A 116682-nucleotide genomic window follows, 5' to 3' on the forward strand; every position below is an offset into this window, starting at 1 on the left:
GCTGGGCCACACAGTTGCCATCGGCTGTCACAGGGGTGATGAGAGCTGACATCAGAGCCCGACAAATGCAGGAGAAAGCAGCCCACCCCACTCCCCCACAGCCCCTCCTCTCTAACTCCCTGCACAGCATGTGTTTGCTGTTATTCCACACGATTTCCCTTCTGCACACCGTGTAATAAAGAACAGAGCAGAGAGGAGGGGAAAAGTCCTGGGATATAAAGTCAAATCTTCTGTGAGACTTTAAAAGCTCCAACTTTTTTAGCGGTGAGGTCAAGACTTCCCTGCAGTAGTATAAGCTTGTGTGGTGGATTAGACGCAGTGGGAGCATGTGCTAAGGGAGTCAGCGGGGTGCCAGGGCGGCCTGTGGAGCTGGGCTGCTCTTAGCTCAGGGTCAATGGCTGGATGTGAAAAAAGGGGCTGTTTTGGAGCTCTTGAACCAGCACTTACATGAAGAGTAAATTCCAGAGAGCTCTGCAAATCCTTTCTCCTCCTGGCTAATTTAGGCACTAAACACACAAGAGCCGAAAGTTTTCTGTCTAGGACTGTGAGTATAAACAGTATATTTATGAGTTTAAGAATCATAGTGATAACAGACAACCTGACTAATGAAGATGGTAAAAACCTTGTTGACTAGCTAAATCTTGTTGGCTTGCAAAGTTTCCTCCTATGCTGTATGCTGTAGGAACGTCCAGCTTTATCACATACAGCACATCAGTGTATTGGTGCTAGTGTTTCTGCATTGTCACTTTCCAAATTCACTATCAATCAATATGGTGCTTTTTTTAGTTTTCATTTCTGGGTATAAACTACTTCCCGATAAAAGAAGAACATTCAAATTTTTTCATGTGATGAGTTTTCATAAACGGTTGTGCACAGCAGTGAGGTGCGGGCGATGATGGGGGATAAGGGTGAGATAGTTTGCAAAATGTGTAGACACATGAATGAACCAGTTGTTTTTACTGTGATACACTAACCTTGTAGTTAGTTGTTGGGCAGTTTCCCTCACAAGCTTTCAAAGTGTCTAACTATAATTCTCTTTTATAGGTTGTGAACAAAATTGAAATCGTAAAGATGCCTGCACATTTTAGCAACAGAGATTTAACATTCTATCACTGACTTAGCAACATTCTCTTGTGTTTATCACAGTGCAAATGTCTGGGTGTTCTGTGTAGTTATTCATCTGGCAAAATATTGACACTGATTGGACAAAGAACACCCTTTTCCCCCCTTTAATTACGTATTTAATTACTGTAGTAGATTTTATGGGGTAAAATACTTTTTTATGTGGTAAGTGCTAGATTTTGCAATCAAATAGGAAATCTGGAAACTGAGTGGAGGCTATTATGAGATATCATCTCAGTCTGCTATTATGGATCTAGGATAATTCCAGTTTTAAGTTTGCTAATGTAATTTATCTGATTTTGAGAATTAAGTTGACTCATATAAGGGTTTAGAGTAGATTCTGCCATTAATGCGAAATCCTATTTTTTAGATTTAATAAATCTAATCTTGTGTATTTGCATAATCACTGTGTAAGAAACAAAGTAAAATAATATTTTTACACATACATACAATATTTTGATAGAATTTTGGTATTATTAACTGTTTAAGCTGTTAAATAAGTAGAATCCATACTGTGGATGAATAGCATAAAATAATGCTTCCATTTCCAAAATCCGTGCAAATCCTTTTGATATTTACATTGACCTTATACAGCTGTGCCCATTTTAAGTGATCAACTATTCTGCTTTCTCTTAATTTGCTTTGTACACTGACAGCCATAGAAAACTGTATGATAAAATATGTCTGTGTGAGAGCATTGAAAATATTTTCTGCAATCAGCCAATGATTTATAACTGCAACATCCCTCATGTCACCATCAGTCCCACCATCTTCTATGTTCCGTGTTTCCCCTTTCATGTGTTAGTCTGTTCCATAGTTTCATTTTGTCCTCACATTGATTGCGTACACCTGTCCCTCATTTTGAGTTCATGTATTTAAACCCTGTTGTGTGCCTTGGTCGTGGCTGTTCATTGTTTGTTTGACTTTGTTGGACTTATTGAATTTGTGTATGTTTCGTTATGGTTGTTTCTTCGTACTCCGTGCCTTTGTGTTTATCCTAGCCTTCGTGTTTCCTTTGCCTTAGTTATAGCCTGTTTCCCGTGTGCCTTTGTGTGTTTGTTTTGTTTATTCATGTTTCCTCGTGCTCTCCATATCAGCTCTATGACCCTGGACTGCCTAAATGACTCTGATTTCGGATTTGCCCATAATAAATCTTGCTCCTCACCACACGTGTCTACCTCCTTACCGCTCAATGTTACACCTCAAATATTACCTGCTGACTGAAGGACATGAGAAAATGGCCAGAGATAATTATCCACCCAATTGGTAACACCAATGTTAGAGGGATATTGTAGCATTGTGGTAAATGAATAAGGCAGGTAATGCTTGTTTTGTGTGTGATGTATGTGTACGTTATCTCTAATGCTCAACATCGCTGAGCTACAAAAGTGTGATCTGCAATAGCACCCCACTGTAGAATCTTACAAACACACTGAGTGAATTTTGGAAATGTTAGGTGTGATCAAAGGAAGAGTAAACACCAATGTGTTAGCCAAAAGTGGTAAATACAATTCCTTTACTCTCTGTGTAATAAAAGTTATACAGGACATAGTTCTCGACATCTAGGTAGTTAACATTAATGTTTGTGGATGTCATATTAAATGACACTTTATTGTCCAAATATGTGGACATCCATCCTAATTTTTGAGTTTGTGTTTCATCCACACCCATTGCAAACAAGTTTCTAAATCAAGCACATTCACACTCCATAGACAAACACTGGCAGTAGAACGGGCTGTACTGAAGAGCTCAGTAATTATAAATGGCGTACTTCACTTTTGTAGGATGCCATTTTTGCGACAAGTCAGTTTGTAAAACAACACTTACAGTCTGCCCAGTCAACTGGAATGAAAGAATCTAGGAACAACAGCTCAGCTACAAAGCAGAAGACCATGCAAACTCACAGGGCTGGGCATGTAGTAGACCATGCAAACTCACAGAGTTCTGAAGCATGTAGTGCATAAAAACCACCTATACTATGTTGCACCACTCATTGGAGAATTCCACACTGCCTCTGGAAGCAGGACCAGCACAAGGACTGTGCATCGGAAGCTTCGTGAAATGAGTTTCTGTGGCTGAGCAGCTGCACTCAAGCCTGACATCACTATGCACAGTGCCAAGTGTAAGTTGGAGTTGTGTAAAGCATGCTGCCACTGGACTCTGGAGCAGTGGAAACATATTCTCTAGAGTGATGAGTCACACTTCACTACCTGGCAGTCTGATGGATGAGTCTGGGCTTGGCAGATGCCAAAAGAATGTTACATATTGGAATATATAGTGCCAAATAGTAAAGTTTGGCGAGGAGAGAACATGGACTGGGACTGTTTTCCACTGTTTGAGCTGAGCTCCTCGGTTTCAGCCTTCTAGTCATTTAGCATTACTATTAATATTAATTCTAACATATGCTAAAACATTTTTAGATAATTATATGCTTACAGCTTTGTGGAAACACTTTGGGGGAGGCTTTTCTGTTCCAGCATGGCTGTGTCATTGTGCACAAATTGAGGTCTATGAAGACAAGGGCTGAAATGGATTCCTATCTTCATTCTTGGGCACTATTACATATGTCAGCTATTTTTTCCTTAGTGTCCCAGTCACAAAACATTCTAGAATGATTTTGAGGACATTAGAATTTCCAACAATGCAGCTGTACTATATAATAATATCTAGAATGCCACAGATTACTGCATCAGTTGAATATATACTGAAATGCATTATGAGTCTCTTATTAGTAACCAACTTGGTTAATGCTTAACAGTTAATATTAACTATATTATATCATTTTGCCTACACTGGACCAAAATAATTTCATATAATTGTTTTCTGAAATGAGCAGAAACACACTTGCAATTATTTCTGTAAAGTAAATATAGCATTACTTTTAGATCATTTTGGTACCACTAGCTAACTAGTTTTGATATTTTATGATTGTAGGTTGCAGAGAAAGTGCTGATTTATTGTTGCATGTTCTTACTGCTAATTAGTAAATCAAATAGTACCCCTCTTTAGAGCAAATTATGAATGAATAAGTAGGATTTCATTTCTCTCCCAGTTATGGTTTGATGGGTTTGGTGTAGAGGAACACTAGTGGCCTGTACAGAGCCCTGATCTCAACACCTCTGAACACCTTTGGGATGAACTGGAACATCAATTGCAAATCAGGCCCATCAGTACCTGACCTCACAAATGCTCTTTTGACTGAATGTACAATGAATGGGCTTTCTCCACAGAGGAGAGTTTCTCAATACCAGAGCCCTGAAATAAAATTCATATTACACTTTGGATAACTCCAGTTTCATGTTTTTCTTTTTGGCTCAGTAATGGGTCTTTTCAAAGGCCTAGGAATACCTGCTGGCCTAGTCTCCAAATGCTGTGCAGTATTACTTGGATAACATTGCTGTTGCATGACCTACCTTTGAACAGCACCTAGTTATCCTACAGGATGTTCTGTCAAGGCTCAAGACAACTGGCCTTTCACTCACATTCCTAGGCTACAAGGTGATTACGAGACTGCCAGATCCAGATAAAGTGACGGCAGTGACTGACTTTAATATCTCAAGTGGTGTGAAACAGGTCTGAGAAGTTACTACAGCTGGGTCATATAAGATTTTGCTTGCCATGCTGAGCCACTCGCAAGAAATTATGTACTGTTTAGCTGGGATGCACATTAGCAAGGCTGCAGTGGGAGTCATAGGTCAACTTCTCCATCTATGCCAAAATTTCCTACTTCCTCTTGTCTCTTCTTCATTCATAATTATGCCTGCATGATTTCAGTGTAGTGCACCAGCCTGGAGATAAAATCAAGGTGTGTGATGCCCCCTGCCTAGGGAAGAGGTGTGTACCAATGTTTTCCCAGACTATGCCTCCTGTCATGTTGTTGGATTGACCATTGTGAGACAGATGCAATTAGATGACCCAGTCATATTCAAGCTGCTGTGTGACATTGAGGGCAGCTCACAATGGTCTTCTTTAGTTTAATGACCAAGAATCAACATGTAGTCTGCACACAATGAAACAGCTGTAGCTTTATGCTCCAGTGGTTGTTTGGGAGGGTCTGTTTAAGCAGTATCATGATCAGCCAATGCCTGAACACTTGAGTATACCAAAGATTCTTCTGGAAAAGATGGCTTCAAACATCAAGAAATATGTTGTTTTCTGCACTATTTGCCATCTTATGAAGCCAAACTGGCAGGGCTCAAGGTCCCGATTTGGCCTCAGAGAACTTGGGAATACACAGGCATGAACAGGCCTTAGCCCATCCAAGATGATGTATAGTCATGAGCTGGAGACCCCTCTTGACCTAATCACCTATATAATGATGGGACTGGTAAACTGGATGTCTTTGAGCAGTGACACAGTAACAAATACATGATTTCATGTGAGAGCATGCACAAAGAACAGAGCAGCTCCAGGCACTACAGGTTAGCAGAGGTCTTGAAGCATGTCTTCTTTGTGTCTTGAGGGAAGGCGATTCAAGTTGAGCTTTACTAGAGGCTTTAAGGCAGCATGGTGCAGAACAGATTTTGATTAGAGCTTTTAGATATGTTGGAGCTGGTCCAGTTATGGCTTTTTAGGCAAGCATCTGTGTTTTAAATCTGATACAAGTCGCTACAGGGAGCCAGTGGAGTGAGCCTCTTGATGTTCCTAAAGCTGCAGACATGAAGATTATTCTTGGCAAGAACACTCCTGCCAAGAATGACACTAATGATGCTATGTTTGATTCTCTCAACAAAGTCAAATATCTGACTTAAAATGACAAAGACTATTAGAACAAGTGCCTAGAATCATTTCACAGTGGTCAATAAATTGGTTATCAAACCTTAACCATACTAAAGTAATTTAACTTAAATAGAAGTTGCTATAATTTTGTTTGTAAAAAAAGAAAGAAAAGGAATGGGAAAATGAATAAGAAAAATTTTAAAAAGCTGTTTTGAAGTTACTTTTAGAATTTCCTTTTCAAGCTTTCCTGTTCAAGTGTTTAAAGGTACTATACTGTACTATACTACTCTGTACTATGCTATACTGATACTGTCCTGCTTCTTATCCCTTCAGATTTCCAAAGAGAAGGAGCATTTCACTTTAGCTCTTATGTGATGCTGAACCATTTGTGTTTGATTTCTGTATGTTCCTAATGGTTTTTTATGTGCTCTGTATTGACGTTTGCATACCCTCTAAAGATTTTTAGCTTGATTACGTATGAGAGTTTGTGTGTTTTTCACTTGGGTATGACTAGGGACAGCCTTTGGGTGAGCGGTTGGGGGTGTTATAGTCAAATAAATTGCTGTGCCTTTAAGCTTTAAGGCTTATTTTATTTACCTATTAACATATGTTACATTTCTTTGTGTCCTGTCAGAGTTTAATAGAGCTGACAACATTGTTTGATGACATTGGACTTTCCCATTCGCAAAGTGAATTTAAATTCCAGAAGTGCACCTTGGTCCAGGTTATTAAGATTATAAGTTAATAGGTTAAACTAGCTAATTATTTGATATTAACCCAAACATATAACTTTGCGTTGTTAAGGAATGCCTTCAAAATGCCTTAAAACTACTCTTTAATCTATTAGCTTCTATATGAAAATATTATACATTCACTTTATTCAGTAGATTTTTATTTATTTATTCAAGTTTAAAGAGAGATTGTGGCCTTGTTTCTTTGGTGAATATGGCCAATAAAAGCCAGCTGATGAAGAAAACCAGTCCTGGCCAGCAGTGACTATGAGGACATGTATGGTGGTAGAAACATCAGGCTTTGTTAAGCTTGGCCAGTTAGCATCAGGTGATTCGAACTAATGAGCCCAATGCTAAATAATCCCTATACCCTGATGCTTGCCATAGCAACAATGGGATAACAATGTCCATGATTACAATGTCTCATGACATTTATTTAATTCTTTTATATATATATATATATATATATATATATATATATATATATATATATATATATATATATATATATATATATATTGCAAATGCAAATTAACAAGGGTGAGAAAGTGAGTTACAGAAAATTAAATAACCTTTTTCCTTGAAAATATTTAAAATGACCTCATTAGAGAATGTTTAAACCATACAGTGTGCTTTCATAAAGTGAATGAATAAAGTGAATGAATAAATGTTGATATGTAAAGTAAGCTGTTTTGTATTATGAAGTATGTTTCTAAACTAAATATTCTGTAAATGCAATTTTGATGGTGTGTGGATCACTGCTTCTTGTATTTTAAAGTAAAAATGTTTCTCTCCACCAGCTTTATCTGTAGTACAGCACTGTAACCTACTCTTTGAACTTCACAAACACATTGCACTTATTTCAGAAAGCCCAGCTTTTTCAGACCTGAGATTTCATAGACGTGGAGTCCTACAGTATATTCTCTTTTAACTTTTTTAATAGAAAAGAAAAGGAGTCTCTTTTTTGAGGTATGCAATTCAGCTCACATAGTGGCAGAGAGGTGTATATGGGTTTGAGTGAATTATTACTCTTAATTAATATGTTATTATTACTATTAATTAATTAATTAATTAAAATGATTTTATTAATAATAATGAATCTAAAAAATGGGGCATCAAACCAACAGGAAAAATAGTTTCATAATGAGACGCACCTGATGAAAATTTGATCACTGACATTTTATAGAATACTTTTCCTAGCCTTTAGAATTCTTGTGACAAGAGATACACACAGAGGTAAAACATAAACCGTTTAATAATGATCCAGTTAGGGGAAAAACAGACATGAATAGTATAAGAAAACAAAGCATCAACATACACCAGAAAAAATCTCCAGCCTGAAATTTAAAAGAAAATTAAATGATTACTTAGGAAAAAAATACAAAGAGTAGGATTACTTTAACAGACAATATCAGACTTTCCCCTTTTTCTGTAATGTCACTGTAAGATTAGAATGCCATACCGACATTGGAGAGGAAAATTCATCACTGGACATACCACATATGACGTCACAGGTTGTTATGAATGTGACGCAGGCGGCTCAGAGGAAGCGGGAGGCGGGGTTGTGGGGAAGTTCTTTTTATTATTCATAGATAATAAAGAAATAGAAGCACTAACTAAACAAAACACAAAAGGTAATCCTTGGGTCGAAAGCAGCGCAGCGAAGTTTAACAGCGATGCTGAAGGATCGTCAGCTAATGTGTAGCACTGTCTTCGTGTACCTGTGTGTTTCAATAGACACACAATTAGCAAGGACAGGTGCACACAATCAATAGTCTGGGATTGGGAGCGAGTCTGGGAAGTGGAGTGATCCCTATCGCGAGTGGGCTCTTCCTTCCTGCTGGCAGACCGGCCTACCGTGACAATGAATGTGTTGTGAAAGTTGCATTTCAGTGTTAAACAAACTGTATTTCTCATGAAAGTGTTTTTCTCCACTGAATATCACTGAATGAGTCAGCAGATTGGGCATACTAGCCTGCCAGGTCAAGCAAGGTCATACACATGAAAAGTTATATGGTATTGGGCTGTTGCATGGTATTGGGCCGTTGTATGGCATTGGGCCGTTGTATGGAATTAGACTGTTGTATGGTACTGGATATTGGTGCTTCTCTGTGGAAATAATGCAGAACCTCTCTGATGCTTTTTCTTAATCTTCATGGCATGGGAACATCTTGCCCTCCAGCACTGTGAAATCATCACTATTTCAGTTTGTTCTTTCATTAACAAATTATTGAACTACTGTAAATAATTTTGACTGTCATCAAATGGCAATAAAATTCAAGATCCATCTTTTGAGGTGTTTGTATATAAGAACTGTTCTGGGATATGTGTGGAAGCTTATTTTGGTGCTGGGTGACGTTACGGGCTGAAGACTATTTTTTGAATGCTTTCAGCACTAGAGAATGGCATGGCTACACTGAGGTGAAATCCGAAGCCAGCAAACTACACAGAAACGGAAGGGAACAGGGAACAGGGAACAGGGAAAATCTGATTAGAGATCCCAGCATATGAGCACATCTCCCTCTCATTATCCATACATATACAACATATCTTATTCTGTCTCAAGAAAGTCTGTGTATGGTGAGAGGTTTCACTTAAGTCTTCTAATGGCCAAATTTGCCAAAACAAAATTTAATCCTTTAAGTCTTTGAATTTGGTCCCAGTTTTGAAAACGTTTCTCCCTGGTGCATTGAACCTATCCATGAGATATCTAATAAAGCAATGGACACTGAGATGAGAAAAGCTAAGCATCCATATAGAACAGCACAATCTCTGGTCTTATTATGAATGTGTTATTAGGAAAGTCTAATTCTTTTGAATCCAGATTAAGATCTACATACATTTTTAATTAGAGACTTATTTAGAACCTGTCAGATTTACACTGAAAATCCCATATAGTCTAGTTCTTGAAACACAGCACAGTGTACTGTATGTTGAGGGCAAACTGTCAACTAGCAGGAGTTGATGAAAATCCAATCCCCCTGCCTTCCCAGGGCAGTCATTTACACCTGTTCTCTATTGGAAGAGAGCTAGCGGGGTCGTGGCTGATGCCTTTGCCATGTGCGTCATAAGTGCTATCTTACCGCAACCTGACAGGCAGAGGTACTTTGAGCGGTGACACGGCAACAAATAAGTGTTTTCATGTGAAAGCATGTACAAATAGTGGAGCTACACTCAGCACGACAGCTTGACAGAGGCAGAGTAATGGAGCTGCCAGCCAATGCCCTGTGCATGCTCTGTGCATACTCCTGACCGCACGAATCTGGACCAACAAACTCCATTTTCTAACGAGCTGCTCCCGACTACAGCCCTACTCTGGCAGCAGAGAGACAGGCAGGAACAGCCCAATATCAGAAGTTGCCGCCTTTATTGCACTCAGACTGTAGAGTATAACCCTTCCCTATTCCAGCTAATAGTGAGTTCTTTTTTGTCAGCTGAGCACTGTAATGTGATTCACTGGCCAGACCCAGAGGTGCGGCCATGGAGCAAAGCCGCTGTGACACAGATGATCTGATCTTTTTCTATGGTCCATTAAATGCTAAGACATCATTTTCACCCACTGGCCCCAGCTATGAAATGTGCTGACAATTTATGTCATCTCAAAAATAATAGCTTCACAGGAAACAATAGAAAGAACAAAGGAAGGTGTCAGGTCTTCCTCATAAATTCAACTGAAAATAACATTGGATTTTCAAATTTGGAGTTCAAAATGAATCCTTTTCCTCTAGACTTACATTTTGCTCTAGTAATGTATGATTTCTAGGACAAAAAGAACAAAATGAGATATTAGTTTATGAAAATATCTGTTTAAGAAAATATATAAAATAATATTTTATATTTTGTATATTTTATATTCTGCACATTACTTTTTGATACATGTCAGGTATTGTAGCACAGAGACAGAGTCAACTGCAGTAAAACAGGCTTGTCTTAATAATCCAGGGATAATCCAGGGATAATCTGTCACAAAACAGAGTTCACAATACAGAAAGCAGTAGTTCAATGCACAAACACTAATCTAGGGACAGGCAAGAGAGCAAAAACCAGGAAGACAGAGTAAATGCAATGAGGAAAATGGCTTGGAATCGAGACTTTGCAATGACTGAATGAATGGTACAGGTTTATATAGGAAAACACACAAGGGAAAATGAGACACAGGTGACACTAGTAATTTGGGTATTTAGAAAGAATGAAAGCTATATGGGTATTGTAGTCCATAGTGTATTGCGTCTGTGTTGAAGATGTGACAATACATAATTACATAAAGCTACATAAATTACATTGCACTTTGCTATAATCAAATAATTTCAAATCAATGTTTATTATAGTCTAATTTTCTGTGTTCAAATATGGTTTTAGTAACTCTCCTTTTGTCATTCTTCATGATGTATTGATACATTTCCATTGTTTGTTACTGATTCTTTTAGCTAGTCATCTCCAGCTGCTGCATTCACTGTGCAGTTGTTAGGAAGAAAAACCTCCAATGTTTGAGGCCAGGGTGTAAATAGCACATGAAAGTGTATGCATAGGCGGTCTTGGATCAAGCATTTGTAAACATTTTCCTTAGAAACATTTATTAATGAGAAACATCTGGTAAGTGTACAATTAGAGACCTTTGCTCATCTGCTGCTATATGCAGTTTGTGGTAGCCATCCTCTTTCCACTATTGGCTTATGATGCCTGATGGCTTTTGGCTGAATATTCCTGGGTGGCAGAGTACTCCCAACCCAACAGTGACATTGAAAAATATAAAAACTCCAGCAACACTGCTGTGCTTGATACACTCATAGCAGCATCACCCATTGTCATATCAGTGTCAGTGCAGGAGTGCTGTGGTCAGAAACTGACCAGGGATGACCCGAGAAGAGGTCTGGGTACAGTCTGTCATTGTATATAAAATATCCATATAAAATACTCAAAGTAGACTTTGAGTGTATGTGCAGGGTGGGTGTAGGTGGGCAGTTAGTGTAAAATTTCTGACTAGTGAAATTGCAAACATTCTTCACAAAAACATTTCAATCTCTACTATGTCTCCATCAGTAATTGCCATAAAAGGTGTGGCACACAACTGATACTTATTTAAATATGCCACAAATGTGTCTCTCCATTACCTTCAAATGCTATATCATAAATTACATTAATTGTATGTAAATTTGCAACTTATGGAGCTAAACCATCAGCATTAGTAGAATGCTGAACATAGATGATTGAAAGCCAGGGGCACACTTAAATAAGTATCTTTAAAAAGGGTTGTTAAGTGTTTAAACTTCTTTGCTATAGAGGTCTGGTTGACCCCTGCATTACATGGTGGAGAAAGTTGTGATGCTGACATGACTTTGTGTTGAGGTATTCTCATTGACAATGATATTGATAATGCTGTGATATCTACACTGACATTCATTCATTTTCCAGTTCTGATTAACACTACACAGAACAAGGACTTCGGCATAAATGTTTCAATACAGAAATAATGTGCCTTGAATGTAAAGAGTGACCTCTCAGAAACGTTGAATACACCGACAGAAAAAACCTCAAGACTGACAGACAAGCACAAATGTCATCATTAGAATTGGAGACAGCAAAGGGCCCCATGTAATTCCCTTTGGAGACCCCAAACAGAGACCCGAATACAGAAATATCAGCTCAGATAAAAGAAGAAAACAGACCCACTTTCTCAGGAATCCCTCAGAGGGTTAAGTTAGCAGCCTCTCAATTTGGATCTGAAAAAGGCCGGCCCTGTTGGGAGCTGCGTTAACCGCATGCATCCAAGCGAGAGCTGTATTTCCATTAATGAACTTATATTGTCTCCGTTTCCAATTTCAATATGGCTGTGTGAGTAGGTTTGCTTCTGTCTGTGCATTGTTAATAGTGTTTAGATAAAGCCTCCCTTATGAGACAGTGCCCGATATATAGAGTACGACACTAAATCAAGTTTGTTTATGACGCATTGAGGAGATGCCTGGCAAGGAAGGCCAGTATATTACATCTTGAATTACCAATAGTAGTCTCATTTCATATGCCCCATACACATTTAACTGAACAAGCTAAAACATAACAAATTGATTTTGGATTTAAGATAATATGATCTATCCAGAATGTTGGGACAGCGCAAATAATTCTTGTAGTCCCCTTCACATTCAACTATTGACACTGTGTTCAGACAAATATTGATGACATTTTTATTTCCATTTTCATTTAGGCCTTGGACTGTCTTTAAATGCATGCTTTGCCAAACAGCAATCCAACGGTTATGGAGAGATTGATGGAGCCGGTGATAGTGATTGAGTTATTAGTACATTATTGACACCTGGGTGCTAAAATGGATACAGTAATTTAGCTTGAAAGACTGCCTGTCATACTGACATGAAGTAAAGACTCACTGCAGGTGAAGTTAATTAGCTCGGACTTCTCTCAAAGGAGAACTAGCTCCTCTTCCATGCAGATGGACTGGCTAATGTTAATGAGCTTTTAAAGTTCTGGACTGAGACCTGGTTCATATATCTTTACTTAAGATATTCCACCTGCATTATGAATAATCTCAAGCTCTAAGGTAATGACCTTAAACCATCTTTTGTGCAAATGTCCTTGTGGTTTAGTGCCACTGAACAATCCAGAAGGTAAACACTGTCCTTGATATTATAGCACTGCTGCTTCTGGGCAGAAATAATGAGGATTCCAACAGAACCCTGTACCTTTCTTTTCAGTCTCATATTTGGCTTTGTGCTGCTTACATTCTGCAAGGAAAGTTTTTAGACTGCCAAACACATTTGAAGAGCATTTGGAATATATGCACCACCAACTGGTACAAAAAGGAAACAACACTGTTTAGGGTTATCAAATATGGTAATGTGCTTACATGGGTAACGTAGACAGTCCATAATGATTATACCTTCATTTGATCTGGCTTTTATGAAATGTAGGCTATGATAACACCGATAAATGTGAGGCACCAGATATAATACTTTCCGAACTGTGGAAGTCTTTTCATCTGCATGATGGTCTTTATTTGTTTAATGTATCACACACAGTGGTATCATGGAACTAGAAGAACAATCAAATAGGAAGCAGGGCTCAAGTCAAACAGGAAACAGCACTGTGTGACGGAATGACTTTAATCTGTGCATTTGTCAGAGATGGACACAGAAGTAAAAGCAACCAAACTGGCATGATGTGCTTAGATTGTACAGCACAGTATTACTCTAATCTCTACACTGTCGGACCATTCAATCGTTACAAAATAGACGTGAGAAACACTAAACTACATCTAAAAGAGCTGATATCCTTATGTCCTTGAGAAATGTGTTGTACTTTTTGTTTGAAACAGCCACAGCCTCACTGTACCTGAGGATTGCGTTCTGACATACTCATTGTGAAGTCCCATTTTAATTCACTGTTACAACTCCATTTGGCATGGACTCATTGATCTCCTCAGTGATTACATTCCTATTTCCAGACCTGTAATCAATCAATTAATCAATCATTCTTATTTAGTCCTTCTGTTTGTTTGTTTGTTTTTTTTGTTTTTTTTAATACATTCTGACCACAAACAAACACTTTTTTTTTTTTGTCCTGAATGAAAAAAAGAAAGGTAAGAAAATGCAGAACAGGAAACGGGATATGAAAGAGGAACTCCGCTATAGACAGAGACAGGTGGAGCGCTCACCCCCGATCCATCTATTATACTGTAAAAACTTTATACAGGAGAACACAACCTACTGTAATACAGTTTGCTCAACAGTTCTTAGATGTCACTTGGTGGTCCTCTGAAGTGTGTACATATTCACAGTGGGGGGGGGGGGGTGTCAAAAGAAACATTTGTGTCCATATCTACCAACAAACATGCATCCACTTATTCAAGGAAGTCTTTGGAGAATACACTGAAGCACAGCAACAGAGATAGGAACAAAGATGTATAAAAATATGTAAAACTTTACAAAATGTAGAACCATTAAATGTCCACTTTATTTACAGTATGTCAATGCATTAATTTGCAATTTGCTATTATTTATACACCTATTTTATGTTATGTGAATATTAATAATTTTATTTCAAATAGTCACATTACAAAATAAAAAAAAACACACACATCAAATACAGAAGATTAAGTCAGGGTTAATCTAAATAAATGTTTGGATTATAAAATGAAATTAACTCTGCTCTTCTTTGTGTTCTTCTTTAAATATAATGAAGTAAAAATAGACATCTAAACAAATGTATCATATTCCAAGTTGACGATTATATATTCTCTGCAGTTTCATGGCCATCTTTGTTTTCCTTCATTCCTGATGATGAACCCTTATGACAGTTGCCATGGAAACAAGACCAGATGAATGGCCTGTCTTTTCATGGTGAGATATGAGCCTGTGTGAAAGCGGCAGAGCCAGTTGGAACCCTGCTCCTTACCCTGAAGGCAAATGGGTGAGCTACACTTTGTCCAGAAATAAACAAACAAGTGCAAATCCCACTATGCTATGTTTTTTGTAGCGTTTTCATTTAACCTCTCCATGTAGTTTCGGAGCTCTTCAGAGTCCCCAAGCTCGATGTCCGGGCACACCCACTTGATATCATTCTGCCCGATGACCAGCGGGCTGATGGCAGGGCAGCCGTTATTAGGCTTGGCATGGCTGAAGGTGGTGAACTTCACCCGTTTCCTCTTGGTCGTGGGTGAGTTCAGAGGATCGCCCTTGTGCTCCCTCCCCGTGCTGCCTGAGTCCGAGGTGGACCTGTGCCCCAGTCCCTGCAAGCTTTTCTGGGCTGCGAGGCCATTGAGGAGCTGGCTGCCTTCCTCCAGGCCCAGGCCTGAGTCTGCTGTGCCACCCAGCTCCTCCTGCTGCAGACACAGGCCTGCGTGGCCTTCCAGCAGTTCGCCCTCGTGGCCCAGCCACACCCAGTCGTGAGCATGGGCCATGGTCTCCTGGCCCTCCAGAGGCAGCTGCTTGTTGCGGTACTTGAGCGCATAGGAAACACAGTTGATAAGGAACACCAGGATGGCCAGGCAGAAGACCCCCAGCAGGGCATACATGCCGATTTCCAGGTCCGTGAGGCCGCGTCGTGTCTGTAGCAGCTCCTCTTCCGTGCTACGGCCATGCGGGAGCTCTGCCTGGGCTGGGAAGTCTGAGAAGTCCGCGGGAACATCTCTGGCCGCATGCCTGTCGCCACTGTTCCTCCCTGGGGCGGCTGTCTTGATGGTGGTGGCTCCCTTGTTCATGATCCCAGCCTCCATATCTGAGATGGAGCCTCCGTAGTATGGCTTGTTGGGCCTGTGCCTCCGTTCACCAGCCCTGGTCTCACTCTCCTCACCACGGCCAAACTTCACACGGATGCTGCCATTGCCAGCTGCCAAGAGGGTGCGGCGCCTGGTCTTCTGGCAGGCCTCGGCTCCATACATCTCCACCCGCAGCAGCATGCCCTGGCCTTCACCACGTGCTACAACCACAGGCCACTTCCACCACAAGTCCCTCTGAATTGTAATGACCTGCTCGTCCAGCGAGGCAGCCATCAGCACCAAGGTCGTGGGGTCGTAGAGGTCAAGGGGGGTCATGGAACCATCACTGAACTGCAGCCAGGCGCTGATGAGAGACTCCTGCAAAGACCCAAAGGGACGTGAACACACTGGCAGCAACTGCTACAAACTCCACACAGCCACTTTTTTTGAATAATAAAAGAAATGTGGAATTCCTTTAACATTCATCTGTGATTTTACAACCCTTCCCTGGAGAAATGTAGAACGCGGGAAGTTCTGAACACTTCAAAGCACTTCAAAAAAATCCCACAATGCTGTTGCTGCATAACAGACACTCGGATCAGCGGGAGATTTAGCCAATCTGCTCATTTTATGTCTACCAAGATAGAAGGGAGAGGAAACCCCTGCCGATACAAAGGAATGGCAGAATCACACTAATCAGAGAGGTTCCGCAATGACTCACAATGAGCAGTCAGTCTGAATTTCTCTTCCACAGCCTTGATGTGACAACAAACCAGCTTCTCATCAGCACATGTCCTCTGTTCAACAACTTTCTGCCTATAGTGTTTGTGATTATAGTGATTGTGCTTGGTGATGGTCAAAGCATCACAGGTACCCTGATGCAATTTCTAGGCAAAAGACAAAAGCCTGTGGTAGCAAACAATACATATGTGATTCAAGCACTTATACAGATGCAGACTAAATTCTCAGCATTGTGTTTAAACGTAAACAAATAAGAAGTTTCAAGCTTTCTTTCAGCTCTCATACAGGAAACCTTAAGAGTTTAAATTTCAACCTGCATAGAGGGACATATAAAGCAGCGTTCCACTTTGCTGGGATAAAGCAATTTGCTGTATCTTGCATGGGTTGGTGGTGTACCCATTTGGGGTTGTGCATGGTGTCCTGTTTGATGGAGGTGTACCTGTTTGGGGTTGTGCATGGTGTCCTGTGTGATGGTGGTGTACCCATTTGGGGTTGTGCATGGTGTCCTGTTTGATGGAGGTGTACCTGTTTGGGGTTGTGCATGGTGTCCTGTGTGATGGTGCTGTACCTGTTTGGGGTTGTGCATGGTGTCCTGCGTGGTGGTAGTGGCCACAATGGCCCTGCTGCTGCCTGTGCTGAGCTGCAGGTTCAGTGAGAGGCCCGAGACCAGCTGCACTCCCAGCTCAGTGATGCTCACTTTATCATCCAGCACCCGCACCACCCTCTCAGCCAGGACCGAGTCCGACAGCGGCGACATCACCTGGCCAGGAGGACAGATGCTTATAACGTGCAGCTGCAGGTGCTTCTCTTACATAACTGCTGTGCAAGATATTGACAAATACAGATGCAATCAGTAAAGTTACAAGAATATCCAGTCAATCCAGTGAACAAATAGACTGTGAGTGAATGACAGTTAGTCCCTCCTCCAACAATAATACTTCATTTGAAACTCGGGTATGGAAATGGTTGTGATGTGCAAAGTAACGAGGAGCCTTCCCATCCAGATCAATTACGGAGAATCCAGCTGCCTCCACATTTTCCCATTCCCTCTGTCATAATGGATAGTCCTCATCTCCACCCGCTATAACTCACTGTCACACTCCTCCGCCACCCCCTGTCTCCAACCCACCCACACCAGTCAGAGCCTCAACTTGTCATCACACGTGAGATGTTCACTGCATTTTACGAAGCAACACAATATGCATAAAAAAAAAATGGCAAGAAAAAATGTATTCTTAAATTATACATCCCAAACTCTTTGTTCTCCTGAAGTGTGCAATTTATTAATTAGACGCAAGATCAACCAGAAAAAGCCTCGGGCAGTTCTGGGTATTTTATCACAAGCTGTCCTGATTTTCCAGTTTAGACCATATATTAGTATAATGAAATAAAAGTAGGTTTCTACTGTTCTTCCTGGTGATGCATCACTTATGTGGAGACTAAACTTCAACAGATTTATTCAGGCAAAATTTTCCAACTCTAATTGCAATTCACTCTGCATTGTTTAGTGTAATTAGTCACTCAGTGATCTTTAATGAAGTGAAAACAGCAGAGAACACTGATGAAGCTTAATAGAGTATTTGGTCTGAGGTGATAAATTGAATCATTTGCCCATCACTCAGTAATCGGTTCAAGGATAGATCTATTTGAAGGCTCCAGTGATTTTTGATTTCAGGGAGTAGGCTGTGACTCCAATCCATATAGACCCTTTGATTTCTGTCATTTTCAGCCTCTCCATGGCCTACTGTTATTACTGAACATTTTGACTGATGTTAATTTTCACCTACATGGAGCTTGTGCATTAAGGCACTGAAACAGAGAAAGAGAGCATGAGAGAGTGAGTGAGCAAGAGAGAGAGCAGGAGTAGAAATCAGGAGAAACAGTGAAAGTGAGGAAGAGACGCAATTTTACTATCAAATAAAACTTCACAGTTAACTGTGTCGTCAATACTCTTTTGAGTTGGCATTAAATTTGATAAGTAGAATGTCAGGTATGATTAACCTTCAGCTACTGCTGCATGTGTGAATGTGTGTGTGCACGGGAAAGGCACAGAAATAAGCGGAATGAGAGGCAGGTTAAGAGAGAAAGACAAACAGAGAGAAGGAGTGAGCACACACGAGGCACATGGACACTGATTTAATGCTGTGTGGGAAGATTTGTCATGGCCTCTGCTCCCACAGTGCAGACCTCATGTAAAGAATAGAGGTGCACTCTGCAGAGGCACTGGAAGGGGAGTGGTGGTGCCGGACGGTGTGATCGCCCGCCGGCTGGCCCTACCATACCACTGTACACATGCCACATCTCTACCCTGTGTCATCAGTGCACAGACAGAAAAACGACTGGGTGCCATTGCTGAGACATCACTGCCACATCCTTTCATTTGTCTCCTCTAAAGAAAGCGAGTGGGCAGAGGAGAAAGTGTGTCTCATTTATCTGCTGCCTGACATGCAGGTGCCGCAGCAAGGAAGGTGCTAAATGAGCTTTGTTTTTATGGAACAGGAGGCCATGTTTACTTGTCCACAGCACAGACAAGGACTCGAACTGTAAGGGGATTTCAAGATGTTTTGGGAGAATTTGAGGTCATTTATTGCAATTTGATTTAGAGCAGGTTTTAAGCAGCTCATGGTGTACTGAATGATCACTTTGGCTGAATCTGTCCATCCACTGTCTTATGTCTAGTTTCTTCAGTCCTGACTCTCCCATAACCACACTCCCACATATACTCTCTTACCTGGACTTTGGCAGTGCCCGTATTCAGACCCATCAGCACCGGACCCTCCAGCAGGCTGGCCACGCCCGTGTTATCCACCTTCAGAAAATCCCTCACCAGCTCCGTCACATCCACCTGCCAATCGCTGCCCAGCAGGAAGTCTTGCTGTCCCCGCCCCTCTTCTGGCTCCGCCTCAAAATGGGTGAGCACGCGCACAGTGGTGCTCTGGTAATGTGGAGCACAGGCACGCTCCCTTCTAACCCCTTCCACATCCTCCACACTAGATCTGAAGACAGGACACCAGCCAAGAAGTTCTTACACTCTACACATTTCCACACATATTTGTAGTGTAATGCTAGTGTACATCACCTTCTCTTTTAGATGCTGGTACTTTTACGTAAGTATGTTGCCACTAAGATATAAGAGCAATACAATAGCATCTGATTATAGCCCAAATATGGAAACATTATATTTATATATACACGCTACTAAAATCTAGTAGTAATTTACAGGATATCTAGTATTGTATTATTAATTACTCAATGTAGAAGCATAAACATACTACTCAGTCATTTTTTTGCATCACGTGTTATTGTGTGTTCTGTTTGGTTCAGCTGTACGTCTGTAATGAATGCTGCTCAGAGGTGCATGGCACTGGTGGTGTTTATCCTCCTGTAATCCTGTGTCCAGTAGGACAGTGTGGAAAGGGTGGGGGGGTTGGTCCAGCTCTATTCTGGGCTTCCTTTCACTTTACCCCACAACCAGAGGGGACCAGGCCTGACAGTCTCCAGTGTGGCCGGCTGGCTACATGTGGAGAAGCTGCCACATTACAACACAGTGGTGTGGGGCATGTGGGTGGTGTTCCACTGGCAATCTGGTGACTGAATTAGGGGCTCAGGAGTAATGAGTGCACTGCAGACCAACACAGCATAGCTGTGTGAGCACACCATGCTGGCTATAGTCCCTCAGACCATGTGACTGCTGTGGAGACAGGCCTTGTGTGTCAGAGTGCCTCTTGATGGACAATCAAGTCAGCAGAGTTTCGGGCCAGTTAATTTGGCTGGGTGTTGTGGTCTAAGGTTACTGAACTACTGAATGTCTACTACTCCATCAAGGCCACTGAAAAGATCTTTCCTGCACCCTCACCAAGGCTTTGACCAGTGTATTTTTAACTACACATGAAGACTGACAGCCTGAGACATCTCTGGCCCTCGTTGACAAGCTCTGACATTTTCCCTCACTCCTGCTGCTGCTTCCCTCAGTCATTGTCCTCTCTCCTTCACTCACCTGTCACGTATAAATCCAGCTTTAGAACACCGTTTCCAGGGAAGCATAATTAAAAAATTGTCTTGTGTATGTGGGCAGCATATGTTGACATTAACCTACATGTTGGCCGACGGCGGCGTGTCACACTCAGACGTGATTGAGAGCGACCCCACGGTAATTAAAAGTCAGCAGCTGGGCCTGCTCGCCACTCAGCCTCTGGCGAAGACTGCCAGTGTGTGGCAACTTACAGCTCCAGTAGTAAGTGGAGAACAGCCACAGGGGCCAGGGACAGGAGGCCACAGTTGTTGTTTATGATGAATCTCAGAGCAGGGAGAACTGATCTGGGATCAGGTATTCGGATGACTCTCATTTCATTATGTGCCGAGACATACTGTCAGTGCTGACTGGGAAACAGTACTCCCATGGCTTAGGAATAGTGTGATGTCTGCCAGAATCTACCATATAATAGCTATGGATTTACTTAAGAATGCTTCAGTACTGACACTAACTATATTAATATTGGATTCCTTCTTGTGGTAATATTCTTATGAGTACTGCCTCATAAGTTCTAAAGAGTCCTTCCAGAGTGTTACTAAGCCACACCTGTGGTTGCCTGGAGACATGGGCACCCTCCAGCCCTTGATCTGGCTGAGCTCGGGGTCAGGTATGTCCACCTGCAGGGGAAGGTGGGGCACCCACACGCTGATCTCCAGTTGGGAACTCAGGTAGCTGTAGGTGAAGTTTACCATCATCCTCACCCTGCCTCTCTTTTCCTTCCCATTCACATACACGTAGTCGCACCTCTCAGATACCTGATGAGAGGACACACACACACACACACACACACAAAAAAAAAAGTTTAAAAAATGGACAAAATAACACCATCAGTGGCTCTGGGTGAAAGATAACTGCAGTGTACATCTCACACATTTTGTTTGTCTGTTGCCATTTTGAACCAAGGAAGGGTGTGAAAACACTTGTTGTGCTAATAAGCCCAAAAAAGGCTTGCATGGGCCCTGCTTGTCTGTTCCCATGCTTTTATCCCTGTCAGTAATTAAGAGCACGAGAGGATAAGCAGACTTTGGTAGTCTTGTCCAAATGTTGATTTCAGATGCTGCACAGTGGAGATCAGCTGGGCCAGTGTGTGTTCGTGAGCGGGAGCACATGCAGACATCTCCCAGACCTCTGGGTTGAAAGCACCCCGGCCCAGGGAGTCATTCACAGAGGGGGAGCGCAGAGAAGAAGCTCCGTCTATTCACAGCCCACTGCTTCATTTGAGAAACATCGATATCTCTCTCGGCAAGACACGAAGCAGCAACCTTGTCCTGCCTGTCAGCCATTAGCAAAAGAACAAGCAATATGGAGCAATACCGAAGCCCTGACACACCTCCAAAACATCGGTCGCTGCGGCCCATCAGGCTCAGCTGAGAACGCAACGGCCAAATATGCCGGCTGGTGGCCAGCATTGAGTTCCTCCATGCCTTGCCTTTTTCCCGCACTTGCCATTGTCAGAGTCTTGCTTACTTTACTGTCTATGCTCCTTTACTGTCTATTCTGACCCTCAGAATATCCAATTAGCAGCCTCCCCATTAAGTCCTCATTTAGCTATAGCTACTCTCAGTGCTGTTGGCGTTCCAGTTTTCCACTTCATTTGTGCGTAGTGATAGAATATTTGATTGTGGGTGTTCGCAAATGACATTTTCTGCAGGCCTTCATTCACAAGGGTGACTCTTACCAGGGTGATTATTACATAACAGAGCTCCCATACACACTTCTCGAAATTAGTGGATTTTTGTAGAAAGAAATGAAAGAACTATTTTTTGTCAAAGCTAACTTTAAAAAGCTTCGGTTCCTGTTCTCAAATCCACTCATTGTGAGTCAGACACACTGGGCACAGTGTGATCTGCAGCAGAAATGCCTGTGAAGGAGTAATGACCATATTAGGATTCAGTGCGAGATTCAAGTGCAGCCAGCACATGCATGGTAAGTGCATCACAGTGCACTGTGGGTCAGAAACTATGCCACTAGGCTAAACTGAGAGAGAGTTCTCATGCAGTACAAGACCTGCCAAAGAGCACCAAAGGGCAGGGCCTGTCCAGTTCCAGGTGTGTGCATATGGAGTGGGGTGTAGGGACGATTAGAGTGGAGGAACTGCTGTGACCGCTGAAGCAGCCTCCCCATCACCGGACACCTCTGTTAACGTCATAAGCAGCCAGGCAGGGCATTAATCAGGAGGGTTCGGAGCGCCGAACAGGAGCACACTTATGGAGGACATTAGGGGTGCCGCTGGGAGCCGGATGGGGGGAGTTAATGACACGCTCAGAGAAACAGACTGAGACTGGGGTCCGCGGAGCATGGCGCTGGCCCAGTGCGGTCTAGCCCCCACTTCATCTCTGACAGAGGCAATTACGCACAGCGTGTCCCTGATCAGCCAAGCTCACCCTCTTCAGTGGAGAGGGATGTGTGTGGAGCCACACACACACACACACACACATGTATTCTTAAAGCATTCAGCCAATGTACTTAAAAGAATAAGCTTCATCCCTTGTTTCACAGGTGTCTTCCAGCCTCTCTCTCTCTGTTTATGCAGTATTAGAAGAGGATCAGTGTATTCCTTTCATTTATATACCTTAACCCACATAAGGTTTAAAATAGCCTACAATACCGCAGATAAACTCCCACACCCACATTATCAATGAGCTTTTTAATTGCTTTTCAGTGTGGATAACTACCTACAACAATATCTTATTTAAATGAGATAATGGATATACCAGACTGTGCAGAATTATTCTTTTACTTCATTCATTTACTTTATTAATTTACTGCAAACTATATTGTCATTACCCTCTGTACCTCTATTTTGTGTTCATGGAGTGCTGTTGTCTGAGTTTGTAGCAAGAAATCTAACCTGGCATTTACACTGCATCGAAGCAAGGCAATTTTCACTCCACTTCTCATTCATTTCTATGGAGACAGGCAGCGATTGTGTGTGGAGGATTATGGGAGTGAGTACACTGCAAACCAAGTGAAAAGAGCGTTGAAAAGTCGAGCTTTCCTCAACTTTATGTAAATGAGAAGCGCGTTTCGCTAGACGGCAGCCAATCAGCACTTCGTCATGTCATGACAAGCCACAAGCTGAAATCAGTGATGGAGGAGAGGATTATAATTGAAGTGCTGGGTTTTCCTGTACTTTTCATCATGACTCAGTAAGAATACAGAGGCATATTTAAAAAATTAGGCATGGAAGAAGGTGTCTGAAATAGTTGACCGATAAACTCACTTGTGTTTCAGTGATGCCTCCAAAGTGGCCAGCAGGAGTGGCCAACAAGAGTTTCGCTTCACTGCAATGTAAATGTGCCATAAGGATTGAAGATAAAAGCACAAGCAAGGTTGTATGAAGAAGGTGAAACAGCTGCCGGAGTGGTGTGTTAGGATAACATCCCAGAATGTTCCCAATACAGGCTACTAAGATGGCATTGAAGGCTAATGTGTATATGATATAGCGTAACCAGCTACTCTGAATGAAATGGTAGGTGAGCACGTGTGTAGTTCCTCTCAAGAGGATATAGTTGCAATCTGAGGTGTTCGCTAGATAATTAAACCCAGAGGGAATAAACACATGCCAGAGAGGAATCACACACACACACACACACACACACACACACACACACACACACACACACACACACACACACACACACACACAGCGAGAGAGACACACGCTCAACATTATAACATTCATTTCCATAACACTGTCAGTTGAGCTGTTGTCCAAATGCAAGAGAATGTAAAAGGCCAAAATGTATGAGAACATAATCTGTGTTTTCCTTGTTTTTACCTCGTGTTATAAGTCATAATAGGCTGTTCTTTGATTGCAATTCCTGCTAAAGCATAAAGGAAAAAGGAGAGAAAAATCAAATCTGATATGGAATGCAAGATTTTCTGTGGCTTTACATTATAGCATTTCTTCTTCTTCTTCTTCAAACAGAAATTTCCAAAGAATAGAAAATTTCTCCCTTATGGAATGTCCATCAACATCTCTGTGTATGTATGCTAGTGTGTGTGTGATTGTGTGTGTGTCTGCAAGTGTGTGTGTCAGCATGCAGGGATGTCTGTGTATTCCCTCACCTTAACAACGTCTTCGTCAGTTGAACGGCATTCCACCGAGTCGGTGACATCGGTCACTGCACCGTCTGTTCCTACGGTTACCACCTTTACTGGCATGGCGACAGTCTTGCCCGTGAGCACAGCCGTGTTGAGGATCTCTGTCTCCTGTGTGTAGAGGGCAGATCAATCAGGTTGCTTTAACATGGGATAATCTGGCCATCTTTATTCAAGACTATTCATCATTGTGTCAGATGCTACACCTCAGCACCACTGTTCAATCATCTTATTAACCCAAAAAGTCACACCATTACATTAAAGTCATCTTCTCTAGGGCCATTTTAGGAGACTCTGGAGTAATGGCTTTGTAACCTGTCCTGTACTGACTGCATCCTGAACCTTTCTGATCTGAACCTGTACTGAATATCCTACATCCTACATAAAGAGTATTGCATTGTTGATATCATAATTTAGCCAACCCTGTGAAGTTTGCATGTTCTCCTTGTGCCTGCATGGGTTTCCTCTGGGTACTCTTGTTTTCTCCCACATGCCATGTTAGTTGACTCGTGCCTGCTGTGTGTTTTGTGCCCTGTGATGGATGTAGTTCCCTGTCCAGGGTTGAATTCTGTCTTGTGCCCTGTACTGCTGGAATAGGCTCTGTGACCCTGAATAGGATTAAGCAGTTTAGAAAATGGATGAATGAATAATCACTGAATTATCTATTGCAAAATGGTTGATGGCCAGATTTCTGAATCAAGTATTATTTGCAAATCCAAAAGCCTAACCTGTGATTTTGGAAGAAATTAGAAGTAATCTCTTTTTTGAGATTAGTCCATGTGCATAATGGGATTTTAATGAATGGGATTGTATGTCCACATATTGATTTATTTTTCTTATAGGCTACACTTTCTCTTTTTAATGCAGACAGACATGCTCAAGCTCTAATAGATTGAAGGTGGATGGGCCTGTAACCACAGGTGAGGCTTGTGTTTTGGGCCAGGAACTCTTTGGGTCAAGATAATCGATCATTTTAGGCATTTTAATTAAAAAGAAATTCATTTGAATTTATTAAAACGTATACATATCAATTAAGTACTAATATGCTGGTGCAAATTAAGCCCTTTTGAAATTATACAAATCACTAACTCATTTTCTCATCTTTCTTGAGTCACTCATCACACACCATTGTGTCTGAAACAAGAGCTTATCTGAGTTCTAGCTAATACCCAAACAAAAGTGAGGAAATGAGATGAATTAAGCTTAACTCATGTAATCCTCTGCTCTCCATGGATACAGTGTCAGGCAGCTGTGCTCATCACAGCTTGTTTTCAGTAAAGCACTTTAGGAGGGCTTGAACACTATGGGGCCAAGCGAGGGCCCCAACAGGCTTTTGTTCCTCTCATGCGACTCTTTTCTTCTCTTTTTGTTACTGTCCATGCCACTCTTCTTTGGAGAAAACAGATAACATTATTTAATCCAGAACTGTGGATAATGGAATTTCAAGCTTGTTAATAGAGCCGAGGTCTGCATTCTCTCCTCAGTGCGGGAGGTGCTTCTGGCTCGTCTTGGAAACGGATTCTTATTTCAATCATTTTCACTTTAGTGCAGCATAATGCAGAGGCAAAGATGGGCACCTTCCCTTCTTTCCCTGCCTGCCTTTATGCTGATCATTATTTCTTATCTAATGCATGCTGTAGCTGCCTAGTTTTGAAGTGGAATTTGAATATATGTATTCTCTTCGACTCCAAAATGATAGCAATGCTTTGCCATGCCGTCTCAGCACTAAGAGCTATTCAAGTGTAATGCTAAGACATCCTGACAGGGAGTTATCGCCCATGTTTGATTTGCTGTCAAAACATTAATTTATTGGGACTAGAAAATGACGGCGGTAAATATTCTGCAGAGAGGGGAGGGCGTTGCGTTCCTGCTCCCCATCTCTCTCCTGCTGTATTCTTGCCCTCATTCTTTCTCCTTATATGAATTCTAAGAATTCTGCCCTACTTTCCATAAAACACGCTGCTTTCAAATGCCTGTCAGTGTGTCCATTCACAGTTTATTAAAAACGAACAATATAATTTTCAGTCAAGCGCAAAGATTAACCAGCAAATTAAGAAACGCTCTCCTAAGTGAGGGAGGGGGCAGGCCTCCCTGTGATGTCACTCTGCTTGGTACAGGGAGGTGCACTATGAAAGCCAGACATCACCCTACCAGGTCGAGAGATTTTTAATGAACTATATTCACCAATATATATTATGTACCTCCATATTCAAGGGTCCTCGCATAGCCGATAAAAGGCACAGCCTGCTCAAACAGCACACAGAAGACATCTGCTGAAAAATCTACTGCTACTTAAATGCAGTTCTAAGCCTCCTAATACCGTTTTTCCTAATGCCACTTTTCTGATACCAGGTTTCCATACTAATCAACTCCTGTGGAAAAAAGCTGAAGCTGTGGTGCGAGATGAGTTTTTCAGCAAAAAGGTTTGAGGGAAGAAACTGATAAATAACTGACAAGAAACCCCATCACAAGAGGAGCATGTGGTTTCTGTCATCCTCAGGTCATTTCATCCTCCTGATGCACGGAGCTCAATCTCCCACAGCCAGCCTGTGTGGAGTAAGAGCCTAAAGGAGCTCCTGCCCCAGCATGACATCATTAGAACTGCATCCCCATTCTCCCAGGCGTGGGAGCAGTGACTCCATACGTTCACGCAAGCTAGCACTATAGGGATGAGTTAGCATTCAGCACAGCACAGCAGCACAATCTCCTGGCCCATCTGGCCTTGGGTCTAAAATTAAGTGAGATTTATGGTGCCCGTTGGACTGTCACTGGTGGCACGAGAACAGATAGAGGTAGCCGATCAGCGCTTCGGCCCACAACCCCCCCCCACTGTCCCGGGCTGGATTTATTGGTGGGGTCTTCACCAAGCTTCCCCAAAGCACAACACCCCAACACCCTCTCCCCGCCAACCCCCGGTAGCTCCGGTAGATGTCTGCTCTGAGCGCTCCGTATTATTCATGCGTTTGTGTGGCGGTGGCTCAGTGGTGGATAAACTCCTCGCTCCCTAGTGACACACACCTGTGTGCACGGCAGCCCAGCAGATGCCCGCTCTGCCGCGTATGCTTATCCTCCAAAAGCTCCTCGTGAGCCTGAGCCTCAGAGAAGTGAATCGATAGAAGAATGCTCCACCATCACAGAGGCAGAGGCTGAGGGTGCAGAGTGATCTGAAGAGAGATGATGCAGGATCATGCAGGGCCCCACATTCAGGGGCAAGGCTGTGTGAAACATGCAGGCTCCCTCTGCAGATGACCGTAGCCCGTGCCCTGGGCCACTGGGCTGATGGGCTATTAGAGAGAGATCGATCCACACTAGCGCTTCCCCAGTATCCACAGACACTTACTATGCCTGTACAGAAGCGGCTGGGGCAGTTTGCCTTGTGCAGCTCCGGATCTCAGAGATAGCACCACAAAAGTACAGACGAAAAAGGGACCAAAAAGGAAGATAGTTATTGATTTTGGTAATAGCACATAGAAACGTAACGCGGTGTTTAGGAGCCACGGTGCCTGTCACAGGTACCAGCTCAGTTAAATCCCTCTCAACAGCCCCTGTGCCCAGGAGGATAATCACTGTGTTGTGCTACTGCTACCACATCAACAGGTAATCTAGGCCTCTTCAGACTGGTTCAGGGGACACCCTGTCCTAGGATAACCTCCAGGCCCCCTGGCTGAGAAAGCCCAGTTTAGGGATCATGCTGCACCCAAATTCTCCCCTCGAGCAGTTGAGGGAACATGAGCCATGCTACAATTTTCTTTCACTTACCACACGCTCATGTGTACACTTGCATTAGTGCAGCCCTTTCTCTCACATGCAGGAGCTGGCTGGCCTTATTCATCAGGCAAAAAAGATACAGTCCACCAGGATTTGATGAATTACCAATAAAGCTGCATAAATCTTAGTCTGCCTGCAGTAACAGAAATGACTCCTGCACTTATGTATATCCATCAAACTTTCACCAAACAGTACTGTATAAAGCTCCACCATTCTTTTTTAATGGGTCTAATTGAGTGAAGGGTTCCCATGATTGTTGTCACACAGCATCAGCATCAAATGTAGCTGCCATTTATTTAAAGGTTTTAAATATGTACTATGTGCTGTGAAACAACCCTAGTTACATTTGGGGTCTTTTACTTCATTCTCTTGCAATTTATGACTGTAAAAACACCTGCAATTGTGATATTTCTGGTGCGATTCATGCTTTTCATTGCTTTCATTAACGCACCTGATGCAATTTGAGCACTAAAAGCTTTGTTGATCATGAACATGAGATTTGCTTATTGTTAATTATATTATGGTTTTACAGTCATTTCTAATGGGGGTACTATCTTTGGCAAAATTTGAAAACAGACAAATCCAAGACCTATTTCAGAACAGTGTTTCAGGATATTACAACAAAGTGCCACAGGTCTGGTATGAAGACCTTCGCTCTTCCCAGTGCCAAAACATTCTGTACCTATCTGGGATGTTTACACAGGTGGAGGCTACCTGTTTGACTGGAGTGTAAGGACTATGTGTTCTACAGCAAAGGGCCTTCTAAACAGTGCTGGAAAGGGTTATGTTTACATGGACAAGCTTTACACATCTGCTGAGCATTCATGAGTCTGCACAGAGAAAATAAAGCATCATGTGGGAGCTCGGTGGTGGCCATACTGGCTGGCACTGGAGGGTAAAAGTAATCATATTACTTTAATCTAGTAACAATGATTACTTTAATCTAGCAATAATTTGGATTAATGTTGTTAGGCATACCCTTTTTAATAGGTAATCAGCAAACTAGAACGGAATGCATATTTAAAGTCACCCTCCCAATCCTGGTGCCAAGAAAACGCAGGTTTTAGTTCTCTGATGTGCAATATATTCTGTAAAACATGATCAAAGAAAGTATTTCTAATAGAACGCAGTCATAGCCATGGGTACTAAGAGAATTGAATTCTATAATAGTCCATGAAACCTGTGCCAGAAGGATAATGCTGTTAATATGTTTATGAAGGCCTTTGAATGTTGTCCTTTGGAAAGGGTGTAATTCCAGTTTTTTAGATATTCATTTACTGCCTCTCTCATTGCCAGGTTACTTTTGATTCTGTATTTTCTCGTACAATCTGATGGGAATGCAGTATATGTGCCAAGACAAGCAGTACTGTATGAAGAGCTGGAGAGACATCAGGGGACAGGCAGCTGGCCAAAGACAGAGTCAGTTTTCTCAACATGATTAGGTCACAACATAGTGTGGAAAAAGTACATGTATGAAAGCATGAAATCCTGTAGGCTGACAGACCCTGTTCACCCACCAGCCAATAGAAACTGCCAAGGAGATGATCTGTACATTTAACTTAGAAAAACTCCATTTCATGCCAAGTGTCTGCACACATATATTGCATGTCATAAAAGTGACAAATGTGAGATTACATGCCAAACTGTTGCCACTGTTCTCGAAAACACTTAAAATGTTCCACTCATATATATACTGTTGGCTACATATGCTCTTGTGCTAGGCTCTCGTAAATGTCAATGATGAAGTGCTACCTCAGTGGCTGGGACAGAGAAAGGCTCCGCAGACCCAGTGCAGTGTAGGGATAATGAATACACAGGCTGTTTAAGATGGGGGTGATAGGACCCTGTTAGCTGTGGGTGCAGCACCTGCCGACTGGGGGTGGTGCGGTTATGGGGAGAAAAAGATAGATATAGCGTGAGAGAAAGAAAAATGAAGAGAGAATGATAGAATTGAGTATGGACAGAACGTGAGAAATGGGAGATACCAAAGGTAATAAGGGAGGATGTGGGGAGAGTGATCGACTGATTGATCCCCATAGCTCCATGGCAGAGTGTAGGTTTATTGCAGTCAGACACCACATACAATTACCTTCTGCTGGCTACATCTTCATCTGTCAGCCCCTGCACTAACACACATGTTTGCTTCTACAAAGCTACTTTTTGCTCTTTCAGCTTCTCTCTCTCTCCCTCTCTCTCTCTCTCTCTCTTTCTCTCTCTCTCTCTCCCCATACTTCTGATTTTTTCCTCTGATTACGTTTGCTTCGCGGCCCTGCGCCATGGGGACTCGAGGAGAAATGCTCAGCTCTATGGTAAATAAAGCAATAATAATGAGCAAAGTCAGAGAGGCTTTAGAGCATGCTGCCTTCCACTGCAAGACTGTTGCCTAATAATAGTACACTGTAGACTTGTAGTCTGTGAGAGATTTGCAGTTTCAGAATAAATGAACAATACTGAGGAGGGTCATTGCTCCAATGAAGCTCTCTGCTGTCAGTGGCAGATCAGATATGATAAACCCCGATTCAAAAGCAGGGGCAGCAGACCGTGGCTGTTCCCTCTGGCTGTCAGAGCACTGCCCACATGGTTACGTGGCTTGCAGTGGCAAATGTTTGTCCCGTGTGCTGTATTCATTCCTTAGAAATACAGGGAGGAGGTAAACACAGAACCAGTCCGTATTTGAATGACCCGGACAAAGCCGCGGGCCACGAGTCCAAGCCTGACACATGCACAGAGTGAAGGCTTGTGGGTTCAAGGCAGCAGCAGTCAGGCTGGCAGCTAAATCCTCTTTGCCAAAGAAAAAGAATCCACGATGAAATCTGGAGCAGCTTGGAAGAGAAATGCCTTAGCACAGCAAGTTGTGTGATTTTCCTTTTCTCCAAGCAAACTGGGAGATGACAGGGTGAGCAAACAAAAGGAGACTTCAGACCACAGCAGACAGTGCTAAAGCAAGTGTAGCACGTGCTGCCGTCCACCAACAGAAAAAAAACAAACACTGATCCAATTACAAAAATGCACAAGCAAGCTTGCCGTGCAAGTTGTGAGACTCCAGACAGGAGCTGGAGGGACAAGTGGTGGCGAGGGAGAGAACTGGTGCATTTCCTGTGTTTTGAGAATATCGTGCATGTATTAATGCGAACAAGGTTTCCCCTTGATTGTAAGTTAAAGGTGACAGGTGCGTGGTAAACCCCTCCTGTGGTGCTGCACAATCACTTCGCGCGGCAAGCTGGAGCAGGGCGGAGAACCCAAGACGAACACATTCTCCATCTAAGAGCAGGAGGCAGCGACAGGCTGCCTACTGCATGAGCACAACACTGTTGGAGGATGGACGTGCTCCTCTGTCTCCGTAGCTGGCGAGAGGCCGCGTTCCTTTTCACCTGGTTGCTCCATCACACTGCACAGACTCGGGCCCCCAGCTGCTCTAATGGACCGGGGCTCAGCTCTTCGGCTGCCCCCACCTGGCTGGGCAAGTTTAATGGCGATAGTTGTGGTACACTGAGGGCCAGGGTGGTGACGGCCGTCTGCTCTAATGATAGCGCAGAGACAGGTGCCAGTGAAAAGAGAGGGAAAAAGCAAATTGCCATGCATCCAGGAGCACAGATTGGTCGCTCTCTTTTGATAACGTATGCCCTTTTTTTCTCTATGCCATTTGTGCTGGGGATCTCACTGGAAGAGTGTGTTTTGTTTGCCTTAGGTGACTGAGGCTGGCCACAGCCTCTGACAGAAGCTTAACGAGGACATGATCAACTTTAACAAGGAACCGTAGCAGCGCCGTTGGCATGGGCAAAAGGACAGAGTGCCAGAGGCTCATTTTGGCCAATAAATAAGTTTGTGTTTTTATGTATCTTTGTTGTTTGCGCGTGAGCATGCGTGTGTGTGTGTACATGTGCGTATGTGTGCATGTTCTGATTATTGCCTGAGACCCTTAGGAGACCCTCTACACACAGCAAAGAGTACATTCGTGTGAGCTATATGTGATTCAGAGAGTAATAATTCATGACACACACAATGGGATGAGATCCAGCAGTGAGTATATGTGTTTGTCTATGCAAAAGTATAGCCCATACCTGCATATAGTGTGAGACAGGAAAAGCTGGACAGGTTTTGTTGAATATGACACAGTGAGAAAGAGATGGAAGACAGCAAGAGTGAGATCTACTCAAGGCAGTACTCCATCCGCATGTGGGTGGTGGACACCAGATATGGGACCAACCACTGACTGACAGCAAAATGAAAATCACATCTACCTCCTACCAGCCTATTAAATGCAAGTGCATAAGACCTTCATGCTACACTACTTCTCCAGTGCTTCTGTTAACCTCTTTGATTCATTCATTCAATAGTTTTCTTAGATAAGGCAAAATTCACCATCTCAAATTGAGGGAAATGTTGTTCATTCATCTTTGCCAGTGACTATGTCTATAAAGGGAATTTATGAAATAAATAACAATTATCTAATTACATTTAAGTTTCTAAAGTCACTCCCTTTTTAGGAGATTGCCCTTGGCTTCAGCTCAGTAAACTTCTCAATCATGAGAAGGATCTTATGTTCTATTAGCCAAATCATTGGTAATTAAAATGTGCACACAGTAGTTGGCGTGGCAGCGGTTTCAGCAGACATGCTTCATCCTGCCTGTTTCTCCAGTATAACAGCTCCCGTGTAATGTATCAAAGTGAAAACATTACAAAAATAATAGGAATATCATGAGAGGGAAATTCATTCCCTGGAGATATGAGTTTCCAGGACTGTGAGCTCTAAAGAGCAGAACAAAGACATCAGAGCAGAGTGGAGCTGATCAATACAGCACAGGAGTGTCCACGCGTGCAGAGAGAACTCATGCTGTGTGTATGTGTTTCCTCAGCAGACCTACCCTGGAGACAATTAATATGCATTTTCACAGTCCACACCAGTCACAGCCACACTCTCTGTTTCTTTCTTTTTCTCTCTGTACCCACTCACCCAGACACACACACACACACACACACACACACACAAACACACACCACTTAACATGCATGGAGTGAGGGGAGGGGCTCCACTCACCATGGCCAGTGGCACGATGCCTCCCAGTTCCTGAGGCGCCAGCCGGATGAGAGTTTGGATCTCCTCAGTCAGCGTGCGAGACATGGGGTACTCCACCTGCCATCTGACTGAACGGATGCCCATGGGATCCAAAAGGCCATTCACCTCCAGATCCACCTGCAGAACCTTCTGGAAGCCTGACTCGATCCTGCCATAGGCACAGGGGGAAGTGGTGGAGTTAAGACATTGCTCCAGCACTAAGGTTTTGTTTAGATAAGACATAAAATATGCATCCACATATTCAAATAATTGCACTCAGACAGATTGCTTTGATTCCAGTTTACACCACTTTCATTTGGAGTGATTACAGAAAATCACTAATAAGTAATCTAAGCACAACAATCTGATAAGATCTTTGATGTTTGATGTTAAATTTCCATATTTGTGGACTGACTGCTGCATTTGTGTGTGTGTGTGTGGGGGGGGTGTAGGTGGGTGTGGGTATGCACAGATACACTCTCTGGAACAATATATGTTTACTCCCATCATTCTAGTTCCATGAAAAACACATCCCAGTTGCAACAGGGAAAAAAAGCAATTTACTTTTGTTCTGGTGCCAAAACTCTGTTCTCAGAAAAGATTTCTAAAGCAGAGCATAACATTCTACTTGGTGATTGTAATGCAAACAAAGCAGAAAAACAATGAATAAAACCAAACTCATTCTGTTTGCTGAGGCCCCTGGTTGATCAGCCTGGGTGCTTTCCACACCATGGTACTTTGTTAAAACAAAATCGCATATGAAATATTCAAAATAACAAAGGGTGAATGTGGAATTGCAATTCACACCTGGTAGAATCTGGTAATTTATCTGCAAAGTATGTGATGCCCCGCTGAAGTTCACGCAGATCTTTTCTTTTTTGCAACTTTTTTAACCTTTGTCCTGAAAGGTCCCTCCATATCCATCTACCCACTCACACACACACACACACACACACACACACACACACACACACACGTACGTACATGTGTTTCCTTTGTCCTGAATTGTCCCCCACAAAAATCCCCCCACAGAACATACCCTTACTTTGGCTTTGAAAAAACAAGGCACGCGGTTTCCCCCAGCACTCTTCCAGGGGTCTGCGGCTTGCCCCAGCTCCACAAAAGCACAACAGTTGGGGAGTTTCTCCTCCACAGAGAGGCCGTCTGGCAACGTGACCAAGCTGGGTTGCCAGCGAGGAGTGGAAGGCCATTTCTCACAGGAATAAGTCAGAGCCCCTTTTTGACACTCTAATTTTGGTGTCATGGAAATGGGAGCACCAGGATGTTATATTTATATCTTTACTAAAATAAATCTAAGACATCCCTATCTGGTTTGTTGACACTTGACTTATCTGAAGTGTGATATTACAATAAAACTAATTGCACATCCTCAGTCATCACCAGAGTCCACATGCCAACATGATTATCTGACATCCAAGTGCTTAGAACATATTAGTAGGAGAATATGGCGAAGTGAAGACAAAAGATAATTTGTTGTTGCATTTTTCATTTCAGTCTATGACAAATAACATTTCCTGTATGTATTGAACCTCGAGGCTGATTTTTGAAAAACAAATCTCATCCTTTCACAGCAAAATTTTGGATATGAGATAATTTGAGTTTATAACATAGGAAGTAACTTATATCCCTAGTGTAACTTCCACTTGTTCCTCTGAGCCAGAAAGCACACCCACCCACTCTTGGTGAGACACAGACCTGATAGTATGTGGCTACAGTCCAGCGCAACAACAGTGGTTCAATAGCAGCCGTCCATGAGAGATGCTCACACACCTTGTCAGGCCAGTGGTATGAAGAGTGTTGGCTCATAAAGCTCTTTATGGCTGACATTTACAGTGAACAGGCAGATACCCCTCACCATTTACTCTTATGGCACTTTCAATCTGCCTAGCGTTGGGGGCGGGGGACTCTGTATAAAATTCCATTTGCCAGTAGAGGGTGCTGTGGTGAATAAATCCTTTACATACAGACTGCTACCAATGAGGACCATTTCTGACTGGTCAAGAGACAAATAGCTTAATGCAGCTGGATCACAAGTAACCCTACTACCCAACGCAATTCCCTGACTGTTTTACAAGGCACGGGTAAGTCCAGCTCAGATGTTCTCCAGTGACTAGGTTAGACCACACTTGTGTTTTCCATAGCCTATATGAGTAACTCTCAGATATGCACCTGTGGGCACCAGGACATCAGATTAGTGACAACACTTCTGAAATGAATAACAGAAAGGAGGAGACACAGATAGAAAAGTGCAGCACTGAAGAAAAAAGTGAGAGTACGTGAAAACGGATTTTTCTTCAATAACGCCTCACAGAGGGCTCTGCATTTGAGTGTCAGAGTCAAGACTGCTATGTGAGCCTTTATCTTCAGAATGAATACAGCGCTATATCAAAATCTGTCTTAGGAGCACACCAGAAGACCAAAAGAAAGTCATTCACTGAAACGCATTTGCGTTAGCGTTCCAGCACACTGGCAGGCCCAGAATTTCTGCTGAAATACACAACAACAGTGGTAACGAGCCCAGTGACAGAGAGGGGGATTAATATTTAAAACAACAAAAGTAAAGTTTGGAAGTAAAATATTTTTCCCAAAGAGTTCCTAACAGAAAAAGCTGAAACGAAGTCCCCTGTAAGATGCCACGCTGTTTCCTTGCTTTTCCTTATCATGAATGGCATGCACAAAAGAAAAACGGAGCGAGAGGAGGTGAAAGGTAATGCTGGGCAGACTTTCTGTGCACACACTCTGTGGTGGATATCTTCATGCATTGTGTTGCTTTGCTTAGCGGTGACAACAATAATACATCAAAACAACGGAATTCATTTGACTACAAAGCCATCATTGTTGGCACCCTACGGCCTGGGGAAATAAAAGGCAGGGGTGAAGCTGTGCTGGAAATGACCGCTGGTCTGCATACAGCATTACGCGTGGAGGTATTTTATTTCACCACTAAAAGGGGAGAACCACAGTGGTCCTGATCCTCCTGCTGGAGTATCATCCAGTGTCTTGCTCTCTCTCTCGCGCTCTCTCCTCTAAGAGGTACTCAGGACCCCCAACATCATACTCAATCGCAGAGTTGAAATAGGGACACTAACCCATAGTTCACTCTTAAAGAGCGCCTGTGTTGGAGCCATAGCGTAGAGTGATGCAGGGGGGAAAGGTGTAGAAAGAGAGCTTCAATGTTTTGTTTAAAATGGCCTGAGGGAAACACTGACACAAAGGCTCGTCACAGGTGCCATGCTAAGTGTCTGATGAGCACTTGGGCTTAATAGCTTTATAAATGCCAGTATGTACTGCATGTTCTCTGAGTACTATTTATAGTGTGATGCATGTGTGTATGTCTGCATGCATAAAAACTTGCATATGTGTGCGTGTTTGTGCATGAGCATGTGGTTATTGATCAGTTGATCAATCTATTAAATCAGCTGCCAAACAAACCTGACAAACTTGTCACAGTTCCACCCATGCAGCGCATGGAGTTCACCTCATCATGGTCAAGCAGGTGGTCAGTAAGGTCACAAAGACCTCTACATTTTAAACAACAAACAAAGGAATGTCAAGCATACTAGACTGTTTTATCCCACAGGATTTTCCTCAGGGTTTTTTTTTTTCCCACAGAATAAATTACACTGTAGTTTGACAACTCTGAAAGTGCATCGTTGGCAATATCTAGTGGTAATCATTCATGCTCAACCTCTCATTATGCACTGCTTGCCTAGAGATTTGCTTAGAGCATGGAGACCAGGCGTTTTTCTTCACATCCAGTAGTGCATACATTAACAGAGCACTTGCGAAATAATGCCTATCTGTCATTCATGGTCTGCTCACAAAGTACAGGGCTAAACCACTGGCTCATATGATGTCAGTCAGACCTGACTGATCTGTTACTGAGATACCTTCTCCCTGTAATGGCTGTAAGTGCCCACCTACTGGCAATATAAGCAGTAAGGCCTCCTGCTTCAAGGACTGGTGAATTTATGGATGGGTTTCTGGAGCAGTGTGCGCTGCAAATTCCCCAGGAGTGGAAAAACTTATAGCAGATGATCACCCAAACCATCTGCAGTCCATCATCCCGTGGTCCTTGAGGCACTGATGCAATATTCATTGTACTTTTGCAGACGATTTGCTTAGCATTCGTCACTGAAGGTGCTTAATAGATGGATGAAGAACGTGGCCGCTACAGAGCTGCAGCGCATGCAACTGCGTAAAACTGGCGGTCCTTGAAAAGCGGGCCTAAAAGGAGCAGCGACTTGAATCTGTTATCCAGCCAGGATCGGCCCTCAAGATGCATTTAGGGGTGTTATCACACGTTCACAGCTATCGGAGTTTCAGACACACACCATGGGCTTAGAGGATTCCACTCCAGCATGCTGTCTGCAGCTTAGCACTGGCTCAGCGTAGCTCTAACTCATCAGGCTATTTCACATCGCTTCGAGGCAGCGTCAGACCTGGCCGAGGCAAGCCCTGATCGCTCGATCGTCCTGATTCCCGCCATAGGCCAGAGGCTGCGTTACACTGCACTCGCTCAGAGTTCCCATCTCCCACAAGAGAGGAGTGAGCAAGACGAAAAGCGAGACAACTGCAGAGTGCTGAACTGAAACGAGCTAATCGAATTAGACTGAATTCCATGCAGACTCATTAAACATTTACCGACCCCATGCTTATGTAGGTCTCCGTAAGATTCTTTTGCTGCAGCTGTACTGATGAATAGTTAAACTGATGACACCCCCAACCCGCCGCCCGTTTCTGCTTCAGGCTGCTATATACGAACGAGGCAAGAGCACACTGACGGCAAACACAGCTAACGTGGGCTTATACCCATTATGTTACCTTGACAGGAGGTATCACGCCGTGGTAATTAGCGACATTCTAACTCACACTCTGCGCACAGGCAGCTCAAATCCTCTGCGGAGCTGCGGTAATTAAGCACGGGAATGTGCCCCACACGCGGGACGCGAGTATGCCACCCGCCCCGCTGCAGGCGCGCTGAAGTGCACACGTTGGAGCGAGCACCACATGCTAATGTCGCCCAGCCTCTCCCACTTTCTCCACAAGTCATTTGTCTTAATTGGATTAGCTCCACTGCCATGTGCGTCATATTTTCATGCCTTCAGTTTTCCTCCAGTTAGGAAACATGATATCACTTGGTGTGCATGCCACTCAGTGCTGTGGGAGGAATACTAAGAAGTAGAGAATTGTTTTGCACCTGCTGAACTTCCAAGCCCTGACACTGAGGGAGGAAGAAAGTTCCAAAGTTTTTGGTAGTGCTCAACCATAATTAACTCTTTCAGTAGGACTCTTGCAATGGTGTAATTAGATCAGTGACATTCAGATATTTCAAAACCTAGCCAAACATAAAACTGCAGGGAACTGAAACTGTAGTCCTGAAAGGGTTTAGAGAGCTGGATCTCCTTGCACAATACACATTTCCCCAAAGAATCTCTCTGTAACACACCTGTGTCATTACAAGCCGATGTCCACAAACATGTCACAAAATGACATCCACAAACACATACTCCAGGGATGAATCTGTCACACATACCCACACACCTGTTTGGAGTGCAGGCTGATCGGCTGACATTGATTTCACTTGTTTGGTCTCTGGAGGCTGACTGCTGTTTGGTAGCCAGTAGAGCTAGATCAATACTTGTGGTCTTAAGAGATCTGGCTTCATGCACTTGTGTGATTGGATCTCCAGGAGTCATCCCCATAAAACAACAAGCGACTGGCATATCGTAAGAGTTCAGTGTTTGATGCATCTATTCTGCTGGGATGTGCTCCAGGGCTCCAATACAGAAAGAAAAGTCATCATTACAGACGAGAAAACAAACATTATATGGATAAAGTCAGAGCGAGAGAAAGTTCACCTAATAGCATGCACGGTTTAGCAGAAGGAGGTCAGTGACCTGAAGTCTGATAGCTATTGATTGAGAAGGCAGATGAACACTGAGCGCTGAGGCAGACATGCATGAGTGACTCTGCTCTCCTCCACCACCATCCTCCCTTCATCAGACGCATGGCATCATTAAGACAATATTGAGAAAATAAGCGAAGTGTTAGCTGATCGAGCCTGTGCAGTAAGCCTCTTTCTACCTTTCTCCTTACGTGACTCCTTATGTTGATTCTGCTATTTAACTGCTTTTGGCTTTTTCTCCCTCACAGTCTCGTTTTTGGGAAAAGTGTTTCTCTCTTTTGGAGACAGTCCAGCAGATCTATTCTGAGACTCGCTCTAACCACCCGAATCATCTATTCCAAACGATCTCATTTGCCACCTCTGGGGTTTCAAGCCTTTCAAATATCTGTTTGGCTCTGACTGGTGCACACAGCCGAAGTAGAGAGAGAGACAGACAGAGAAAGAGAGAGACAGATGCACTCAAACAACAAATTACCTGTTATTGTTACTTATTTTTCTATTTTTGCTGAAAGATACGCTTAGTAGGAGTCACCTCACTCCTCTGGACAGATGGGCACACTCTTGTGCACACTAGCACACCCATATACTGCTGTAGAGATATTTCTTCTTTGATTAATGTGCCCAAGCAATGTCAAATGTAATTTGGGGATGTGCCTTTTCACGTATGCAGATTTCCGCAGCACTGCCATGCAGCAATGCCACATTCATAAGCTCATTATGCATGTGTACATAGTGCTGGAGTGACATGTACAATTTAACTCAAGCTGATGGATTGTTTTGCGGGTATGGTAATACTGGCCAGGGGTGTTTCAGCACAACGCAAAACTCTTGCTCGCACTGTGCATTTTCCATTCAGTGAAGAAGCAGACAGTCAATACAGGAGAGAACATATGGAAAAGCCTCCCAGCTCAGAGAAAAGGAAGACATTTTAATATATCATAGTGCGTGTACTTTATTATAGGAAATGAGCTCACGTCTGCTCTGTGAGAACACACAAGGACGTATTTATTTTGGGAACCACAGGGAAGGAAAAAAAAAACCCCTCTGCTCTGCCCCATAACAAACATCATTACTATAATAGCATACAACAGCTTCCTTTTTGAGTCATTGTTAAATCACAATATGGATATATTCATAGAAAAGCACTATTATGGCTGCGCCCTGGTGGTCTTATGCTAATTTACACAAATACACTAACAGTGACATCCAATCAATGGCAGAGTTTTAAGTGCAAGGCCACCAGCTTCATGCCCACCATAGTAAACTGAGGTTAAATCAAACAACCCAAAGCACAGTCCAATTTGTGCCACAGAATCAGCAGTTCTCAGAATTCTAATGACTGACTGAAGCCCATATTCTAAAAATGAAAGCCATTAGTGTTGTATCCTTGAGGAGTGCACCTCTAGTTATTTCCACATGCCTGTAATCTATGTGATTACCTCTCTATAGAAGAATGTTTTGGCAGCATGAGTGTGTTTGTGTGAGTCTGTGTGCATATGTGTATTTATTTCATATTTTATCAGTTGCATGTTAAAATAAATAGAAATATTTATTAGAAACAATTACAGTTGCACCTTAACATAAATAGAAATAATTATCTTTGGCTTGTTTTTAAATATGATGTTTTTGATTTTATTTGCTGTCTTGGTGTTTGCAATAATCCTTATATCAATTGTGTACATACTTATATGAACCCTAATATCTACATGACAAGCTTCCATCCCAGATAAAATGGGACATCTGCATTAAAAGAAAGAGATGCCTAATCGTCTGAATGGATTTAAATAATCAATCATGTTATTTAATTTGCAGGAGTGGTGTACAAGTCCTGTAATATGCATTGCACAGTTATGTAATTATAAACAAGCCATAACATGGGCTGGACAAAGGAAATGAAGTTTTTTTTTTTTTTTTGAATTTATTTATGGGTTCATCATTAATAAGATTTTAGCAAATGACCGTCCCTCCTCTTAATGTAATGGAACTGCTTCTATCTCTATGATTCATCCGTGCCCCTGTAAAGCAGGCCCAACTTTGTACACTCCTCAGTCTCTGCCATGCTCTCGCTCTGTATCCAGCAGCCCTCTCTCGCCGGTCCCACAGCTCGCCCAGAACGGCTCCCACCTTTATCGGTGAGTGCAGCAGGGGTGCTGGTAGCTGCTTTGCCAGCCAAGAGCCTGGAGATAGCAGAGAAGGTTGTCAGCAAGGCCAGGCTGGCCTCATGTGATAAGACAGAGGGTGCGAATCCAGGGTGGCAATTTAATCCCAGCCATCCTCCAGCAGTTCATATCACCAGCACTAACAGCGCCAAGGCCTCTGAGAACTGCACACACACAAACACACACACACACAGGCACTCATAATGTATACATGCAGTGAGTCCCTACTAGTAAATAAGGCTCCTGGTACTTACAAGGCATTGAACTTCAGAAAGTCTGTGAGGCACAGGAATTCAGTGTCAACAATAGTGCTTCACTACTGCTTTAGGACTTTATTCCAGATGTTTAAAACAAGAGGTAACAAGTGGCCTCCTGCTTCACACATACACACACACACAGACCTAGGTCACACCATCAAGGTATTGTTGAGTGACACAGGAATCATACAAAGTAGATCAAGGCTAGGATTAAAAAACCTGGATGTGTTTATCACTGCCACGACGTCCTCAGTTTTAGGATTCCTGCTTCACTGGTTTGTGTTCTAGCCCACAACCATGGATGGTGTCCTGAAGAGGAAGTGTTAGGTTTTGTGTTGGGTTTGGTCTGTAGAACTGCTTCTATCTCCAGTACATGAGAGGCATGTGACTGAGGGTCAAAGATGAACACACCACAGGAGAATAATGCTATGATACAATGGATGAGTGTGCCAGAGACTACAGATTCAAAAGGAGAGGGAGAGAAAACGTCAGAGTAACGTAAATACTGTCTCAGCTCTTTATCTCACTCCCTGTACCTGATGACCAGCAGTGGAGATGAGTTTGTTAAGAGCAGTTAATAGTTTGATGTCAGGATGACCTGTGGGGTGGCAGGTTTGACAAAATGGCTTTGTGTGTGTGTGTGTGTGTATGTAGGGGGGGGGGGGGGGGGGTTAAAAGTGAGTGAGACTGAAAGAGAGAGAGGATGTTGATGTGTGTGTGGTGTGTGTATAGTATCAGTGTCCTTGGCAGATTAATGGAATAGACAGTCAAAGGTAAGAACAGAGGTCATCATAGGGTCAACTCCAAGTCAGCTGGCTCGTTAAGTGGTCCAGAAGCATGGCTTTAATGAAACGAATGAGGAAAGAGACTAGGGCCAGTGCAACAGAGACCCACAGCCATGTTCTGCTGGCTTTACAAATTAGCATTCAGCCTTAGACAGCGTTGTATCCAAGTCTGTGTGATTGACAGTCTTTGGAACTGTGATTTTATGTAGCTCATGCTAAAAGTGTTAGGCTCAGGGCATGCTCCAGGATGTGAGGTGAAAATCAAAATATAATCAAAATTCACTGGCTGTGGTGAATGGTTGATTTGTGTTTGAGTGTGTGTATGTGTATGCTGACACCTGGGGGTGGGTGTGTGTGTGTGTGTGTGTGTGTGTGTGTGTGTGTGTGTGTGTGTGTGTGTGTGTGTGTGTGTGTGTGTGTGTGTGTATGTGTGCGTGTGTGTGCGCGCTTTTCACTCTCTGTCCCTAATCATGCATTCCTCAGGTTAGAGATTTCTTATCTAAACCCAGTCAGACTGAGGCCCTGACAGATGGACTCTCACAAGCATGCTTTGAATTCAAACCAAATACCTATGGCTCATATTCATACAATTTCATGTCTGATGACTTAAAAGTGAACATCTCTGTTGTGAATAAGGCAGAAAAAGAATGACTCATATTGTAATCCACTAGAGAGAGAGAAAGAGAGAGAGAGAGAGAGAGAGAGAGAGAGAGAGAGAGAGAGAGAGAGAGAGAGAGAGAGAGAGAGAGAGAAGTCCCAGAATCCATTCAGATTCCCTCTGCTGTTATGATTCGTATGGGAGTTTTTCTTTGTCTTCATGAATTAATGACATGAAGTCTGTACTGCAGGGTCTTCAGAAATAAATATCAGATAAAGGATATAAGAAATTGAAACAGTCATTCATGCTAGAGATACACATAAGGGAACTACTTAACAGCGTGCTTGACCGTGCACACACATGCACTTGCACTACGGAAAACGTCTTGTGATGTCTTGTCCTCGCGGGGTCTTTCACTAGTATCAGTGTACCATCCACCGTGTGCATGGATTCTTTTCATTTTTATTTATTGCAATTCATTCCACCCAAGGATCTGCTAAATGAATGAGCGGACAAAACGATCCCGGGCGAGAGCGTGCAGGGCTTCACAGGGAGTCAAAGAAAGAGCGATTGAGCGGAGGAGAATAAGAAGAGAAGAGAAGAGTGTTCACCTGATATTGCACCTTCCCGGCCTAGCGATCGCCTCCGCAGAATGAAGGACACGCGCAGAACAAAAGGCAAGGCGGCTCACTCTAATCCCCACTACCGAGCCTGAATGCAACGCATAAATAAAGCGATGAAAGTGTATCGTGTACGTCCTTAAGACAGGAATCATCCCCGTCTTCGCTGACGAACGGCCCCGGGGCTTAGCGCCCGGGCCATTGAGCCGAGCACCATCGAGGGATTATAGACGCGTCGCTGCCTCTCAGCTTTCCAGCGCTCAATCAATAAGAGTACAAAAGTGCTTACCACCCGGACACGTTCGCCTCTCAGCGCCCCATTACGTCCCCGTCCAGTGTGCCCGCAGCCGCTAAAGCGATGTTTATTTGGATGACTTCATGGTCTCGCCCATCTCTATCTTGGCAAAACGCTTGTTTTGTTTTGTTGTTACGTTGTAGCTAGATCATTCAGATAATCAACAAAATAAACAAACAAAAACAAACAAACGGACAGTATTCCAGTCATCCTAGAAACCTGGTTGAAGACGAAGAGAAGGCGCTGCTAACGCCCCAAAATTCTGAAACTGTTTACCTGAAAAACGGAAAAGCACTATTAAATAGAATATTTACATGAATTTGTTTAATATTGCATTTTTATACTGTTACATTTCCTTTATCAGTTTATCTTTACCTAGTTTATTTATTTATTTGTTATTTATTGGTTTTGTTTTCTGTATTTTAATCCACTGAAGTTGTGCTATTCTTTAAGGCACTTTCTAAGATACTATATCAACAAAGATATTGACCGAGGACCTGTTGATTTTGATACATTTCCGGAAGAGAAAAAAAGAGCAATCTTTCTTTCTTTCTTTCTTTCTTTCTTTCTTTCTTTCTTTCTTTCTTTCTTTCTTTCTTTCTTTCTTTCTTTCTTTCTTCTTCTCTCTCTCTCTCTCTCTCTCTCTCTCTCTCTCTCTCTCTCTCTCTCTCTCTCTCTCTCTCTCTTCACCTTGCCATTTCTGTGACTGTCTGTCTGTCTCTCTCCCTCTCTCTGAGTTATGACAGAGGGGTAGGATGTGTGGAGAACACAGGGGGTGGATTCCTGAATCCCACATGAGGCACGTCTGCTTGTTCCAGGAGGAACTGATCCTCTCATTTCACACACCGTTTGAGAGATATATGGAAAAATAAATAAATAAGTTAATAAAATATTAAAAATAAAAACCTTTCCACAGTCATGCTGAATGAGGCAGGTGGAGGGGACGAGGGAGGCAGAGAAATCTTGGGAGGAGTCGTAGAGCTTGGAAAACCGGTGGCTGAACAAGTAACATCCCTCTGCCTGGGCCTTTCTTAGGCCTCTCACACACATGCATCGGTGAATTTTATATTCCGTGGCGATTGTCCATAATATCCTTCATTTTGTCAGAGTCTATTGTAATGCTTTCCCATTTGCTTCTATGTCATGTCTGTGCATGTGCTTGTGCTTATGTGTGAGACAAAGGATAATCTTTATCTCAAGCGATGCAGCAAAAATATGTGTTAAACACACAGTGTTGCAGACATTGTCTCTGTCTGCAACTGCAAGTGTCTACAAATCTTTCACATCCACTCCACCATATTGATCTAATGGTTCAATTATTGACACCGTAATAAGCCTTAAAATGACATCTTACTGTATACACAAGTTTCTTGCATACACAAGCTGTCATATCATTTCAAATGCACCACCGGCAAGATACCTCTTACTGAGGCAGAGACTTCCATCTACTAAAATCTTCTGGCAGTTTTACATGGGAAAATGGTAATGAATTCTGTTATCTGGGAATAAAAAAAGACAGATTGAGCTAAATCTTGTTAGCAACATGGGGAAAAAGATGAGAAAGTCAGTACATGAACTCAATACTGAGGCTTTCTCCTTGTAGAGCAGAACCATCGACACTTTCTGATCATCTCTTGACCTTGTGTAGTATGAAGCACATTCTATCTAAGCTCTTCCATGTTAGATTCTGATTTATAGTACTAGTGGGAGACACAATGTAACCAGGGATGGTGTCCTGAAGAGGAAGTGTTAGGTTTTGTGTTGGGTTTGGTCTGTAGAACTGCTTCTATCTCCAGTACATGAGAGGCATGTGACTGAGGGTCAAAGATGATCTAGTATATGTTGTGCTGTGACAGTTAAAAAAAACGTGAGGGCAATGTAAGATGCATTTGAATATTGACAGTGCTAAATATTCAGAGGACCTTCTGTTAATACTTGTGATGCTATAATAAACTGGTGAACCCTTATGCTAGAATCCCAAATATCCAATAACTCACATACAATAAAAACAGAATCGTTCTGCCTGCACTGGACTGAAATTTCAATAATGGAAACCATGTCAGACTACAAGAATGCTTTGGAGGTACCCACACATTAGGTGCAATAAGAATTTCAATGAGAGATGATAATCAAATAATCCTGCTTTATTAGAATATGATTTATACGAGGTACTAGAGGCAAAGAAGCAAATTCTGTTAATGTTCATCATTTTTTCCTCCTTTAGCTGAAAATAAGAGTGTGATGATAATGTTCAGCACCCTAAATATCACCCTCTTGCTTCCTCAGTGTAAAGCTAATCTAAAAAACTGACACATGTCAGGAAATTCGAAAATAAAGTATTCGCATTTTGTCAGGGGAATGCAGAGCACAAAGATATCCACTTAATTAACATGAGGGATTTTTTATCCCTCAATCAGTCAAAGGAATGGGCTTTTTTTTTTTGCATATTAATGAGATTCATTTATGTATGTAAATGCCATCAGGAAGAAGCCCTGGAGAAGATGGATGACCTATAAGAGCAGAGAGCACAGCTGTCAGTCAAGAGGAGTCTGGTCCAGTAATCCCTAAGAGTTGGGGAAGGGGTCAAGGCAGCAGCACTGAACACTGGCAGTCAGAGCAACAGATTTAGGATGCTGGCTGAGGCTAGAAGTCCCTTTATGAGGTGGAGTTGGGAAGGGCACTTGGTCTGAACTGCAGAGCTCTGGATGAATGGCCATGCAGCTGAGAGTCTCAGATGTAGAGAGCTAGAAAGGCCAAAGCATGGGAAAGGAAAGCCTTCATCTGCAGCTCATTGCATGTTTAAATATATTTTTGGATCCCTCCGAGTTCCATATGAAAACTTTGAATGAACAACTTTCTGAAACTCATGGCAGAGACTCAACCAGGAAAGCGACGCTGCCCTCTTTTCGCCTTAGGCTGAAATCCTACACTTTGAACTTCAGTGTGAGAAGTCTCTACTGTAAAGGCATTCTACTAGGATGTTCATAACTGAAATGAGTAGTTTAACATGAAGAATGATGCATGAAGGATGCCATGAAAGTATACTTACCTCTGCCCATAGCTGGCATCCTTCTGTCGGCAGTGCAGGGTGACCACTCTGTGCCCCTCACTCCTCACATCCTGGCTGACCGTCCAGTGGACGGGATTGCTGGCCCTCGTGCCTAAAAATGTCACTCCATCTTTCAGCTTCACCCTGTTATGGAGACAAAGTGCATCTCAGCACTGGGGAGATGTCATGATGTGTTATGGATAAGCAGGCTGTGCCAGGGTCAGATATAAAGCTGGATACGAGACAGGACTCTGGGATATTAGATACAGACTAAGTAATGGGGTGTGGATTAGGTCATGTGCCAGTTATAAAGCTGTATCCTGTCAGCCTTGCAGATATTGTACATAATAATCAGGTGAAAGACAGAATTTGAAAAAACCAAGGGGAAGTAGTTGTAGAGTGTGACAGTAAAATCTCTACAGCTCAAAATGGTTAAGTAATTATAGTAATTGTAAAAAATGTAATAACACTAATAAATTACAGTGAGTATTCAAAGAAACTAAACATATTTAGAAGTAGGGTAGGGTTTAAAAGTCTACGTTAAAACATTTTATTGCCTGGACTTCTCACAAAATGAACTTACATAGTCAAAGACATAATATCGATTAGTAAGGTCCTCTACGTGATGTCCTCACTACTGCTTGGGCTTTAGGTTTGCTGAAAAAATTTCAGTTGCTTGTAACAATGTCAAAGAAGCTTAGCAAAGCAGCCTGAGGCCAAATTGTTCTCCAGAGTTCAGGAACACTATCTCAGTACCACACTCTTCAGTTCTTGGTATTAAACTTATCTTTCACACAGAAAATAAATACCCAAATACTCTAGCAGAAAGTGTACTGTGACAACCATTAAAACATATGTTAATAATCACTATCCGTCACTTTGAAAGACTGGAGTCTACTTGTTGAGTACTTTAACACTCCACTGTTGGCAACAAACGGCAACTGCCGGAAACCACTGACATGCACAAAGGAGCAGTTAGCTCTGGAAGAATGCTTGTACACTGATCCAGAGGTGGGAATGAACAGAACTGTAAAAGCTTTATGACACCTTGTGTGCTGAATGTTTATGACACACAGGCCCTGGAGGGGACACACTGAAGCAAGTCATTCTGTTGCACACGTAAGCCTATGAGACCCAGCCAGCTGCATCACTCCTACCACATATAATCAATGTTCTCCCTCCACCGGGACTACTAGTTGTTCTTCACAGACGGTATTTACTACAGCTAAAGCAGCCAGACGGGAGACCCCCAACGGCCATGGAGCACTCAGGGCAGTTATTTTGCTAATCTTCTTAGTCCCTGCCCTCTCATTCACTATGAGCACAATGCACTGTTCTGGCTGCAGCTGGCAGTGCCATAGTGAAGCAGCATATAGTGAGCTGGGCAAGGGAGCAGAGATGACAGCAGTGGTCCTGCCTTCTCCTCATCACACACCCATTACGTTTTTACGCCTCGACTCGCCACATAAAATTGCCCCGATATACAGATGGAGAGCTTTTCAAATGACTGCAGGGTTTTGTGACAAAGTAATGTCCACACAACAAAGGACTCAACAAAATGTCTTCAGAATTAAATATGAATAGAAGCTAAATTTATTCTAAGAAAGAAAAATTAAGCTTTGAAAAATATATTGGTGTGCACAGGAATAAGATTAAGTCTAAGAATGTTCTGGGAATGTGTCAGTAGCTGCAGCAGAAAATGTCTGGTGCAAGGAAGGCTCCTACAGCAGTTACCAAGTTCTAATGTTACAGATGATAATGACGCAACAAACTGCTTAGAGTTCAAAGTGGTCTCTGTCCTGTCTTTGATCATATCAGTGAGCTGCAGTATCTGAAGTAATAGCCAGACTCTGAGCCTTCAGACATCCAGTCTGAATATAACTAGACTCATTTTCCCCCTGTGCCAAATGCATTCTTTCACACTGTAATTGCTTTATTTTCCACCAGACCATCAAGCTATGCAAGATGAACAAATGAACAAACAGGAGCCACATAGATTGCATCTACAATAACAATATACCACGTGCCACACTGAAACAACAACAAGCCTAACCAGTTAACATTCAAATAAAGATGAACATCAGGACCAGTGCTTTTTCTGTGAACAGAGGGGGAAAAAAAAAACAACCGGTAACACAATCGGGTGAAAAAAAAAAACAAGAATTGGGGTTAATTATGAAATGACAGATTTTAATGAGGTTGGTCTGGTTAATATGATTTCTAGAGAGAGACGCAATAAAGTCTGGAAACCAATTCAAGCGGAGGCCCTCTTTCCTCATGCATCTACACATGGATGCCAGCTCATTCATTCTGAAACAACCTGAGTATCAATTAAATTAGTATTTAGAAATGTAATGAGAATGTCATCAGGACCCGAGGAAAGAGGAGTAAGCAGAGAAAGTGGCAAAGGAGAGTGACAGAGAGATAGAGAGAGATGGATTTTAATAACAGATAGAGAGAATCTGTCAAGAGTGCTGACAGGCCATCACAGGCCTTTTCCAGCCTTGTGGAATAAAATGAGCCAATCCTCCTGATTCTTCATTCTGATGCATTATGAAACCAAGTGTGTTATATTTGCACATACTAGCATAATCTTGGTGTTTGTTACATTTCCGACTCTGTGACGATGCCTAGGACTTTTATGTTGGGCCTGTGTTATCCATAGTGTGTTTCAGGCAAATTTCATAAAATAGATTAATCAGTAAACTATAATCTGAAAATATACAGCAGGACACTGTACACCATAAAAAGCATGTGATTGTAAGCACCATGTCATTGGAAGTGTCCACATGGCTTTGTTGCTGTTATACGAACCAAAGAAGCCCCTGTGTTCAGCTGCTGCCTGTAGCGCATTCTTCACAGGACTGGCTCCACTCCAGACTCTGCAGCTCCTCATCAACCCCCAGAGACCACTCAGATCCTCCCACACATGAGAGAAATCCCTCATGAAAACACACACACACACACACACACACACACACACACACACACACACACACACACAACTTGCACACCTGTGCCATCACAGGCCCAAATGCACGTAGACAAACACACCAAACCCAATCAGAACATAAGCCTCAGAATAGGTTTCAGCCAACAAGGCAGGCCTTAGGCTACAATTAGCACAGCTCTACCCAAACTGCATTTAATTGGTGTAAAAGGCAGAATTTGCACTCCGTATTTCAAAGTTTACAGAAGAGGCAGAATAGGACTGAATAAACTGAAAGTAAAAAATGCAGGAACAGAAATCAAATCAAATGCTTAGAAATACTTTGCAACACAGCATTACATTTCATCATCACCACATTTTTGCTTATATGAGGAAAGAAAAAAACAGGAAATATCATTACGCTACTAGAAGATAGCAATGTCCTATAAAAAAAACACATTAGGCTATTTCATAATGGACATGTCTGGCACAGTCAGTAATGAGTGAAGGATGGGACAGGGCATTGATACGGCTGAGTTAGAGCCACCCGTTGTGGGTGGAGAACCGAAGTGGAAGCCTGAATGAAGATCTCCAGGCTGATGGCAGGACGAAGGCAGATGGCTGATTTAAAGGCAGGCTGATCGGATGGGAAGGAGGATGTCTCTCTCCCGTCTGCAGGATGATATTAGGAGCGACAGGCTCCTCAGTGTGCTGTGACTCTAGCTAGGTCTCTGTTGCTGTCGCCTGGGTTACGCCTGCATACACAGCTGGTCCGACGTCACCTACACTTCATGCCTGTATAAGAATAGATTGCAGATTCACCTAATGCTGAAAAGCTTTGAGACAACACCTTGAGAGATCCACGCATGTACATTACACTTAGGTACCATACACTTATATCCTGTCACAAACTCAACACACTTTCCCAGAGTCAGACTCAGACTCCAATTGACACAAACAATCAAGCTTACCTGAATATTAACCAGCTCCACCTGTTCCCCATCTTGTCTCCCTTTCTCCTCCAATCACCTTCCTTCCTCAGCCCTTCTTATACCACCAAGGTATTGCCAACTCCATGTTGCATACTGAGCACTTTTCCTGCCAGCCTGCGTACCTACCTATGTCTTCCTTTCACCACGTTGCCTGCTTAGCCCTTGACTCTGCCTTCTGATACTGAACCTGGCTGACTATGCCTCATGCATACTGTTTTGACAGCTGTGGATTATTGTCTGAGTCATGCTACATGCCTTTGTATCCTGTTTACTTCCAAATTAAACCCATTGCAACTAGATGCTCTTGTTTCTTGAGTCTTTGCTCTTGTTACACAATACTTCACCTACATAGATCCAGAGGAGGTACAAGCCCAGTTCACTAAACATAAAGCAATTATTGCCAAGCTATGCAATAATATTCAGTCTTACCACTACTCTCCCTAATCACGCTTCTGAAGTCAATGCTGCCCCGCAGACTGTAGCTACCCGTATTCCTATGGCTGTGTCTGAAAGGTCAGAAGGTTCTCCAGGTTACTATAAAAAATGATACAGTGTTAGTGTTACTTTATATACCACTCCCCAATGTTCCATATGGACATACAACATGTATGCTTCATGTTAGGTGCGTGGACAACCTCCCTATGGGATAGCTAAAACCCCTGCCTTGTGTTCCGAAACCTGTTTTTAAAGCAGTTTTCAACCATCCAGAATCGGAAGTATCCCAGCACCCAAATGTGAATTCCTCCAGGGCAGATGCACTGTCAGTGTATGCTTATGAGTTCTGCACTAAAGCTTTAGGTAGCAGGTAGAGCAAACCCACACTCAAGATGATATTTCTGTCCAAGGAACTACAAACCAAGCTGAAATGTTGTGGTGAGACTTCCTCCCTGTCAGAACTCATTCAGATGGCTATCTATCAGAATGTCAGAATCCTACCATATGGCTATCTATCTTCAGATTGTCTATGGACAATCTGAAGCATGCCCACTGACTCTCCAGATGTAATCACAACACCACCACCACCATGCCCACATGCAGCATACAGCCTGACACTCTTCCAGAGGTCCCCAAACCCATGCAGCTGGGCAGAGCTCCACTCGAGCCTCATGATACTAGTAAAGACACAGGCCCTCCATGCTACTCCAGGGGCCTGTGTCTACTGTGGTGGTGAGAGACATTCCATGACTGCTGTCCAGTATATGCTGGCAGAGGAGGAGACGAGATATCTTCCACACCCATGTAATAACTTTTTTCATGTTAATAGTCATCCGTTTTCTCTGCCTATAACAGTAACCTGGGGCACTAGTTCCACTTCTCTTTCAGCATACATTGACTGGAATGTGGGCCTAGCCTGAAATCTAGGTATTCCCCTCACTCCTATCTCCACAACTTACTAAATGGGGAGGGTCAGATGACCCAACAAATTGTCCATATCTTAAAGTGGGTTTGCTCCACTGTTTTTTTACTGTTGTCCACATCATGATCCTGTTATCTTTGCTAATCTTCTTAGACCCTGCCCTCTCATTCACTATGAGCACAATGAACTGTTCTGGTCGCAGTTGGTGGTGCCTGTGCCATAGTGGAGGAAGATACAGTGATCTGGGCAAGAGAGCAGAGATGACAGCCGGGCTCCCTGCCATAGTTAGTCACCCATGACCCCAACATCTTCTGGTCCACTTGAGAGCTTTTGTCTTGGAGTTCCCACTGCCTTTCACACTGTTTGTGCTTTCCTGTTTGAACTGAATCCATCGAGGGCCCTGGCAACCCTAGCTTCCATAACCCATCTCTACCAGGGTTTTGTGGATTTGGTCGGTAAGATCAAGCTACCTCCTCACTGCCAGTGGGTCTGTGTGCCATTGGCCTCCTCCCCAGGGCACCACTATCCAGATGAGCCAAACCTTACCAAGCCAAGCCTTACCCAGAGCTTGACATCGAGGAAATGTAGAGGAAGCCTTTTAACAGGATTTTATCTGTCCATCCATGTCACTGTGGCTGCAGTTTTTTCATTGCTGAGAAAAGAGGGGGAAGCTGCACCCTTGTGTAGACTATTGCACCCTCAATGAGGTCAAGTTCATTTACCCACCTCATTACTGTTTCCCATGAATGGATGCTGGCTGCAGTTAAACTCACAAAACTGGATCTGATAAGTGCCTACAATCTCACAGGCATACGGGAGGGAGATGCGTGGATGATGGCCTTTGTCACCACAGATGTAACTATGAATATCTGGTTATGCTATTTGGCCTTGCTAACTGTCTAATCGTTTTCAAATCTTTCATGACATGATTGACTGACTCTTCTTAGTTTACATAGACAACCTCCTGATCTTCTCCTGGTCATTGCTAAAACCTCTCAAATGTCACAGCAGTTTTGACATGTCTGCACGAACACCATCTATTTGCCAAGGCTGAGAAATGTGAATTCGTCTTACTGTCACTGACAAGGTCTCAGCCATGGAAAACTGACCCACACCAGCCACAGTCAATGCTTACTGGGGTTCACAAACTTTTACTGGAGATTCTGGAGAGTGGGGGCAGTACACTGTCAAAGGGAAGGGACCCTACCCAATCTGTTCTCTTGCACATTCTTCTCCAAGAAACTCCTGGAATTATTATATGGTGACTCATGAGCTTACAGCTAATTGGCCTTGGAACAGAGTAAACCCTGACTGGAGTAAGACGAACATCCTTTCTTGGTGCTAACAGACTACAAAAGCCTCGAATATCTCAAGTCAACAAAAAAAAACTCAACTTGGGACAAGCTACATAGGCCCCATTTTTCTCTTGGTTTAGCTTTTCTGTCTCCTACAGGTCTGGCTCCAAGAAACAAAAGGCTGATGACCTGTCCCTTCTATATGATAAATCCAACGCTGTCTTACACCAAGAAAAGATTTCTTTCTTGCCTCCATCAGAGTTTCCAGGGTGAACTCAAGGAGGCCCTGTGAGATGACCCAGGTTCCACGGACAGACCAGCAGGCTAGCAGTACATGCCAGTGCCAATCAGAGTGAATCTGAGAATCTGATACAGTGGCTCACACCATTTTTGCACCCAGGTATGATCTATCTTGTTACCAAGAAACTCTGGTGGCCCTCTCTGAATGATGATTTTTGTGATTTCATGTTGTCCTGCACCATGTGCACTCAGTTTCTTTCCCCTAGGTCACTTACTGTTGGGGAGATCCACCCCCTACCTGGTTCACAGCAACCATGGACTCACATTGTCATAGAGTTCATCACTGACCTGCCATGAGGGAAATAACATCATCATGGTTGTGGTTCTTAAAGTTGTGTCCTCGCATTCCTTTCTCCAGCCTACTCACTGCCATGGACACCACTGTTTATTCAAGCCTGCAGGAAAAATTAATGCCTGTGTTGAAACCAGCCAGTCAATGTTGTGGGGAAAAAAGCCAATTGCAAGCACCACAGTATCAAACACATCTCTTGGTTGACTTCAAAGTTGCGATGAAGGTGATTTAGTTTGCATGTTCATTTGTTTGCAGTGCACATGCAAACAATAACTTTCACCTTCACTGTGGTGAGTTAATTCCTCCTGCTGGCTTGAATAAACAACACATCTCCTCATCAACTGTTGCATTTGCTGCTGCTGGTTGCAATGTGTGTTCCACAGTGTTGAAATCATTAGGTGAATTTCATGTTTCTAAAGCCACAGATACGTTACACGTCTTTCAAAGTCATCAGATCCCTGTACAGAACACACTACACAACTCAATCTCTTGTAATCGGGAATCTTGAAGCTGTTGTGGTTTGCATACTGCATGGCTTAATGGAGACAGGGGATAACGCACTTCAAGATTTCACCATCTGACAAGTCTGTCTGGCCTCAAAGCTACATTTTGTCATGATAACACACGAGAAATGATATGGAGAATACCATGACACTATACCATGTGTGAGATGGATTGTTGTTTTTTCTGTAAAGTAATATCATTAAATTTGCAGCTTAGAATATATCTATCTATATAGAAAGATAGATACTAGCTCACTCCATTTGTTGTATTTTCATTGGTTGTAGCTCGACATCGCACTCACTACCAGTAATAACCTGGTCACAACCGTTTTCACACTGCAGGATTTTGACTTGCCAGGTCCAGTTTTTTAGCATGCTAGATATTTTTTAGGGATCTGCAAGCAATCATGGATCCTCTTGAACCATGGCTTTGAACAATTCACACATAGTGATCGAGAGCTGATTTTCGAGACCAGAGAGTTTTTTGCAGCCAATCTGGTGCTTTTCTTGGCAACCTTCAAAACCTGTTGGCGAGTGGAAAATCAGGGCTAAAATTGTATAGTGTGAACTTGGCAAAAGAGGCCAATATCCTCATTAACCTGGGTCTGAGCTCTTGCTTCCAATTAACAAGGTCTACAGGGATTTCCACTTGTTAGGAAAATAACTATTATACATGGGGGGGGGGGGGCATTTTTGACTATACGCAAATCAGAAACTGCTCATTTAAACAAAAACAGTCTAGGCCAATCAGAAAACATGACAATCAAACTCTCTCACATTCTCTATCAAATTCTCTTATATTCACCGTCACTCTCTCTTTCACTATCAAACTCTCATTCACTATGAACTCACTGTCAGATTTGCACTTTCACTATCAAACTCTCTCACATTCATTCTGAAACTCACTGTCAAACTCTCTCACTTTCACTATTAAAATCTCACTTTCACTATCAAAGCTCAGTAGTTAAAGTACTTGTAAAAAGTGCTTGTAATTGGAAGGTTGCTGGTTCAAACCCCACTGCTGCCAAGTTGCCACAGCTGGGCCCCTGAGCAAGGCCCACAATCCTCAATTGCCCAAATTGTCATAATCTGTAAGTTGATTTGGATAAAAAGTGTCAACTAAATGTATCTAACTTCTCTTGTTCATTATCATGACAATGATGATGAGAGTAAGTAAGTTTGAATAATGGCCTAAAGGGCCTCTCAAACATCTTTGTAGCCTCCTCACTTCTGAAGTAGTTCTGCTACAACTGGACCCTCTTGTGTCCTGGGTCTTTGTTCTTGTTACAAGTTCCCATGAGCTACAAGACATATGCAGGGGTGATGGCAGGAGAGAATAGCAACAAAGAAATCAAATGTCAGGCTGTGCATTTAAAATAAAAGATCCAGAAAGAGTGGCCTGCTTTGTGCTTTTCAGTGGTAAGCGGCTTTCCCTGACATGATTACGCCCCCTGTTCATACACACATGAAAGGATCGGGCCTGCGGCCTTCAGCAGCAATAAAAAATATCAATATCTGTTAGAGATCATATTTTGTACATAGTAAGGGCAAAAATAAATAAAAATGCCTGCTTTCTTTTTACTATATAGTACAGCTTTTAAAATGACAGATGAGGAATTGCATGAATAGAAGGAGAATAAAATGAACAAAATGATCTTAGATTTGTTTAGAATTGTTTTGGAGACCAAGTGGAACAATGCAGCTAAGGAATAGTGGGAGTCTCTTTAAACTGCCTTCATAATCATCTAATAGAGAAAAATCTGATCTTGAACAAAGCTGTCCTTTCTGTAAGGTAAACCAAAGGCCTGAACATGGAACGTTAAGAAATAGAACTGAACCATTTCTCTTCTGATATGTGGTTATAAAGCATAGAAACCTACCGTAAAAAAAACCCTTTAGTAAAAGTATTAGTTTGAAATTCAGAAAGCCTTCAAGATCAAAGAGAACCCAAATCAGAAAACATTTAAAAGCTGTGTACAATAAAGTCAAGAAATTAAATTCCCAAGTTCCCTTTAAACAGGAAAATGCATTTAGATGAATTACCCAAAAGGCCCTGCAAGGATAAATTGCATTCAGCTGGCTAACATCCTTGCATTCTTTAATTCTTCTCAGCCCAGCAGGTGAAGCCCATCAAAGCACAGCTCAGCACTGGTCCGGGCACTTTGCGATGAAATGGTCGATGTGTTGCATTTGCTGGAGCAAAATCAAGGAAGCTGAAGCTAATCAGACCCATGTGTGGACTTGGCATGATGCACAGATAAGGGAGCTAATTTAATTAATGAGTTCTACGGCACTCTTTTCATTATCGTCCTTGTTAAATGTACTGGGGCATAGCAACATGGCAAATGGGAAATGAGATTATTGTTGTCAGATTCATAGTCCTCACCCGACTAGGCTAATCTTTACCGAAGCATTTAGTTTCTGTCTGTCTTGCGCGTGCACACAATTTTTATTGAAAACAACCACACACACGCACACACAACCACACACAAGTGTGTGCACAGAAACACACACGCGCACACGCATGCAAACGTTCTCTGTGTGTCTCTCTATCTAGTGCAATAATGAGAAGGTGATTAGTTTGGTTCCCTGTTGTGTTGGAGGTGAATGTAATATCCGACCCTGGAGCTACGCTTCAGCACCTCTGTGAAACATTGATAGTGGAACACACTGGGCTATGGCCAAAAACTGTCACTCTCTGAGAGCAGATGCCTTATCGTGGGTCCTCTCTATCCCCAAAGTGAACAGACCAATGCTAACAGAGACAGTGGACAGTGACAAATTGAGTTACCATATATTTCATGTCTGGACAGAAAGCCACCCCACAAATAATTTCAGAGAAGGTAAGAGGAGATAGAGAAGGTAAGAGTCGTAACCAGAGAATACCATACAATACCATACAATCTTACGAATGGTTTAGACTTTTTGAGTATTCACTAAGGCTGGTCAGGGCCAGGGGTTTTCAGCGTTTTAAATCAAATGACTGCAGATCCAGTACTCTTTGCTCTGTCTGTCTATTCAAGTTATATGACAGTGCTATTGTTTGGATGTTCCACGGATTTGACCTCACGTCAAACCGTGAACATATAAATCACTTGGAGTTTACAGCTTAGTTAAAAGTGAAATCTTCCTCATTATAGTCTTCTGATCACATTGATTTAGATCCCTGGAATCTCATTCACGTCTTTGTTGCCATGGTAGTGTCCCTGCAATTTGCTAATGGGCAGTAGATGGCTCTAGTATGGAATGAGCGAATGGACTAGTCTGCTGTTAGAATGTCCCCTAAGAGGGTGGAGCTGTCACCTGCCTTTTCATGCGCATCTGTGTTTACCATCTGACTAACTCACCCGCTCTGCGTCTGGGGAGCCCAGCTAATGGAGCCCATTAATGAGACTGATGAAGGATCCCACATAGCTCTGTCTAATCAATGCGAACAAAAGTGCAGCGCTTTCCTGAGGTCTGTCTCAGCAGCAGGGAGGAGGAAGAGGAAAAGCAGGAGGTGAGAATCTCCAAAGCAGCTGCAGAGACAGCTAGCAGGTGAGTTCTCCATCAATGAATAAAAAATCAGGCTGAAGGCAGTTTGGAATATGCAAGGGCCAAAACACTAAACAGAAATGAAAAGAATCAGTCTTCCCTCAGGCTGCTCAAAAGCCATATATCAAGCAGCACATTTCCCAAATAAACCTTGTAAAATAAATCATACTCTTTGTCTGCATACTGCGGTACACAGGAGCTACAAATCTCATTCATGATCAGGCATACTGAGCACTCACACAATAGCATGCAGCAAGAATAAGTGATATTCAAGTATTTGGAGTTACAGCTACCTTCCATTCTAATCACAAACATGCAATAAACAGAATTACTGAATTCTTACTTTAACCTCGGATCATTTTTTTCCCAGGTATGTCTAATTTCTTTCTCGATCATATGTATTATTCTTTAGTATGGCTGCTCTTTGAACAGAGAGGAAAGTGGATATGGTCATGGCACTAAAGGAACACAAGCACAGCTTTGAAATGATTAAAATCACTGACAATGACTAGCTGAGTGTGCGTAGGTCCTGCAGGCAAAATGATTCTGGCAAACTTCTTGACTGGACTTTTTAAACGCAAGATGAATAAATCCTTTTCCTATGGTAAAGTTCATTATTCACCAGCTAGTTTCAGGCTGGTACACATATGGTTCCATATGATTTAACATGCAAACAAACTTAAAAAAACAGGATGAAATCTGTGCCTTTAAACCTGATGTAAATAACTTGTGATCACTAGGCCTTCAAGCTTGTGATCACTAGGCTTTCATGATAAAAGTCACACGGATGTGCCGTTATAAAAATTCATGACTCTCACAGATGGTACCTTAAACGTCAATGCGATAGACTTCTGTGTCAAACATGAGAAGCAATGTATGATTAAAAATTTTCAACAGTACAACCCAAGTCTTAGCAATCAATAGTCAAAGTGAATACTACAGGTGAACCCTAGCAGACCCTATCCAGCAAACAAGAATAGGCAGGCAAAGGTAAATAACCCAAAATACTAGGTACACAAGAAAACACCAACAGAAACTGACAGCACAGCTAAACAATGCCAGCAAGAACCACAAAACTTCACACAGCAGAGAGGAATATTCGTTAGTGTTAATAAAGATTGTGATGTGATGAGAGAGTGGTGTAGTGCAGAAGAGACATAACATGAGCCATTGGGAGTGTCCTATGTGGAGGCTCCATGAGAGTGATGCTGATCAAGTAAAATATGCCTATGCAAAATGATTATAGCTGCATCTCAAATTGCATGCTTCTGTAATCATTTTTAATATGAGTAGTGTGTTGAAAGTTGTAAATGCAATACATACTGTTAATAACAGTGTACTGTTATTGATGTATTAGAGTCAACAAAAAGGTTTGGAACACATGACACTGCACTCTCAGAGGTTGCAGGTTGCTCTACCCCATGGAAAGGGGTTTGGAAAGGGGTTTTCAAATTAGCCAACACAGCAAGTGACAATGTCAATACACTATGCAGATGTGAGCTGGATGTTTTTTGTTATTGATTTTGTTATTTATCAGTATTTGTATGTGATACAGATGCAAATTAAAAGCAAAATGTTTAGGGCAAAAGTTATTTTAAACTGGTGTTTGTGTTTTTCTAGTGGAAGCTTTTCCGCTTCAGAGATATGAGGTAATTCAAGTAATTTGTCATTTCCATTCGGTGCTGAACATCAGTGTTGAATCTGAGATGCTACTACCCTTCAAAATTCCACAGTGTGGCTGAAATCACAGGCTTCTTTATTCTTTTTTTTTTTTTTTTACAACTACTGTACACTAGTATGTTCACACTGAAAAAAAACCCCACCAAAATCTAGTATACATAAAAGAGCTCAGATGCCCAACTAAATTTGCCAACAAAAAAACCCTAGTGTGTAGAGGATACTTTCAAGTCTGTCAAGTACTACGCATGGTAGGACTATTATGGCTTAAAAACATGATTGCACTTACATAAACTCTGGCTGTGATATGAACCCCAAAAATATAGGAAACAGGTCCTCATATTTAAATATTCACTACATATATCTCAATTTAATTCAAACATGTTAGTCTACCTAGTTCATATTTGAAATGTGCCTGCTAGCGCTGGTGAGGTTACCCAGCAGATTAGCCATCATATGGGAACATCATATCCTTAAGTGCACTTCAGTAGTATGGAATTAATCACATATTTCATTGTGATGTTCCCAAAATACATGTATTTCAGAGATTAGTGAGGAGTATATGTTCTGGAATCAAATTTATGATATTTGTGTTGCTAGCACTCTGCTACACCTCCTCTACCAGGTCAGCTACAGGAGCACTAGTTTATGAATATGCACAGTGTATAGTTATCATGCCTAGTGTTCAATTTAAAACCCAATTCATGTTCTTTTGGGAGGAACTAGAAGTATATCAAAAACCTCCTGCCTTGTAATACAGGCACAATGAAAAGAAATTGGATGAAAGATATAGTTAAGGAACTGGAATACAGAGGTCGCTCAGTCTTTGTGGACAAGGGATATACAAGAAGTTATAACATGTTATAACAAGAGATATGAGATGTTATAACAGGCTTACGATTACCATTTTTTTCATTACGATAACTCAAAGAGAAAAACATACTTCAGGCAGAAGAGAATAATGCCTCTTGTATTCATTCTACCTTGCTTTTGTTTCTTTATCTCTTTTTTTCCTTCCTGTTCTCTCTGTGGTTTTAGCATATCTGTGGTGGAGCAAACGCCTGTGGAAGACGAGGCCCACTCTCCATTTCCATACTGACAGCAGGGCTCTTCCTTATAGAGGACAAGAAGAGAACAGCAATAACAACAAAAACTGAGTGAGAAGAGCAAGCAAGAAGTCTGAAAACTGAAGGGACGTTCAAATGTGAGCAGTTTACAGGCTCGGAACACGTCAGGGCTTTGTACAGAATGGACATCGATTCTCACATGAATACGGGGTCAGAAAAAGATGGAGCCAGAGCACCCAAAAGTAAAGCATCTCAGTCACCACTTATACCTCCTCTCGCACATCCTCATTTTACTGCAGCGGTTTCCGCCCAGCTACCACTTTTATGGAGTGTGACTATCAGAGATGAGTTTTGAATAACCTTTTTAACTGAGGAAAGTAGTGTGGACTAGCTATCTATTCCACTATAACCATTTCACCTTCAAGAGAAACAATTTTTTTAAGTGACTTGTAAGAGTGTTGGCTTTGCAGCCTTTTGAGTACTAGGGAGTATTTTGAGTATCACGAGTCTTTTGAGTATTGGGAAAGCAGAATGGTATGTAGTACTCCAGGAAGGTGAAGCTACAGCATTTAGTGTGGAGAGCTGCTGCTCGCCATTCTTGGATCAAATGATCTAAATGTACAGTTGACTTCACTGATACAGTGAGTTCAGTACGATGACACTACTTCTCCATCTTCCACTCAGTCTCACTCACTTCTGAGACACAATGTATAGTCTGGGACATTTGCAGATGACCTGTGGTTCTTGTTTTAACATGTCTCTGTCTTGCATTGGTTTCAAGAGACAAAGGCTAATTGGAGGGGTGTTAGATTGAGGGGTGCTAGAACTTCCAGTATGAGAGGAAGAGTGAAAATGACATCATATTTTCTTCATTTCAGTAGGACAATAAAAGCAGTTCACAGTAAATTCTGAAAGGGTCTAATCTCTGAAGGGGTTGAGCGCATCTACCCAGAAATGTTTATTCAAATCAGAACATTTGACCTAAGAAACTTGAGCAGATGTTGACACATAGCTCACGCTGGTTCAAATAGTCTTGTCAAACTTGCAATTAGGACCGACAAAAAGATTTGCAAGAGATATACGGGCATTATCACTATGGTAACAAGAGAGTGAGTGAGCAAGCAGTAGGGCAGCATCTGTTCGGGTAAATATGAAATCAAGCCATTACAAAATGGCATGCGCTCCCTGGCAAGGTAATAAAATGTCACTGTAGAGGAAAAAATTGCAATAATTTTCTTTTTTTTTTTTAACAATTGATTTTTCCATTACCGCATGAAATGAGTAACAGCTTTTTGCAAAGAATTACATTTGGGACCTTCAAATCAGCATGAAGCCAACCTGCCTCATCTTGTCACAGGTTTTATTTTCCTTTTCCAAAGGCTAGAACATTACAGATAAGAGCTATTTCATGGTCATCTTGCTTTAGTTAATTAAACTGGACCAGCACTGACTTGACACAAGGAAAGGCCTGGCACAGAGCCAATTTGTATTCAACAGAAAAGAAGAAAGATATAGAGGCAAGAGCTTGCACTTTCATGGTACAAACCATTACTTTGGTTCACTGTTTCCTGCAGATAGTATCACGCTAATGTCAAAAGGCTTACATAATTTATCCATGAAATGTCTATAATGCACTAACTGTGCACCTTATGTATTTACAGATCTACACAAGACAGCAGAATGCCTACAGAGTTCGGAAAGTTGGGAAGTTGGGAAATGATTCTGGCAAATTTCTTTCCTGCAAATGAGAAGTAAATGAGCTAATAAGAGAGTAAGCCAATGCACAGATTTCATTAAAAAACTGAACTAAACCCAAATCAGTAATATCATACTGCAAGCTACTCACTCACTGGTATTTCACTAAGATATAATGTTTGGCGTCAAGTGTATGGTAAAGAAAAAGCCACTTATCCCTGCACAGGTGCAATAAGTCTTCCATGCCTGTAGTCAAGTCAAACAAAATTACAATTTATCCAGAACATTCTACGATACACTGGACCATCGCCAAAAGTTTCGGGGGAGGAATATTCTGGGGAGGTTAAGTTAGCTGTGCCAATAGTGACCAAAGAGATTATACAAAGAGATTAAAAAATTTTAAAAATGTAGATTAAAAAAATGTAAATGTAGTTGTAAAAAGTAATGGTGAATGAGATGAGTAATGTACCAGCAGAAATAGACCTGCCCAAACAGTCTGCACTGTTCACAGCTCAGTCCTTCATGGTGCTCTAAAGTAGAACACGTTTATACGTATGTCCTGTCATAAAGGTATTCAGAATGCCTATGTAATGTTTGATATCATCATAATGACAACTATGCACAAAATAAATCTGTCATATTTTTACTCATCTCCACTAAAATGGAACTATATTTGATGAGAAGATACAATCATAAGCCAAGAAGTGTGGATGCATGACAAAATGTGATTGAAAAAAAAAAAGTGTGTATAAATGAGAAACTACTACATGTGTCTTTATATGACTAATACAACTTGATAAAAATGTTTTTTCCATAACTATTTATAAAGATAAAATGAACAAAAAGAACATTGAGGCTCTGTAAAATGAAAGCAGACATAGATATGAAACCAGACATAGATATGCAAATAAAAGTCATTACAGTATAATAAATCTCTACAATCATTGAAATGCTTTAATGAGGATGGTTACAACTCATTGACTTTTCATTATGCTCAGTAATTAGATCATAAATTGTAAAGATATACAGACCTGAGGTTTGAAAGATATGTCTTGCCTTGGGAATGACACAAAACCTGCACAAGTGTGCACTCTTAGCAGTTCACACATCTATGCAGAAAAAAAATCAGAAGTGCTTATTATTCAAGTAATATTTGTCCAGTTTGACACACTGATCATGTGCTCTATCCCTGTTTAAGAACGAGGAAAGGCGTGTAAGCTCGAGGAGCTAGCGGAGGTCACTAAGCCAGGAGGATAACGTACCTAGTGTGAAATCAGAGTAGCAATGACGGATCCTGAACAAAACCGGGGGGGGACTATAGTTTATGACATTTACCAGCTTGTGCACTGAAAACATCATCAGCACTGAAGAAGACTCAGCATTCTCTCTGAGTAAACCTCCTAAGGGTTGCAGGCAAGGTCTTTACCTTCTCTGTCTGATTTAAGAAGCAGAAGCTTGGTTCTGCTAGGTGCTTTTGTCAGAGGGGAATGAGATTTTGGTCCCTCAGCACACATATTTGCTATATTCCATTTTATTATTTGTTAATGCCTCAGCAGTACTGGGAATAAATCAATTTGGGCTGATCTTTAAAAGCCAGCGCATCAATGAGCACATTAGCCTGATTTGCACTTCATTATGTGCACTGATGGGCAGTGCTGAACAATCACATCAGCAGGTGCACACCAGGCCACAGTAGCCGGGGCAGGTGTGTGTGTGGTATGGTTGATGACTTGCAGCTTGCCTTGGACAAAAAGAACACTGGTCCATGTGTGACCTACAGTGTGATTTGATGTTCTTTAAAAAAATGAAATGCAAACTGAGGATTATATGAAAATGGCAAAAAATAAAAAAATAAAAAATTCAAAGACCTTTGCTTTTTTGAAGTGTGTAATCTTCACTTTTTACTATCAATTCTTTTAGGTTTGTGGTTCGGTTTTGGTATCTGAAGCATTTTTAGATTGTTTGATTATTACCTACAGAACTTTATCAGCTGTAAGACAGACTTGCAATCCAAGTGTTCAGTTTGCTCGTCCTATGACTGCTCTTTCAGTTGCTGTCACTCTTTCCTGATTTATGTGTCCTTTTTTTTATCTAACTATAACAAAACTCACATTAAAGTATTTTTGTCAGAATATCCTACTGACAAATTCTGCATATTCTGGCAAAAAGGTCACACATTTAAATTTATTCATATGTAAAGGAAAAAAATTTTCAATATGTGTTTTAGTATAATTTTTAAATACATTTGCAATACATTTTTTTAGAAGCACCTCCCTTGCACCTGCAGTCATGGGCTGTTTTGGTCTACACATAAACTACTGGCTAACAATAAGAATACTGGACAGAGCTTCACAATGCAAAAAGGATAATAATTCAAAGCACGACATCAGAGCCCTTTAGATGAGAAAGAACAGTAGTGTCCTATTTAAACAGATCTGCGTCTCGCTGTCACCACTTGCTGTCTCATCTGTCAAGCTCCTGTGAGATAAACTTGTCTGCTCAGTGAGAAAAGCACATGGAAGGGACATGCTGGTGCCACATTAGTGGCTGTTGTGCATGAGTGGTGTACCATGAGTGGTGCAAAAAATATGGGAGGTGATAAAGACAAAAAAAACAAACAAAAAAAAGGTTTGATGGACATTGTTAGCTTCAGTAGTTCACTCTTCTTAATGAATAACTATGGTGGGACATTTATTTAAAGAATTATCATGCAGCCTCTTTGGTGTTATAAACTATACAGAGAATGTCTCTTCAAAACCAGTTCTGTCACTTAAATGTCAAGATACTTTATGGACATGTAAACATAAGAATGCATAGGTTGCATGTGTAAAAGATGCCAGCTTTTACTATTTAAATTTTTTTTTTTCAAAATTAAATCTATATATATATATATATATATAGTTTTAAATATTTCCTTTTCATATAGGCAATACACGCAATGAAGGGATATAGGTGGTATTTAGAAATATCTGCAGATTATAATGTCAATTTCCAAAAGCCGCAAAAAACAGATATCATACTGGCCCTTTCTCTGGCAGCACTACTTCTTGAATGCTGTAACATTTTATGTCTGATCGGCAACAGACAACGGGTTCATACCTATTGTCTGTTGCCGATCATACATAAAACCAATTTTCATAACCAATATATCTCATGGGTGTGTGTAGAGGTGTTCTTTACTGCAGTATGAATGATTCTGTGGTACCAGACAGAAATATGCAGCTAAAGGTCATCTTTTACAGGAACAAGAGTGGGTAGAAGACTGACATGAAAACCTATGTTGTATCTTAGTCATGACCTTTGGTGAAAGACTACCAATGTTGGACTACTCCCAAAACATATCAGACATTTTCCATGAACCCTGAAGTTCCACCTATCTATGCTAAGGAAAGGGAGAGCCCGTGATGCATCAAAGGGAAAGTGGTGGTCAAAATATAGTGTGTTAGCACCAGAGCCATTAAATGATCATTCTCCTTCAATAAGGACTTTAAGATATCGAGCTGTAAAGGGACTTTATCTCCCAAATAAATAACTGGTGCTGTAGCAGAAGTAGTAGTGCTGTACATAAGCATGCATGTGTCTGGTTGTAGTGGCATTTCTGCACAAAGAGTGGGTGGGTACGGTGTCACTGAAAGGTTAGCGGAGGACATTAGCCAAAGCAAAAATGTAAAGGCTGCAGGCAGCTATGGGTTTAACAAGGTATCCAACCTCATTTCCGCTCACATGTGGCTCATTTGATGTTGAAATGCCTTCAGCCCCGTTACATTTCAGATGTTCCCCATCTCTGCTGCAGGATATTTACAGAGGCCACTGCAGACCCCTCAGGGGGATGATAGAGACTCAGGAAAACTTAGTTTATGGCTTTCAGGTTCTCTCCAATCCTCCAATCTGTGCCTAGGCTTGCACATATAGTATATTTATGATTTGCCAGACTAAGATACATTCTGAATTAAAGTGAAGACATTTCTCATTCTAAACATATGTAAAGATTCTAGTTTTCATAAAAATTATGTTCATATATAAAGCCACGGCCAGTATCAGCATATACTGCTGCAAAATACCACTATGTTTTAAATGGATCTCTAATTAATTCAGTCCTCTCTAATAAGTCCCACATTGGTCACTATGTACTCAACTTGGACATCCCCGCATCGGGCACATCGGGCACTCTCCCCCTAATTGGACGCTCTGGACTCATATTGTGCACATCTGACACTCTGGACTGACACTGGATACATCGGACATTCTGGATTCACACCAGGCACATTGGACAGTCTGGACTCACATCAGGCACATCAGACACTCTGCCCCACATCAGACACGCTGGACACACATTGAGTAAATCGGACACTCTGCCCCGCATCGGACACTCTGGACTCAATGTAGCAGCTCGTCTCTACCAGATGCTCCAACACATCCCTGCGGTGCATAACAGAGTTTGGTGGTGGTCCAGCTGGCACATGCGACACCTCAAACCGTCCTCAACTCTGATTCATGCTTCCCAGGCATGCTGCTGTGCTCTCTCAGTTCCATACTGGATTAATCATTTTTATTAAGGCTGCACTGCGGGTTGGAGCCACGCATGGCTGCTCAGCCATGCTCAGGCTTTTATGTGAGATTGCTAGCTGCCTTTGTTAGCGACTGCCACGGCTGCAGCTTGATCCACGGCCAGTAAAGCCACCTGCGACTGTACACAGAGTAGCGCAGGTGTATTTAATGGGGATGTTTTAGGATGAATAATCTAGATGCTCAGGTTTAATCAGAAATTGGTTTATACTGGGCATATACACACCAGATATATTCACACTAAGGAAGCTAGGCTTGTGTTGGATTTATCAATAAAGAATATATAAAATTTGTTGTGGGACAGCTATGATCAAAGGAAAAAGGAGAAATGTTGAGAGGCATTTGGGTATGCGCTGAGTGGAGATTCTGCCCTCACTGCACTGCTGGCTATATCTCTAAGAGTTATGGGACTGCAGATTGGTCTTTGACAACTTGACAAGAGCCTGGCCTCCCTGGTTCCAGACACACGCACAGCCCTTTTGCTGTACTAGAGATGTGATTTCTGTCCTTAATAATAACTCATCTTTTTAATGCCTTCTCAGTAGTAGACAGGCCACACAGCAGTGTAAGTCATCAATGCATGTTCTGTTATCTGATGATTCTGAGATTAGCAGACCTGACAAGAACTCGCCATAAGCAGATCAAGGCTTAAGCATTCACTGCATGTTCATCTAGAGGCCAGCAGCAGTTTGTTTACAGGAGCAGATGAAGGCCTAAACCCTGACACGACCCAGCTCCACTGATAGTCAGAATGAGGCCAATGCCAAGTCCTAGAACAGATAAGGATTATTTTCAGAAATTATGTCTGACACAATTAAAAACAGTTTTATGTCTTTTTTTTGGCCCCATTGACCAGAACATGTGATGTGAATCTTGATGTTAAACATCTGCAGGATTTACAAATGCATTTAATATCCACATATCAAACATGATGAATATTCAAGCTTAGAAGTACATAAATGTATCTTTTACATTTTGCATGAAAAGGATATAACAAATCCTGTACTGCTCTGTAAAACTATAAAAGAGCGTTAAAACATTCTCTCACCAGAAAAAGGATTCTTTGAGTTCAACAGAGCATACTAAATTTAGCTGCACTGCGACAAAGGATTTCCTGCTTTGAGGTAAAAGTGAAATGTCTTGTTCTAAGAAGTAGGTGAATTTAGTCAACAGCAGTAAGCTGTGGTGAACAGCAGGAAAGGAGCAATGAATAGCCTTTGACTTCGTGTGTGTGTGTGTGTGTGTGTGTGTGTTATGTGTGTGTGTGTGTGTGTGTACACGTGTTGATTTAATGAATCATCAGGAGGAACAAAAACATTCAGCTCCATCAGTCTGGCTGTGGCAGGCAAAGTGCTGAGGCCTGAAAGTGAAAATCAAAGGAGGAGAAGTATTAAAAATCATTAGTAGGAAATGTGTGGATGGAGATTCTGCACTGCAGGCAAGTGCTGATTGCTTTGTGAAGGCAGCCCGTGTGGCAGGCAAATCAAACCAGCACCCGCTCGCCAGTTTCCCCCTGTGCACAAATCGCTAATTACTTATTAATGGCCAGATGAAGAGAGTCTGTGCCTTCAAAGTAAACACTCAGCAGCGACCCTACAGGGGAGGTGGGGGTGGGGGGTGGGGCTGGGGGTGGAGGAATCACTTGGTAAACTGCGATGGCAAGCTAATCAGGTTCCCAGGTTCTTACTGCCTGTAATAGATGAAATCCCAGAGAAAGAGGAATATTCCATTTTGTCCTTGGTGAACATGCTGAAAAAACACAAAGAAAAAAAAGAGAGGACTTGAGCAATCAAGAAGAGTGATATGGAAGAAGTGAGGGGTGGAGAGGGACAAAGAAAAGAAAATACACTTTACCACAAATTCCGGAAAGCATTCTTTGAATAGTAACCAAAGCATAGCTATTCGAATAGTAAACCAAGACACTACTTTTTGCTGCCTGGTGCTCCAGACCACTCCAACCTCTTAAAGGTTGGAGAATACAGTTTTGACATGTTCAAAAGTGGAATAACAGCTCCTGAGCAAAAGCAGAATGTACATTCTTGGAGGCAGAATGTAATTGGTTAACAGTCAAGAGGCAAAGATTGATGTGACTGGTTAACAACAATAGCCGAAGATTTTCAAATACCTTCATCCCACATGGTTCCTCTGCTGTGACCACCAGAAATGACTTTAAGACCAAATGTGTAAGAACCAGTCTATGGTAAGAACATGCGGCAGCAGTCATCTGAAGCAGACGCCATGTTCGTAGTTGAAGTGTAAATGTACTGTTCAAGTACAACAAAGTCAAACTTTTACAAAGTTATTAGGACACACTATAAGAAATATTAGTATTTTTAGTAACATCATTGTCCCATACACAAGCAGAAATACCACTCTTATACAAGTAACATACTTATATTGCATTTATATATCATTGTGCAGCTTCCTCAGAGGCAGCAGTTTATTCCTGCCTCAGAGGCAGCAGAGCATTTATATATCAGTATGCAGCTTCCTCAGAGGCAGCAGTTTATTTCTGCCCCAGAGGCAGCAGAACATTTACATATTATTCTGCAGATTCCTCAGAGGGAAGAATGGCATCCATGGAAACATTTATATGACTGCATGTGCTAGTTGCAATTCTGCATGGAATGACTTTTTTACCCAACACCAACAAGAAAACTTGAGCATTCGTTAAAAAACAAAAACAACACAAACATGCCCTCTTTCAGACACTGTACAACATTAAGACTGCCAGCAAGCTAACCTAGCTATATAGTCATTTAGCTGGCATTCTTAGCAGTTAACATGGCATTCTTAACAGTTAACACCTTGCTAGCTAGCAATAAAGTGACTAAAGAAGATGCAGGTTTAAAAGCTAGCTTGCTTGCCAGGTAGAACCATGTAAAAAGACTGATTAAAGCAAAAGGCAAAACAAAAATTTAAATAGCTAGTGGTTAGCTTGTTAGATTCATTCTGTCTCCAAGGCAGAGCTGCATTCAGAAGTTTTAAGTTAAGTTTTAAGTTGAGCGAAATAAAAACAGATCTGATGATCTGAAAATTCATGTTGAGAGATCTGAAAGTGTCAGCAACCTGTAATAGATAGTGTCCTTTTGTAAACTTATATCTGTGTAGCTGATAAGGTTAAAACACTGGTTTTAGGGGACTTGAAATTGACAGGCATGACCTCATGACAGCCGCTCCCGGTCATTCTAATTATCGTTTGTTCTCATTTGGTATCCACCAGCATCATCGGGAGTTGGCAGCTGAGTTTGTTTTTGAAGTCATCATAATGGGTTTTATTCTGAATGCAGGAACGTGAACTTGGCTAAAAATAATAAATAAATAAGAAGCTGAGCTTCCCCACAGAAGGCTGAGAGAGGCTAGATTTGCTACGCTGAACGGATTGTATTCTTTGGTTGGGTAAAATTTATTAATATATACCTGGGCATGTAGTCTACTAGTAAATTTCAAATGCAGAGTGAAGACCCATCTATTTGTAGAATATTTAAATGACCACTGACACTATGTTGTCTAACTGAAACTAGTACTTATTGTAGGGTATTATTTACTATACTGATGTTGACTGCTCCTTTGTTGACTAACAAACTCTAGTACTTGTTTACTGCACTTACTGTTGTTTGAGATAGAGCTTATGTATTTTGTACTTCTAGGCATCAGCACTGATCCCTGTATTTCAACAGTATTCTAGTTCATTGGTATATGGGACTCTAATCTACTGTACTGGCTAGGATGTACTCTGAGTAAATGACAAAGCACTTTTGTAAGTTGCTCTGGATAAGAGCGTCTGCTAAAGGCCATAAATGTAAATGTAAATTTAGTTTAATGCTAATAGGCTATTGGTAGTATCTAGGACATTTAAGTGTTAACCTTCAGAGTTTAAAGGCAGCAATCCTCCTGACTCAAAATGTTATACTAGCAGGAATTGTGATCATCAGTCCAACATTTACTGGGCCCTGCAGAGTGCCTAAAATGACCTCAAATTTGTTTTGTATACTGCGGACTCATTTGAAAATTGGTCTTTATATATCTTAGGATTTGCCAGCAGACCCAAGATGAAACGTACTGCAGGCGATGTGGATGATAAATTGGCAACCCTAAGTCTTTATTTTTAAACAAGAGTCATTGGTTTTATTTGACAATTCAATAATGTAGCATGCAATGAGAATATAACAAAATGTGCAGGCTACAGTTTTCTATTTTAAAAAAGTAATTTAGTTCAGCTACAAATTTATTTTTATAACGTTATATGATACAATACACTGACATTTTTGAAACTGCCAATACTCACTGACCTTGCCATGTTTAGCTTCTGCCAGGTATAGTCAAAGCCTGTTAGCTAGACCTGGTGCAAGAGCCGAATATACGGCAGCTAGCTAATGCTAGCTAAGATTAGGTTTAATAGGTTTAATGGAAAAGTGATCAATATGTAAGAAATGCACAGATGATAGCCCTCTAAAAACTATTGTATAGTTCATAAAATAGGAAATGTGGCATCCTCTAATTTAACCTGAGATTGTGATTAGCCTCTGTTTAAACATGGCTGGCAGTATATCGCAAATATCGATCTATTCGATTCAATACACGTCATCGAAAATTACCATATTCGTTATATCGATTTATGGATTCGCCCTATCACCTCATTCATGCATTTATTTCTATGCATGTATTCTGTTTAATACAGTTTAAGAACGCAAATTCTCAATATTTCCGTAGATACACTGGATTGATTTAGCTAATTTCCTCCGTTTTGACACAAGATAATCATGTCAACTGGCTCAATTAGCCACACTGCCTAGCCCACTCGACATAACTCACTGTTACAATTGCATCCACCATATCAATATGCTTATAGTCGCCCAGCCCTAGCACGGATTTCGCTGTTGACCGAGACCACTGACAACCTTTCACCTCTTCAGGTTCAAACAAGTAGAGCCGCGTTGATGCGACCCTATTTCCAACCTGAGCCATACTGACCAACTGGTTGCTTACGTTTGAAGCTGTCGATCAATCCGTTTGGGTTCACGCCCACAGAGAAAAATAAAGATTCAAAACATTCCTTTTAAATTAGTTATGAGGGGAAATTGGAAGGTTACTGGAATATACAACATTCTATACGGAAATATTTATTTTTCAGAGATAAAAAAAAAATCAACTACAGGGCCTTTAAGGTCTGTTAACCTATGTTGTAGCGCAAGCAAACTCCAGGACATCGGCACCAAGTTGACAAACCTTATGGTGTTTTTATGGTGGTAGGAGTGCAGTCCAATGCTTTTAAATTTACTGTCAACACGAATTAGTCGGGGTCGTGTAACTACATGTACATATAGGCTATGGGTTGTAGTGCGACGTCCCTGCCGCGACGGGTTTGTAGCGTTAATGCACGAATGGGAGCTTCATTATCGAGTTTTGAGGCGCTGTCATGTTTACCATGAAGGTACAAATTCAGTGTTTGTTTTAGGTATACTGCTAGATGAAGTTCCTTAGAGTAATCGTGTATCTATTTCAGAGCAAGCAGCAACTGCAGTGATAATAGCATCTCTTTCTACCCTTCTGCGTGTTTTCTTGTATCTTGCGTGTCAGGTTTTTTTTGTTTTTGTTTTTTTTTAAGGCTAAATAATACTTGTTTTCCTGGGTATTTTCATGTGAAGTAGCTGTGCTGTTTTAAGGGCTAATTGTTTGGGCTCCGTACAAATAAAAAATTCCCCTATTATTTCAGCCTCAATCCAATTCTGTTTGTCTGGTTCATCTCGAAGGTAGTCTTATCATTTTTGATGCTTTTTAGTAGTTATAAACTAGTTGATGTTGAAAATAATTTTGAGTTGTTTGTGGTAATCATGAGTGCATTATAATTATGTATGTGTTTTCTGGATTTTTTTTTTTTTTTTACAGATCAGCGCACACCAATAAATGGCAAAATAATTTGTTAAACTGAATCAATAAAATCTTGATGAGTGTATGCGTTAATAAAAATGTCCGTCTTAGGGTCGCAATTCACTGAGGAAAAAAAAAATCAATGCCTTCTTATCAATTTGTTGATGAAAATGCTCTCTATAAGGAAAGCTACTTGTGAATTTATTAGCATAGGCTACATCCTAGAGGGACACACATAAACGTGTTAGAATGTTCAGTCTAAATTCCAATGCAGCAGGGACTATTTATCTTCTGTTAGATTGTTAATTTGTTCATTTGGGAGGCATGTTTTCATTTGCATTATGAATGAGGTGTAAATCCCATTTTCAACCTGTTACAGTTCTCCAAATCACTCACGAGCCAAGATTCAGTAAGTGCATGCCAAAAAAACACACAATGGCACGTCAAACTGTTTATACATTCAACTATGTTGCTCAGGAGTAGAGGCATGAATGTACAGTATTTTATTCAAGAAGCATTTATTTTTGGTTAAGGTCACAGATGATGGTCTAACAGTAGCTTGTGCAAGTTTTCTGGTTTGCTAGTATATCAAATAATAATTGGGGGGAAATCAGACCTTGGTATTTCTCCTCAAACCTCAAGCCTGAGGGAAATTTTCAGTGATGGCAGGGGTTATTATGGAGGACACATAATATACATTTGAAATTCATGTTGCCATTAAAAAGTAAACCAAAATAAAAGCAAATGTTGCATGTAGCCCATGGTCAGGACAGATTACCACTGCATGGCTAATGCTGTTGGACAGGGAATATATGGGCAAGAATGAGTTGATATAGATTATACTAAAGCTAATAATGAGCTTGAGCTTTGGCTCCAGCAGAGAAAGTGACCATGCATACATTTTGTTGTTACACACACACACACACACACACACACGCACGCACGCACGCACATGCACACACACACACACACACACACACACACACACACACGCACAAACACCTTTAGCCAGGAACCCTAGAGAAATATCCATATCAACAGTGCTCAGATGGTCAATGCTAAAATAAATAAATAAACTAAATAAATAAATAAATAAATAAAACAAAATCCAGCCTGAAACAAGAACAGAGCCGAGCCAATCTCCAGGGGGCAAGAGGACTTGGAGTTGCCACAAAGCCATTTAGCCATCATGCAGCAATGATGAAAGCAGAGAGCAAACCCTTTTAAAGGATCTTATCACACAAAGCAAACAGAGGAGACTCTACAGAGAAGGCCTACATCACTGAAGATTTGTCCACTAAAACCTCATCGATGCACTTCTTATAAACATGGGCTGCCACTAAGGAGTGGGCTTCTTTTTTCAGTCTTTTACATTAATTAAAATCTGGCTGATAACCATATTACAAACACATTTCTGATGTTTAAAGTACTTCAGAGCAGCTCAGAGGTGCTCCAAAGACAACTTTGAGCTCCATTAGCTCTGATTAGAGGTCTAGGTCCATCTAAAATAAGTAAGCACAAAAAAAGCACAGGCAGCCAACACCAAAATGAAAGCAATATATATGTTCAACAGCTAATAAATGGAAAAATAACCCTCCTCCCTTATACTTCTAGATCTGATATATGTTTACACAGTACACAAGGTTCCCACTGAGAGCAGAACACTTAAAGTTCATCATCAGTCACACAGGAGAAAGCAGTTATGCTTTAAACTAATGCCCTGCTTGACAAATTGGCTGAGCCTTTCGTCAATGCGTAACTCAAGGCACATGGCTGGTTGCATGCATGGTGCTTTAGATCTCAGGCGGCACAACTGGAAATTAATACCAATTTATCAATTGTTTATGTACAAGCACACCTAATAAATCCAATAGCAAATTCTTGCACTTCTTGCACTCTGAGTCAATTCAGAGAGAAATTCACTACTGCCAAATAACATTGTTTAATAAATAAAAGAAAATTCAACATGCAATAAATTCAGGGAAGATACTTAAATAAATTATTTTGGAAAGTAATCCTCATAAAGAAGTCTATTATTTTAATTTGACATTAGTAACACATTAGAGAGTGGAATCTTCATATTTTTCATCAGTTATCCAGCAATTATCTAAGCATTCTGCATCTCTTAAACACATTTCAGATAGCTATGCAGTAGGTTTCATCTGTTATCAAAAAAGGTATGAAATTGATGTGATAGGAGCTGTTTTCTCACCTGAGGGTGAATATCTCCACAGAGGACAGAGTGGAAGCAGCCAGGAAGGCTGACACTGTCTCCTTCTGCCTGACAGGCCTGGAGGGCACCATCACCACAAAGTTGCCATCCAGCCGCACCTCAGAGAGTGGCTGTAGCAGACGCACGCTCCCAATCCTCCTCATGGGCGTTGGCCCTGAAAAGTACCCAGCTGGCCCCTGTTGCTCCGAATGAATGGGACTGACCTTGCGGGAGTCCTCTGAATTGCAGTCACCAGTGTCGGTGGATTGTACCATGTAGTAAAGTTCCACAGGTGTGCCCTCGGCCTGCTCTGGTGCCCTTTGTCTACCAGGTACTATGCTAGGTGGACTAAACCAGCTGGGCAGAGGCTCCAGCTCCGCCACACACAGGCCCAGTTCTCCTTTCAAACGGCAGGTGCCTCGCACCTCCTGGGTCTCATGGAAGGCAAACATTCTGACGCATGGGAGCCTGTCCACTGTACTGTAGTCATCCCAGTCCCGGCCCACGACGTAAAACATAACCTGTACCTTCGGCCAGCTGGGGTGGATGCGCTCACTTATAATGAAGGTCTGGACCTTCCAATTGAACGTGAACAGTGGAGAAGACATGGACGGTGAGGAAGGGTTGTTGAAGAACCCAGGGCCCAGGAGCTCCATGTGCACAGGCTGCTGCACGGAGAGGGGCCCGTAGCTGGCATTGACGATGGGCATCCTCCTGGCCTGCTGGATGAAGAAGAGCTCGGTGCGGGCTTGCAGACTGGAGTTGCGCATAATGTCCTGGTTGGCCTCTTTGAGGAAGAAGGCCTGCTCGGCATTCAACACCTGGTACTGCACAGGCAGGTACATGGGCATACCGCCAAACCTCTGCAAGCCTTCCAGAAGCAGCCTGCCATCCATCACTGCCACAGAGGAGAGACAGGACAGGAAGAGGCATTACTCATCATTCTGTTATACTCACTTCCTCCACAGTAAGACCTCCATCCTGGACGCAGGCTGTAGTAGCTGCTTAGAACCTCTCAGCAGATCACAAAGTGAGTATCATTTGTCTCTGACTCTGTGCACCCACTTTCCACAGCCACATTCCCATCCTAAGCCACCAGACCCCCATATTGACCACCTTCCTCCTGAAGCAACCCTCTACAGATATTTGGACTGATGGAGGGTCCAGAGAGGCCATATTGATTTTGTGTCACTTGCCCAGCATGAGAGAGAGGTATGTGAGATTTGTGACAACTGGTGGTAGGCCCGATGATCACAATCTCAGGCCTGGTGCCAGAGCACAACAGGGACACAGTGACACAGCATTTTAATGGTTTGGAAATATCACACGCATACTTTAAGACACTTTCTTGAGCAGATGGTTTGTGTCGGTGGCTAAACAGTCTGACTCCCTCTTACATAGCAGCTAGCTGTATTTGTGAAGCAGTTTTTTTTGTTTTAAAGTGTTGTGCTTTTCTTCTGTTCTCTCTCTATCGCTCTCTCATGTAATCACCACAAAATCCCAACCACATAAATACCAACTCCTAATCAACACACATAATGACATTAAAGTTCTCTGTAATGGATAATGATAGTCCGTAGACAAACATCTGGAGTGGATGCTGAAGAACTAGTCAGCACAGAGAAGATGCCTCTGAGACATCAGTGAAGATGCCTCTCCAACTTTATGTTAATAGCAAGTGGAGTATAAGAGGATAGAGAGAGAGAGCTTGAGAGAGAGGAATAGACAGCACTGCAACAACTGTAACTGTACAGTAATGGTTTTGAAGCCTGGAAGTTTGATTTATTTTTGCCAGTGCAATTTGTAACATTGATTCTATAGACATTGCACCCAGTGTGGCATCAGACTCTGGCATCAGAATTTCATAGCGCTGTGGAACTCAGTTGGTTATTGGAAGGCACCGTAATTACTATTCTTACTTTTATTAATTTATTTTTATGGGCACAAATCCTCCCTGGTCTGGCAAATTAAGTTATTGACCAAAACATGGTCATACCTTAATCCAAGTTTAAATATACCTGAGGAAATATCCAATCATGTAGCATAAAACTTTGTAACATGTAACGATATATAAATATAGCAAGGAACAGGACATTGTTCTAGTCCTGGGCCTCCTATGGAGGCATTCTGGTGGTGCCCTATTAGACTTGAAGCAGGAAGTGGACAAGGGAGCAAGACAGGGAGAGAGAGTCAGATAGAGAGAGAGGGAGAAGCATTTCATCAGCACAGTTCTTGAGCACAGATGCTCTTTTTATCCTCAAACCCAATTACACATGAGTTTGCATGCATGTAGTGACACGCCTAATCACTTCAGAGCTGTGGCACTCAAGCCTGCTTCAGTTGCCATGTGCGCGCACGCACACACACACACACACACACACACACACACACACACACACACACACACAGTTGTCATTTGACAGAGGCAACAGTGTAACATTTGATAACATAGACCACAGGATTTTGATTGACAGATTTGAGAATCTTGTAAGAATTAAAGGATATGCCCACTGCTGGTTTAAATCCTATCTGACTGATCGCTATCAATTTGTTCATGTGAACAACGATCTTCTGATCTTATTAAGGTATAGTGTTCCGCAAGGGTCAGTCCATGGCCAACTGTTCTTCACACGCTACATGATACCACTTGGCAGTATAATTCACAAGCATCGTATTAGTTTTTATTTCTACACTGATGACACCCAGCATTACATATAAGCCAAATGATCCCTCCAGTCTCAGCAAAATAGAAAAATGTGCAAAGGAAGTTAAATTCTGGATGCTTTCTCTTATTTAATCCAAAAAAAGATCCTGTTGCTTGGACCTAAGGCAGAGAAAAATAAATTCTTAAATTCCACTGTGAATCTGGATGATTTCTTAGTTATTCCATCCACAAATGCAAAAAGCTCTAGGTTTGATTTGGATCTCTCCTTTGATTTGGATCTGTCATCTGCTGCACATATATGTAATGTAGTTAGATCTGCATTTTGCCACCTATGCAATATCTCCAAACTGCAAAAGATACTATCCTTTAAAGGTGTTGATATGTTCATCCATGCCTTCATAACCTCTAGGCTGGAATACTGTAAAACTCTTCTAGCTGGTTGTTCAAGTAAATCACAAAATAAGATCCAGTATAACCCTATAGCCTTGCACAAACATTTCATTCACAGAGTGCAGGCCTGCTGACAGTTCCTTCAATTAGAAAAATCATGGAAGGTGGTCAAGCATTATCACATAAGGCACCCCAACTTTGCAATAAGCTCCCTGCCCCAATGCAGTTTTCAGATAAAGTTTCAATATTTACATCAAGACTGAAAACATACTTATTTGCACAAACTTTTAGCTAACATTGTATTTACAAAATGTTATTGTCTATCGCTAAACTGACCTGTAAACATCATTTTATGTTTTTCACATACATTGCTAAGCTTTTATGAATGTATAGATTCTATCATTTACTGATCTCACTCAGTAATGTCTACCATGCTCTCTCCATTTTCTTGTTTTACTCTATGCCTCCATCCTTATGCTCTCTGCCTGAATATAAGATTCAGACACACTCTCAATCCTTAACTCTGGACGTAAACTGTATGCACAAACTTTTGGCCAGTACTCTTTGATATATTTTGTGTTTACAAATGTTGTTGTTTGCAATTTTACTGATATATTGCTTTAATTTCCCACTACTCTGTTTTCTGTACTTTTCATGTGTTATTCTCTGTCCACCCCTTTTCTCTGAGCTGTTCCTGCTCCTTCTGTCTGTGTGATCCTGTTCACTTGTCCCTGAATCATATACTACTTCACCATGACATCTCTTGCTTGCAGCATGCCTGATAAAAGAAAACCTTACCTTTTCTGAGTTGGCCCGACACCAGACCTGGTCCTGAGAATCTGACACACTCTCAATCACCAAATCCAAACTAGACAACTTCCTATTTGCCCAAGCATCCGGTTTATAAATTATGACATGCACCTCATACAGCTCTGCAATCTCACACCATATTAGCTATACTTTTTGTGTTATGCACTTTAGAATACTTCCATAATCTTTTCACACAAGAATTGCTAATGTAAGTTCAGTTCTCCCAGCTTTGTCCTTTGTTTTTCTATTGTATTTCTCTATTGTGTTTCTTATCTTACTATTATTTCTGTTCATATGATTATGCTGTCCGGTGTAGACCAGATGAAAACAGGTTCCCCTTTTGAGTCTTGGTTCTTCTTGCATTTTGTCCTCGTAGTCTCACAGTTTTTCCTTATATCATCTTTGCCTTGCTTACTGGGGACTTGGACGCGGACATTTGTAAAGCTGCTAAGTGATGACGTCTGCTGTGAAAAGCACTATACAAATAAACATTGATTCACACACACACACACACACACACACACAAAACTATATGCAAAATGAGGGTGAGGTACATTTCAGCATGAGGCACAGGAGTGGATCCACTGAAAAACAATCCTGAAGCCATTGAGATTCTATGGGATAAAAGAGGACATATAATTTTTACCTTCTTAATAGCACCTTTCTTCATCATTAAGAGCACTTATCTCTTCTATGGCTTAGGGGTGTTGTAGCTTGTTGTGTCACCTAATAAGTAGCCTTGGCCAGAAACGATATCAGCAGTCAGAATTAAATGATAGATTGAGATGCTCACATCTTTTCCCTTTATGTTAAGTACTACATCAGTGCATTAGGGACTTTTCCCTAAATGATCATCTACAGGCCTTGCCATCTTTCCCCCGGTGCATCTCTGCACACTCTACAATCACCACATACTAAGGGGCCAGGCAGAGAAAGACGAGTTGCCTAAGATGGAAGCTGTTAACATGAAAGAAGCGCAGTAGTTAGGAAGATTGGAGCCTTTTATGGATATATGGCCTCTTTCTGAAGGGCGTATCTTTGCTTCTGTACAATTTAGAATAGTTTTAAATTTTGTCCTCAGGCTGTATGATTTTCAGGGAGAAATGGGGAAAGGGGTGCAAGACATTCATTCATATGAGAAGCACTCTGGAGTGAATTATGATAACATGTTTACAAGTAGTTTGATTTTGTAGTGGCTAGTGTTGAAAGAAACGAAAATAATCCTCCATGCACAAAAAAGCCACAATCTCACAGGAGGCCACAGTGTACACAATCTCACTGGGGGGAACTCCATAGCTCTCTCATTTGGTCTTCACTGCCTCCTTGTTATTATCCTCTTCACTCCTTACAATAACTCCCCATTTCATTCACATTAAGCAATATCTAAAAACAAAATAGGTTTTATTTCCTATGACGTTGGATAAATCAAATAAAATGGCTTTGAGGTGCTAAGGGAAGACATGGTTACAGTGAAACTGGTACCAGCAATGCAACACCAATGCGTCGCCCTAGCGATATTTACATTTCTGCTGTTCTACTGATTATTGTTCAAAAAAGTCCTTGGTAAAGACCTGTAAAGATACAAAATTTATGAAGAGAATGTAAGGGTATATTTGCACTTCTAGTTTGGTTCCTTGGTCCAGACCAAACAAGAAAATGATTCATTGCTATATTTTAGTCCTGGTTTTCTGAGCGTTTACATTTGTATTGTGTTCATACTTCAAACAAACCACACCAGAATTAATTTAGAAACAAATGGAGACCCACCTGCTCAGGCTGTTTGAAAGGCAGCATTCACACTTAGTCTAACAAACCAAACTAACAGAGCAATCACACAAAGGTTCATGTTAATCAAAGCAAAACTACCAAGTCTGAACACACCCTAAGAAATGTGTTTCATCGTCAGAGGCTTTTTTCAGAGGATTTGGGGTGGAAAGATAGATAGACCTGATGGAAACTACAGTGTCACAGCAGGATATAAATTGCACATAAATATGCATAAATTAGGTAAAAATAAGAATAGATTTTTGACATTTATATAAGAACAACATAAGATGTTGCACTAAGTAGCACGAGGTAGATTAATTCACAGATAATATGACTAGGAGGAGCCACAGCATTCACAGTCTTGCAGATACTGTAGACTAAGCAGGTTTCCAACAATAACAAACTGCTTAAATTATATATTTGCTTTTGATGTTTGTTTTTGTAGCACTGGTAGTCCATGTGTTTGATGTGCTGGATTTCACATGCCCCAAGAGCCGCATATCGTGTGTTTGATTTTACATTTCCTAAGATCTATTTTAAGAGTTTGTGTGGTAAACCTGTCCGGGACACTCGCAAAGCAACTGAAATATTTGCTGACAACAGCAAACTAGTGCAGAATAAGTGGAGGCACGGGAGCTATTAACTAATTTAAGATACACTCCCGAGGGGAGCACTGCCTCCAGCTGCTGGCTATGGTCTTCAGGGAATCTTACACGAGTCGGTTTCAGGCCAGCGTAATTTGAGTGCCCTTGGGCTACCATTCCCTCAATTGCCTCAATAAAAATCTATATAATCTTACTGTAAGTGAATGTGTGAGTTGCTCTGGATAATGGCCAACCACTGAGCTAATAGGTAATAATGGTAATCACTCAGAGGCCCCAAACCGGTACACTGGCATGGTGAATCAGAAAACAGCTTTCTGTGTATCGGGTCAATACCATCAAGCAGAGGTACACTCTACATTTTCCATTTGTGCATGCAGATTAAAAGTGCAATCAATAACTAAAATCATACATTAGCCTGTCTGGAAAACAACATGTCTGGAATATCAGATGCTTTGCATACACAATGATGGATGAGTTGCAAAACAATATCTCTTATGGACATGGGAAATAAGTCACCAGATATGTTTGGCTGCAGTGTTATGGTTCACATAACATGGTTCACTTTGTTTTTATTGTGACACTGGTCCTGCATGGTCCCTATGGCTTCATCGGTTCCCGCCACATATGCTTCCATTCCCAAATTGACAGTAAGAGGGAGACACGGTACCATTACCCCAGCCATCCGGCCATCAAACACCCAGCTCCAATTGCCTATGAAGCAAGGGGCAGGAATCCGAGCGTGTAAGCCTCGTTTGAGACAAGCCTGTCGAGTGAGGGGGTGAAAATTAAGCTGAACCACAATGTTGTTAGATGTGAAACAGGCAGAAAGAAAAATGAAAAATGCTAGCCTCCAGAGGTATGCCAGTGACAGACATATCTCAGAAAATGAATTAGCCTCCGTCTCATATTCAAATGCAGAAGAGAAAAAAACATAACCTAGTTATGTGGCTCATAATTTAGCCGCAGCATACAAAAAACATCTTAAGAGTTTTGAACAGAGTTACTTTCCTATTATTGAGGACATCCTTTTTAAATGTTTACGTTCAGTAATATCTGCCAACTACCATGAATCTAAATTAAATGATTGGGAAAATCTAAAATAGCCATGTCATTGTGTTGACATCAGTGTTGTTCATAATGATCTCATAGCGACTCATCTCAATTAAGTCTCAAAGGTAATTGCTTTTCATGCAAGATGCTAAAAATCCATCTCTTCCATTATCTTCCTAGTTAGGCACCTCTTTATCAAAACAGAAGCAATTGTGCAGGCCACTAATGCTATCAGGGAATCCTTCCCATGAATGAGCAAAGTGACCAGATCCAGCAGCTAGGGAAAACATAAGGTGCATTCGGAAAAATAAAATGGTTTTTTAGACACTTCAGTCCTATCTGCTGCGTGCTGATCTCAAGTGCACTGTAGTGTTGCTGGTATGGAGGGCTAGAAATGGGGAATCTACTCAGGACGCCCGGTCATTTACTAGGAATGAACCGAGGGAAATGTGCTAAGATCAAATATGCTACTGTGCTACTGATCAAATACAGTTGAATTAAAAAAGTTCTAGCTGTTAGAATAGAAAGACTAAAACAGCCCCACATAATAAACCACTGTATCAAGAAACAAAAGGTACATTTGCAGAAGGAAAATTTTCTTCTGATCATGCCTCCAGGGATATATTTTCCATGACAAATGAAGAATAGGGAATGGTGAAAGCAGAGGCTGGTGGACCACTCAAATGAAAAGGCATACAAAGACAATTTTATTTCAAGTAAAATTTTTAATTTGCTGTACACTTTGTTGCATTCCACTTTTGTTCTTCACTGATTATTACACCATTGCGCTTGGGGATGTTTAACTGTTCAGTATTTATAATGGTGCTTTAACAAAACTTCATTCGCTGGTGTGGAATATAGTTTTGTGCAATACCTGAGCAATAGCTGTGACAAATGTACTGATCATTGTTGGCTGTTTTTGCTGTAGGTTATATTCTTGCTGTAGTTCTTGCTGTAGCTGCAGCTAAATGTAACTACACATGGAAACCATGCAGTATAAGACTTTGGAGATTTATTTTGATTAAATATCACAGGGGTCTTACTTCCTTCTCAAGGAAACGTCATTATGCAGTACTTTGGGGAAATAATGGAAATCTTTTGTGCCCATAAGATCAGATAAGTATCATGAAAGGCTTATTCTTTGCTTACCAGTATTTGACTTGAGGAAATGCACTTTGAGAGACTGAGAGACTAATGCTGATAAGGCCTCAAATGGATTGCATATGCAAGAAACAATTAAACTGCTCTTCTGAATTTAAAAAACAACAAAAGTTTCTCCGAATGTCTTTAAGTCTTTCTTGTGAAATTAAATGTGATGAGACACATTTACTAAGATGATCAATGGATAATTACTATCCTAATTATTTCCATCCATATATACACATTCTTCAGATTTGCCAACTCACTCTGCATAATAAGCATACAGATCATTTTTACTTTGTTCAGACTTTGTGCTTGTCTGCCAGCAGCTAGTCAGGAAGGCAGAATCAGGAAAATACAATTCCAAACTGCTGTAGCCTCTTACAGCCCAGGCCTCAATCTGGTTCATGTAATGGTTCTAAACTGGGCCTTTGGGTAACACACACACACACACACACACACACACACACACACACACACACACACACACACACACACACACACACACACACACACACACACACACACACACACACACACACACACACACAGTGTGGCATATGCAGGTCAGAGCCTGCAGAGCCGGGTCAGCCAAGCAGCGTTCCACTCTCAGCTCTTAGTGGTAGCATAAATGAGGATGACAGATATAATTTTGTTTACAGCAAAACTTGTTTATTCAGATATTTGATCAGCCAAAAAAGTGCAAAGGGCACAATAAATCAACCCTGCACACTGAGACATGGTTGCACTGCAGTGAAGTGCGTAGGCTGGCAAAACTAAAAAACTCACTGTACAGCCCTTCTGTTGGCTGATTCTCCCTTTCCAATGTTGGTTTGGCAGGATTTTCACACAAATGGTACAGATGAAAAATAGAATAATTTCTTCCCAATTTTTAAACACTAAGCACTGAAACAAATTTGTAGTAATGCAGTACATAACTGCTCTCAGACTTCAAAGTGTTGATCTGCAGGTCCCTGTGTTTAATGTGTTCTTCTGATGGCGAGGCAGGCAATTCAAAGGCCTGCACACCCAACCAAGTCTCAGATAGCCCTCAGCTACTCAGCATCGGCCCCAGGAGCAGTGAAAGAGGGGGGAGATATAGTCAGAGCATTTTGTATTTCTGTACTCAGAAACGAGATGATCTCCAGGCCTCCAGCATGCTTTACGCTGTGCTCGGGGACATGTGCTGGCCTCTGAAACAGTGCCACAGTGAATCGAGGCTTTCTTTATTCCAGGATAACCCCCCACTCCCCATTTCCACTGGAACTGGACTATGAGGATAACGTTATCTATCAGCTCCCTGTCCCCCACCCCGAAGACATTGTAAGTAAGAGCGAAGAAAGTTCAGCCAGATAATTATCTCTTGGTGCCTCAGGTTTTGCTGAGGAAAAGCTTTTCAGAGTTTTCTTTCTCTTTATTGCAAGTCATAAAATAGGGCACCGCCTCATAAAATGTCTCTATATCGCCATGGCATTCTTTAAAAACCCGTCTCTTGATTGAACATCAGTGCAACATGAATTATAGGTGCACCCCACCCAAGGTCACTGAGTAGATAGTAGATACCAATAAATTTATCTTAGACATTGCCAAGGATGGCTAACCTGCAGCATGGAAAGACAAGCCTGCCGGAACTGTAGGTTAGTTAAAACTGGCAAACTGACTAACATAGTCAAGAGTAAAGCTCCTGCTGTGATCCCAGAGTTCTCATAAACTCTGGAGAAGCAATGCTGTAATTGCAATGGATTGTCATCTGTATTTGCAAATCATCTGTATTTGCTGCATGGAATATTAAAACAGATACGCATTAAGGACAGAAGCCGATGGTTGCATCGGGTACAGTGATCACTGACAGGGCTGTAGCCTCCAAACATATTTTAATTCTTTCATCTTTGAGACTTTTGGCATGCATATAAGAAAGAAAGTGTAAGCAGTCTATTATTAAAAATGGAACCATCTTAACAACAACAAATGGAGCACAACAAGTACAATGTTGTTAGTGATACAGATGCGCCTCAGGGGTGCAATTAAGCCTGTTTATTTGACTTATGATATTAACGTTCAGTTCACCTCGCTATGTGCTGTTTTTGGACAAATACAGTTGACTCTTATAAACTCTTATAAAGCTTTACATGTTGGCACTGCTTCGGGATATTTTTTTCAGTAAATTTGTTGCTACATTATTTTAAAGATAAGAGTCTTCATTCCATCAAAGCCCCAACATAGTGTTAAGAGTGTGTGCAAGTCATACTTTAAAGTATTTCTGCCTTTGCCCTCTAAGAAATTTGATGCAGTGAAATATTTATGGCAAATACAGAAAAGTTTGTGAACCCATTTAAAAAGATCTGGATTCCTGTATGACTGGCAGAATCTAAAATGCAATGTGGTCTTCATTTTTGGAATAGTAATAAATTAGATAAAGACAGTCTTATTTAATAAAACCAAACAAAACACATTTTGCACTGACATATCTTTACTGAAGGAATGGTTTAAACAATCAAAGTAATTCCTGGAAAACCCCTGTACCTAAAGAACCTCCTTATCGAATTCTGCAATATCCCCATGCACTGCTCTTTGTAGTAGTCCCACTCCTAAGGAGAACAGTATCACTTCTGAATTTCTTCCATGTTTAAAATATCTGCCTGGTTGACGATGGCCGTAGTATTAGAAATGCCCTTTGTGAAACCTTCCAGTCTAATACATTTAAAAGACCCTTTTTTTCTGAGAAACTCTGAAATTTCTTTTGAACAGGCCGAATTGCACTGAAACAGAATCTGGTTGAGAAGAGCTGGAAACCAAATTAGTTTTTTTAATAGTCAGGCAGGTTGGCTCTAGGCCAGAACTGACTGAAGCACCATACTGTAATTAACCTCATTACAAGGGGTCATTTAGCCAGAAGTTCACAAACTTTTTTCATCAGTGACTTTGTTTGATTGTTTAAACCATTTGTTCTATAAAGATGTGGTCAAGCAAACTCTTGTGTGTGTTGCATGCACAATATGCATGGTTTTGATTTATTATTATATCTTTGGTGAAAATCAGATCACACTTTAGAAGCCAATTATGTAGAAATCCTTCCTAATAGTTTCAAAGGGGTCACAAACCTTTTCTTGCAACTATATGCTATACATACTCACGTCACACAAAGATTTATTTTTGGATTTAATTTAGCTTTAAAACAGGATTTTGTGACAGCCTTGCTGATACATCTATTTCATTTTCAGGGCTAATAGAAATTTCGTTCTTCAGCATTTATACAAGGCACCTTCTACAACCACCACGGCAGAAAGTTGCACTCTGCAGGGAAGGAGGTGAGGTTGAGTGGCCGTTCAAGTGGCACTACAATGGCACTACAAAGAGCAGAAAAATGACTTGAAAATGGTTTTAAAATGACAGCCCCTTATCAGGAAATAGCTAAGCCCACAATAGGCTCCCTTTATTCCATTTCTCTAAGGGCAGAAAGGATGTGGGAGGCGGGACTCATGGGGGTGGTGGTTGGGGAAGGCAGAGACAACACCGAATTTCTCACTTCCTCCTGTGTACTACTCAGAAGTGAATAAAGGACAGAAAGTGACCATGGCTAAGGTGACAAGGCAGCGAATCAAACACAGAAGCGTCAGTGATGGTAATGGAACTTTGCCGAGCAATCTCAGGTACTGTTATTTCACACTGTGGCCAATATCAAGTATTGACTGGTATTATTGTCTGTCACTGGGTGCAGAAACACCTTCTCTGCTCTGCTAACCTCTTTAAGCTCTCCAAGATCTATTAAAGAACTTAATTATGAGATCAATACCTAAGCCTCTTAGTATCGTCAAGCCAAGCACAAGTTAACCATAAATTTTTCCACTCAAATCTAGTGAGCAATTCTGAATGGCACCTTCCAAAAAAGTCTTGGTGTTTGTGTCTGTGATTATATCGACCAGACTAAAAGAGGCCATCTAAACCCCTCTACTGGCCCTGAAGTTCTCTGCTCCTTTCTCAGAATGGAGAGAGGGCCAGGATGTTATAGTTCAGGGCCTGTCAGATTTCTTGTCACAAGCACACCAAGAACCACATGCAAATCCTCCAATGACTGCTCTCATCCTAATGCGAGCTGCAGGCCTCGCAGACAACGGCTCCGCTCCTGCGTCATGCTCGCAGTTCCAGCTGCTGCCTGCCTTCCTACTGCTGTGAGTGGCAGCCACAGAGTATTATGGGTGGTCTCTTTCAAATCGACACGTCCACGTTTGTAGCACAGCATGTACAAAAGTTCTTGCTGGCATGTGTGTCTGTGTATTTGTGCTACTTTTTGCTGTGAAAAAGAAGGATAGAGCCATCTATACTTTTATTTAAATACACAGAGTCACATACTCATTCAAAATGCCTTGGAATGCCCCAATGACTATTACTGCCTTCGAAAGGCCAACTGTCCTGTCTTGCTATTTCATTTACACAGAACAAATACAGGAATGGTAAAGACATGAATAATTTCATATGAATAGGGCGAGTTATTTTTTGTAAACAGAGGATAATTAAAAAGACTCCCAAGTGACATGATGACAAAAATGCTGCCCATGAAAAGAGGCAGCAGTGATGTGCCTGGTGGCTCGGGCTGAATCTCAGCTGGACCATGTGGCATCCGGGGGAGTCATGGTGACATGCAAGCGAATGGCCCCTGGAGGAGACCTGAACAGCAGGAATCACGTGGTTCTCCTCCGAGTAACGCACTGAGACACTGTGATGCCGTGCTCCTGATGGCTCGGAACGATGTGGCAGGCAACAGACAGCTCAGAGTAACTGTGTGCCACCTTACACATCCCACTCTGGCAGCAGTGTCATACAAAACAGAGAGAGAACTAGAAGGGCTAGAAAAGGTGAGAAAAGTAAATTAAACATTGTACGAAGTACACATCAGTGCACTCAAACTGAGTAACTCAGACTCACTACCCATTTTAATAGAAACACCTGCTGTGCACCTTCACTGATTGTACCAGACGAAGAGGCCAGTCATCTTATACGTACATTTTATAGAAGTACAATTACATACTTGTCATGCAGTGTGTCAACCACCTTCAATCCCAGTCATGAATGCAGTTTCAGCCCACAGGACAAGATACCAGCTGAATAGTGGGTCATTCTGAGTACAACAAGGATACTGACATGATAGTGGCATGTTAGGGGGTGTTGTGCTGCTATGAATGCATAATATACAGAAGTGTTGCTGGAATTATTACATGTGTCACTATCGCTGCTAGGTTGAAAGTAATACTGTCACTCAAAAAAGAAAAACTGATCATTGATGAAGAGATGGAGGATTGCTAAAACAAATGGTGCATGGCAACAAACTGGCTGAAGTCTGTAACTGTAAACCTATAAAGAGTTTGAAATAAATAATGCTTCCAATAAAGTGAATGGAATGTGTATTTAAATGCAGATAAGGCATTGATACACATACAAACATGCCCATGCACGCTCTTTCTCTCTCTCTCTCTCTCTCTCTCTCTCTCTCTCTCTCTCACACACACACACACACACACACACACACACACACACACATTCCTTTGTACTCCTATATGTACACCAATCTCGAGCATGTGGAGAAGCTGGAGTGTCTCTTGCTGGTGGAAGGATAACGAGCAGAAGGTGCCACTGGAGATGGCATCAGCACTGCTGCAGCAGCAGCTCACTGATACCATGTCTGAGCAGCACATCCCTCGCTCTTCACTGCCTCCAGTGGCATCTCCAAGAAGCATCTGCCTCTGAGCCAAGTGTTGAGTGCACACACACACACGCACACACTCATGTACTCATGCAACCGCACACATTAGTACACCCATGCACTTGCACGAGCACATGTACACACTCGCACATGCATACTTGCACACATGAACTGCTTCCCCTGGAACGACAGCCATGGTCACATTCCCCAAAGCAGCAAGAGTCAATATTTACAGGATGCCAGCAGAGCAAGCCAGAAGCCAAAGTCAACCATTTGCACGCCCAGGCTGTCTGACTAATTGGGTACATTTGTCTTTCGTTTAGGGGTGATTGAAGTCCAGTAACAGATCCAGCCTACCCAGCGGAACCTCACGACTGAAGTCGCTGTGCCAGTACTGAAATGCAGGAGAGGACACAGAGAACCAGGAGCTTTATTATGTTCAGAAGCTCTCTTACCCAGCCGCTCACACCCTGATCTGAGGCTATTAAAAATGAAAAGAGCAGCCTACTGTTCTGTGGCTTCAACCTCACCCTCTGCTAAATGATCGCCATGTCAAAGAGAGAGAGACTGTAGCAGAGTCATTCACTCATCTCCTCACTTGCTCATAGATAGCTGGGAGGAGTGGGGATCAGGCAGGGTTTCTCCATCACCCATGTGGCATCAGACTGAGATGAGGGCTTGTTTGGATGTCTCTCTACCACTGGTCTGAACGGGACATGCTTTGTATAATCTTATTAGTGTTATTACCCCTCGCCTCCTAATACAGACACTCAATTATATGCTGAAAACCTATTTTGACAGGTGAAATGTCTCTCACATTATATGCCTTGGTTATTACCTTAAAAATCCCATTAAACATATTACGTGTAACATTTACAATTGAATTATGTAAAAACTGTCTAATATTCACACTGATTATGTACAAATATGGATCTAATGGAGCAAAAAGTGATGGCAATTAAATGGCCAGGGCAATTACCCTGGAGAATTATATCCACACAGACACAGCCTGCATGATCTCAGTATGAACATAATTTATATAATTGGCCTTCATTATCTGGGAAATAATCTTGGGTATGTGGGCAATGGGTTTTATGAAGTAGAGAAGGTGAGTAATAGTTGATAAAATTATAATAATTTTGATCTATTTTCTTGGGTCTGGTTTTCACAGTGAAAAGAGACGGGCTGGAGGAAGACTGAGGTACCATTTTGTGTCCATTCAAGTAGCACAGAGAAAACACTGGGAGAAAAAAGTGAGCGCAGCAGTGGATGAAGTGAGGAGTGGCACAGACTGCGGCACTTCTAGGGCTTTCATAGTTTTTTCCTAATACACTTTTACTATCATTTTAATTTGGACATAGGGGACATCGCATCATCATGTTTCAGTAAGATATAGACGACAATAGAGTTAATATATCACCCTAGTTTTGTCTACATTATGAAATTACAGCCACATCATAAAAGCTTGATACATTTGTGCCAAGAAAACTTGTTTTGCACACTTTGGCTGTGTTTGTTGCCTGGGCTATTTAAGGCCTGCAAGGCATTTTGCTTAAGGGGCCTAAGGTGCGCAGAAGTGCTGCTGAATGTATGCTATGTGGTTAGCAAGCAGGGCCACATGCTTCCCTTACCCTCAGCTGGCAGGACCAGATAATCTATTTCAGATGGAAGGTGTAGGTTGGGCCGTGCATGCTTGCATCAGTCCTGTAGCACATGTGAGTCCATATCACAGCGAGCCTTAGACATGTTTATTAAATGGGGAAGAAAAGATTTTGCCATGTGGGGAGACTGAAATTGGCATGCTCAGAAAACCTGGACCATTTCTGCACAGTTAATTAAGATAAAACGATTCAATTCTGCAGTGATGGAGGCCCGATTGGGCCCAAGCTGCTTATGGTGGTTGCTCTGATTAGGCGCCAGCAAACGCATTCCATGAGATTTTGATGCGAGACAATATTCCCATTTTCAATTACACACATGAACACCCCCCTAACTACCAAAAGTGACTCATTTGCATGATTGAAATATAATTACAATATGATGAAAACATAGTGCTGTTGTGTTTGGTATTAGAATGGTTTTCATTTTTGCTACTGTTTTTGTTTAAGTTTTTTTGTCAGAAGACCTTTATTTTACTGAAAAATAATTGATGCACTTGGAGATCATTTAAATGTTCCTAATTTTTTTTCTATACACATGTGTCTTCTGCTTTCACTAACTCACTGGCCTCTAGGAATAATAAATGGCAATAATAATTAGTCTATATGCAAACAACAAATGCTGCCTCATGCAAAGATGTTGCACATGGTTGTAATGCCAAATATTTGCCTAAAAGGGACACAGAAACATTGTCATGCATGACATAATTTACATTTTCACATTCAAGCTTATGAGCTCAGAAACATGATGGCGACAAAGTTACACTGCCAAACCAAAATAACTTTGTGTTGTCTGTATTGTTTTTAGTAATCACTACACAACTATACTTTATTAGGCTTGTTACTCCCCTGTCATGCAGTCATTTTCATTTTGAACCAGTCACATATACCACAGATGAGATTTCTAATCGCTAATGGAAAGTTTTAATTATGCACTAATATCCTATTAATCCTGGCCTCAGTATACTTAGCCACAGTAGGGGCCTTTTTAATACAGTGTTGAAATGTGGCTTATCCTTGCCTCTCTAAATTGCCCTGCACTTTTGCTGCTTTGCTGGAGGGCTGCTGTTTCCCTGTGGCTCAGAGAAGGCTGTAGGAGTCACAGCTACCCATGCTGAGCCCTACCCTACCTGTGCGTTTGCTCTGTGAGGAGGTGCGCTCAGCCCTGATCTCTCGGGACAGCCTATCACCTCCTACCTTTTCACTCTCCACTTGCAGCCCATCTGGTATGTCTCAGCGGACACATGGGCCTTTTCAGACCTCAGGAGGGACATTGGCTGAAAAGGCAGAGCAGGCCTGGCAGTGGTGAATATCATCGCCTGTCACTGCTCAAGCTCATATAATAGGAAACAGACGTTCAATGGATAAAGGTCTTAGTTAATATGATGTACCTGACTTCTTGTCTGTGATATCTTGCCCAGACATCTTATGCCTTAATTCCTATCACGCAAGCATACTGTCTGAAAACTGAAAAATATATCCAATGTCATATTCTTTAAAGTGACTAGAACATATTACTGAGACAAATGTTGTAGTGCAAGTCTGGTCTCAGTCTCAAGACACCAAATTAATGGTCTCAGTCTCGTCTCATCCCCATTTGGATGCGGTCTTGGGTGAGGCGGACTTGGAAATAGTTTTCGAGGCCTGCCGAGTGTGATGCCTTTGCCTGAGATTATTAGAAACTCAAACTGATTTATTCAATATCAATAATCCATTCAGAATGCTTTCCCTGCATGTTTAAATAAAATCTGCACTCAGATTGGCTAACAGGGAAAAATAATTCATACTCTTCTTGTTCAGTATCCAATCAATGAACACATTTTATTTTGAATACGTGAATACGTTTATTTTCTAACGTCAAGATTGCAAACGTACATTTACACTCCCTCACATTACCATCTGGAATTATACTGCTTGGTTATGTGTGAAACACCAGAACTATGCACCTTTACTGTGGCCTTTGGTGATTATCTCAACTGTGTCTACTACCCAAAATTCTGTGACACACAGCCGAGGACCAATTTAGAGTGGATGTTTTTATGTCAAGCAGTTTGACTGTCAAGACACAGAAGAAAATATTCAAATGTGAGTTAAATGTATTTCTCTAGTAATTTATTAGTAGTTGTTAAGGTTATTAGTTGATGACTAATTAAAAATAGTTAAATACTTTCAGGTTGTCAGGTAAAATTCTGCCATATGTGCACACTTTTAAACCAAGCACTCCTGAAGACTTGTGTATCATGTTGCATGTTGCTGACATCACCAAATTGTGGACTTGCAGGAGTAAGCTTAGGATGCAATTTGGGATGGTGCTTCATGCCTGTATCTCATGGAATTTTCAGTATTATGCCAACCGTTGGTGTGCTCCTTGCCAAAGTCTGCAGTAAAGGCCTATAGAGGGTGCTCATGAGCACCCCTTTGATCGCCAAAATGAGAACTGTGACACGTGACATCCTACAGTTTCGCATTCCTCACGTGCATGTGCATTTGTGGACTACAATACCATGAGTGCGCCATTTGGAACTGGGCCATAGAATGCATCAGGGTGAGAGTGCATAAATATCAAGTTCAAGATGACAGTCATTTATCATGTTTGGTATGAACTTACTACATCTTCACATGCTCTTTGTTTTCGAGGTGAAGTAAGACCAGGTTACTAAAGTTGTTAGGTAACAGACTATTAGTATTTGTCCATTTAAATATCTGTGTAAATTTCAAGTTTTGTTTTTAAAAATTCATTCGTTGGCTGGGGAGTTTGACTCTCACTGACAAAAAAAAAACTGGTCTAGGGAATTTCTGTACAGCTCATTATCTTTTCATTTATTAAGGAAACAGTCATAGGGACAGTGTTAGCTCATTGGTTAAGGTACTTGCCTTGTAGTTGCAAGGTTGCTAGTTCAAGCCCGACCCCTGCCAAGCTGCTGCTCTTGGGCTCCTTAACCTTCTGCTTAAGTTGTATTCAGATGTAATTGTAAGTAGCTTTAGATAAAGGTACCAGGTAAGTGCCATAATGTAGATGCATGTTGGTTTATATTTAGTCAACACAGAATAACCTCACCATCACTTGCTTCCATATGTTACAATGCCTTTATTTGGCTAAGACTAAAATAATAATAATAATTAATAATATTTTAAGCTATATGTTATTTAATGCTATATTTAACAAAACATGATGAAATCAAATTTTTATTAATATCTATCATGTATAATGAATGATTATGAATGTACTATGAATTTCAATCTAATTTGTTTTGTTTTTTTTCCCATTTTTATATTATAAAAGAAACCTTAACTCGTCTTGGTCTTGACTTAGACTTGACTGCTAAAAGTCTTGGATTTAGTGGTGTTGTCTACATCACTAATTGACATATTTGAAAAGAGCAATAATAGATTTTTTATTAAAGATAATGGATTTGGTCTAAACTATATTCTTGCTAGCTAACAATAAAATAGATGCACTAGCAAAAAAAAGCAATTTGTGTAGCCATAATAGGGTTTTCGAAAAAGAGGAGAGGGTGCATATATAAACACTTATAACAAATGTTTTCATTAGACTGACTTACAGGACCAATAACAATTACCTTTAGAGCCTATACGACCAGATAATCATATGCCTCCCCATTAAGCTGTTCCAGACAAATAAATTACATTTTTACAAATGTAGAAAGTAAAATAATGTATATATCTATTTTCATGGTCATAGAATAAATGAAAATCAGTTGCCATAAAAATCCACTACTTCAATAAACCCTTTTCAGTAGGTCTGATGTACTCAGATATACTTTCCTGAAGATCAATCTGTATTAGATATGAAAATGCAGGTGGAAATCTGGTCTAAATCCTGGCTACATCACATTTCTATTTCTGTCAGATTTGTTTTTAATTTGTCTTATTATTCTTACAAGCCTTAAAAACATTTAATCTGAATTTAGGTGGAGGGGTATGATCATAAAGAGATATATTTATGTCAGATTATTTAACATGTTTGCTGTACACAGACAAAAAGGACATTGCAAAAAATAATAATAACCCAAGCCTCAGGGCATCATTATCAGCTCTGTTCAGGCATTTGCAAGCCTTGTTAAGATCAAATAAACAGTAAAGTTCAGTTATCATCTCTGGCAATACACTTCTGTGAAATAGGTACATACACTGTGTCATGGAGAGAGTTTTCTCTTCTCTAATTTAGGTTCAGGACAAGCAAAAAACACAGCCCAACAAGTATTAGATGTCAAGAAAAACTTCATTACAAAGAATCCATTCTCTGCAACAAGGAGCAGTTCAGTCTCAAGAGGAAAAGCTAATATTTAACTGTTTGTGATCATCTTAAATAGCCAAAAAGATTTGCAGAGGGAGAACATTCTCACTATGTCTGATTGGCTTGCTAGAATTGTCTCCTGATCACTGTTTCTCACTATTGGTTGATCTAATTAGTCTCACCCTTCTCTCAATAATATGGTAGCTCAGTGGTTAAAGTATATGACTAGTAATTAGAAGGTTGCCAGTTCAAGCCCCCTGCTGCCAAGTTGCCAGTGTTGGGCTTCTGAATGAGGCCCCTTAGCTCAAATTATACTCAGTCATAACTGTAAATTGCTTTGGATAAAAGTGTCATCTAAATGCTGTAAAGTTAAAAGTCTATATCACTACTAAATGTTGTTCTTTACCTATAGCTTACATGATGCTTCACATTGAGGAATCTTCAACTTTCTCAATGGATTACTGTAGATGCCTCTGGTATCTGTGTTTTGTCTGGTTTAGAATAGAATATGATCCTTTTTGAATGTGTTTATGACTTGATAGTATAAAGCAAATAGTCTTCTGTGAGCTGTCTGGCCCTGAACTACTTTCCTAAGAGAGGACAGAAACTAATGTATTTTCTGATCATATTCTAACACTAAATCATATCCATTACTTGATCATTCCACAAATATAAAAGCACACATTCTAATGTTCCCCACATTCAGAGAACTCATGGTTGTCCAATGTAATGGCCTTGGCTCTGTAAAAGCAAGTAGGAACTCCACCATGGTCCAGTTGCAAGGCTAACCAGATACCTTGCTCGTATGTATGTTGTGTAATTTTAAGTATTTTTTGGTTGGTTGGCTGGTTTTTGACAAACCTTGCCATACAATCGATCAATATTTTTATTCAGTTATATTCTTGACATGCACAACTACAGGGATACTGTCTTAAAGCGAGACAGCAGTCTGAATGAAAAGTGGGTATAAAGAAATTATTTAATGCAGCAGTCTGCAGTCTCTATTCATTCTTATTTACATTGTAATTTATGAGGCCTGGTTCTCAATTTTGTAATCACTGTTAGTTAATTGAACAGTTATTGTAGCTGGCTATTTTGTCACATCTGACTCCTAGGTAAAGGGAGAGTGGGAAATCTGCTGGACCCAGACTATGAGAACTATGATTTCAGTACTTCCGACAAATCTACTGCATGCCATGCACCCAATCTCAACTACTGAATAACTGATCAAAGAAATTCTCATGACAGACAGCTAAATAAAAACAAGCACAAAAGTACTTATTATTAAGGAGAGGAAAAAAAGCCACAGGGAAAATGATATCTTTCTCTTGCATTTGCATACATCAAAAAGGCACTGGTGTGACATTAGCGCAGCCCTCAGATCTGTGGTCAGGGATCTGCTTCTGCATACTCAACAGTGTTCAGAAGAGGATGAGTCAATCTCCTGCGGATGTAAATCTCACCTGACAAATCACCATGGGGTAAATTAATAAGATTAGCATATGAAAGAGGTTTGGAAATCTATGACAATGGGATGGGGAAAAAAGCTAATTACCCCTGAACACACGTGGAGAGTCTTACTTCAGTGCAATGAATAAAAATTAAACAGATGGAGTATTTATCTGTCCATAAATCATAAAATTAATATAGAACATTTCTTTTTAATCTGGTCATATGCACTCTCTTACTGTACCTCTGAAACCTCAATCAGAATTATCCAAATGAGGAAATAACAGGAGACTAATAGTTTCCCACATGTAGCCTATGACATTGTAAACACTAACTGTAACCTAAGCATGTAAGTGTTAGTGTGAGGGGAAAAAACCACACACACTAACAACATAGCAATTAAACCGACCATAGCTGTTTAAGACCAAACAATCAAGAAAATCAAGGATAAGTGGCCAAAAGCCAAAATGCTTTCATTAGTTAGCATGAACAAAGCCACTGCACCATTTCTCCACCTGCTGGAACTCCCCCCCCCTCCTCCTCAGAGACCAAAGCGCCGTGTTTATGGAGATTACACACACGGGTGCAGAGAGCCCAATTACCTGCAGCAAATGCACTGCGTGAAGCTCCAGCCTACCACAGCCCACAGCGAAACAAAGGGGATTTTATGGCTCAATTTAAATCCAGGGGCTTTGGCCCTGTCTCCATCCCCTCTACATGGGCCTTTTAAAATCTGATTTATCTCCCTGGGTTTAAAGCAGACCTAAAGGCAAGCCAGAGGCACCACAGCCTGGTGCTTAGTACAGCTTCTGGGGGTCGTCCAGGACTTAATGAGTTAGGCCAAAACCAGCAGAGGGAAAGACCCATTTTCTTGTGGTGAGTGGATCAGATCAACCAGGAGGGGACAAAAAGCAAATACATCAAACATCAAAAGGCTTACAGAGGAAAACCAGAGTGACACCTGGGGTTCCCAGTTTACTGCACAGCATAGGAAAATATCCAACAAAACCTTGGCCTGCCCTGATTGGATAACCATCCTGATTGGAGGACAGTGCTGATTGGAGGTTTTACTAGGTACAGTGCAGTGAGGGAGAAGTACACTAACCATGGGGGATCCAGAGGAAGCAGGTGGGAGAGGAAATTGCCCATCACTCTGCTTTTGCTGTTGTATCTGTCAGCTGTAAGATGAGAAGACAAACTCGAAAGAGCAAAGAAAGACAGAAACCATTCACTTCCACTGAAATGTAGCCAGGCTACAACTAAGCGGCAGCCTTCTTCCTCCTGTTCTTTCAGTTCAACAAACAGGAGAAGGGCAGAGACAAAGGCAAACAGGAAGAAGAGGCGTACTTTAAGGCACAATAAACCCCCATAGAATATATAAATTATGCAAATTTCAGACAGATTTCCCAGTGGGTGTGGCTAAATTATGAACTTTAGGATTGTTGTGCAGAGCCGGTTGTAGCTTGCTTAAGGACTATATGTATAATGAAAATGTAGGTATAAAATGAAGCCTCAACTGCAGGTCTTTTGTTTTTTGGGTGTAATCAAGCCTAAGTAATAATTTGACATTCATTAAGCAATTTACATGTGTTCACACACATATGTATGTGAACACATATACACAAACACATGAACCCATACAAATGAGATCTAAAAAGACAGCAATATGGCAGAAGCAAAATAGCAGAAAAAAAGGTATGGAGGAAATCTAAATGTTTTTTGTCTACTCTTAGATGTACTGTGTCTGATGAGGAGATTTTCTGAGAATATGAGTAATCCAAATCACAAAAGGCAATGTGAGAACAGACACTGTAGACTACATGAAACCATCCATTTTTTACAAGGTCTACTAAATTAGAATTAGTTTTTTTTTTTATTCTAAATGTTTAAATATACCAAATATAGCAGTTCTTTTTTTCTATTCTGTTGCTCTAGGCAATGTTGCTCAAAATTGGAAAAAAAAACTTTTAATACTCTGCAGTAGTTTCCTGCGGTTTAGATTTTTGAGTTGTTCACAAATAGAATGTAAAATTTGGTATTTCTTGTGTTACATCAGCACTATTCAGTTTTTTTTTTCATACGAGACATATGACTTCAGACTGTCATTAAGTAGTTTTGTTTAGATTAATTAAAAGACTGGAGGTTTAATCAAACCTTTTTAATTTAAGATGAAGACATTTTAAATAGGGGCTTGTTTATGTGAATCCCAGAAAAAAAACACTGAAACACCATTTTAAACACCAACTCATATATATAGCCTGCTTTTAACCTTCTGAATCCCCTCTTGGGAAAGATCTGCTTTGTGTTTGTGTCTTCATCTCCCTACCACATTCATTACTTAGGATTTAGGAAGACTTTTGAGGCGGCTTAATTTGTTTTAACAAAGGATGCTGAGATTTTAGCATGTCATCTTGCTGTCAGAAGGTTGACAGATGCTGTTTTAAACTCACACAGCCCCAGGGAAGACAAGGAAAATATCTGAACTGGAATCAATAGAGAATTGGTGGATGAAAGAGTGAAGAATCAAAATGAGGAAAATGAGCAGAGGAGGATACATTTCAGTAGTGGGAGAGAGAGAGAGAGACATATGACACATAGACAGACGGACAGACAGACAGACAGACAGAGAGAGAGGCAAGCATGAACCCTCTCCCAGGCCATGCTGGGTCTGGGCATGGGAAGTGCAAATGGTAAGCTGTCTGACTAATTCCGAGTTAGCTATGGTAATGTGTCCAGGCTGCCTGCTGAGAGCTGCCTGTCTCGCTGGCTCTGATGTTGTCTTGTAGTGGCAATGAGTGTGTGCACAAGCACTCCCCTCCTCAGGAGCAATGTGCAATATTCCCACTGGTTCCAGTAATCTGGAAGGAGTCCACACAAACTTTCATGATAATGCATGCATACTCCTAGCATTTTCTACTCAATGAGACATGGAATGTCTTTTGATAAAAATTCATTGTGGAAAACATATTCTTCACAAATCCAAAGATGCAGGCCAGACCTATTCTCTGTTATAATAATACAAATTCTGAAGATTGATCGCAACAGTGTGCACTTTGTCTAATGCTTTCAAGATACTAAATAAATAAATAAAAGATTTATGGTGGAAACCAACATGTTCCTCTCACAAGAAGGGCTGCGCAATGCTTAAACGCAGCCGTGGAAAATGTGAACATGGAAAACGTGTGATGCAAACAAACTAGACAGCTTTGCTTAGCAGAGCTCTTAAGGAGGCTGTCAGGTGGCTGCTGATTTATTTGGGCCAGGTCCAACCACACACTGTCCATGTGTTTATTTTTATTGGTACTGAACAGGAAGCAGCAGAAGATTGCTGGCAGCTGCCCTGCATTATGAGAAAGGTGATTACGGCCCCCGTCTCTCCATAGCCAAAGATCAGTGAGACAGAGACAGACAGCTCTTGTAATCACTCTTAATAGCCTTGTTGTTTCTGTGAGTGTGTGTGGGTAATGACGCAGGCACACTGGTTGCAGTTCACAGGGGAGCCAGTATCGTTTCGTCGCCTTACTGCCTTTGCATTGACGGAACAACAGGTGCCTTTGCAACATTCTCAGGCAGCCAACACAGTAGTTGACTTTTCTTTCTTTACATGCATTCGTGGGGGGGGGGGGGGCTAGTTTGTGTGTTTCTGCTTTTCCTTCTTACCATGCTCATCACCACTCGCTGTGGGGGGAAACGACCTGTTATGATCCTGCGTTAATCTGAAGAGGACCAATCAGTGTAATGTACTCCTCTAGTCTCTGCATCCAATGTTTACGACCTCTATTTCCATATTATGAAGCTCATAAACTGTTTCACTACTGTAGGTAGTGCTGTTTGCTAAATTAATGATGGGAGTCAAATTGTTTGCTTGCATGCTTGTGAATTGCTTTATTTGTCTCTTACAAACTAGCGCTATGATTTTAAGTTACTGGACATTTTGTCTAAAGCATTGTGGTATGTTTTAAACAGTCATATTTTGCAACACAGCAAATATGTTGGTCTTTGGCCAATTCAGAGCAGATAATAAATCAAAGCCCAGTAAATGAGGAAATGAGCACTCAATAAAGTGAGTGTGATTCAAATCCCAGTAAAATGATTCACATGTTTATTTCTGGAATGAGGGAATGATTTTGTCAAAAGGAAACTATTTAAAGGCACCGTCTTCTCTCTAACTGCCAAATATGTCATATCCAATATATATATTTTTTCTTTACGAAAAATATTTTTGAGAGATAGGTTTGCAATTATATTTCTTTGCTTTATGAATATGAATTCTTGTCTCCCATTTCACCAAAACTACTGAAAATCTAGCTTTTGTGGTATGACCTCTGGAGAGAGTCATGGAACAAAATAAGTTTTTGCAATACAGATCCCACTTGTACGCATTGCTTTAACCCACTTCACACACATTAGACAACCCCATTCATGAAATTCATATTTCCATTAAAATTGCCTGCCTTGCATTTTAGGCAATGCTAGGCAAGTGTATTTGGAAAGCACATTTCATATAAAAAGGGACTTCAAAAGTTCTATCATCTTTATAGCGAGACATCCAGCCCAATTGATGCCATTTGATAATTACAAAGGCTCATTAAGGCTCAGTCCCCCTGTGCTACTGTGCGTATCAACATTAACACAATATAAACATTTCTGTCAATGATTACACATGGTGACTCACGAAGAAGTAACACCCTGTCTTATTATAAGTGGAGTTCAGCAAAAGTATTCCCACCATTACACCCAGAGCTTCTTGCTCTATGTTGTAATAGTTTGTGAAATTGAACATAATGTAGTAGCAGAACACTACCAACGAAAACAGTCATTACCAGAATGGAATGCTTCAATTAATTTATAGTAAAGTCCACGGTGATCTAGTACTTTAAAGCAAAAGTAGCTAAGCATATTTCCCACATGCAGTCCGAATTTAAACTACAAAGGAGCCACATGCGTTAATCGCTCGTACAGCAGCTAGTGAGCTGAAGCACATTTACAGGTGCAGCGGGCCGTGCTATACCTTGAGGAGGCTGTAATTCCGCTCCAATAGAAAAGCACTTAAACAGACTCACCTCTGCAGAGCAGAGAGAGGATGAGCCAGGCTATGCTGAAGCGCATCGTCTTCACCCTGAAGTTCGAAGAACAGGTCAGAGGGCTCCGATCACTCTACCTTATCCCTCCTTCTCAGACCGGTGAATCCCCGCTCAAAAGACGATGTGGGAAGCTTTCATTTCTGCTTCAGTGACTAAAAGGCTTGTTTTTCACATAAAACTCACTAGTTTGGTATTCCGTTCATGCTAAGCGGAGTCGAGCAATTTAGTGTTTACTTAAACTAGACGATCTAGACAGTCATTATTTGTATTAGAGACTACTATTTGATGAAGACGCTGAGAAGTCTTGCGCCACAGAAGCAGTGAGAACATTGATTCGAAATACGAATGAGTTCATCTTATATGCAGCAATTTTCGTCTGGAATTGCTTAAAGCCACAAGTGTCCGCAATTTTTTTTATTTTTTTTTGTGTTGATAACAGGTGCATCCGCAAGGCGCTCAACACTGATCCTCCAAGGCTTGGTGACGCGAGGGGGGGTCGAAAGACCTAAGCGCAAAGTTAATAAGCACTGCTGGAGATCGGTACAATTTTCACAAATTAAATAACTGCCCAGCTCAATTATTTAAAATCGCCGGTGCGTCATGCGTAGGCGACATAACCTACAAACCCAGTAGCGTCCTCGCTTCAGAGACAAAAACGATGTCTGTTCCAGACTTTCGCGAGCAGGATATGTGGCTGTTGGAGAACACGTAAGAAACACATTTAGTAGCCCATATCTTTAACATCCTAGCTTATAAGAAACAAAAAGACATTCAAAAAAGTAGTCCTTTGATTTTCATTCATGTAATGTATTTCAAGAAATGATCGGCTATTGTTCTCCCGTCCCGCGTCGTGGAACAAACTTCGGGTGCATGGCACGGATGAATGTAAGATGTTCAAAAAGTTTGTACAAATAGGCTACTTTTCTCAGTCTGTGCATGAAGTCCACACCGAGTATTCCAAACACATTTGCTTGGCTTTTCTGCTCCGCAGCGACAGCCACAGTGAGTCATGATAGGGGGTTCGCTGTGATAAAACCGAGCTGAGTGCGCCTGCCGACTTGGATTGGAGAATGTGCAACTGGGGGCGTCACGTCAAGAGGACCACACGGCGCATCGATGAATAATGACATTAATAGCTTTTTCCAATAAAAAAAGAAACGAATATACTTCTATATGTAATAAAATAACTTGCAAATCCTTCCATTTTTAATTTGCACACGTTTGTACATCCACCGAAACACTTCGCTGCAAATACTCTATGAAAATAATACATATAAGACAATATTAACTAAACGCATTCCTGCAAGCAAACGGTTTATATTCTTTAGGCTAAACCACTTTTCATTTAGATTTGTGCTATTTGGGGTTTAAAACAGGTTCTTATTGGTAGGCTGTGCTACCTTTAGGTCACCGACTGAAGATGCTCTAAGAAACGACGTCGCCATCTAGTGTAAAAATAAAATAAAATAAAAAACGGAAGGAGCTCTTTTGGAGTTGTTTCATAAAACTTATTCTTGTACGCCTGGCCATGCTTACTAGTAGTGCACTTTATGAAGAATTATTTTACAAAGCATTTAAATTCACCTGCCACGCAACATTTTAGCTTACATTTTTTTCCACAACTATTACAGTTAAGGGTTAAATAAAACAAAATATATTCTTTCAATAAATCAGACCTTTTTGAAGAATATTTTTTGGGGGGGGGGTTCTACTGTACAAAGTAGTGCTAACCGAAAAGAAGACTTTTAAATGGAGTTTTGTAAAATATTTAATATGCAATTTTAAAACTGAATCAGCAAAAGTCCCAACCGTTAAACATTCCATATCTCCATGACTTCCATGAGGTCACTATTTTCATTTACAGAAGGAAGCAGGCCTGTGTATACAGAATGTCCTTCTGAACATGGATAAAATGTACTATTTCAAATGGTGCTGAATACCCCGGCACAAACAACCAGGCAGCAATTAGTGTCAGGTCACAGGATGTGTCTAGTTTTGGGCAAAAAAAGGTTTCTAAAAAGACCACATTCTCAAGCAGTCACTTTGAGGAAGTAACAAGCTTAAACATCTTGCATGGAGGGTATAGAAAGCTTTCTCCCACTGATGTCACAAAATTAGGCTATTTAGTGCATTATAGTATTTGTTATCATATAATGGTCCCATGTGAAATTTCCATGTAATGAAAAGAATTGCTTCTCACTGTGTGGAGTAATGCACTTAATGGCAGTAACAGCCATAAAGAAATGAAGTAAGAAATTAACCTCTCACACACTTGGCAGTTCCCTCTGAGCGTCAGCATACCTCAGCCTGAACTCCCACCATTGAATCGTCTCTCTCTCTCGTCTCCACGCGTTCCCCAGGCTGATTGCCATGACCCTTGTCTCTTAACGCTAATGTCAGGTAATTAACATTTATCAGTTTCTGAGCAAGACCTTTCCCCTGAAGAGATGTCTCGGCTGACCTGCTCTTTTCCAGCATCCCTGGCCTGCATTTCACTCATTACCAGCCCTGCTCTGAGTGAAGAGACCTGCTAACTGTCTTATGCACACATTAGGGTGGGTAACAGAATGACAGTGCTGGTCTGATTTCAGGTTTCTCATTATCATGTTAATCCGGAGAAGACAAAGGCTGCTGGTCTTATTATTCACGTCTTGCCCCTTCCAATGCACAATACAGTATGTTTTGTTGTTGGTGATTGTTTGTTTTTCCAAAGTGTCGCCAGAGGTCATTGCAGTGTCCAGTAAAGGTTCTGGGTGAAATGGTTACTGTGTTGTTCTACTCACTTTTAATGAATGACTTCTGAGGATAGTGGATTCGACTTGTTTTATGAACCAGTAGGAGATTAGAGTCACATTATTAACATCTTCAGTATGGAGAACCATTAGAAGGTCTCTGGATGGTTCTGGCAGATACATTCATAATAGAAAGACGCACTGTGACCAAAAATAGGAAGCAAAACATTTCATTTTGTAATTCCAATTTATTATTTGTTCTCACATTCAACTCTCTAGTGTTAAAACTACAAAATTAAATCTTTTAAAACTGGCTATTTTTTTGTGCTCTTATGTTGTTTTTCTTTTATCTACAGGCATAAACATAAGAATTTGCTTATGAAGATGTAGTACTGTAATGTAATGCTTATATCACCATAGTTAAATAAACTTATAGTGAATAATATAAGCCTTTGTAATAAAGTGTGGTGAAATTATTCAGACAGTATTAATTCCCAAAAATGTTTGCTGAGAAGCTTCATAGTCCTATACACCAGCTCCCATGAGGCTGATTGTGATAACAGTGCACTACATGTTAAGACAATGATAATATAATTATAATGGGCATTAGACTTTGTGTCATGTTTAATCCATTTAATAGTATTATAGGCACTGGGCAGATCTCATTATGGTGTGATTTCAATGAAATAAAACTTAAGCTAATAACTGTTATAACCATGCCTCCCAGTATCTGAAGCTGTTTGTTTTATCAGTGTCTTATAAAAATAGACAACCTTAATGACATTAGCTAATGAATGTGCTGTCCTGTTCAGGATTTAATATACACTCACTGAAGTCACGTCTATCTAACTTACACCAGCCAATTATCATGATGCCTTTGGGAGCAGCTTGAGGAAAAGGCATTCATGGAAAAATAAGTATAGTAATGATTAGCACAAGTGTGATGTCTGTTTGTTGAGAAACGTCACCTTTGCATATAGCAATTAGTACTGCAAAAACAAAAGAAAAGTGAATTGATGCTACTGTTTAGACTACTACAAAAAAATAAGGAATTTTTAAAATGTGAATGAATCATTAGAGTATATAGTTTATTTGGCATGACATTCTTAATGACCATTAACATTATTGCACATCTCTTGCTAAGTGCTTAGTAAAAACAAAATCATGAATAATGGCCATACACTTTGTACTCTCAGCCAGTCCTAGGCAACATGCTTTCAAATATTTCAGTTAGCAATTACTAATGTTAATGAGAAAAAAACTTTAAGCGCATTATATAGAGGAGATGATTCAACATGAATATAGCTATATAAATTATAAATTATAGCTTCAATCTCAGAAAAACTCAATATGTAATCTATACAGAGAGAGTGGTCTAAACCATAAGGCCTGCAAATTACTCTCTACTGCAGAGTCAGTGACTCACACTTATGTGTGAATGTTACTCAGTGCTCAGCCTAACTAGAAAATATTCCCAGTGTAATAAACCCATTTCAGCAAATCAAACCGGAAATAGTACATGCTGCTTTCGGCAAAAAAATAAGGGCCATCAGGCCTCAGGAGGTTAGGCCTTCATGGCTCCTTTTTTTCTTTGCCAAAAGGCAGGACAGGAGATTAGCGTTCTGCTCTGAGCTATCAGTGGAGCTCTCTGACACATAGAATCCTTTCACTCTTCCCAGCCTGTAATCCAGCACAGAGGTAACTAATACAGACACAAATAGATTGCATCGTGTCCCCTCACAGCCTTTCCTCAACTTTAAAAAACTTTCCCTCATTAAACCAATCAGTAACACTCAGACTGGAGACACCTCTTAAAGCGTAGAAGGACTGCCTCTTACACCCGCCAAGCACTTTAAAGCCCTACATTGGGAGTCTGAAATAGAGAAATATCCCTAAATAGAACTCAGCTGTGCATGAGTACAACATTGTATGAAATATATTTTATATTTTTACCATTTTTTCTTTTCTTTGTACAATATCATCATATTTCCTGGCTCCAGGGCTGCTTTTAGAAATTTGTTCTTTCACACCTTGATTTCTCTCTTGCCTTCAACAATCAAACAAATTCATTAAAGGTCTGTATCTTACCCACAGCCTGGATGAGGTGTTTACACATTGGTCCTGGCTGCTGTCAGGGTGAAATATGCAAGTGCTTAACCTTGGTGAGCTGTAGAAACTGGAGGGAACCCAATGGGTGTTGAATTGCAGGGCTTGCATGTTTATAATGAGGAGAGCAAACTGCTGCAGAACATAAAGAAGAGAGTCTATTGCACATTAAGCTGCTGAATGTTTTACAGTGGGTAATAAACTCCTGCCTAGCTAATCAAATTCACAGAGAAAATATCATCTTTCAAAACTTCAAGAGACCTAGATCACATCCTCTACTCTTTCTCTTCTAGGGCATTTTATTGATAATCATAGACAAAACCTGTTTAGCCTGTTACAAAATTCACACATTCTAACAAATCTGAATAAGATCAAGTTTTTGACATGCACCTCAACTTGGCATGCTAATAAGTAACTGTAACATTTTAGGGGAGTGGTGTGTATACACAGTGTACAAGAGTTTTGGAAGAAATCTAATTAATGCAAAGATGTATAACATCTAAATTTCTTTTTTTCATCTAAGTGAACAACTGCAGTTAATCTGCCCTAATGTTAGCTGTTAGGAAATTAGTCTATGTACATCAACTGCAGAACAGTAGCTCATAAGAACATCTCTCTCTCTCTCTCTCTCTCTCTCTCTCTCTCTGACCATTTAGGCTAATCAGGCCTGACATTATACAATACACGGAGGTGCTAACAGCACTGCACTCATTCTGTCTGACACTACATTCATGTGCACCTACAAACGGTCTGATCACCATTACAAATAGCAGGGTAATCACGCCCATTGTTCATTCATCCATAGATGATGTCTTAACACATGGTTCAATGTATCTTATGATTAATTTGGTTCATAAGTTGTATGTAATTAAGGTTCTACTTCATCACAGTGAATGGCAAAAGGAGGGCATTGGATAGAATAATGAAGTGTTCTTCAAAATGGAAATTACATGCAAATAAAAGCAGTTCTTTTTTTCCTATCGAATGGACCCCCCCCCCCCCTTTTATAAATATGTTTCTATATCACTTTGATATCTCTTTCAGTGGTAATGGGCCTAATTTCATTCCATATTGACTACATTGATGCATGTGTGATTTTTAAAAGGTCTTTTGAAAGTGAGTACTTATAATGGTGAAATATTGCTACTGAAACAGCTGTGAGCAGCTGGCTTTATCTTGTAACACATTATATATCATCTTGAGTTGAATGTGAATGACCATCAATGACTATCAAGTTATGCAAAACTATTGTCATTGTGAATTTAAGGAATTATATACATATGGCTTAAGAATACTGCAGCAGTCTGTAAGATCACAGTCTGGAATTTTAGAATATAAATATAACATAGTAATATGTAATATAATATAACAGTCCAGACACGGAGGTCTCTAAAACATTAAAAATTAGTTGTTGGTGTGCTTGGTTTCTGAAATTCCTACACTAAACTCTGAATGCAGCAATGACCAGTCAGTTATATGCATGCCCAGATTAGTCCCTAAAATAAACAGTGGAGTAAAACCTCCCATATTCTAGCTAACGACAAAACAGGTGATCTTTGAAATATAAGTACTTAAAAGGCATGATCTGTGAGAATAAATCCTAGTATACAACTCTGACTTTAGCTTCACTGTAAGACAGACCAGCCTTGCACTATAAGACAATAACCACGGAGCTGAGTCACTCTTGCTCAGTGACCAAAAACTCAATTGCCAGAAATCCTAGATCTATGTCCGAACCAATCATACTGCTGAGCTGGTTTATTCAATATAAATGAACACCTGTTCACTGTAGTGGGTCTGATATGAATGGGGAGTTTCAGCTATAAATATATAATAGGCATTTCTCAGTGGTGTTCTTCTTTATTGGAGGCCAAGAGTCTCTGACCAAGAGTTAGCAAACTAATGGTAAAGAACATGATCCGTGTTTGCTGATTAAATGCATAAAAATAATGCAAATCCATACCTGGGAGTTTTGACACCCTTTAAATCACAATAGTTCATTTGTTGTCCTTTTTTGGGGGGGAGGGGAGGGGGGATACATTTTGTTTGTTTATTTTTTTTATCACAGTGCTGTATCTCAAATACAATCCATTGAATAGGTTATTAATTTAAAAAGTAAAAAAATTATTAATGTATAAAGTAATCAATAAAAACCAATACCTATATTTGGTTATTTTATAGAAGTTCTGTGATCATATGGCTGTAGTTTGGTGGTGACAAACAGTAATCGAGTGAGATGCTTCAAAAATGCCTCAGTTAAAATTGGCCTATCATGTCATAAATCTATCTATGCCTGTCATAATGGTACTGTGTCCTAAAGTTTGAGAGGTGAATTGTCCTAAGCTGTCTGACACTGCTTCAAAGTTCTCTGCAAAGCTTCACACAGAAACACAGGAGAAATGAACAGCATTGCTTTAAGTGTCAAAAAAGAGAATAAAAAATGCTCAACTGATAACCTCTGAAAAACACAGTTCACATTTTCTAAAGTTTGCCACCACTGCACCATTACCTTACGGAGGGCGTCTTCTCCAAGGTGCCCAGGCCTGCATTCTGCTTTGTCTCCCCTCCTCCCCTGAACCCTCACTGGGGCCTGACAGCTGCTGCGCTTGGGCTGGAACCCCAGAATCCATCATCACTCTTCAACTGCAGTGCTCACCCTGTCTGATCAATGATAGTACTAATAATAACTGCCACGCAGTCACCTCCGGCGTGCAGTCACCTCCGTCTTGCCACTGGTGCCACACAGCCTGGGGCCCTTCTCTCCAGATTGCCTGGTCCGATTAAGAGCCCATTACAAAGGCTGTTTACTCATAATGTCCCCCAGGCATGGCCCCACTCTGTTTGTCCATCGACAGAACCAGATGACCTTCTAAAACTCCAAAATTCTTTTGCTTGCTCTCACTACACTCCTGAAGTCCTCTTGATTATTGCAACAGATTCACTTAAATGCATTTACAAAGTTATATAAAGTGTATAAAGTATACAGGCAATATAACATTTGAATTAGAAATAGGTTTGCTTTTGGTGAGCTATACATGCCACATGATGCTCCTGATGATCACAAAGCCCCCACTGGTTAGGGAACATCCAAACCTCATTGCTCTGCATAGGTGGCGTCAGCTGATTACCTTCTCAGCAGACACAACACCGCACTAAAATGCACTGCTGGATTGGGTTGTTGTCAAGCTGGACCAAATAAAAATGTAATAAATAAACTTTTTACCAATGACAAATCTCCATGTTCTAGACAATACACAGCTTAGTGATTATATATACACATATGCATATGTATGTCTTGCACTCTAGACAGACAGACAGACTCACACACACACACACACACACACACAAACATGCATGTCCATATTCATTGGTTTGTCTCCAACGTTGCAAATTTTATCCACCGCAACCTTCCCTATCTCACAATGTAATGCTAAGCTCTGTTTCATCTTATGTTTGCTTGTTTACCTGTCATTCTGCCTTTTTTGTTTGTCTATCTCACATTGCGTTGCATACTTACACTGACATACACAAACACACTTACACATAAACAAAAAACACATTTCCACATACATATTTGCACCGAGGAACTAACCACACCCATCTATATCATTTATTTCCTAGTATAATAACTGTCATTATTGTTATCTTGTTTTAAGTATGTAAGTTACTGTTAGTGTTGACTACACTGATCTCTAATCTTTAATCTACAAAATTGAAGTTGTCCTCCAAGGAGGGGGAGGGTGGTGATGGTCCTGAAAAAACCAGCCAAGGTTATAAAATGTTAGAGATGGCGGTCTCCAGGAATATTTACTTTAGCTTCACTGTGTTACGGCCCCAATGCCACAGGGCGTGGAGCAGGACACACAGACTCCCTCGACAGAGACAGATGTTTATTAACATACAACGCATACAATGATGGCACCCACACATAACATAAACGGTGAACATGAAAACACATTGAACTAGCGTGAACAACATGAACATTACCAACAGCAACATGAACAATGACCAACACTGATGAAACACCAACAGGGGTTTACCCCCACTGCATGCAGCTGGCCGCACCACGTGACCAGTGGCAAGGGGAGCGTTCCGTGACATGCTGGCTTTACTTTAACCTTACACTATAAGACAATACCCATGGAGCTGAGTCACTCTTGCTCAGTGACCAAAGACTCAATTGTCAGAAACCGTAGATCTACATCCAAAACAATAATACTGCCGAGCTGGTTTATTTAATGTAAATGAATAAACACAATTATAGGAAAAGTGAGGAGTGCAGTTCCACTGTTTATTACTGTTAATATTCAGCTGCCACCCAGGGCAGCTTGCTTGCTCCGGGGCAGCATACTCTGGGCGGAGCCTTAGGCGGCGCCTTGGGTGCTGAGGGCTCATTGTTCCCAGAGCCTTTAGCATCGCTGTGGGAGGGAAGATCCCTATGAGGGTCCTCTTCCACCTCCATTGGAATGTTCCCATCTCGATAGGACCCCAGGTCCGATTGCAGACTAACGTCGCTACACTCCCCTTTCTCTCTATAACCAGCATAGCCCCTATAGTCTTTCAGGTAGGGGCTGTAGAACGCAGCAGAGTCCACCTCCGAGTGCTGGTTCTCATAATCCTGCTGGTCTCCATAGGACTCAGCAAAGTCTGACCCCGGACCATATACAGGCCCCCCCCTCCCCAGAATCGTCCAGCACATTCCTCCCTCGGCGAAGATCCATGAAGTGAGGCCAGGATGAGCGAAGGTCTCTCTGTCGGATAGTTGAAGTCCACAGAGTCCGATTCCTAGGACTGGAAATCGTTATACCAGTCCTCTGCTTCTGCAACTGGACCACGCTCACCTCTTGTGGGCGTCAGGAGGGTACCCAAGAGCATGGGGGGCTTTCCCTCGCAGGCTGTGGGAGGGCATTTACTTCCCTTCTTTCCCTTGCTTTTGCCTTTCCCAGGCATCCTTGGTCAGTCGGTGTTTCTGTAACACTCGGAGGTTTAAGCAGGATGCGGGCACGAGGCACATTGAAACAGATGTTTATTAACATAGAACATGGAGACGTAGAACACATGCTATCTTTTAAACACCGACAACTCAACAATAAGACATGAGACTTATATACGCATGACAATTACACACAACAAGCCTCAGGTGAACGACACAAGAGGGCGTGACAATACAGACAAACTGTAACGCGTGGTGGCCCGAGTGTCGCAGGGCGAGGGGCAGGACGCACAGACTCCAGAGACTGGGACGTATATTTATTTACATATAAACATAAAATGATAACGGCACTCACAAGCATTACAAACGATAAACACAAACATGAAACAGTCAACAATAAACACATGTGACAAACATGAATACGTTTACCAAAAATGATGAAAGGAACATTACATCAAGACGTTACACCCCCAATGACCAACAATCCTGCACACTACGACGAGGGTTTAAATACACAACCAAAACAAGGTGCAGGTGTGTGCAGGTGTGGCCACCAATGAGGATCCTCCCACTTCACTTCCGTGACAGAACCCCCTCCCAAGGGGCACAGCTCCCAATGCGTCCGTCCAATGAACACGAACCTCCGGGCACCGTGTACACATAAACACAAAACACAGCATGACAGTGCCCGATGCCCACCCAGTACTAGGCGGGCCAGGGACGAACTTCCTAGCGGGAGGTGCATAGGCACTCCCCACACTGCCACCTGGATCCTTGGATATTGGGGAGAAGACCACAACCGGTGTCTGCGTCCACTCCTGAGGGGGAACACCCCCAGGAATTTCTTGGGGGGTACTGGGGCTATCGAGCCCGTGCTGAGGAGGACCGATGTACCCCACAACGACTGTAAAGAGGGTGGTTGGGTGGAGCCAGCGGGATCTCCAGAGAGCAGGGCTGAAGCCCAAGTCCCTTCCCTTCATCGGACGCGCCAGTGAGACTGGAGGGGTCTGCCCAAAGCCTCGGAGGCAAACCGCCTCTGGGGCACTCCTAGAGTGGCTGGAAAAAGGAGGACAGTTCGGGGGAGGAGCATGGCCTGAACCAGGGCGGACATTCACCCCCGCGTGTCCCTCAAGGCCGGGGACACAGTTACAGTGCCTGCGCTGACTGCAGGCACTGCAGCACAGCGGTGAAAGTGTTTATGTGAAGGCGCTTCTGTCTATGCATGTATACGCCCAATGGCTGTCTGTGTTTGTAGGCACATCACTCCACGGGGAAATCGTAGGACTGACTTGAGAGGCACTCTGCCTCTCTCCCTGTCTGGTGAGGGTCTCCCAGGTGGGAGGTTCCTGGCCTGCCTTGTGCTGGGTGGTCACCGGGCATGGCCGTACTGTGTGTGTGTGTACAGCAACCTGGAGTTCGCTATCCTGGAAGGGGAAAGTGTCGGGAACCATGTCCCTAGGGAGGGGTCATCGGGGAGTGTCTCCCCCTCGCATGTTACGAAGGGCGTGCCAGACTGCCCTGAAGGAGGCAGACATCCTGCCTCCCTCCCTCCTGTTGAGAGGTCTCCCGAGACATCGGTTAGTAGCCCGCCTCATGTTGGGTGGGCAGCAGGCAAAGCCGTACTGTGTCTGTATGTGTACACGGTGGCCTGGGGCTTGCAGTCCTGGAGTGGACGCGTCGGGAACCGCACCCCTTGGGAGGGGGTTCTGTCACAGGACACTCCCCCCCATGAGTCACGTGGTACAGCTTGCCACGTGCAAGGGGGTTCACTCGTTTGTAGCCACACCCCCGTGAAGGCACACACCTGTACGGGGTTAAGTGTTAGCGTGTGTCTGTCTATTTAAACCCCCGTCAGTGCGTGCCTCACCGTTGGTCATTGTTTGTTTGTTAGCGTCTGAATGTAATCAGTAATCATGTTTGTCTAGCTCGTGTTAAATGTTAAAGGTGTTAGTGTTAAGTGTGTCTGTGGGCATCGTTAATGTTATTTGTGAGTGCCACCATCTTCTATATGTTTTTGTGTCATTAAATGTTTCACTCCGTCGAGAGAGTCTGTGTGTCCTGCTCCATGCCCTTCGGCACTCGGGCATTCGTTACACAAACACACACCTACACATGGAGATGTTTGGGGGGGGGGGGGGGGGGGCATGTTTAATTCAACCTTTAGAAGTCTTATGATGCAGAATGCATGAATGACCACAATTACTTTAACATCCATTGACCTCTTATTTTGTCCATTCGGATTTTAGGTACAGGTAATACAAGTTAGCTTGTTAGAATATTTTAATGTGACAGGTCTAGATACTTTCATGCAGTGATTACATGCCAGTCATGATGTGCAATATATGTTAATGTGGTCCAAAGAAAAGAACCTCAAACTTCAGATGTTGGTGGTAAATTAATTATTGATATTCAGCAATCATTCCATCTCGTCTTTGTCTCTACAGTCAGAGGAAAAGCAAATTTATGGACTAAGTTACTTTCAAGTTACACCTTCATACAACTGTGGTCCGGTCAAACCAAGCACACTGCAGTGTTTGACCCAATTACTGCACTCAGCTAAAGTAATCACTAGAAGCTGAAGATGAACTACCTGTTCCTCTGCAGATGAACTACCTGTCCCCCCCCCCGTCCTCCCAGTTGGGCTGTATTATCAGACTCTCACCTCTCCACTGGGGGGAAGGGAGATCATCTGAGCACCGCCAACGCACCCTCAAGCACGATCCTTGCGGCCTGGCACTCCTCCTCGCCTCAGCACAGACACCTGTTCCCTATTATCTCCCTTATTATTTCACGTACTCTGTGGCCCTCCTGCCTTTGCATGCACTCAACACTCATAGCCCTCTATGTTCCTTCTACTGTATTCTTGTGGTTCATATTTTTGTGCAGTTTGTAAATAAGTCCTCTCTTCTGCTTATTCCATTGCCTATGCTATATGCTGCTCTGATGTTGAGATGTTCATATGAAGAAACAGTATAAAATAAATAAATAAATAAATAAATAAATAAATAAATAAATAAAATTTAAAAAAATGTAAAAAAAAGGTTTTCAGTTCAGTCTGAGATCTGGTTTGCTTGGGATTTTTGGCTGGATAATGAGTATTCATGCATTAATGGTCCATAAATATTATGAATAGTTGATACTGTTGAACAGATATAAAATATGTTTAATTATTCAGTGCCATGGCTGCTGAAGTGGAGGAATATATTGTTGTATGACATTTTGATCTTGGTATTGCAATTTAATATAACTGGACTTAGAATAATGGATGGCTGTCTTTAATCAGGCTAAACATGCAATATGCAATGAATAGTAAGAAAAATATCTTCTCAGCAGCTGGACTGATGTTATTGGGAATGGAAGCCCGCTTCTAAATTGGTACGCATACCCACTCTTAATGCTAATCTGACTGAGAGGATTCAGACAGAACAGCAGTGTCGACAGTGCGTCTCCTTGGTATATAACTACCAGTCCGAGTTAAGTCTTGAGTCTCTGGTGTACAAATCTCAAGTCCCATTTTATTTCGTCTCATTTATTTATGAGGCTGCTAACGTGCATTCTCTATCGCAGAGACACGGAACTGTACCTGAAAGCTAGCTGATGCTGGTCTGAAACCAAGATAAAAAGAAAATAGTAACAGGCCAAGGTAGCATGTACAAATGCTAGAAACTCGTTACTGCTTAAAATGATACAGAACTTACTATAAAAGTATTACGGCTATCGATCTAGCTGGCTAGCATTTTCATCCTAACTTAAGGTGTGTTTTAAGATGTCTAATAATATTCAACGTCATTTATCCAGTGCCCTTTATTTTGATACTGCATGTAGCACTTCGACTATGTCCATGCGACTGAAAGATTTTGTACCCGAAGTTGGTGGTGTGTACCCATACTGAATGCTAAGCCGTGAGCTGCAAAAAAAAAAAAAAAAAAAAAAAAGCCTGTGCGTGACCTTCTCGGAAATGACAGACAAGACGCTCGCGTGAGATATATTTTTAAAATGTTTTATTCAAACGATCGGTTTGTTTTTTCGTCTTGCCCACATGTAAATTTCGCGAGTCTTAAATTATGAGTCAAGTCAGGAATCAGTTAAACCATAGTCCGAATCGAGCCACGAGTCAGTTAGGAAGCGGAAGCCGCCCTGAACTTCAGCCCAATAAATTCTGTTATTCCCCCTTCCACAGAGCGTTGCACGATACCTCATTAGCTAAATTCGCAATCTGCTCTCACAAAGGGATATATAACGTTCAAATTTCTATTCATCTGCATTGGTATTTTCTTCACTGGATTAAAAAAAAAAACTTTAACCCTTTAAAGTATCAAGCATCCTAAATGGTTGGGCATGTGAGAATAAAATATACACATACAAAATATGAACATTTGGTGACTTTCCAATTCCAAGTTATGCTATGCAAGTTTTATTCAAGATTACTATTTTTCCCCAATATACATTGGGAGGGGAGAAATTCTGGCAATGTTAGTAATCTTGAATAAAACTAGCAAGTGAAAGCTAACCCAGAATCCCAAAACCAGCAATGGTAGGTATGTTCACTTGTGGTCTTGTGTCTTGTGCCAAGGGATGGCAATCATGTATGCCCAGAATAATATTACTTCCACTCACAGACAGTTCACAGATACAATTGATCCACTAGTTTTTGAGCAATGTTTCATCATATTTAACCAGGTAAAGGGAGTTGTGAAAGCAGGATGCAAGTACCATGGTGAATAAACCAAGATAAATAATTAAAAAAAAAAACAATAAAGCAAGAAAGATACCAAAATGGGAAACTAAAGATACAGAGTAACTATTACATAAAGATGCAGACCAGACTAAAAAACAAAACAAAAAAAACACAAGGAGCAGGGCAAATTGCACAACA

General features: G+C 41.4%; 1 protein-coding gene and 1 long non-coding RNA gene across 2 annotated transcripts; one reads left to right on the forward strand and one right to left on the reverse strand.

The window, feature by feature from the left end:
• Positions 1–13582: 13582 nt before the first annotated feature.
• On the reverse strand, positions 13583–103032 carry si:dkey-112m2.1 (transmembrane protein 132C). Its single transcript, XM_035526730.2, has 9 exons — positions 102015–103032; positions 75462–76359; positions 47172–47315; positions 33462–33648; positions 24623–24766; positions 21098–21306; positions 19250–19514; positions 17087–17278; positions 13583–16155 (listed from the first exon to the last, which is right to left on the reverse strand). Exons 1-9 carry the CDS (start codon positions 102058–102060, stop codon positions 15037–15039), a joined length of 3204 nt encoding a protein of 1067 aa, XP_035382623.2. The 5' UTR covers positions 102061–103032; the 3' UTR covers positions 13583–15036.
• LOC145659060 (uncharacterized) lies at positions 102672–103364 on the forward strand. The gene is made up of 3 exons (XR_014125046.1): positions 102672–102743; positions 102853–102920; positions 103027–103364. It is a non-coding gene; the product is annotated as an uncharacterized LOC145659060 (long non-coding RNA).
• Positions 103365–116682: the final 13318 nt, after the last annotated feature.

The sequence above is a fragment of the Electrophorus electricus genome, chromosome 8 (assembly GCF_041902795.1).
Source record: "Electrophorus electricus isolate QZ-2024a chromosome 8, ASM4190279v1, whole genome shotgun sequence".
Taxonomy (NCBI): Eukaryota; Metazoa; Chordata; class Actinopteri; order Gymnotiformes; family Gymnotidae; genus Electrophorus; species Electrophorus electricus.

Bases quoted from the DNA above. Each gene is read 5' to 3' on its own strand.
- si:dkey-112m2.1 (XM_035526730.2), bottom strand. From the start codon at position 102,060: ATGCGCTTCAGCATAGCCTGGCTCATCCTCTCTCTGCTCTGCAGAG. The intron at 33,649-47,171 runs GTAAGTATACTT...TGCCTATGGCAG, and splicing joins GATGCCAGCTATGGGCAGAG to GATCGAGTCAGGCTTCCAGA. The intron at 19,515-21,097 runs GTGTGGCTTAGT...TCCTGTCTTCAG, and splicing joins ATGTCTCCAGGCAACCACAG to ATCTAGTGTGGAGGATGTGG.